Here is a 144,179-nt window from a genome sequence, read left to right as displayed (position 1 = left end):
GTCATAAAAGGTCATTACATAAAAGCAAGTCTATAAAGTGAGTTTTAAGAGGTGAGTTTAAAGATAATGCAGATCCAAAGTCTGGGAGCCGTGATATCGAAGGCCCGAGTGCCTCCTGGTTTTCATCTCCACTGAGCTCCGGCTGGAGGAGCGTGACTTCACATCGCCCTCTGCTGGGCTTCTGTCGACTCGCTTTGCGTCGACGGACCTATGGCCTAGACAACATTATTTACACTCCCCAAAGTCACTGAACATACAGTACATACTGGCTTCGATTTTAGTTAGAGATTCAGACATGAGTTTACACAATCCACGGCTGGGAGGATCTGACGGCGTGTTGGTTCCTGTCTAACAATAGGAAGCGAGGCTGCGCTGCTGGCTGCTCTCCACAGGATGTGGCCTGGCTGGGCAGGAGCCAAACCAACCCTTCAAGTTCAGGGCCACTTACTGAATGTTATGAAAGTTGTAGCAACAAAAAACTGTTTTGTTCACTGCCGTATCCAAGTAGTTGACTTGTAACCATGAGTTATGATCCTGATTTTTATTTTATTTTTATATGGGGTCATTTACTTTGTGCTTTTTATTTGTGTGGCTTGGAGATATGACCTTCTTTATAGGGTTTACAAGTCACTTTTGTACAAATTAGACAAGGCATGGCCAACGCCGCTACTGGTGCTGTTCTGTCAGATGAGGTTTTTCTTTTCTTTTATTGCAACTGAAATCTATTACAGGAGAACATATTAAAACATAGTAAATATCGGAGCAGGTTATGAGTTTATCGTTTGGGGGTTGGCTGGAAAACGAGAGGCAGAAAACTGTAACGCAGACAGGAGGAAGGCCAGAACATGAACATCGCTGAAGGCTGCTATAAAACAGTTGGAGCTGAGTTATTCTTACCTTGAGGGGAATTAATATCTCTGACCGCTGCATGGCATCTTTTTTCCATTATTGAAATATTTGGGAGCCATTTTGTGCTTATTCACAACTCACATAGGCTTTCATCTAAAAATGAAAAGCCATAAAACTCACCACCTTTGATAAAATACAGACACAGAGAGAATACAGTTACAGAGAGATGACTCTTACTCACAGACTCTTATGTAACAGTGTGTGGCAACAAAGAGAGAGAATCAACTTTGACGTAAACATGGCATTTTCACCCAGTATGGTACATTTTGGGGGGTTATAAGGGGATTCAAATACATTATCAGAGACACTGAAAGCCTGTTTCAACATGAATCAGCAGAAGATTGCTACCAAATATCTCCTTCGTGGAAAAATACAGCGCACAAGGGTAAGCCAGTTAGGCATTAACTCCCATCAATGCATGAATGCCATACATAAGACCCGCATGCATATATTTGCAGTGAAGGATTAGTTGAACTTGCCATGCCCCACATAAGTATGCCATTTATCACTGGCAGACAGTACAGCAAACAACAACTGCTGGATTCTCATGCTCATGCGGCAGAGGGTTGTGTGTGTGTCAGCATTAAAAACCCTGCGGCTATTTTCTCTGAAGAACCTTGGTTTTAAAATGAAGACCTCTGTAGCTTTGCTGATGGTCTTATTCTGTCTTAATGGGTCAGGGAGAGAGAGAGGATGAGACTCAGTGAGAGGAATACAACAGACGATACGACAACAGATATGTGGAAAGACCGGCTCCCAGTGGATTATACTCATCCCCAGTTTTGGTTCTGGTTCTAGTTGCAAAAATACTTCTGATTTGAATTACTTTATGGTAAAAGCAACTTTAAACATCACACTTTTTGTTTGTGTTTTGAGATGAAATTGAACTAAAATGTGAACTTCTGTTGTATTTAATTTGTCTAGCAGTGGTGACAACTGTCTGTACTGACAACTTGCTGTAGTGGCCTTCAACGGCTGAATAAATACAGGAAACACTGATCAACACCAAAATGTCAAACTGATGAATCATTTGCTCACCAGTGTCACGATGAAGCAAACACAATAAGTGTATGAACTGCAACGTTGGTCATTTAGATTTAAAATGATTTGATTTGAAGGCTCTAATCTGTATTTTCACACTTTCCATACTCCATGGATGTAAGATATAAATCTGAGATCTATTACTGAAACTGCAGCAATCAATCATGCACATTGTGGCTCATGATTATGCATTTAAAAGAGAACTTTATTCTAATATAAGAATATTCAAAGACACAGTGTAGATTGTTATACATGAACATGTATATCATACATTAACATGTCACAAACATACCATAAATGCTCCTACATCATTCAGGCAAGGACCAACTTTGAATTCATCATCCATCAAATTATAGTTACCAGAGGTTTGCACTGTAATCTTCATGTAAAAAGCAGTCTTGTGCAAAATGATCTTGGAGCATTCATAGACAATGTAGTGACAAAGTAGTGAATTGTAGTGATTATAATATAAGATGGTAAAATGACAGTGCTGAGGATACACAACAAATGGAAACTTTATGATAAGAGAGGCTGCAAGAGACTCTTTTGTCTCAAGGTTTTGTCTAAACTCTGGGTTTAAGGCAGCTTGGGTGAAAAAGCACAGACATATAGACACACAAAACATATCCCGCGATTCCTTCGAGACTCCCTGGTTTACCCCAAAACACAAACCCCCGCCTGGACAGTCTCTCAGCGTTTCTCTTCATCTGGCTGCAGAGGCCGACGGTTTAATCTGCAGCCGTCATTTAGAAACACTGAGGGGCGAGTCCGGGCTCCGAGGTGGCGAGTCGGGACCTCAGAGAGTCACACAGCAGACACAGAGACACAGTTAACGAAGCAAGTTCCCTTCCTATTTCATCTTCTGCAGGAACGAACGCACCTCCGACGGACTGTAGCCCCAAGGCCCCATCGGCCCCTAGAGAACACAAGAGCACAGAGAGAGGAGCGGTAATAACGCATAATAACACATCAATTCTAGTATTCAGTTCTCCAGAGAAAGAGAAGGAAATATTCCAAAACTTTTGTCTTTATACTGACTCAAGTGTGTTGGTGCACGCAAGGGAGTAATCAACGCAATCTATTGGCTCCATTCCAGGAAGTCCAGAGTTGTGTTTATTCTTTCTTTCAGGACTCTTACACACACATATTTGCACAGCTACACCATTTTGACTACAACAATAACATTAAAAACAGCAAATGTGAAAGTTTGGGGTGTAAAACTGCAGAGAAAATTCCTCTCTCTTCATGGAAAACCCTCAGACTCAGAACCAAAATACCAAAGTACAGGAATTTGTCTTGGCGGCAGAGATCTCACCTTATAGACGACATTCCCGGCCTGCAGCACATAAAGCCTCTCGGGCATGGCGCCGTACTTCATGGCCGTGACGTTGGCCATTTCGTCCACCACCACGGGACACAGAGGATCCTTCTCCAGCAGGATCCGGGCTGCAGACAGACGCTCCTCCAGACTGCGGTGCTGCTTGATGTCCACGTTGTTGGCAAAGGCCCAACCGTCTGAGAAGGAGGCAACGTAACTGTAACTTTCACTGTGACACTGAATGCAGCGTAACACCGTCACAGTTATAAAAAGCCCAGTCATAACATAGTTTATTTATTTATTTATTAGTTTATTTGTCAGGGACAATGCAAAACAAACATTGTAACAGGTTACAACAACATGATACAGATGTGTTGCATATGGGATTTCTAGCCAAGGCTAATTTGTGACCCCTGTCCCTTCTAACAATGCCATTTGGTGGACACTTCTATCTTAATTGCAGTTCAGTTTTATCTGAATTTATAGCATTCCCTTACAATATAGACAGCCCATTGGTTGTGTCATGATAATCATCTGTTAATTTATTACAATCGCCTGTTATTTTCCTATCAATATGGCCTTGTGGTGATGTAACCGAATACTATGAATACTAGGAGTGCATTTATTTTACATGGTTGGCTCTAGTGGGAAACGAACCATATCAAACTCATAACTTCTAACAGGGTTCCCACACTCAAATTCAAAGACTTTTCCATGACTTTCAAGGCCTATTTTAGTGAAATTCAAGGGCTCAAAATTGTTTAATGGGGTAAGACATGACATTGGGCAAAATTAGACATCATAGAGGCCTTTTTTTTTTTTTTTTTACCCATGATCTTGCTAAATCAAGAAATCCTGTAAGACAGAGAGAAGTCAAGAGAACTGAGGCACATTGATGAATATGACTCATCAATATAATATCTTAATTCAATATTTGAATATTCAATACTGAAGTAATTAATTCAATATTTAAATACTGAATATTATTTTTTATATTGATTTTTTTATTTGAATTTTACAGAATCCAGTATTTTCAAGGCCATCCATTCTTTTTCAAAAACTTTGAAGGTCCTATTTTTGTCAAATACACAAAACTCTGAAGGATTATCAAGGCCTGTGTAATCTAACTTTGTACAATTCTGAAACAATTTTAGTTTCTAGTATTAGTATTCATTTCTTAATAATAATAACAACTAACTAATAACTAGTCATAACTTTAATAATAGTAATAACTTATCACCTGGCACTTCGAAGCAGTTTTCACCCACCTGTTGAATGCGCTTCAGCGATGTAGACCACCAGGAAGTCCGCCACATCCCTGAAGTCCTTGACGAGCTGCTTGAACTCCTCAAGTTTGAACAGGAACGGGGGTCAGGTGCAACTTCCAAAACTGAGCACCAGCGGTCTGCTGTCTGCAGTGGAAACACACACACACACACACCGTCACTACACACACACACCAGTTAGAAACAGAGACACAACATGCAGAATAAAACTCCAGGACGCACCGTTCAGGTACTTGAGGATGGTGGACTTCTTCCCCTCCATGGTGACCACAGGTGAGTCCGGCGCCTCTCCGCCCTCAAACGCCTCTTGGCCGAGGGAGAGCCACACGTGCTTCAAGGCGGTTTTGACGAAGGTGAGAGATGTAAACGACAGACCCCAGTCTTCATACTTGAAATTGGGATTCTGGGTCATGGTCGTCTTTTCGCCCATCTTAAGTACAATTTTCTTGGTGAGGCTGGGCGAAATAAAAAGCAGGATTCTCAGGACGAGAGTAATCACCACCATGCCGCAGGAAATCCATGCTGTGGACAGATAGACCAGCAGCCTCTGCAGGACCATCTTCGTCCCTCGGTGCTGAAGTCTCGTTTACATAACCAGCTGCTGGTGCATCGCCTATTAGTTCACAGTTCACAGTTCAGTCGGTCTGCAGAACACAGCAGATAGCCAGCAGACCGCTCCCACCTCCAACGACACTTCCTGCGCTGCATGTTTGATAACGGCACACCGGCTCGGCTGCAGGACGCATGCTGCCTTCAAGGGCCCTTCTTCAGCTCCTACTTCCTAGGACTGAAGTTGTAAATACGCCTTGTCGGGCATCCAAGTGCTTCTGGAAACAATAACTAAGTGAACCCTGTAACTATACTAGTTTTTGTTGGTTGTGGTTTTGTTTTATAGGCAAAAATAAACATGGCTCCTTTTCTCTGATTAGGACTCTTTATATTAGAAGTAGCCTGTTTTTTCTCAGGAAGTTCAATAGTGAACTGCAAAATACAAGTAAAGTAGCCTACCAAGAGAAAAAAAAGCTGAAAAAACTAAAAGAATTATTCAAACTTGCTTTTTATCTTCAGCAACCCAGGGGATGAAAACAAGATGGCACGAATGTTTTGGCCTAAGCCTTCAAAAGAATTTAGAAAAATAATTTTATTTTTTCTGCTTTTTTTCTGTAGGTGTGCGGACTACTTTACTCGTATTTTGTGGTTTTGTTTTAGAAATCAAGTGGTGCAGAACTTTGTGCTGCAGCTGCAGAGTGAAGAGGAGAAAAATGTACATCAGACATGTAACTGATGTTTTAACAAATTTATTAAAAACAAAAATGTATGACAACTAAAAGTTAAACAAGATATGAAAAAAAGAAACAGGCAACAATGCTATAGGCCCACTTACATAGAATGCCAAACAAAAACATATAAAATGCATAGCCTAGCTAAATTAAAAAGTGCTATAACTACATGTCTTTTACCATCTATAGATTACCCGGTTTTAATGCTCTCCGCCCCTAAACGCCACATCTCGGCAGCTCGGGCATCATAAAATTCCCACTTTCCCAGTCGTCTTCACCGCTTTGTTGGGTCGTGTTCATGTTCAATCTCATCGGGACTGCGATATCTCTGCCAGCACGTGAAGGCAGCATCAGACCCATCCAACCGCGTCGAGACTTTCCAATTTTACCGTAAACTTCCAATTATACGCACAGAAAAAAAAACACGTCCCACACCTCTTCCACAAGGTTTATTTACAGAACTGTCCTCTACAGTGAGTAGAATAGGCTACAGTACAACGATACACGAGCTTGTTGTCTCCCTGTCCTTATTTTTCCCATTTCTTGAATTCACATATTTCATTAAATCCACCAGATGGCGCTGCAAAACTGCATTTAAGGGCATGATCAAAACTGCAGTTCCTTGGTGAAAACCAGTTTGCTTAACCTTGGGCCGCTTGGAAGAACAATTTAACGCTGGATTATGAAAATTGAGAAAATTTAGAACAGGATTCTGTTCTGTAACCTATGTTTTCTCAGGAAGTCAAATACCTTGAGAGGCCAAACTATCATTCACTTTAAATCTACTCTCCCAAAGATTTCAGGTGAACATGCAGTTGAATGTTTTTTTCCCTTACAGGCCTATGAACTGGTCTGTCATTCAATCAAGTTTAATTATCCAAGATCCCAGAGCCCATTAATAATTCGAAATAAGGTGTAACACACTAAATATAGTCGATGCCAACGCTATCTAAGAGGCCTATACTCACTTGAACAACCAAGAGTTTAAGACAATAGGCTACATAAAATCAATTCAAGCAATATATAAATCACCAAATACATAAATAAATGAATAATGAATAGAGGCCAACTCTTAGAGTTAAAACAAAACAACAGCAAAAAATAAAAAAGACTTAAACGAAAAATGCCTCTCAGCTGATGCGGATGTATTAATTCTTAATTAAAGGAGCTGTAGTTGATTATTCGCGTGATTTATATGTCCGCCTACATTTCAAACAGAATTCCACACATTTTTCTTTAAAATATTTTGGATAATTTTTATAACTTTTGGAAAGAGGAATTTATGAAATCTCAGTAAATAATGTCTTATTTGTAGGCTACTCATCATTTGAATTCATGTCACTCCTGTGTTTTTTTTTTACCTGTGCGTCTCACTCCCTCGCCACTCTCCTCCACTGAACGGTGCGGATGGATATATAAGAAAGCATAATGGTCTACTTGAAACCTGATAGGCTACTGACAGCATAAAACTGATTGAGTCGTGAGTAGCCTACACATACACTCCCTAATAATATTGTAGTCTAATATATTCCTACTGCTATATGCTTTGATGCACAGAGAAAGCCTACATTTCATTTTGATATTTATTACTAAGCCTGATTAATTTATTACCTTTTCCCGAAAGATAGTAGCCGAAAACACCAAAACTGTAATCAGGGGCGTTCATTTACTAAACTCTAAGTCCTGAATCTTTGCCACCAAAAACGTCGAAACCCGCTTCTATTGACTGAAAATCACGGGAGACAAAGTGGAGCAATGATGACTGACAACATATCATGATTTGGTCAGTGCGATAAATTATTAGATGTAGGTCACCAAACTATCACGCACAGACTGGAGGAGAGCACGTGGTCTTAAATGCTCCTCTAATTACATTTTTTTTTATAGTCTTCCAAAAAGTTTTCTGACCATTTTTACTTTGCTATCTTTGCTCTCTATTATAACGATAAAAACTACAAGATCAAATTTGGACTCACTTTGACTATACAGTAGGCTACCTTTCCCATACCCAATTGACGCCCCTGTTTGTAGTCACTGATTTAAAGGTGTGAGTCTTTTTTTATTTTTTCCCATAATCACCTTCACTGGCAGCTGTCCAGGACTTGCCGCTGCGCAGCCTCTTGCAAAACTCCCCATCCGAGCTCTCCGTTACTGTAAAACAGCTCGTCTCACTCCAGATCTTCATATCCTCCCACAATACCCCGGACACTGTCCTCATTGGTGCGGCTGAATCCTGCCAAGTCAGTGGACCTATCGGGTGTCAATCAGAGGGAGAGAGAGAGAGAGAGGGAGAGAGAGAGGAGCCGTTTGGGATGCTGAGGACCAATACTCGCAGAGAGGATGCTATCGATTAGGCTTGCAAATGCTTTCCTCTCCAGTTGGATAGAGATGCTGATGTGCGCAATTAGACTCTTTCCTTTCTGCTGCTGGTTATAGCTAGTTGGATAAGGTAGGTGTTATCATGTGGTTCATTCATTCTGTGCACTTTTTTGATCCGAGGTGCAAATTAATGCGTGTGTGTGTGGGGAATTTAGGACATATGTGCCAAGTAAGCAATGCGTAAAAATACAGTAATCTGTCCAAAAACATATGTTGTCTGTCTGTTGTGAGAGTTTCTGGTGATCTGAGGATGTGTTTTTTTCTTGTGCGCAGGTAATGTGAGCAGATCCTGCACACTGGCAGAGCCGAGGCATCAATGCAGAACTCCCCAGCGCTGTTCGGGATGGTCAGCCACTGTCAGACCCCAACTTTCACAGACTTCACCGGCTTGACGCTTTCGATGTACGGCGGCAAGGCGGAACTCTGCGCGCGGCGAGCTGGGAACGGCGGCTTCGGCTCCCAGATTTGCCGGAGCCCGCATCACCCCGCGGCTCACATCATGCACTGCGCCAGTCCGAAGCGACTCGGCGCGTCCGAGGAGCGACTCGGAGCTCAAGAGAAAGCGCAGCTGACAGCCAAAGCTCCCCGCTCGTCGTGCTTCTCTCTCTCACCGGGACAAGGTAGGTCTGAATTTGGAGCCTGACCCTCCGATAAGAGCCGGGGGATCTTTAACTGAGGTTGCTGAGTTGATTAGAGGTTGTAAAGTTGATTAACACACCGTTGGCTAATTGCCTGAATCCTGAACTCACAGGAGAAACTCTTGCTTTGTAGTGACATTTGACGTATTGCTAGTTATAGCACTTATTAACACAAACTGCGTGAATCACCAAGCAAGTTTAGTCCAACAGCAGCTGTTTAAACGTGAGAAGCATCAGCAGTTTTGAGATTATTTCAGAGGGATAATGGGCATCATCTGAAATAATGCTGATGCTTTCCCATATGGCTCCTCGAGAGCATCCTCTTCTGTCTTTGATCCAGCTGTACTGTATATTTTGTTGACAGAACGCTGTTTGCAGTTGTGGATTAGGCCTGTTAATTAGACCCAGAGCTCACTTGGATCCCGGGCCAATTCATAAATAACACCAGAATCAAAGTCTTTGTAGCACAGGAAGGCCATGTGAAGTGATATATGTGGAGTAACTGCCAAGTAAGTGTGCACTTCCTATGGATGTCAACAAGGCATGGCTGCATTTACTTCACGGGAAGCTTGCTGTGATGTTGGCTTACTCAGCTAACTGTGATGCATGCAAGAGGTTTGGATAACTTGGGAGACTTAATGCTTCTGGCCGTTTGCTGTAAAACAATATTTGTACTGAAAAATGAATTTGAAAACAATTTATCTCATGCTATTTATGCTCTTAATTTTAGAGGGTTTTTATGAATAATATTCTAGAGGAACACGTTTGTCCTATTTGGAAGCTTCTCTGGGAATATCTGACTTCACTACCTGACGAAAAAATGATCTTTGACATGGAGCTCATCAATGAAAGCGCAAACTTTAAAACAACAATTACATAGATGAAATGAACGCTGTCATACACACAGCACCCACAGAGTGGAAACTGGGCTCTCTGTCTTTGTGGAAGCCTTCTCCATCCTGTTTAGACAGAGTGTTGTTGTGAGAGGGCGGAGGTAATTACTGCCCCATCCTAAATTATGATTAGACAGAACTGACTTTTATATTAGCAATCATCCTTGCAGCAAGAAGAGGATCAACGGATTTGATTATTGTTTCTTCTTGCTAAACACAAACCATATGTCTGCTGAATGTGTCTCAGCATTTATGAGTTTTCTTGGAGCACAATTGTGCCCTCAGCCCTCCGTCCCAGCATCCCGAACCAGAATGAATCGTCTCATTGTCTTCGCAAACGCTTTTGAACTTGCTCCCCGTAAATTGTGGGAACGCAAGATGTGTTGTGCGTTTGTGAATTATGCTGCGCAGATTAATATTGAGACACATATCTGTTTGTTTTACAGTTTCCTTCTGTCAGAAAGAGGCTCCACGAGACATTTGAGTAACATTTTTACAGTTTCATTATCTTGTGGCTTTATAAATCAAATTGCAAACCTTGTAGGAGTGAAGAAACACAACCCAATAACATTTATTTCCCAAACATATTTTTTCACCTAGACATTACAGTAAGACATTTCTCCAACATAAAGCCACACGTTCAGTTTCACCGATTATTTTAACCTTACATTTTACCAGTAGTATATTTCAGTAAAAAGAAATTAGGGGTTTCATTCAGTTTATGCTCCTAATATAATCATCTGTATCCTATATAAATATCTACTATAATCCCAAGCAGTCATTTGTCAGATTATAATGTTTTTTTGGTGAGTATGGAGTATGAAAGTGATCTCAGTTCTCATCAGTCTTTTGTATCATGCTTCATTTCAGGGTGATCATATTACACTCTCTCCCTTTGGGGACAGAGCTGGAGTTAAAACTGCATTCTCCACCATTACTTTAGATTTATACTGAAAGGTATCTATGCGCAAACACAGACTGTAATATTAATCCTGGTGGAAGTGAGACAGTGGAAGGAGCAGTTACATCAAACGGGAAATTTATGACCTTTGACCTCTCCTCTATCCCTGCGATTGTAAAATATGAAACATTACTCAGTGATAAAAGGCGAACACGCAGCTGATGTTTCGTCTGTGTTGCTCAGTGGAGGAATTTTATTGGGAGTGAAGCGTGCCGTCCCAGAACGCTCTATGGGACGTTTGCATTCAACGCTGCTCTGCTGCTCTGTGTTTCGTAACGGTGAACAGGCAGATATCAGGGAAGCAGTCAGACTCGGATGGGATAGCTGTGAAAACCAAAGCAGGCCGCGTCTAACTTCACCTAAGGATAGAAATCCATACTGTATGTGTATGTGTATGTGTGTGTGTGTGAGTATAGGAGTGTGCATGCAGGGAGTGAATTAGTGAGTGAGCGAGTAAGTAAGAAAGCAAGCGAGGGAGTGAATTATTGAGTTGACTAAGTGAGTGAGTAAGTGAGTGAGAGAGAGACTGAGTGAGAAAGGTAGTGTGTTAATTAGGGATGGGACGATATATCGCAATAAAGAGATGTGGCAATACGTATCGTGGGGCAGAAAAATGAATCGTGATATTAGCTACATTTTATTCTGCTGTAGTAATCACAAATGAGACAGCTTGCCCATCACAATTTCACAAGCTCTCCATCCAAAATAGCATTATTTGCACTTTGTAATGACATTTTTCAATTGTTGTTTATATTCTAGCAAGCCAGCGCCAGTAGGTAGAAAGAGAATAAACATAATTCTGCACAGTCAGACTTTGTTGTCATTGAACTTTTATTTATTACATCGTATCGTGGTTGTATCGAATTGTGAACCGCATATCGTGTATCGCATCGCATCGTGAGATAAGCCTATCGTCCCATCCCTGGTGTTAATGAAAGAGTGAGTTAGGGAGTGAAAGAGCCGACTCCCCATCTCCTCTGTAAAAGCTGACACGGACTTGGATTCCATTTTTTACAGTCCGGGGTAACCAGACCCCAACGCAAAAATAGCTCAGGGCAACATTTAGCCAGAACCTTTTACTGTATATCTCACTGTTACTGTGCCATCTTGTTTCAGGAAATGTTCCCAGCTCGCATGTGAATGACTTCTATTTTGCTGTGTATGTTGGTTTAATTGAGCTCCATTCACAGCGAGCGATGTCGCACCTGGTGCTGCTCAGGTTTGGAAATCCTGTCCCATGTGTGTGTGTGTGTGTGTGTGTATGGCATTGCTCTTACCGAAGGGGAACAGCGGCAGATCATCCTTACACTGTGAGTCCACTGTACTATAAATATCAGTGCCCACCAGCAAAGAAAATATTTAGCTTGCGAAGAAAAACACTTTACCCACTCGAAAAAGAATATCACGTTTGAATGAAGTGTGTACTCTAGCATCATTCGATACCTTACTAAAGTTTCTCCTGGCGGGGACGATGCTGCCGAGTCTGTGAGCTTATTTGAGGAAAATGTTTGAATTAGAGGAGTGTGCTGGAATCCCACGCTCTCTCTCAGATAAATGCAGAGGTCTGTCTGTTGATTCAGCCTGTGAAGAGATGAGTAATGGACTTTGGAGTCAGTCGTCGTGGCAACTATTAACATTTCTATGGCTATTTCCTGTAGTTCTTCGCCAAAACACACACATAACACTGTGACATATAGCGTATATACATATATTTAAACGTCCAGCACGCACACCTGTATGCAAACACGCAGACCCAGGAGTGCCCTTTGCAAAAACTCACACACACACACACACACAAAGACACACTAATGCACACACACACACTGACACGTATACATTGACACACTCACACAAGCATCCACACATACACACACACACTTTTTTTGTGGTGAAGTGGCATTGGCACCCATGTTGAATTCCCCCAAACTGACTTAGTTTCCTGTGTTTTTCTCTCGCAGCATTTGTAGACGTCAGCCTGCGGGGCGATAATCTGACTGTTATGAGAAACAACCAGCCATTACAGCTCTGCTTTAAGCCGCTACTGTGTCGGGGCGCTTAATGACAGCCTGCCAGTAGCTTGTGATTAGTTTTGGTTGTGTGCGCTCAGGGAAACACATTAAGTGCTTTTGGTGAAGTTAATTATTCTGCTGCTACCTTACTTTTTTTTTTCCCCCCTAAAAAGGAGAGAGGGTAGTTGGGCCGTCGCCGTCTTTTAGCGTTTCTTTCATTGTTGAGAAAGCAGGGATTCAAGCTGCGTGGGACTCTGATTTGATCATTACTTGGCGGCAGGGGAAAGTATGTGATCCGCCTACTATTTTGAATCCCAATAATATTTGCTCTTCATATAAATTCTGATATAAAAGATTAAGTGATATGCTAAGTACTATAAAAAAAAAAAGATACATTTTTCACTATGTACATTGTAAAAAAATCATCCAAAATGTGGTGCCCAGTACAGAAAAAGAAAGTGAACTCTCAACTCCCCACATGCTCCAGTGCCTTCTCTGGCCGGCCGCCCAGAGACTTTCATCTAAGTGAATCCTTAGTTTCTTATCAAATAAAATCCATTTTAACAGCTATAATTCTGGCAAAATGTTTGCTTCAGCTGTTTAAAGGGGCTTTCGGTTGTTTACACTGCCTTGGAATTCAGGCTCATAATTGCTTCAACTTTGGCTTTGATGTTCGTACAAATCATATTATTTGTTCATGTTGGATCTCAATGGGTTTTTTGGGTGTGAGCCAGTTCAGTTTAGTAAAGACCGTAAATACAGTATGGCGCCCCCTGCTGAAAGAACGATGCCCCACTGTAAAATTTGCTTACATAGTCGTTTATTGGATTAAGGACGTTTCTTATTCTGAAATGTATTGTCTGGGGTTTTGATACAAGAACTGTAAATACGTGACAGGTAAACATAAGCTTTACATGCATTTTGAACTGTCATTTGAACTGACAAAGTCCCAAAAGCTTATTTTCATCCCCAAGTCTATGTGGATATACAAAAACGTAGGTGATTTGTGATTTAATTCATGATTGTATCTTTAATCATACTCTAGCAGAGTTGAAAATCATTGTTGGCTGAATTATATCCAAATGCTTGGCATGTCAAGCAGCTAAAAAAAAATGTCATTTTCTACTCTCATGTTGTACATTTGCCCTTAAGAAGCAGGATTACAACAAGATTACCTTCCTTTTACTCTTCCAAGCTGATATTCCTTTTCCTTTCTCTGCTGAAGTGTCTTTGAGCAAGACACTTAATCCCTGAGAGAGGCAAGTGAAAAGAAAGTTACCCAACTGGAGCAATAAAATATTAAGTGTGGTAGTAGAGAGCGAATGAGTTTGGACTCTCAACTTCAACGTCAATCACTGAGCCAAAGTTTTATAGCAGCTCGGCCTCCGCTCTCCCTCCCTGACGTTGTGAAAGACTGATCAATGCTCAGAGGAAACATTTTGCTGTCACTGCTCTTAGAGGAGATTTTACCTTTTACTGAACTTGTGGTTCACTTACTTTTTCCGCAAAAGGTTACTCAAAATATTTTTTTAGCCAGATAGTGAAAAAGTTACATGTTTTTGGTACTAGTTGTCAACTCACATCCATCTGTATCTGTATTAGAAAGGATGCAATGATCAAATATGATTTTGATTCAATATATGACCAAAAAAACCTGACCTGACGAAGAGCCTGAGGGTTTGAGCCGTCATCATTTTTTTCACATAGATTCACATAGAAATTGTGAACCGTAAACCCACTTGAAAAAAGCCAGATATCCTCTCTCTCTCTTTCCGCGTTTGTGTCTGTAAATCTCGTGAAACTTTACCTGCGAGCCTATTTTTGTATATCAGAGTAGTGCAGTGATAGTGACATGCTTTTTACGGCGTGCTGGGTCAGTTTCTCACCGCTCGCCACATTCCCATGAGCCTCAGCCCACGTCTTTGTGTGACTCGCATGAGCTCAGCCGTGAGGTATGGCTGAATGTGCTGGGTGCTGCCTGGGAAGGGTGTTGCAGGGTGTAATGTTTGCAGCATGTTCCATTGATTCATAAAGCCGAGGCCCGATGATGATTTTGCAGCGGTATTCCCGTAAACCTCTGTCTGGCTGAGACGCTGAGGAGGGAATGCTGGGTAATGGAATGAGAGCACTTCCTGAGTCACAGCCACTAGAGAGAGAGAGAGAGAGAGAGGGAGAGAGAGAGAGAGAGAGAGAGAGAGAACACCCCTGGTTTGGCATCTGGTTGGCTGAATCACCTCAATCAAACCTGGCCAGGAATACTCATGACGTGTGTGGAAATAGGAGATAAGTGGGAGAGGAAGAGAAGTGTGTTGCATCAACTTGACTGAGGTTGGCTTCAAAGAGAGGGGGAGAGAGAGAAAGAGAGAGAGAGAGAGAGAGAGAGAGAGAGAGAGAGAGAAAGAGAAAGAGATATTTATTGGAGGTTATGGTGACAGCATTTCCGCTTGAGTATCGTTTGAAATACTCCTCTGAAGTGGCAACATGTACACATGCATGTATGCACACACACGTGCACACACACACACACACACACACATAGACAGAAACACAAATCCTTTTTATATGCCACAAATTGCAACATCCTGTCGCTTTCTTCAGTTCTGCCGTAAGCGCTGCAGCCTCCACTGTCCTCTTCCCTCTTCCCTCTCCACAGTGAATGCTAGTAAGGTCAAGTCTTCTCATTCTTATGTGACCAGTGTGGTATGACTATGGCATCTCGCTGCAACCAAAGGCATTCTGACTTTCAAGGGCCCGAGCGCTCTGCCAATGAATCCAAACAGTCACACAGCAAAAAATATGATCTGGTTTGAGTGAATGTCGAAATATCTCCGGAATACCAGAGGAAATGTGCTCTGGGCCTCGGTTTAATCAAGAAAAAGCTGCAGCGTTGGCTCAGATATGTCATCATAAAAATGTATTTTTAGCCCGAACCTTGCCTTGAGAGTTACTCATAAAGTTTCAGGATCAAATTCCTTGGTCATGTGAAATAGATCTGATTGTTTTACCTTAAACTTACTAACTCTTGTGTAGCAGAGATAAAGAGGTGACTTCTCTCTCTCTCTCTCTCTCTCTCTCTCTCTCTCTCTCTCTCTGTTTGCAGGGCAGGCATGCCACAGCTAACCGCACGTCCATACAGTCTGTATTACTCATGCATTTTCAGACAGCAGCGACTGCGCTCGCAGACCTCTCCGTGTATGACTTAGCGCACGGGTGGGTTTTTGATTTACATCTCGGCTGTGCCACTTGCTGTTCTTGGCTCGACGTTGGTTTGTTTCATCAAAGAAAAATCCGCTCCGCTCTGACTGTGGCAGTTAGACGGCCGTCCGCCGCTGTGCTGCCTCCGCCGGCCCACAGAGGACCAGGGCCAAGGGCTGACTGGGCCTTCACAGCTGTCAGCTGGAGAGAGAGAGAGAGGGAGAGAGAGAGAGAGAGAGGGAGAGAGAGGGAGAGAGAGAGAGGGAGAGAGAGAGAGAGAGAGAGAGGGAAAGAGAGAGAGAGAGAGAGGGGAGAGAGAGGGAGAGAGGGAGAGAGAGAGACAGAGAGAGAGAGGGAGAGAGAGAGAGAGAGGGAGAGAGAGGAGGAGAGAGAGAGGGAGAGAGAGAGGGAGAGAGAGAGAGAGAGAGGGAGAGAGAGGGAGAGAGAGAGAGGGAGAGAGAGAGAGAGAGAGAGAGGGAAAGAGAGAGAGAGAGAGAGGGGAGAGAGAGGGAGAGAGGGAGAGAGAGAGACAGAGAGAGAGAGGGAGAGAGAGGAGGAGAGAGAGAGGGAGAGAGAGACAGAGAGAGAGAGGGAGAGAGAGAGGGGGAGAGAGAGAGGGGTGGAGAGGGAGAGAGAGACAGAGAGAGAGAGGGAGAGAGCGAGAGCGATGTGGCCATCAGGGTCTTGGCTCCACTCACCCTTTCCTCGCTCCTTTTCCCTCAACAAGCAACAAGAATAGCTCACTGAGATTGTGTGTGTGTGTGTGTGTGTGTGTGTGTGTGTGTGTGTGTGTGTGTGTGAGAGAGAGAGAGAGACAGAGAGAGGCAGAGAGCAGTTTTGGTCACCTGAGTCAATCATGAGAAGGCATCTGCTTCTTCTTCTCTGCCACACAATACGGCACTATCAGCACTTGTACAGTTACTCATAGCTTAGCTGTGATAGTGAGTAACATTCACATGTAATAGTTGCTGAACGTGCATCAGAGCTTTTTAAACCAGTCAGCAGTGAAAACTCCTACAGCAACAGTTTTGAATCTGAACGCTCAGGCACAGCTTGTATCGTATACATGGTTAGTGTCTGAAATGGCCCTTTTACAAGGCTGGGCATGTAGACCAATCAGCCAGCCAATCAAACATTGGCTTCATCCGAGTGGTCAAAAACAAATGGGCAAACATGATGCGAGCCGAGGCTGTTTTAATGCCTTCATTAGAGCGGAGGAGAAAGCAGCCAAAAAGCCGAGTTTTATCCTCTCTGTTGTTCACTCCGCTCTCTGCCAGGAAGCTGCCATGGGGCAGTGCCCAGTCAGCTCCCCTCGCCATTGGCTGGCGCCGCCCCAGAGGACTATGAAAGACATTATAAAGTCTAATAGTGCAGTTTATATATTTTATTAGTGCTCGTTAATAAAAGCCCAGCGTTCTGGAAGAATTACTTATTCTCTAGTCATGTGCAATGCAATCCAGCCCCTGCGCTATATTAAATTACACTCAGTGCTTACACAGGGCTAATAAGTGCACAAAAGCAAGGGACTGAATTAAGTTTGTTTAGGGGAAAAAAGCACTTTACTTTCGCAATGTCTGTGAATGATGTGGGCCGTCATCAATCACAAACCCTGAGAATGACAGATTGCACTTCTCTACTGTGCTACTTTTATATTCATATGTGCATAGTGTTTTGGCAGATATAGATTTGTCCGTATTGTCATCCAGATATAAAGCCAAGTTTCATCACACACAGTTTCAATATCTGTTGAGTTGTTCTGCCAAGGATAAAGTGCTGGTAAGCAAATATTTGAGACTTTATGAGAAAAGGCAAGGAATCCGCACACTATCAAAATGGCTATCCTATCCTATCATGTGATTGTCTTTTTATCTTTTACTTATATAAGGGGTTCTGCTATTGGAACAACACTGTTGGTAAGACACTGATGAAGATGTAGTGTTGAAACATTTGCCTGCTAATGTCTGCACTTTTTGCACATTTTGGTGAGCACAGCATGGCTTAATAATGCCTTGAAAAGACTTTTTCTGCTTCATTTTTTAGCCTTTTTGGTTTTAAGTAGTGTGTGGATTCCTTGCCTTTTCTCATGAAATCTCTACTAATTGGAACCTACGCACCTGCTGCCAATTACAATAAATGACTGACTATAGGCACAACAGTTCCATGAAAAGCAAATATTTGAGCCATCATTTATTATAGCTTCTTTATTGTTTGAAGTATCCCAAGCCAAGACCTCAAACACTGTTTCACTGCAGCTTCTATCACTTTAGAGAGCGACATCAGCCTGTTCACCCAACATCAGCGACATTGCAGCGCAGGTGGATTGGTGTTTTGTCCAAACTTTTCTTTTGTAGCCCCTGCACCGCAACTCAGTGCTGCATGCTGGGAGGAAGTGGAGGATTGTGGGGAAGTGAGGCCGGTGCCATGTTCAGGTTAATCCTTGTAGTAGTCCTTGTTGCTGGGAGCTGGGAGCCCGGCCAGACCAACTCTGGATGTTAATAAAGTTTTAAGGCTCTATGCCAGCGCTGTGATCTCCTACAATGCTTAGGGTTATTTTTACAGACTTCAATTATATTTGAAAGGAGAGGCCGTTGTTCAGTGGGCTAATATCAAAGTAGGGAGATGGTGTATGTGATAAGAAGATGCAATTTCCCACGATGTGATGCTGTAGAGTGCATGGGTTTTCTCATTGTCTGGGGCTCAGAGTGGGAATATATTCTCATATCTTCTGTATGAGAACAAGAGATGTAGCGCTGAAACAGCAAACCGGTAAACGCCACTTTTTTTTAGTTGTATTATTCCAGCGAAGGCTTGCAGAGGATGCATGCTTCTTGATAGTCACACACACTAACACCTGGTAGTTGTCCAGTACAAACAGTATTGGGTGCCTTGCTCCAGGGCACTTTGACGGCACAATTCAAATTCCCTGTCCATTTTCTCAGCTGGTCCAGCCATTGGCTATTTATTTGACACAGGCTCTCCTTCTTGTGTCCGTCAGATGTTATGTCGATGTCTGTGCTCAGCGGTCTATGACAGCCTGGCTGCTGAACAGGGAATTGAAGGAATCTAAGATGACTTTGGCTTGTAGCTGCTGCACTGATGTCGCTGCCTGCTGACTCGTCTGCCAGAGATGTCGGCTTGATTTCACCCTCTGGAACTGAAGACCGCATCTCACAGATGAGACGCAGTTCCTCTGTCCAGAAGTTTCCACTGGAAACAGTAGATACATCTGTTATCTTCCTACTCCTCCAGTATCTGATGGGATTTCTTCATAATCTGCCTGCTTTTCATTCTCTACATCAAATTGCTGTTGAAGTGATGTTATGCAGTTATCATCCTATTGGCAGTATTGTCCCATCATCCTGAATGATTAAGTAATTGTATTGTAATAGAGAATCAGCGGTTTTGTTCGGGACTATTCCTTCTGTGGAAACTGTTCTCCTTTGATTTACAGTTGCCAAGAATAAATGTTGGCCCCTTTTCTCCATTTAAACCAGGACTCATATGGACTTTGTGATACGTGCTTTAAATGGATCCATATTACGCTGAGTAATCGCTTACCCTCAGTATGCACCTCTTCATTAACATGTTTAACATTCCCCCCTAGGCCCAGAAGTCGGCTTCTATAATACACTGCTTAATACAAACATCATGTTGGACACTTAGGATCTCTTAGGGGGCTCATTGTTGGCAGTTTTAGTAGTGAGCAGAGTTGGATGTGATGTGGAGTGTGTGTGTGTGTGTGTGTAACTGCATGTGTGTATGCTAAAGATTGGGGCAAAGTGGATGAGGAGATGGACAGGTTCATGAACACTGAGCATGCCCTCGAAGAGCGCGGCCAAACTTTAAAGGGGCATTAAGTAATGTAGGACATCTATCGGCGACTGAGGGATTGCAGCAACATCGACAGGTTTCTGGCACAGCTCATAGTAGCATGTAATTGACAGAATTATAAAAGTCACATTTTCACAATGGAACAAGTAAGCCAGCTAATTAGAGCAGAGATCAGGAACGCCCAGTAAAGAGGCAATACGTCATGATGCAAAATAATACCGCTTTGTCATTTGCTCTGTTGGCTTGAGAACGAAATGTGTTGCGACACCGGTCACTCGCTCGTACCATGTTTCTACAGCGGGGCCCAAATGTAAGTTTTTGAAAGCAAGAAATCTCAATGCCTGGCAAAGTAATCGCTGAGTCATTGGTGTTAATCAACAACACTGTCAACAACTGCAGAGATATTATGATCATTTTGTGCTCTGGGGCAGTAAAAATCCTACTTAATGCACCTTGAATCTTTGTGTGTGTATCCCTGTGTGTGTGTTTATGTACATGCAGTTCACTATGTGACTGCATGTGTGTGTACAGGTTAGGTATGTGTGTGTGTTTCTGGGTGTATGCCTGTACATGCCTGTGTTTTTATCAGTATATGAAATGTATGTTTTGGCATGGAATCCCTGTCTGACTTTCCGAAGCTTGATTTCTTTCTTGAGGGTGTGGATGGATAGAGGTATGGGGTGTGTGAGTGTCTGTCTGTGTGTGTGTGTGTGTGTGTGTGTTTGGGGGAGTGTTAGTAATGCTGAACATGGAAGGGAAAAGAATTGGGTCTAATAGGAACCAGGGAATACGAGTGTCCTAGCTGGCCTGACATTTACAGCCTTCCCCTCGGCTCTGTGCTCAGCCTTTACGACAAAGCCAAAGCCCATCAAGAGGAGCTTCACTCACCCTAAAACCGATACGCTGAGATTCTTGGATCCACGCAGACAAGACGCACAGGCTCACACGGCTCCGATAAACCTTCCCGCAACAGGAAACGGTTCTTATATATCACTAGGAGTTTTTGACAAGAATATTTGGGATGAATGTCTGGCTTTTTCCCCAGGATGAAGCTGAGTCATAGATTTGGTGGATGGATGGCTGAAGAGCGGAGAGGAGAGTTTTTTTTGTATCTCCTTTCTGTTTATCTGACTTTTGCCCTTAAAAAGGCCGCTCACAGCACACGTTGACTAATACTGATAAAAAGCCTAATCAGGCACTCTCGGCCTATTGAGAGTGTATCGACAGTGATCTAATAGGCTAGTGTCTGAAAGCTGAAATGAAGTTAGGCAGCGTCAGAACTCTGACAGCCAGGTGCTGAGCACTTGGCCCAGAGCGCTGGAGCCTCAGCCAATTGGAAAATGCTTTGCAGAATTTATCTGCACCCTTCTCCCTTGACAAATTATTTTATTGTTCCCGCACAGTTGGTTTTCATTTAGTCTTTTGGCTAATGATAGGCTGAGAGCATGTGGACTATTCTTATTCCTTTATTCAGCATGGATACCCTGACTGGAAGTGCTCAAATCTGACAGTACACTCCCATGCTATAGAAACCGAGCAAAACATGACACAAAACGTACACAAATGTGCACAGATGGCACACGGGTTAGGGAACTCCTGATTATACTGTAAGAAGGAGAATCTTAGGCTTATCCGTTTGCATTCTTTGCTGAAAACTCAGTCATTCCTCTGTGGCGTGACCTTAGTGGCATCGAGTCAAACTAGGCAATGCTGCTTCCTGAAGGCACAACTTCTGCCCCCCCCCGACCCCCTCTCAGCCGACCCCCCCCCCCCCCGCCCGCTCCAAAACCCTTAATCACATTACGCCGTGTGTCTCATGTACCCGGACCAGCAGATAGGCTGTGTGACTGCTGCAGATGGGAGCGATAGGGTGGAACTCCCCGCCTCGCCCTGCGTCCGAGCTCTGCACTCTGCCTGACCTGAGCCCAGTACATCGGGACTAGGCTGCTAATCTTTTGCAAATGCTGAGAGTCTCCACGGCTGGGCCCTCTCTGAGACGGCTTAGTCAAAACAGCCCTGTTGCTCCTGAACGCAACCTCAGCCTCTAGCTTAATTCAAACACTGACTAACTAACAAATACCTGCTGCTTGTTCCACAGCATTACACAGCCCGGTGCGCTCCCCGGCTCTGCATGGAGTTTGACAGCGTGTTTGCTGTTCTGCGGGGGAACACACAGGCCTACTGTGTTACAGGGTTTTCAGGGTTTGTTGGTAAGATGATACAGGACACGTTGAGCGTACTCATGCGTAGAAATACTGCACTGGTTTAAGAGTGTTTTATTGTTTTATCTTTTATTATATTTTTTAGGGAAAGCACTTAGTTCTCTGAGCTGGAAAAGTGCTACATAAATAAAGTTTTAGCATTGTTACCGCATTGCATTGCATTGTGGAACAACATGCGGGATCTTCACATAGACCGTAAAAAATAAGGGATATTTCATAATGGGAATGTAAATATTTAAGCAAAACCCTCCAAAAAACAAGAAATTGGAACAAATTGATTGACATGTTTTATTTTCTCCTTTTCGAGTGTTTGATTTTAAGCGTTTGATCATAACTAACTAACACTCCAACTATAATTGACACAATCACATTTACTGTGAAAACAAATGATTAAAATCAGCAGTCAACAGTCGGCATTGAGAGCCCTGAACCACATTGCCAAGATTTGGACTGTCTGGCGTGAATCGGTTCTGTGAATAAGATGATAGCTGGTGTAGAGATCAGTGTCCGCTGTGATCCTGAAGTTAGTGAAATCTCTAATTGTCTAACAAGGTTACATCATTACAACTTCCCCTGACAACTGACCTGACGAGTAAAGCAAAACAAACATGTTTTTGCAGACGATCCAGGTTGAGGTGATGAAAGATGGCCTTTGTGTCCGGTTTCGAGTTTCATTGGTGCCTCGTTCTCCATAACCGACCCCCCCACCCCCCACCCCCCACCCCCCAACTGCCACCTCCCATCTTTCCAAGAAAGCCCTTTGGTCTCTTTGCCGAGCATGTTTCTCATTCCACTTGAGCACAACAGTGCCGACCACAGTTCTCGGAGATGACTCTGCCTCGTCTTCTCATACGCTCTCATTGTTTACATGGGCTTAGCCACATCTTCAGACCGCTTTGGGCTTCTAATGAACACCATGCAGTTCAGGCCAGTTGCCAGGCTCAGGCCCAGGGTCGGACTTTGTACATAGAACAGTTGGCATGCCCGACACGCTGAATAAAACATCACTGTTTACGCTGTAACTTGTCCCCTTTGAGAAATTTCGGAATATTCCAAGTATGTTTTAAGTATTCAGAATGACATACTTGATGGAGAATATATTGTGAAATCCAACTACAATGTACGTTTCAAACACGGTTCAGTTGATGTGAGTGGTAATGTGATGAATAATTCAAGTCTTAGCAGTTTATTTTTGAGTCATTTTTTATGCATCTGTGGTGCTTTTGATTATCTTGATACTCATAATCATATTTGATTGCACAGAAATGGCCCGGTGGTACTGGCTTCCAGCATAAACTGCCAGCATGTGTGTTTTTTTATTATTTGTAAATGTTTTAGAAGGATTTGATACACTGGGAACAATAAATCTTCCACAATTTTTGCAATAACACAGTCATTATTGCTCAAAAAAAAAAATGCTGCTTTTTACTCCAACTAGCAACAGTTGGAACTCCAACAGGGACTATAAACTAAATAGGATGATGAACTTTGAAAAATGGAGCCTAGCAAGGACGTACTTATCTTCTGAGGCTTGGAAAAGGCTGCAGTCAGAGAAATGTTTAATGTAAGGCCCTAAAACCACAGCTCAACAAAAGTCAACAGGACTTGTTAGCCATGTCCTTGATAGCGTTAGCTGTAAATCTAAATGCACATTTTACCACAGCGCCCACTTTTACAGGGCCAGTCCTGTCATTTGACACGAAAATATGGCTAATCTAGCCCACTGTAAAGATGCCAGTCTTCTACAAGCCTCGAGAGCTCTGAGGCATGAAGCAGTCCAGCGAGAGAGGCACAGCATCAGTATATGTACACTGCTGCCTGCCAAGGTACACTCATTTAACAGCACAAAAAGACTCGCACTGAGAACCCGCAGCTTTTTCTCTATGTTTATGTTAGGGATGATGTAAAATGGCCAGAATTCATATTTCACATCAAATTTCTCTTTTAAGATGGCTTCTCTCATTTTTTTTACGTGCAAGGAAACAAACATTTGCATTTCAAAGTTCTTCAAATAAAAATAAATGAAAAGCAAACCCTTTTATGGGTTTGGAGACTATATTGGAAAACAGGTCAGGGGCGAAATGAATATTTTTTATGGTTCGTAAAAGAGCTTCACAATGAGTGCCAGGTTATGTGAAAGGCTTGACACATGGTACGGCCCAGAGCCCTTCGAGATTCCCGCTTTATTCAGCCCTTAAGCTCTCTGGCCAGGAGCAGCCAAACAACACAGATGGCAGAAGCCAAGTGGTCCGAATGAAGAATGATTTCTTTATTTCGACTTGTTATCGTCTGATTAGGCTCCTTTTCACCGTAGGCCCATCCAAAAAACTATTAACAACCTTCACTTTTTCTTTATGTGTTTATCAGTATCTGCAAGTGGGTTTGGCATGTGGTCGACTCAATACTCACAGCCATTCTGCTATTGCTATGCAGGTGAGTTTTCCCAAAGCCTTGTATGACCAATATCACCTTAGATGATATGCATGTATGTATTCTGTAGATAGTATGTTCTTAGTATGTTCTTGCACTGCCATTTTGCACTGTACATGAGGTCTTATTGTCAGGATATAATGTGAAACTGTAAAAGTGCCAAAGTCACCCAGACAAACCCCTGTATATTTATTATCCTTAGCGATCCTGATTGTGTTTCTGATGATGTCTGGGCTGACCCCGCAATCAGACAGAGTGAGAAGTTCAGACTCTGTAAGAGATACTGCAATTTCACTACAACCGAGACGCAACTCATGTCTCGCTTCGGCCATATCTATCGGCTGACTCACGTAGGGACGGGACGCAGCGAGAGCAGAAATCATAATAAAACGAATCTTATTACAGCCATTAAACAAGAGAAGGGAAAACACACGAGGGCTTTAATGCCTGGACATCCAAAATGCTTACACAGTGAGAATATATTTGCTCGTAAAGTTCTTTGATGGTGGCCCTGTCCGTTCCAACACGTGGGGCCGCTGTCTGTGTAAATAGCTGTGTATTGGCCCCCCCACCGCGCAAGATTGAATGTGTTTCCTTAGGTGTCATTTGGTACCATTTTGGGGTTTTTACAGGCCCCACCGCGCCTCAGTCCCTGTAACAGCGGGGGCTCGGCGGTCATGCCATCATTTCTCAAGCGGTGGCCCACTGCAGGCTCTTCCTGAGGTTGGAGTGGGACGAGTGCGGGCCGTAACCCCCTCCTCTTCCTCTTCCTCCTCCTCGTCCTCCTCACCCCTCGGCGTTGTGAAGCTGTGCTTGATGTGAGATGATATATAATGTCTGCTGGACTGTCCATCTCAAGTTACCTAATGCCTGAGTGTGTGTGTGTGTGTGTATTTGTGACTGCATATCTGCGCGTTCTTGTCTGTATCTGTGGTCTGTGTTTGTGTGTGTGTGTGTGTGTGTGTGTGTGTGGTAGGAAGGTGGCGTGGGGGGGTTGCGGAGGGGGGGTCGGTCCTCAGTGCCAAAGCCTTTGGTGAGCGAGGGCTCCCCACACAATAAAAGAATGGTATTGCTGACTTCCTTAGGTATGTGTGGTTTGAAACTCAACACAGGTTTGCTCAGTGGAAAACCTGGGGCCCGCTCCTATTTATTCTGTATATTCATGAAGACCCCGCTACTTCGGAGACGGTCCCTCTACAGCGGGGTCACGGCCATTTTCCAGGCCTGTTGATGCCCTTTGGTCTCTGATGTTGATTGATGTGATTTACGGTGCAACAACAGATCTTCAGCACACGTTTCTCACTGTTGGTTTCAATCAGTTACAGTACCTTAAGCATTTAAAGTGAGAGAGAAGGGTCTACAGCTGCAAAAATGTCAGTCTTAACAAGTCACATAATCTTGTATTCAGTCTTACAATCGTATTTTTCTTTTAACAAGTTAAAAGTTTTGCCACTGAATCAAGTGTCATTATATTGAGACAAGTGGAGCGATTTGGCTCAGGAAAATTCTCTGAAACAAGTAAAACCGCATTACAAACAAGTGAAGTTATCTCACCTCACTGATAGATTGTAAAAACAAGATAGACATTTTTTGCAGCGTACCATCAGATAATGCATGCTCTGTGCACGCGTCACACATGGCACCACACTTCAGTGCCTGCACATAGCATGGTATTGTTATTGAGTCGGAGCAAACTGTACTTGTTCTTGTGTCATCTGTCTTGTGTTGTAAGATAACATTTGTTTTGAGGATACGCAGAAGGATTTAGTCCCTTATGTTTGAGTGGATCAGCTTACTTTGTGCTCTGAAATCTGAGGGCTTAGAAACTGGTGACATGAAACAACACCAATAATCAAATCAAAATAAAAGCTTCCCCTCTCTGCCTCCGCTGTCAAAGCAAATTGTGCCCTTTTGAAAAACTCATTTTCCTCAAAGAGCTGCATTTCGGGGCTAAGTTAACCCCTAATCATCTTGACTGGCTAATACTCATTGTGAACACAGTGGAGGAGCACTGGCTTCAACTCTAGCCGGAAACTTCAAAAGCCAAAGCAATTACTATGCATGCTTTGAACATATCCTATTCACAAAGTAACATTCCATTATTCTTCCTGCACTAAAACAACAAAAAGTAACAAAAAAGTAGGAAGTGAAATAGGATTCCTCTTTTGGTTCCCAAAACATCTGGTTTGGCCCTTGTTTTAAATAACTAGCATCCCCTCTGAGAATAACAGAAGGTTATGTGCACTGTGTGTAGGTAACAAAATAATCATTTTCAAATGTTGCTCCATTTAAATGTGATCTAATTACCACCACTTAAATTCAACCTCTCATTTGGACCACCGACCATCAAGGGAATTTTCCCCCAGACATTCTCTGTTGCCTAAGTATTCATTTATTTCTCCCCCATTGCTGCCTCAAAACCATTAAAAATATACAGTAATTGCTGCAAATTGATCACTTGTTTTACAGAAGTCGTATAAATCTTCGCTCATGTCAGATGGTAATCAATGGCAGGCGGTGGCGCTGGGCGAGAGGAAGAGAGAGTATCTATATGATGGGCCTTGGTGCGTCTGCAACATGGAGTTACTCTCATGTTCTGCGGTTCAGTTTGGCCACTGTCATTTCCGAGGAATTTCCTGCCATCTGTGTTCAATCGAATTCTCTCACAGATTTGGGCTTGCTTGTAAATATTGGGTGCTGGCCGGGGAGGACTGAGGGAGTACTGTGTGTTTTTGTACCATCAACCTCTTGGTCCAAACTGTGAACAGGCCACTGGCACGGGGGCTAAGCTAGGCTAACAAAGCCTTATTAACGGGAGTTACAGTAAGACAGCAGAGTATCTGCTGCTCTGCATACAGACGCTCCCATATCTGACACTGCTCTTATGGAATTCAAATGAATCTTTTCCACTGAGTAGGCTTTTACCCTGCCTCCTTTCTCACACACACACACACGCACACACACACACAGTCACAAGTGCACAGTCACACGCGCACACACACGCACACACACACTAGCCTCACACATACCAAAGAATACGAATAATTATCTTTCATAGAGTTAGCATTTACTCAGTGTTTTCATACATTTGGGAACACTCAAGCATATTTTTGGTGTCATGCAAAAACAAAAACTGAATCTCTAAAAACTTTTCAGAACACTTGATTTCCCCATTGCCCCCATTTCTTTATTCCATTTACAGTAAAAAAGGGAAAACAGGAGAAATACATTTTCGGTATCATGAGTCAAATCCCCTCAGGGCAATGATGTTGTCACTTGGAATAAAGTTCAACATGTGAATGAAACCGTCATTACAAATGACCCCTGTTTGACAACAGCTATTTCAGTAATCCAGCCATTCTCAACAGTACAGATTTATTGCGCTATTATAGTAATTTTGACAAATAGAGGACCATGCTGATGTTTGACAAATGGATTTGATTTCACTTTGGTTTCACAGGGACTCCTACTGTGTTTTGATATGACTTCAGCAGGCACAGGGACAGACTGAGGCCTATTGTTCACAAGGGGAAAACGCCGCTTCTGCACTAAATCGCCCTGTTTATTTTATACAGCAGATTTATATACACTGGGTATTCTCATGAGTGAACTCACACACACACGTCAGCACACACACACACGCAAGCACGTACACACATTCATGCTCAGAGCACAAACAGAGGCACATGCGCACACACAGATTCAGGATCATTTTCCAAGTAAACACTGATTAAGAAAAGTTTTAAAGTCCTTTTGTAACACTACTTAAGTCCAAGTATAGGAAATAACTTAATTCTGTTAAGAAGTCCACTAGTCTCAGACAAACATCACCTCTGACACTTTCTCGGAGGCGCGGGGTGTGGTGCTTTGCGCGCTCGTCAGTCCCGACACTCGCTCTCATGGACCGGCTACATCACTCTGCCAGTATTTACTGCCGCCTCCCCAAACAGAGCAGCCTCTTGTCTGGCTTTTGAAGCGCCTCCTGACCCCATGCCGAGGTCTCAGCGCCCTTGGCCCGGCTCCGGCGCTGTGTCGTTCACCTGCCCCATAAAGATGTCTGTCACCGGGCCAGACGTTCCTGTCACGTCTGCCAGCCCGAGTGCCATCACCGCCCGCCGGTCTGCCGCTCTGTCACGTCAGCCGGTGGGTTCCCGCCGCCCCAGGACGCTCAGAACCGACACATTATGGTTAGTCGGTGTCGTACATGCTGACGTCTTGGTAGTAAAAAAATAACAGGGTTTGCGCACTGTTTGACTTTAAAGACTATGTGGCTTTTCTGTCAGATTGTAGGATTTGGTTAGGCTGGGGAGCGTTCCAAAAGTTTGTGATTTTCTATGATTAATCCTGGCAGAATAACATACTGATTTGCTGGGGAAATCTTTGATTGTTAAGATAGTGTTGTGATTGATAGTGGCTTTAAAGTGGTTTGTTGACTGTGTACATTTTCGGTATATTCACAAATGGTTTAACTTGAAGGTAGAATTATTTTTGTGATAACTGATCATTGCTGTGGTGTTGGTGTGTCCAGTACTGTGACGTCTTTTTCCTTGGATTTTCTGTTGGTGAAGTTTGAGTTTCTGTAGGTGGCGCTCTTTTCTTCTTCTGTTCAGCCATGGTGGCTATCGCCGCTCATGCCAACTACCCAGTTCTTCCTCTGTTTATTCCAAAAAAACACTTTTGCTGCTGCCAGAACCATAAAATGCATCACTCTGACACGCGGTCCTGAGAAAGACCTACCAGACACCGGGTGTGAAGAACAGCAAATGTAAAAGCTTTCATGAACTGGGTATAGGTTGAATCACTACTGTGTTATATCAATCGGTGACAGAGAGTAGCAAAACAGACATTTATTTATATGAAAGTGTTACTTTAACCTCATATCTCAAACCACAGGTCTGTATTTCTCCAGTTTTTAAAGACATGGCGTATTTAAACAAAGCGATTACAGCCTCAAAATACATGTCAAAGATGCCACATACTGTCAGTGGTTGTATCAAAAGCTCAGTCAGTGAATTTCAGAGTGAAATAATGTCTTAAGCCCAGGAAATCACTATGCAAACAAAGCCAATAATGGGGTGACGGTGCTGCATTAGGGACCATTCTGCAATTAATTATGTCTTGAGCCTTTAAAACCCAAATATAATGAACATGGCTCTTGGTTCTATATGTATGTAACTTTCTCTTTCCTGTGGTTTGATTTTGACTGATCTGAACTTAGAACATATAGCCTCTGTTGGTCTTACATACTTACATAGTTCCGTACTTTCTCACACAGCATATAGGTGTCTCTTTACTGGGTGGACTGTAGGACACCACCAGTGACAAGGTGCTACCACCAGGTGGTGACATGTGCAAGTGTAAAGTTTTAATTATGTTAATGGGGGAGGACAGCAGAGAAAATGATTGGCTGTGCGGGCTGGAGGGACGCTGGGAGAATCTCATCAGGAGCGGTCACAGCCGTGTATCATCAGTGGATCTTGCTCTGTATGAGTTGAGAGTGTGTGAATGTGTGTGTTTGTGTCCGGGTGTGTATGAGTGTGTTTGTGAGAGAGAGAGAACGAGAGGGGGGTTTGTGTGTGTATATTGTGTACCTTTATGCGCGCATGTGTGTGTGGAGTCACATAATCTCACAATGTAATATTCTCTCCTGTGTTTGGGTCGTGATCTACAGCGCCCCCTTTTTCCTGCCATGAGGTGCAGTGGTTTGTCTGTGGGACTGAGCGTGGCACTGGGCTTGGGGATGGGATGGGTTAGGGGAGCTGCCAGCTATTTGTTTGTGTTCATGACTGCGGTTAGCACTGCTCCGCTTTAAGGGCCCGGTATTATGAGGAAGCCTGCTTCCCACAACATGTGCCCTCTTCTCTAAAAGGCTGGAGACCTAGTCATTCACCCGACCGCTGCATTATCAGTCTGACTTGAGACTACGCAGCCACTTAGTGTGAGTGACTGGATGATTCCACAAAGACGGCTGAGCTGAGTGGGCTGGATTTAAGTCACGGTATCTAGCTGCTTCTAGGTGGAATACATTATACCAGTGAATTCATAAATGTTATTGCTGTTTTGGAGCTGAAGTAAGATGTAAAAAGTCGAGGTGTGAAGCCACATGTGTACCTGCTGGCCTGAAGAACTTTCTCTCCTCTATCTCCCTCTTCGCTTTCCATATGTCAAACATACTAACATGCTTTTTTTTTTTTTTTACTTTTTCACTCTCATGTTTATCCGCGGTCCTTTGACTTACTAGCAGCAAATTTGAGTTAGTGTATTACCAAGTTGTCCATGAGAAAAGAGAGAGGAACGGGGTTACCTAGTTGAATGCGGCTAAAATCAGCCAGAACAAACTGATTTCATCCTCATGAAAGTTCTCATGTCTGCTGGTACTAGTAATCCTGCTAAGAAAACACAGACATTTCTGTCCTCCTAATTTAATAGAGTTTTCCTTCTTTCCTCGCTCCGCACCTGCTTTAAGAGGAGATTTCTCCCTAGACGTTGTTATTTTTCATTTACTTGTGCCCCCAGGTTTTTCAATCATACATCCATTACTAAGCAAACAAATAAGTTCCGGGCCTATGCCGCAGACACAAATATAGACATGAGTTATGAGATTTAGAGAAGCCGGGAAAGGCTTTGGGCCGTAATACACAACATCTGCACCGGACAGGACGCACAACCAGAGCATCCCTCTACAAAGTCCCTCAGCCTGCCATCACACACTTCTATCTGTTGAAAGAGAGGAACGAGAGGGGGAGAACTAAAGGAGGGGGTAGACAGGAATAAAATGATCATTATTAACTGTTTAAGTGCTGAATGTTATGATTTATGGAGCCAAAGTGGGGCCAGTTGAGGTGTCACACTGGATTTCCAGAGGCATCCGTCTTGCGGTTTTGGCAGCTTGTTGTACCTCGGGTTCAGATGTTTGCGTCGCGCTCCTGACATCCCGTTTCCCCCCCTCAACCCCCTGCTTTAAGTACAGTACACCTCTGATCGCTCCCCTCTTTCTTTCCTCTCCTCTCCTCCTCCTCTAACCATCCATCCGTCTGCACATCTGCTTTTCATTGAGCCCTGCATCTCTGAAGACTTGAACGCATTAAACGCTGGCACAAGCACAGTCTCACTCCGGCACTTAACACAGCGCTTAGGTGACTTAAAAGGGAGAGGCGAGAATTATAGAAAATGAAGTGTCACCGAAATAAAAAATCGCCCGAGATTACCACCAATTACACTTAATAATGCTGCCCGGACCATCTGCTGATCAGATGCAGGGCCAGTATTGTCCGCGGAGAAATAATGATACCGGAGAGAGAGAGAGAGAGAGAGAGAGAGAGAGAGAGAGAGAGAAGAGAGAGGGAGTCAGGAGAGCAGAGATTCATTGAGGGAGACAGAAACATATCCTCGCAACTATGTGACGATGTGGTTCGATCTTCGCAATACTGTATAGATTGGAATGCTTTATATGGTAACGCAGCCATAACTGTGTATCTTGGGATAATAGCCGTGTTGTTCCAGAGGGGTTAAGTTCTGCTAGATTGGAGACATGTGTCTGCTCAGCTTTATTAGTCATTTATTAGTCACTGAGATCGGGGGAGAGTTTTTAGCCAAGGCACAACACTATTGAACTTGAACATGACTCTGATCATCAGCCCCTGAGGCAGCCTGGATAGGTATACAATTACAGCGCACCCTAACTGGCCCGCGATCCCCAATGTGAAATTCGTCCAATATGTGAAGTGTGTTCAACAATCAAATTAATCACCGTCACAGTGACCGCAACCTTCCACTAAAGAGTGAGTCGTGCCCTAATTATCCTAATTATCAAGGCTACATTCATTCATTGTTTCTGTCTATTGTCTTATTTTTCAAACTCTTATGGTCACGGTGGCTGCATTAATCAGTGGGGAAAAAAGGATTAGAAAGCACTTTCCACTCATGGTTATGATGCATCTGATTTTTATGGCTGCGCGCTCCGTATTCCCAGAGGGATTTGACAAGGAGGAAGCATGACAAATGGATGACATCAGAGCAGACGTATTGGAGGGTGATTGGAACCTTGTTTCCCTCGGCAACTGCAGCCAGAAAAATAATCACACACGTCCCACAATAAGTTCTCGAGTAACCACGTTTATCCCTTTGTAATTACACCCTTGTTTGAAGCAATAGTTTATGCATTCATGTGCGATGGAGCATACAACCTAGCGTACTGCTCCTTTAATCTTACTTCTCCTCCTATACGTCTCAGTGGGCTCGTCCGTTTACCATCACGCTGTAGTGATGCTCACTGAAAGGAACATACCACTTTAATTATACAGGAGGGGTTGGCAGGGCGAGCGATAGTTACCAAGCGATGACATTTATGGAATGGAACATCCCGCTTTCGATGTAACAGAGTATTATTAGATACCATGTTATCAACGAGGGCCCCGTTTTTTCCTATAGTTGCTTGTTCCAAAAGTGATTTCTCAGGGTGGCGTTTAAAGAGGCGGATAACAATAGAGGCCTTCTTCGTGTCTGCGTCTTTGGTTGTTAATGCTGACATCAGTGGCTGTTTGTGAGGATGAGCCAGCACATCTGTACATGGTCTCTCTCTACTGAACACAGCGCTCGCCCCGGGTGCTTCTGGCACCGTCCCGTCCTGCCTCTTTCTTTCCCTCTCTTTCTCTTTCTATCTCTGTCTTTCTCTCTCCCCCCACCTCCGTCCCTGCTCTCACGCCCCGAGAGCGTCACTCCTAATTGGGCCTGAGTGCTTGCAAGTGTGCAAAATCAGAGCAGCATCCCACCCTGCTCGTTCTGAGGTGCTTCCACTTGAATTGGACGCAATACCCAACGTCATTAGTACAGTTACTCTGCAGGGATCCGGACGAAACAGTAAAGAGTAAACGCTGAGAATTTCTGTATTACAATTACTGAGATTGAGAAGAAAATCAGCATATATTTGATTTATGAAGTTAATAAATTATAGATAGAAACTTTTTTTTTTTTTTTGACATTCTCAAGTTTTTGCCCAGAACATCACATGGAGAGATTTCAAATCCACAGCCGAAAGAATGTAAAGTATTACGAACTCACAGCTGCCTTGCTCAACAGACCACCCATGGGCTCTGCATAGCCAGAACCCAAGCAGAATGGTCAGCTCACACACACACACACACACGCACGTACACACACACACACACACGCACATACAGACTCCCACTTTTTCACACATTCATGCATGTATGCTCGCACGCCCCACATGCTCACACATACACAAAGACACACAGACACACACACACACATGCTGCCCACACATTCACACACATGTTCTCTCTCTCTCTCTCTCTCTCTCTCTCTCTCCCCCCTTGTCACTGCCTCTGGATGTCTTGCGTTTCACCTCAGTCCCCGGTGCGCTCTCTCTGGCTTCCACCTCCTGATCAAACTCGGCCTTAACACACAATGAAATATTCAACGCTGAATTACCATGGCACATTCAATATAAACTGAATTTACTGTTGGGTCCCGTCCAAGCCACCATATGTTGAGAAGCCCGTTCTCCCAGCCAGAGCATGACTGATTCTGTTAATGTAGCAAAGCTCTAAATCACTGGAGCGCTAACTCTCCGCAGCATGGGGATCAAGAACTTTAACATTCACAGGTCCGGGATGGAGACACCTCAGTCCGTTTGAGCTCCGGCCACAAGATGTATCACTCTTCACAGGTTTTGGACACAGGAACACGGTATTAAATGCACTATATTTGTTTCCCCTTTCCAGAAGTACTACTGCTACTTCCATGAAACAAACAAATTAAAGCCATACAAGTAGGGCTTAGGTGATGTTTGTCTCGCTTCTGACCGGTTCATGATTCTGCCCCAAGTTGTCAACGTAACTTGTATACATATTTATTTAATTTCCCTCATAGATACAATAAAAACATAATGTACATGTGAAAGTACAAGTCCGATGCTTGGGGGAGGTTAAAAAAATCCAGATGCACTTGTATGAAGAACATCCCCTGAAAGAACATAATGAAAAAGAGATGTCTAACATACAGTCCATACAAGGGACTTTAAAGCTGCACTATAGGCAACTTTGCATGTCGGTGGCTCCAAATGGGAGCTAGAGGCAACTGTGTAAAAAATTAGAACTTTAATACCCAGAAACCATGTAACGTGACGTCAGTAAACTGCATTACCAACCCGGCCGGTCTGTGATCACTTTATACCAAAGGATAGCCAAAGGGACAAGAGAAAAAAAGATGTAATGTCGGTGAGTCCAGCTTTCTCTGGACGGAGCGCTCACTCGCTGCTGTTTGGATTGGACAGTTTGGATTTTACTTAAGTTTCGAGTTATCACTTTCTGTGGGTGGAGAAGTGAAACATACCCAAGACCAGAATTTAATTTGGGCAAATGGGGTGAATCTATTAAAGATGATGGGACGCTCTTCTTTATTGTAGTCCTGCTTTGTGATTTAAGATGATGAGACAAGGGTATTTTTACATAAAAATCTGGTGTAGCTTTTAATTAAAAGCATAGGGTTTGGGGGTGTTAAAACACTATGCATTGATATTCACAACACTTCCTTTCTCACACCCACCAATTAAATCCTTATCATAAAACCAATCCTGCTCTCATCCTCATCCATATTCAGTAGGAGCATGTGCGCCCTAGCAATGATGCTTTGCGAAAGACATGTAAACCCAATCCCGACGAATCGCCTGTAAAACAATTGCTGGCAATGGAGAGGCATCCAAATAAATACTTTAAAAAAAATAAAAAAATCAGGCTGGGAAACAATGGTTGTATTTCAATCTCTTTTAACAAAACAAATCGTAGACAGGTAATCAGTGTTCTGGGCTCGTCTCTGTTTTCTCTGAGTGCTTTACTCATTTATATTCATTTACATGGTATACTTTCATTGGCAACCGGCCATTCTGTATTTCCAAACAGAGCAATCTGCTTTAAAAGAGCATTGTCTGATATTTGGGCTGCATTTACTAGTCTGCCTGGTCTGGGCCTGTGCTTTATGAGGGCGACTGTGATATATTTGTGTGTGTGTGTGTGTGTGTGTGTGTGTGTGTGTGCATATGCATTCAGTCAAGACCTAATTAAGAGATTGCCAATCCATTCTGTGCTTTATGATGATGATGTTTTTATTCGGTTGTTTGTGTTCGCATAGTACAAAAGTTTGTGTGCGTGTGTGTGTGTGTGTGTGCATGCGTGCATATAGACAGTCAAGGCCTAATTAAGAGATCTCTGATGATGTTAGTCATCTCCATCCTGACTCATGTCACTTCTGGCCATCCTGATTAAATTATTCCAGTTGAGGGAAGGAACACTTGGCTTCGCATCAGCAGGTCTTGAAACTTCTTTTTGCACAGAAACACAGTTGTGTACGCTAACTGGTGGGACGCTCGGCCAACAGGCAGCGAAAAAAAACAACAAAAAGAACAATACAGAACGATTTGTATCGCTTGAAAACAGAGCAGAGCTGAAAGACGTCTTGCCTTCTGTTAATGGCTTTGAGTGAAACCAGCATGGCTCTTGCAGTCCCCCCGGCAAGGCTGGACTGTTTGTTTTGCTCGCTTTGCCTCCCACCACCTCTCTACTTCTCTGTCTTTGCGCTTTGACCCACGACAAGACAAATGCGTAGGGGAGCTATTGGTAGGAGGGATGTGTGAAAAGATTTTCGTAATACTGTGGATAACGTGGCTCGGAAAGTCTTGTCTTGTCTTGTCGTTTATTCTCTTTTCTTGCCTCTTTCCTATATTTCAAAACCTCCCTTTCTCTCTCTCCCGCTGTGCGTTTACAGTTCCTCCCATCTGTTATTCTCATTGCAATATCTGTTCCTCTCCTCTTTTAGTTAGTTTTTTCTACTTTTTCATCTGTTGCCCCATTCTTTATTTTTGGTGAACACATCACTCTTCCGACCTCGTTGCTCTGACCATGTACGCTGTTCACATCTAGTTTATTTCTACTCCTTATATCCTTTTCGCCCTTCTCCAGTGTCTTTTTTTGGTGCTCTCTCCCATACAGCGTGTTTGGGTGACTGTATTAATAATAGCTCATGGTGTGTGATAACATTGTCAATAACATCGTTAGGAGCAAATTGAATTTGAGAAATTGAGTTAGGGAAGTTGGAACGGGGGACGTGTGGCCGCCTACACATGAATGTGTGGGGATATCGGCTTACCCTCAGCAAATATTTCCTCCTACACTAAACCCCCTTTCCTTCACTTTCATCTCTCCCTTTTCTATTTCTGTCCACAGGCTTTATTGGAACCATTTTGTTTGGCTGGCTTTAACAATTCAGTGGTACATTTTTGGTCATATTCGTAAGGTACGGCATGTCGTTCAGATCAGATACTTAGGTTTGAACTCTGAAAATATCTTCAAAACATGGTCAGTTTTATGGGAGAAATACATGAGGGATAAAATACACTACAGCTGATCAAAAAATACTGATAAATGAGTGCAGATTAGCATTCAATAGCGTCCAGTGTAGTCTATTCCCTTATCAAACGGGTCATTTGTAGATGTTATGCAACTATGGAACGTTAATCTGTATTATTAATGATTCATCCACCACAGATACTTACTGCTTTTTGTTCCAAAATGAGATATCCACCATTTAAATGAAGTCTTACAATAACATAATAAGTCTTAAAAACAAGCATGCAATTAGAACAACTGATGATACATCTTAAAAGGAATGGTATGTAATTTAAGTCCTTGGTTGACGAAACAGTAACACAGGCTGGATCCTCTATATTTTAAAGACATTGAAAGATAAACTTGAGTTAGTTTTTTTGTTTTTTTCCAAAATGGATGCATAGCCTTTTGGAATAGAACTCTTCAATTATTCCAGTTACGATATTCAGCAATATATCTCTCTGGCGCTATCCTTACTGTCATCAGTTGGACTTCACCAAAGAGCTCTCTCTCCATATATCAACTGATACACAGTTGTTGCAGCCAGTGATTATTCCTCAAGAGAATATTCATAATCTAATAGGATTTCAACATGTCACTGATGGCATGGCTCCCATTGTAAACTGTTGCAGCTCTGCAGCAGACATTATTCTTTCATTGTTGTCAATATATTACTGAGTCCCATCTCCTTAGCCAACTTTTAGTTTGAGAGTGACTTTGGGTCAGTGCTGAGTTGGCGGAGACAGTATCCCAATGTGTGCAAATGTCAAGGGTATATTAGCCATGACTTGTGAAAAAATAATGCAAGATATCTAAATAGCATACAAACCAGGGTTGGGACCATTCATGGATTGAACTGAGAATGCATGGTAAATTCAATTCAATTCCTGGAGTTGGAACTGGAACTGGAATGTCACCCAGCTCTAAGGAAACAGAATGTGAATTGAGTTGGAATGATAGGAAACAGAACTGAATTCCATTAAATTCCATTAAATTCCATTAAATTCCACTTCTAAGAGAGGTTGTCTCGACTCGCTAAACATTCTAAATCAAATATTATGAATCCAATAAAAAAACAGTTAAATCAAATACATTCAGTCATAATGTGTGTATTACGATTACATGTTATGCATCAAATACCATCTGAAAGGTACATTTAACATTTTATGATATTCAGTATTGATAATATAGCCTACAACACTACATGTAATCTCAGATATGTGGTAAGAAAAAAAAACATGGAATTTCACAGAATGTCATTGAATTAAATTAAACTGCCTGAAATTCCAATTCAATTCCAGTTCTCTTTCCTGTAATTTTTTTTTCAAATTCCAATTCCAATTCCTCAGTTGAATAGGAATTGATGAGTTCATTCATGAATTGACACCAACCCTGATACAAACGGCGATGTATGCCTAACCGTGGCATTTCTCTTACTCTTTTTTTCCAGTGAATGGCGCCTACTGCTCAGAGAAGGAAGGTGGCGGAGAGCTGGGTGGCAGCGAGGGCACCCTGATGCGATGTGGGCAGAGCTTGCCACTGCCAGTGGGGGGTCAGTCGGGGGGGCTTTACGCCCCCAGCCTCCACTGCGACAGACCCACACCCGACCTTCATCTGCAGGACGGCCCTCACCAAGACACCAGGTAAGACACGCTGTCCGCATCGTTTTATAATAATTTAACTTCTGTTATAGCATCGGATGTTTCCTATTGGGTATGTACACTTCTACTAATAGGGAACAGTATGTTCTTCATTATCTTGGCTGTTGTGAAACAGATGCACATACTTGTAACCGGAAAGCTTCACCCAATCTCCTAAAGCACACTGAAGGAGTCCAAAGTGCAACATTTATGCTACACTAATGCAACTCTTGTGTTGTGCAATCTTCGAGCGTGCATCGTCCTACAGTTCAGGTCAGAAACAAATTCCAAATCCCTCCTCCTTTCTATCCCTCTATCCTCAGTCATCCAACCCAAAGTGCTTCTGGACAGACGTTCACTTCTCTCAATATTGTCTCTGAATATTTTCACTACAGCCAAACAGGAAATGGCGCTCCCGAATAGAAGGAGGAGGGGAGTCGAGTCTTTATTAACAACGACGACGACAAAGTCTGCCCAGTGGCTCTCTCCAATCCTAGCTAGCGTTAGCCCTGTTTTTCCCCCTCAGCGTGGCCGGCAGAAGGGACAAAGACGATTCCTTCATGAGACAGCGCAGAGAAAAGAGGGCCCTTCTCACATCACTCAGGGGCTTTGGACAAAATCCATAATGAGCCAACTGACAGGAATGATTATGTAGGAGATCACAGCGACGCATGGAGAAATCTGACCTGGGTCCCCCATTCAGCAGGGCAAAGATTCCCACCATAATACACAGTATTGTAAACGGTGACCCTTCATAGGCTGCCATTATGCCACCAAAACAGGTGACTCCCTATTTATCCCCGATGTTGGGTTGGGTTTAACCCCTTTGTGTCATCAAAGCCCGTCAGATGGACACACCAGCCAGTGGCCTCTCGATCTCTCTGTAACCACCCTTCCCTCCCCCTCGCTCTATTCTTAGTCATAAATGCCCATTCATAACTTCTCGCCACCAGAAGATCCTGTTTCATTTATTCATGAAGTCACTTTGGGTCATCAGTGGTGGATGCTACCTGGTTTCCAACATCACCTCGAGTCACTAAACCCTACATGACCTACACAATGTTTATGTTTGTACGTAAGGCCAGTTGCTCTACATGAGAGACCTACTTGAAATATTTTAGGGGCCCATTTGGGATGACACAATTTTATGTAAACTGAGAGACAGAGTGGAGGAGGGGGGGTGGGGGAAGTAAGCTCTAATAGTGCTGCTGGTGGGAAGGATGAGCTGGCCTGTATCTATCAACAGGCCGGCTGATAGCACTCATATTCCACCCAGTGTCGCCCTAATAGCATAGCGCTCAGATTCCTCTCTGTGTGTTTTTCCCTTCACAGATCCTCCTCTGGCTTCCAGAGGTCCCTGCCGGGGGCCTCACCTGGCCTGGGCGGCGGCGGTGCCAGCGGGGCTCGATCCGCTCTCCTTTACCCCATCAAACAGGAGAACTCCATGGGCTACAAGATCTCCAGCGCCGGGCCGGGGGTCCCCAGCACGTCCCAGGCCGGGTTTCAGAACTCTAGGGCGGGCATGGGTGTGGGGGTGCGGAGGGGGGAGATGGTCGAAGCTCCGCACGTTAGCAACAGCGGTAGCGGCGTCGGCGCAGTGAGTGGCTTAGGCAGCGCTGTGTCAGGGGACGTGCCGCAACCGTTTAATAATGAAGATGGCTCCTCCCCGCTGGCTTTGTCCCCCACCGGCTCCCGTCATTCAGCGCGGCTGCTCAGCACTAGCAGTCTGAAGAGACGGTGCCTGTCCCTGGCCTCGCAGTCCAGCTCCGCTCCTGGCACCGGCAGCGCTGCTGTCACTGGCTCCCCGGCAGCCTCCAGCGCTGCCTCCGAGGGGATCGATATCACCGCCATCATCTGCTCCTCCTCCCAGATGTCGATGGTCGCCTGCGTCAACGGGTTCCGCACCAACCTCTCACCCAGCCACACGAGCAGCGCCGGCTTCTCCTCCTCTTCCTCCTCCTCCTCTACTTCCCCACCCTCTGCCTCCACCTCCTGCTCTCGGGCAGCCCCCCACAAGCCCCCACCCCTGCCCCCGCCTCACGGCAGCCCCCAGCAGGCCACGCTACAGGAGAGCTGTCAGCTACCCTCACCTGCCACCTGTCTGCTGTCCCTTTCCTCCTCCTCCTCGTCCTCGTCCTCCTCTTCAGTGTCATCGGTGGAGCCGGAGCAGGGCCAGGGGCTGCGTGAGGAGCAGGGCTCCATGCAGCAGGGGCCCGGGGCCGGAGGAGCAGCCGGGGGAGGAGTGGGAGGAGGAGGATCGGACGGGCTGGGGCTGCTGATGAGCGGGGCCCTGATGTCTGGAGCCCTGCATTCGGGGCCCGGAGCCGGAGCTCTGCTAGAAGGAGGCCACAGATCGGGGGCTGCCCTAAAACAGGAGCCCCTGGATGACTTCTCCCCCAGCGAGGACGAGCTCTTTCAGCACCACTATCACCAACACCACCACCTGAGTGGGCGCAGTGGGCACCTCCGTCACCCTCACCACCCGGCCCCCCCTCGGCCTGCCATGCCTCCACCCTACCACCTGCACCAGTATGTGGGTCCCAATCCCGGGGGCCTGCTGCACCTCCAGAGCCAGCAAACAGCGCCAGCCTCCTCCCTGGGACTCAAACCGTCTTCCGGAGGCCCTGCTGGGTCCCACACGGCCCTGGAGCGAGAAGAGGTCGGAGGGGGAGCATTGGTCGATAAGCAGGTGTGTCGCTGGATTGACTGCAGCGCTGCGTACGAGCAGCAGGAGGAGCTTGTGAGGCACATCGAGAAGGTCCACATTGACCAGCGCAAAGGTGAGGACTTCACCTGTTTCTGGGCTGGCTGCATCCGCCGCTACAAGCCCTTCAACGCCCGCTACAAGCTGCTGATCCACATGAGGGTCCACTCTGGAGAGAAACCTAACAAGTGTATGGTGAGTCAGCACAACCCTCTAACACTATCCACCCCACCCAGGCCAGAACCAAAAACAACATAGATTCTAATGTCAGTAATGTTCACAGCCCACTCAGCCAGTGTTTTCACAATCCACTCATAACTAGTTGCCTCATTTTCATCCTTACCAGTGTAACCAAGGCCCAGTTTCATATGAACTCTGTGCAGACAGACACCAGGCCAAGACAGAATAATCTATTTGTAGGCACAGTAAGTTCTAAAGTTCTGCTTGAGAACTGACAGCAAATTGTTTTTTTTTTTTTTTTTTTTAAAGAATTAGGTTATATTTATTGGTTTGATATGGGTCTAACTCTTCCTATAATTGCAACCTCATGTGAAAAGAAGATGTTTTTTGTTTAAATTAAACACAAGCACATTTTTCATAAAGTAGTAATACATTCCCTAAAGATGATTTTTCCTCAACAAGATACGTACATTGTGTCCAAAAACAAGACTGGACTTGCTTCACTGCTGATTACTTTTCAGCATGAACTTTTATTTTGTTTTGGTTGAGAAACAGATATGTTTGTAATTCCTGTATTTTTAGCGGAACATTTAAAACAGAAGTTTTTCCCACTGAAGATGTGGACTGTTACAGCCGTAGCGCTACCTTGTCACTGTATAAATAGATTTGTGGTTGTATTTTTTACAGGTAAAGCTCCAATTCCACAAGTCAACACACTAATCAATGTCAAGCTGTCATTCCTCCGCATCCCTTAGCAAATGGAAAAAGCCCTCCAACCTTAAGAATGATTTAGTCCAAATACACAATTAGTCCACAATTTGTGTAGGGCGAAGCCATGTTTATTTTCACGAGCACTCTGTTTTTTGAGAAGGGATTCAGATCATGAAAAGCCAACACATCTGGTTAACATAACCAAACAATGCCTACACTTGATCCCTTTAAATGGGAGCTTTAAATGTTTAGCTGTCCCACAAGTATTAAGTGAATTGGCTTCATATCCAAGCCAAACATGGGGAGAAATGTAGTAGTCTGGAGAAGGGAGCCACAGAGGGACGGTCCGTAACATTTTCTAGTCTTGCTCAATTCACGGCTTCACCCAAAGCCCCTGTCAGAAGTGGTCTTCTTCAAGTTCAGGAAACCGTCCAAATCCTAATTATCGAAAAACTGAGTCTGCAATATTTCTGTAGCACCTGTTTTATTTCAAGTGCTTTTTTTTTTTATCTTAAGAAATCCAGGTCTTGTTTATTTTCTAAATAATTTTGTATAATAGCGGCTTGTAAAATTAGCTGAGGTGAGAGACTTTTAAAGGGAATAGAAAGCTGTATTTTATGGTCATTTTCTTTGGTGTTGGATACGGCATTCGCGGTGATTGTGACTGATTCTGAAACTTGTTTTAGCACATCTGAGGTGAGCGTTGATTGAAGCCAAAAAGACACACACTCAACTGTTGCTGCTGTTCCTCCTGCTTTGCTTCACTCCAGGGTGTTAGTGTTTCTGCCTTTTTGGCTCCGCATAAACTAGAAATTTGGAAGTAATTTGCTGTGCTGTACGTGACCCAACTGTTAATTCTGCTTTTACAGAGTGCGTTGCATATGTATTAAAGGCTTTCATTGGCCTTTTTTTTTCTGCGTATTGGAGCGCTGCGCGGGTGTGTCTCGACTCGAGCGAGCGCTGAAGTTACACTCGGAGCGACACGCAGGACAGGACAGCAAATAGACGCTGAGCGAATGTTTGTGTGTGTAAGTCTGTGTGTATATATACAGTATAGGTGTATGCATAAATGTAGCATTGTGAAGGTGTGTGTGTGTGTGTACGGGTGTTTATGTGTTTGTGTTCGGAGATGTTTACCAGATGTGAACACTAGAACAATTCGGCTCAGTGTGGACGAGCCACTGGACTCTGTCTGGGGACATGAGGCACTGTGAAACTCTGCTACACACCCTAACCTCCCAATCACCCTGACCTCAGGCACACACACACACACACACACACACTCACACGGCCATGCAGTAATGTGAAAATGGGGATATTGTTTCCATTGACTCCCACAATAGGAAGTATTGATTCCGTGTACAGTACGCTGGATTGTAACGCTCTCACTTTTCCGACAGAACATAAACAGAAAAGTGAAATGTTTTCAGGCTTGAATCAACACGTCTAATCAGCAGGGATTGAATGTATGTTGGTTTGGGAATTCAACAGATAAACTCGGAGGTCCAGGGAAAATAAACACGTTCTGTACGTGTATTTGTAACTGTGTTTGTTTGCAGATAGTCTATGTGGGTTTTATAGTAAGTGGTATGTACTTATAGGAATGCCTAGTGTGTGTGTGTGTGTGTGTGTGTGTGCATGTGTGTGTCTTGAGTGTGCCAGCTCATGTGTTTCAGTCTTGTTTCATACTTTCTGTGTTTTCTGGCCACTAACAGTGATGCCTGTTGTGTTTGTTGTGCTCATGCAATAGACAAAGGCATTCAAGAATTCCAGCAATTCGAATAGAGGAAACAGATGAGACATTTTGATTTAGGACCAAATGCTCTAGAAAAACCCGGGCTAATCCCTTTATTATCTTTCCAGCGGCAGATTCCAGTGGGCGCTCATGAGGCAAGGCTCTCCTCACATCCAAACATAACACTCCTCTCTCTCTCTCTCTCTCTCTCTCTCTCTCTCTCTCTCTCTCTCTCTCTCTCTCTCTCTCTCTCTCTCTCTCTTCTTACAGCTGCACAGCATTTGCTTCATGCCGCGTCTTGGCAGGAAAAAGTCATTATCACAACACACGAGTCGTATCCCGACCCCTTGCGCTTGTCACCGTCCGTACCTGGCTAATATTTTAAGAAATTCCACATAAAAAAAAATAAAAAAAAACACAAAACGCCGGCCTCCCTCCATATGTAAACGGCTGAGTCCGAGGCACTTAAAAAGCTCTGTTAACTTTTAGAAGGTACTTTTTGGTTCCCCTTCTCCAATTAAAGCCGGCCCGGGGCTGTTGTGTGGGGCGGGCAGGCAAGCAGGGACACACGGGCGAAAAGGAAACAACATAATCTCCCCGCAATATCCTGTTGTGTTTCATGCCTAATTCGCCTGTTGTTTTAGTTTATTACATTTTTTTTCTCTTGTCTGCATAAATATTAAAAATATATCCAGCAAGAGCGGCCCTGAGAGAGTCCCGGGCTTTGATATGGTTCTGGTTTCTCAGAGGCAGGTCCTGTGGATTTGAAGTGTCTGAACGCTGGACTGTGAACTATGAAAGTCACATAAAAATCCATCTAAAAACCATGGAAGCCTTCAGTGGAAAGGACAGAGCATTTACATGGCAGAGTCACACCTCAGGCAGGAGCAGAGCAATGTGCACTTTTGTTTATTTGGTCCTGAGTTATTATTGGCATAGCAGTTTTAGTGAATTTTTGGGGAAATCTGACCAGGAAATAAGTTCTTCAAAACAATGGTGTGATTTAAATGTTATTAGCAGAGGTTCATGTATTATGTTGTGGTGGGATGAAGGACTGAGGCTGTGGTTCGAGGCATGAAAACTGATTTAAATTTCATTTTGCTGCTGTAATTACATGCAGAATATCAAAATGAAAATATTTCAGAAAGATGCAGTAATTTTAGCTTTTAGTAACAAAAGCACAGTTCAGATGAACGATGTGTAAAAGGCAAACGTAGTGTTTTAATGAGCTGATTGTGGCTTTGATGCAGTATGAAGGCTGCATTTAGTATCTCAAAAAGGGCAAATTATTAATGTTTAATTAATTAGTCATTTTTATTAAGTTTTATCTAAGTGAAGTAAAGTGTTTTTATAATACACTATATATTTTTATGTCACAGATTAGAGAAATAAACATATTTGCGCTGCACCTGCATGGTATTTTTTTCATTATTTCAGAAAAAGTTCCTGTTTTTTCTTTCCGGGGTCATATTATTAAACTGTTGTATTTGACAAATTATTTAAAAACAAAAGGTGAATTCCTCCATAAAAGGGCAGATTTAGATTTAGGTGTTAATCATATGTGAGAGCCAAAAGCAAGACACAGAGCCACCCACCCGTTTCACAATGATAAAACACACCCAGCATTACCTGCTTAATGGGGCCTTGTCCAAACACATACATGCACGTGCACATGCACACACACAGACACAAACACAAACACACACACATGCACACACACGCACACAAACACATACACACACTCAACTCAAACCACTTGTTGAAGGAAAGTTGGATGTCGAGACCTGCTGGAAAAAAAGCGTAGATCATGGAATTTCCTCTTTTTTCACTGGTGTGAAACCAGCAAACATATATATTTAGATTTATTAGACTGATTTTTGGAAGAGAGTGGCGAAATCCCTCGGCAGCAGACGTTGAGACATAGAGCGCGGGCCGGTGCCAAGATGGCGTGTGTTTTCGGGGGTAAATGGACTCTTTTGTGAGTAATCAGCTCAGACGCAGGAGATGAAACAGGGAGTGCCATTAGCTAATTAAAACTGAGGTTCAGCACATGACCCGACTTTTCCTCTGAATGCCGCCTGAAACCGGAGCTGTCTGGGCGCTGGGTGCGGGCGGCGAGTGACGTTGATATTAATGTGTTTGTACCCGTATGAGCGGCTGACACTCCGGCCTGTCTGGACGACTTAGACGCCACAATCTCTCCGAGTCCAACTCCGGCTCTGTGGCTCTGCAGCTACCTGCGATGAAGATGTATGGTGCTGGCTTCCCATCCAGATGGCCGGGCTTAGCTGGCACTTAGAGAGGCTCAAACACACACACACACACACACACACATACTGCCAGGTGAAAATATCTCCACAGTGCCAACTTTTCAGGAACTAAGAAAAACAGCCATGAATTTAACTTGACGACCATGCAATTTTTAGTTTATGCAGTTGGTTTTGAAGTAGTTTCGTAAGTCCAAGAGTTGTAGAATTTTCTCATCCAATAGAGGAGCACGTGATCTTTCAGCTGAAGTTAAAACATGAAAATCACCAAAGTTACAAGGTTTTCACCCGATAGCGACGATATGCAAGCATTCAAACACACACAAGCATGCACATATACACACACACACACACACACACACACACACACACACACACACACACAGTGGCCTAATTACCAACACAAAAGGGTGAGGGGGACAATTTGTTTCTCAGGCTGTACACACACACACACACACTTCATGCATACACTTACTCCCTCCACTGTACCAGGAGGAGAGGGCTGTATGGCTCATTTAAAGTAGTGTAATCAGGGTCAATAGGCGAGAAAGGGCACTGATTCAACATGTCAGGAGTAACTGCATGTTTAAGAAACAGAGTAGCTAAACTGTTAAATTGGCACAAACGCAACGACCCAATCAGGCCCAAATTAGGAACTGGCAGGGTCAACTTATAGCACTTTATCTGAAGGTCCAGTGCCTTTGCTACCTATTCAATAATTTTCATAATTAACGCTGTCAGTCACTCCCCATTCAAAAAGAAACAGGTAGCTAGATAGTCTAATTTCTTATACAACCCATAATCTCATCCTGTGGTTATCTTCTGTCTTCCTGTCAGATCGGCTGTGCCACTTGGCAGACCGGCCGTCATGCTAATAGTAAGGCAACACCGTCCATATGTGATATTCGCATGATGAAACTTCTGGCAGAGAGGCTCTGCGACTGATGTTTTGGCGCAGGAATGAAAGCCCTGGATAGATGGATCTTGCTTGTTTTCCTTGTCGAGCGGGCCAGGCCAACTTCTTGTCAGGCCGTAAAAGTTTTCCAGTCAATCTTTTACAGTAATGCAATCCAGTACTCTGCATCTCTCTCTCTCCCTCTCTCTCTCTCTCTCTCTTTCTGTCTCCCACTATCTGTCATTTAGATCTGTTTTGATACACTCACCACTTACCAAAACAACTAAAAGTTATGCCTCAGTGTTGTCTTAAGGAGGCCCTATTGTGAGAATTAGAATTTTCTGCTATTTCTATACATATAAGATCAAAGATGTTTAATAAAGACATTCAATTTAGATTTTGTCTGAGTGGTTAAAATTAAATGTAATGCATTTTTAAAAAATCCATCCTTTTTTACAGGCTGTTTCAGAGTAACTCCAGTCATCACATCTGTACTTGGTCCTGATCGGCTCGCCTCACGAAACTTTCGCTAAAATTCTTCCAGTCAGGAGGTTTGCAGAATTTGAACTGACACCCCAAAAGGAAAGCCTTCACCTCATTTGAATTAGAGGAGCTGGTGTTGTCAAAATTATGACTGATATGCCTCTGACTTAGTCTTCAAATTCATTCAATAAATACAATTTGATCTAAACTACATTTATTTGCAAAAAATTATCGCGAGCCATACAATATTTGAAAACAAAACTATAAAAACGTAATAATATGCAGTATAAATAAAATATTGCAAACTGCCACAATGAAATCAAGCCACAAAGAACAGGCACACAGCTACCCAGCTACCTTGCTTTCAACCACATAACCAGGTATCAAAGCATGAAGGATCTACTAAACGTGATACACTCTAATTGCATTTGTCTGGAATGCAATATTTTGAGTTTGCAATTTCCTTAACATTTAATCACGCTCCGGTATCGGAAACCTGAAGACCCGGGGCCGCGGCCGGCTATACATTGCACAGAGATTGTGTCATAATTGTGTCCCATCCAAAACCTTAATCAGTTTAACCTCTCTAGTGAGCCAGATCAGTTTACTAATACATAGGAGAGATGAAGCCGGGGTTCTGCGTTCTGGGTCTCCATCACGTTCAGGGGGCGATTGCAGGGATGCAGACCCAGGTCCGTGCAGCAGAGGGAGGGAGCGCTGATGGACAGGAGCGCTGGGATCTCCTGCTTAGGTCATGGGCCTTTTTAGACCAGAATACTCCCTAAAATACCCCCTAAAATGTTCCCCGGTTGTCAGTGGTCGATAATAAGCTTTCAGGCTGTACACTGTCATGGATCATATGGATTGTGGAGGCGTAGTTAACCGTTTCTTTGCTGCAGTCAGACGATGTTTGTGGCGTTTTACAAGGCAAACACATAACAGATCCTTTCTCCTCCGAGGCGAGCATCCCGGCCCGCTCCTCACATTCAAACAGACACAATTTGTGCCACAGCAGCCACTCTGCAAACATACCCACCGAACCGCAGTGTGTGAGCTGGGTCTGTTGGGAGTGTGTGTGTGTGTGTGTGTGTGTGCTGGACAGAGGTAAATCTCTCAGTGCGTCCAGGTATTGATGTTGCTGGGTGTCAGAGTGGGAGAGTCCAGAGCAACATTCAACCCCCGACCGCCGTCACATCTCCCAACAAACAAGCAAACAAGACGGACATTTATACAGGCCGGGACCACGTCTACCTCAGGGCCAGACCACAACCCCAGGACTACAGTATCCCTCCACCCGGCCCAGGCCCACACCACACCAGACCTAGACTAGGCGAGACCTGGAGCTAATATATATGGGCAAGCGAGTCGCTACCGTATAACATAAACACTAAGAAAAGTATGGATAAATTATGTAGCGAAAGATATGTTTATGTTTAGGGTGTCATGTTTAAATTATGCACCGCAGCGTTCTGTGGTTAGTGTGCCGGCTCTAATTTGAATGTTTTAGAAAGAAGTGAAGGCTGGAAGAAACAGAGCCAGAGAGGCAATTCAATTCAACTGATGTCATCCCAAAAAATATTTTTTTTGCCCAGAATTCATCGCGAGGAATGATGCATGACAGTGATGTGGTATGTGTTGAATGCGCACTTGAGAGCATTTTTTGAGCATTAGCAAAACCATTGCGCTCTTGAACGCTGACTAACAGCTGGCATTCAGTGCAGCAATTAGAGCTTTCAAGTTTCCCCCCACCAAAGTGTTTGTTACAGGTCAACCAGGCTTTCCATGCTGCTCCGCTAAGGCTTTATCTGTTTACATTGTCAAGACGAGCCTTCAATCTGCCTGCTGCTTTCAAATGACCACCAGAGAGTGAGAGAGAGAGAGAGAGAGAGAGAGAGAGAGAGTAATCCCAAAAGAGAGATCCAAAGAGAATATTGAGGCATAGCTTGTGGTGATAAATGGTGCATAATATCAAAACAGTAAGACTTTACCAAAACCACATCAAATGATTGATAATGAGAGAGAAAGGGAGAATGTGACAGCAAGAGAGAGAGAGAGAGAGGGAGAGAGAGAGAGGGAGAGAGAGAGATAGAGAGAGAGAGAGAGGCCACATTGCTGTAACATCTTCTGCAGATGAGGAACATACTGCATTTTCTCAGTAGGACATATAAGGACACTGGTGCCCAGAATGATCTAATTTCTCGCTGCCCTGTTTTATGATCCATCGTGTGACTGGCACTATAGAGAACCTGATATTTAAGATGGGATTTACCTCTCCCCCATAGAGTTTTACACCCCAATGATCTCTAACTGTCTCCAGAAAGAGCGCTCTCGCTTTCTGTTCAACAGTTCACTTTCAAACATCTGTTTCACATTCGATCTGTTCAGCTTTAGAATTAGTTTAACATCGATGTAAAAAGGTTTATGCCGGGTTTAGAACCAGATTGGTTTCGTTATTTTATGCAGAATTACAGTAAAAGTAAGTATTCTTTAAGTTGGAGCAGATTCTTTTGTTTTTTTTCTGTCTTTCCAGCTTTGCTTCCCGTAATGGCAATTTTTCAGACCGGGTAACGTAGCAACTGTCACTTAGATTGCACTGCATCTTTTTCAGAGGCGAAACCAAACAAAAAATCAGTATCACCGATGTGCCAATTTCATTTTTTAAAGGAATAAAGCCAAGATATTTAGATTAGGTCATGCGCAATTTAAAGTACAGCCGGGAAATAGATATTGTATATGAGAAAAATTTAGTATCATAATGCAGCCTGCGCTCTCACTGGCAAATTGTGTGAGGCCAGCAAGTGCCAGGCTCCGACTCGTATTACGGCTAACATAAACACATGTCTGATGAGAAATTTCAAGGAAAATATTCCATAAATATGAAAACGTTTACTGGGGAATACCAATGGACACTGGAACCTCAACATTTTTTGCCGTTGGCAGGTTGCTTGAGTCCGTCGTAATTGCACAGGAATGGGGAGTGGATTTGCACTCAAATAAATGTGTTTTCCTATAGGACAATGAGCACAAAGCACATATTGGTGGTGAGTAGGGCCTGACTTATTAAATGTGAATAGAGACCCACTTACTGAAATGTGGTGAATTGATTTATTGAAATGTGAATGGATGGCGATGTGCTTAAGTGTGAATGCTGCATGATAAGCCCGAGCCTTGATTAGGGCTGACACATTGAATGTCTACTGCAGTCTGATATATTGCAACCAGCCATATCCACATAACTGGAAACTGGACCCTGAAACCCACAGAGAGCAAAAAAGAACACAACCTTGGCACGCTGCGGAGTGAACAAATCTAGGGGCACCGTGGCATCTCGGTTGCACCACATTTCTTGGGCAGCTGCTATATTACCCAGAAGGCTTTGTGGTCTGGTCCCCCTCCAGAGGGTTGCGTAAATGCCCTCTCTCCCCCTTCGCCCTGCCTGAGTCCTTGGGCTGGTGTTGATCACAATGCCATCTTGACCTATTGTTTAATTTTGCCGGCATGTTTTCTGTCTGAATATTATGGTGCCTCTGGCGTCAAGGTATTTGGCTTGGCAACCCACGGGGCTTCTGAAATGTTTATTTGTTGTCACGTCAGAGTTATAGAGTCGCCCAAACGTACGCTGCAGCAGGCGTGAGCCTTTAGACAGCTGTGTCAACTCTCGCCTTGTGTGGACAAGGAGCGGCTTGCCAAAAAGGGAGAAGGGCTCTTATTTCTTTACCTAACACGTCTCTGTCATACCGGATCGTTCCACAAGACAGGGATATTTTTATATCTATTGTCTGGGCACTGTGACCTCGACCCTTGCACTGATTACAATGGGTTGCTGATCCAGGAATTTAAAGCTACGCTAGCCAAGATTGTTTTGTAAAAATACACCCGTCTGTGTGTCCTGGTGGTTCAGTGGCCTGAGGCGCGTACCATGTAACCGCAACATCCTGGGTTGGAATCTTTCCTGTCCATCTCCATGGTCAACTTAGAAAAAAAAGGCAAAAATGGCCCAAAAAAATTAGCTTTCAAAAATACACCTGTCTTAAGTGGGGCTGAAGAGACACCGTAGATTTGCCCTATTTGCTCAAATGAAATTCTGGTGTCGGTATGGACACTGGCATGAAATCTCCACCCATAGGAAGTTATGAATCAACACTTAAAGGGAAATTACACCCTAAAACACTGTAGCACTGTTAGAAACCAGCTGGTGATGTACCTTGCAATTCTGGGCCAATGTTGTTGTTTAGTAGTGGCTTTGTCTTCACATTTCCACCCGTAACTGGTCAAACGTAGATGACGTGACATCATTGAGATATTTCCAGTGCAGATACAATGGAGTTTGATAGCAGAAAATGTGTCAACTATCTAAAACATTAACAGTAAATGTCAGGTTTTGGTGTCAGTCCCTCAGAATCAAAGAGCGAGGGCTTCTTTCTAGACTCACCGTTTTGCACCGATGTTCAGCAATCATACAGGAAGAAATCCATCATAGAAGAGGCAGAGATTTCTGCACTGACAGCAGCCTCAATAGACCAGAATGCAATGCAGCCCAAGACGAGTTGTGTTGTGAGTAAGGGGCGCAACAATTTTTCTCGCTCCTCTATTGCTAATGGTCTCTCCACCTACATGTACAACCAAGTACAAGTTCAGGCTCGTTCTCTGGGGCTTGTCCAAAGTCATTCTGGGAAATGTAAAAAATCAATAACTGAAGTAAAAGTAGACGAGGCAGGTTGAGGGAAAGTGGATACACAAATTACAACACTTCATCACAAAATAAAAAAAAACTCCTTAAATACAAACTCATTATATCTAACAGTGCAAGAGCATCCAAGGGTGGATTTTTCCTTTAAGATCGAAATACAAATCTCCTAAACAGCAGTAAGCGAGCGCTCCATCGAGAGAAAGCTGGCGTCTCTCGTCCCTTCGGTATTTCTTGGAGCTGCCAGCATGCAAAGTTGCCTCGTGCAGCTTTCAGCTTATTCTACTGTTGCACTCACTGTAAGAAAAGAGCTGTGGAGAAGAAATGATAAATCAAATAAATGCCTAAAATGCAACAACAGAGGATAGAGAGAGAGATGAAGAGGAGGACAGGATTGAATGAAGAGAAGCACAGTAGATCTCACAGGAATGACAGATGTGAGAAATGTGGGTGAATAGGTGATAGAAGGTATTGGAAGGAGAAAGCGAGGGAGAAAGAGGAGAAGAGAGGAGATAAAGCAATTCACAGAGGGAGCCAATCATCACGCTGGATTATATTAGATAATCGTCCAACAAAAGAGCAATAAAGTGGATCAATTGATGAATTAAACATATTGTTATTGTGATAACGGGGTTGTTGCTGAGTTGCCGTCCATCATCCCTCAATACCGCCGATATATAATGGAGTCATGGAGCACACTGAGGTATATAACACCCCATTGTAGGCCTGGAGGAAGAGGAGCTTTTGCCAGACAGGGGTGAAAGAGAAAAGAGAGAGAGAGAGAGAGAGAGAGACAGAGATGGAGAGAGAGAGAGAGAGCGGAGGCAGGTGTGAGTGAAAGGTGCTGGACAGATTGAAGCCCTGGTGTCAGAGGAGGCCACAGCTCAAGCGCCCGTCAAACAGGATCCTGCATTGACTGCCAGTAACATCAGTCCAGGCGCCGGCTCGCAGCACAGATCATGTTTAGGATTTTCATTGCGTTCCCCCCAGTCTGTCTTTTTCATGGCCGGTTCAGATTACGTGAATGGGTTTATAATTAATGCCTTGATGGTTACTAATGGCCATGGCACTGGGAGCTTTGTAATGCACTCTAATTAGCCGTTAGAAATGGTTTGGGTAGCTAGTGAGCATAAACACACCATCACGCGACAAAGCGGGAAGGCTGTTACAGTAGCCTTTCATTGAATGGCAGGTCATAGGATCATGTCCCCTCTCGAAAAACCCATGCCAGTACTTCTCATATCCAGTGATTATTCAGCCCATATGCAACAAATCTTTCCCATGAACACTAATATACTACTTGAAATATGTTGTGTTGTTCTGCACAAAGATAAAAGCTCAGTTTTGCACAGGAGAGAACTACTGTTGTAGTTTTGTTTCTGTTGCATCCAAACACTGTCTGTTCTCATTGAACAGCCTTGATATGGATGTGATCAGTCACTTGACTGCAATCTGACCCGGTGTTTGTTGGGAGTGGAGAATGTTTCAAAGGGAACTGTAGCCTGCAATTGGCCCATGTTCATATGTGTGCATGTCTGTATGAAAATGATTTCTACACACCGTGTTCCTTTGACCAGAAGGAAAATTCAATATTCTGGGGAAACAGAGGGCGTAGGTTGGAAGCAGGTTCGGTTCACCGCTAACGCTGCATGATAACACACAAGAGATATCCTCTTCCCTTTCATTCCTCTCCCTCTCTTTGAGAACGTGACCCTATTTTCCTTTTTCCCTCAACCTGGTGAACCGGTAAACCCCGGGCTGGCCGGTTCAGGAGGAAATCACATCTTAGCTCTCTAATGTGATGCAGGGCTGCGGAGCTGGTAGACATTTGAATGCAGGCCCCTGAATCACAGCAGGTTAAGTGCTTCCATGAAGCCTCTCCATGTTGTTGTGCAGCGAGTCTAGCACTGTGCCAGGCCTCCACAACAGCAATAGGGGTTCAGATCCATCACTGCACTTCCTCCTCAATCTCCATCAAACAGCCTGTTAGAGGAACAAGCCAGCTGGGCCGGCTCATTATGTGAGCTGCCTCATTTAGTCATCATAGGAATGCTTCCTGTTGTACCATCCGCATAGTTTTTAATCTGGCCCCCAAACTATGCGGGCATGAGTGCAAAATGGCTGTTCAGAACAATTTCTTTAGTCATTTACATGACTACTTCCTCCCACCAATTTATCGGCTGAGCTATCGCTCTGTTCGCTTGTTCGTTCCCATCTGGACAACAGTCGCTGGCTTTTAGTCATTTGCTGTGTGTACTCATATCTCACCATTCATAAATCAAGGCTTCTCAAAATTTGGGCGGGGTGCAGGAGAAGGGGGGAAAAGACGCTTGAAGGAAAAACAAAGCAAGTGTGTGTGAATTCATCTCCATCCAGCTCTGAGAAATGGAAAAAAGTCGAACGCTATCTTTGATTCAAATTAGGGCCCTATTCGCAACAGATGAGGCTGGCCGCTAAAAGGGTCCCGCTTGGCTGTGGAAATGATATGTGTAAACTATGTAATGCGAATGTTTTAGCCAAGCTGTGTTTAATTTTGTATCCTGACGAAGCGCATGAGAAACCTGCCTCTCCTTAGCTGTCTCGTTGAATCATATGGATATAATTTCATCCATTTACGTTTTTCTGCTCTTTGCTGTGGTTGCCACAGGGCATTTGGAAGCAGGCAGATTAAATGCACATGTTCCTCCCAGCCGCAGCCGGGCCACTCCGCTCCACAGCCTCCCCTCCGAACAGATCCTGAAGTGTTGGTGGTTTTCCTCATTGGTCAGAGCAGAGAAAGACACCTTGTGATAAACCAACTCACTTCCACCGGACTTTTTTCATGCATATAAAGTACAAATGCTCAAAAGCAGCTTGTATAACTTTATAACATGTTTTATTCTGCAGTGTTTTCTTTTGCCATCAAAAGACATCCCTTCACCGTGTCCGTCAGCTTTGGCAGTTAAGGAGCCTGGATGTATTAGGTAAAACCAATCAAAGCGGAAAACTGGTGGAGCTTGTTAGGCCCTGAGAGCCTTTGCGTTTACAGGGGGCCCTCTAAACATGAGTAATAGTGGATTTCATGCTAGTTAGCAGCCAAACAGTTGAATCCCGGCAGCTACCCATCATTAGTCAGAGGCCTGTTCTACAATTACTGCCCAAGGCCAGAGAGAAATATTGCAGTGTTGAAGGAGATATCAAAGGATTCCCTCGCGTCTGTGCTAACCCCAGAAAAGCTCGACTGTCAAGAGAGAGAATGCTGGAGATTATTCTTGGGAAAAATATGAGTTGTGCAGGTGACGACCTCGGCTGCACGGAGCACAGTCAGACACTTTTTCCAAAGAGGAGAAAATGCTTGCCTTACCTCTCATTCTCTTCTCTCTCTTTCTGTCTCTCTCCTCTCTCTGTTCATTAAAGCTTTCCATCAGACTTCTGTCCTAGATGTCAGCAGCCATGTTTTTCCCCAACACCCCTCTATAACGGCTGGTTTGTTCCCATCATCTGCTGCTCCTGCAGGTTGCTAATGAGCCGCTGCATGTGAAGAGAGCCGTACACTGCTGCCTTTTAGGCCCGACACTGTTTGGCCTTTTCGCTGCCAGTCAGGAGTCATTTCCCATGAAGGCCTCAGGCGGGCCGCACCTCCACAACCCGCACGCTGGGCCCATAATCTGTCTGTTGTGATCAGCTGCCTGTCCACCCCTTCAACCCCCTTTTCGCCCCCTTCAGCCCCCTTCAGCCGTGTCAAGACCCGCTGTCACCCCCAATGTTTACCGAGCTACTGAGCCCCCCACTCCGGGCGAGATGGTGTCAAACGCAGCTCAAACCCCTCCACACTGCCAGCGCCTCTCCCTTCGTGCGGTGATCTGCCGGTTTACCTTAGACGGAGCATTCAGGCAGGAAAGCTAAACATGTTTAAAGCAATTAATGTGATTAGCGCCGTCTAAACTGTTTTCATAGATAATATCAAAGGTAATATCTGTCCTGTGTGGTTTCAGAAGCCACCATGGCCCTCTGTTTGTATCACTTTAGTCTATGGGTCGTGTTCATCACTTTAAAAACGATTCAGGCTAATTTTAGGCACCTCCACAGGGACCATATAGGGCAGATACTGACATGTGTCATTTCAACATGCATATGTCGTTCTTTGAACACTTTTATCAAAAGCGCCTTATGGTACCATGAGCGCATTACATTTTTAGCATGGGTCACCTCAGGAAGAATCAAACCCCTAAGCCTGGCTGTATCAGTGCAAAGCTCTACCTATTGACCCAAACAGGACCGCATACTCGAGGGTAGACTTAGTGATTTGGGGGCCCTAGGCAAAGGCAAAGGCAAGCATGGGGCCTCCTGAATCCCAACATTCACCCCTTTCAATCCATCCTCTCTACACATTACCTTCAAGTTGAGGCTGAGCTTGGAGGCAGTGGTAATATTGCAAGCAGCAACAGTCGCAACAGTTGATACTTTGATGAAAAAAAAGTTGTCGACAAAACTGCTACTTTCCCCTTTGTTTTTTTGTTTTTCTGCGCTACTTGGGTAGCTTTGCTTCATTTAATTTGACCTCTTTAGCAGGAAAAGGTGCAGTGGCAAAGAAAACTAGGCTTAAAGTCAAGAGGCAATATTGCACTATAAGTTAAGTGGAATAGCCCACTATAGCCATGACAAGCGAGGGGCATTTTTCGATAAGTCAGTTTCTTTTAAACTGATGAAAAATAAGCCTAAAGCAGTCGCCTACCTTTGCCTAATGGTAAAACCGCTCTTCTGCCCACATCGATTCTGTTAAAAAGGTTTCTGTTTTCACACAACTTCAATAATAACAGTGATACTGGATTTCATTTGAGCAGCACTCTCTGAATGCCCTCAAATATCCAAAACTAAGTCGGCTTTTGACAATCACTAAACTCTCTGAAAGACGCCATTTTAACTAGCAGATTGGCTGCACTAAAACATCTGACTGTAGCATAAACTTTCTCATGCAGAGTAATGCCCAGGCCCAGAGGTGGCATTAGCTATTATTTTCCCAGCAGGCAGGAAAACCTCATGCTCAGCCGTCTCCCTGCTACTCCAGCTCCCAGAGTAATAATACGCTCTACACGATTAACACGGTTTCCTCCACGGACCCCTAACTATAATTTAGCCTCAAATTTGTATTGCGGAAAAGAAAGCAATGAAAGAGTGATTATTTCCCTTATACATAAATACACACATTTGGCACGTCAATAATAGCCGTGTTTGTTTTCAAAACTCAAATGTCCGGCGCCATATTTCAGGAGTCAGCGTGGACTGTGTCTGTCATGACTGGCAAGTCAGTATGGATGTTCCTCTGCACTGAGACTTTTATTAAACTTTCCCCTGCTCTCTCCCTCTCTCTTTCCATCCTATACATTTGATTAGCCTGACTCTAGAATAATATGGTTCCTCTGTACATTGTTTGCTCTGACACTTTTAGATGTTTTCCATGCCCTCGGGTTGAAGCCTGCACAGTATGTATGTATGTGTGTGTGTGTGTGTGTGTGTGTTGAAGCATCAGGGTGGGCCGGTCATCACGAACAACAGCATTTCTCACGAAGCTAGTGAAATCTACAGCTTGACAGATCGTCTGACACCAGCACTCAGGTTTCTGGGTGATATTTTCCCTCACACTTCATTCCATGCAGCCTGCCTCATGGCTGCTGATTTGTGAAGTTTGTCTTACTGTCTAGTATTCTTTGTTTCTGTGTTGCTTCTGTCTGTGTCTTTGGCCATGTGTGGCACAAGCAGTCAATCATTCAGGCTGTGATCGCATAGGACGCTTTTTGGAATGCGTTTCAGGGGCGCTCCCCTGGGTGCTCCAAGTTGAACTTGACCAATTTTAGCAGTGCCACGCATTACTTTAAAGCGAAAATAGCTCTTGAAACGGGCGCTAGAGCTCTTTGGCGAGATGATAAAACTCTCTGCGCTCTGTTCTCCCTAGGAGGATGTCATGGACCCACATCCTCTGTTTGGGCTAACGTTCTCTTGTCCAGTTTTATTTTCAACAAAATTATCCACTTTGTGACTTCAGGTTAGCTAGCTGAGGCTAAATAGACAGCTTTCAAGTTGTTGTCAAACCCAGCATGAGAAAAAAGCATCCTGATCTGATCAAGGCCTTAGGATGCTGATCACATAGTTTCCAAAGACTTACAACTCACTGACTCAAAGGTCTCACAAACTCTATAAGGACCTGTGTTTTATGTTGCCATAAGTGGGCAGATTAAGACTCTCATACTCATCTGAGACACACACACACACACACACACACACACACACACACACACACACACACATCCGCACACAGATCAGGCCGGTCACCCAACACGGCTCTACCATGACAGGCTTAGGTTTCGCCCATATTAAATGGAGCCATGGTGAATAGAAGGGCCTGCCTGTGCTGTGTGAGTGAATGAAGGAGGCCAGCGATGAGCATTGAGCCCAGATGAGGCTGAAGGCCCATTAGAAGAATGGTGTCACTCTCTCCTTCGCCGTAACCCGACCTGTTGTCAGCAGGCTTCACTAAAGGTCAGGGGACAATGGACAGTAGCAACCGCAGCGACCGCGTAACAGCTTGTGGACGAAGTTGTATTTGCACTGAGGTCAGCTCGGCAATTCTCCTCCGCTATAGGTTTAGGTTAGATTTGACGGCGGAGATGCTGTTGCCTCGGTTAACATTTAAGGGGAAAATGAAGAACCTCATTTTTATGTACCTCAGTAGAATTTCAATGAATGAATTCTACTCTGTTTCACACTTCAATCAAACTCCTGACATTCTCACCATTCTCCCACACTTCCTCCATCTCCTTCACTCTTCCATACCAACCAGTTTACAACCAGTTAATAACCCTAAACCTTGTCTTTGAGCTCCCTGCTTTTTCACCCCCCCCCCCCTTTTCTTCCTCTGTACCCTTTTTCTCCACCTTCACCTTCCTTCCACCTGTCTCCGGCTGCACCTCTCTGGCTCCCTGACCGGTACATAAAAGCCAGGCATCTGCAGCCCTCAGATAGGGTGACAGGTAAGTGGCTGCACAGAAGAAGGATCCTCATGCCAGTTTATTGTTGCGGCCTGTGGCAGTCAAGGCCGGGTATTGATGTCAAGCTAGCGTCGCTAACATCCTGCTGAATACCTAAATGGGATTAAACTTAGGTACATATAGGTTACATTGAACTATGCTCTCCATACTGTGTACTGTACCCATACACTTAGTGACTCTATATACAGTAACATAGGGGCTCTTGCCTCGTCGACCAATCAGCCGCGTTGTCCGCCTACGAGCGGGAGTGGATATGCGAGCAGCCTCATCAATAACACATGTGTTAACAAATCTGTGGTGTTCATTGGCTGAGTGGTCGGGATCAAATGGGCCGAGCTGGGTCGGACATGAGCTTGTTTACAGTCACTGTCACTTATCTATCTAATGTACCATACACAACTCACTCATCTCATATTCTATGCATTACGACCCATTAACCGCCGCTATACAGCAGACTCCAGTTTCCCCCTGCAATGTAGATACGCCGGCGGCCTTGCGGCAGGTGTGGGTGCGTGCCGCCGTCCTTCAAGTGGACGTGTCGCTCTTGAGCTAATGGATTTCAACAAAGGTCTCTGGACTGGCCGCGTAATTCAAGAGCCACGGAAAAAAATGCTCGCCATTATGCCGCCCGTGTTCTTGAGCATCTCTCGTTTTCCACGGCCCGGCGTCGTACGGCCCTTGTGCTGAACTTGTGGTGTGGAGTGAACTCCTCCAGCTGTGTGAGTGATCAAGGGATTCAGGGAAAGAGTGGGACAGCTCCTTTCTGAGTCACAGAGGTACATATTGTATATACAGAGCCCACATTGTAGCAGAATTTACCAGCATTGCCCTCATTGATCTCATTTTTCTGCGTGTGTTTGTGTCTGTGTATATGTGTGTGTGTGTGCATGCATGGGTGTTTGTTTATTTCCCTGTGTGTTCCGGCACATACCTGCCCCATTGCGCTTGTGTTTATGTGTCTGTATCTGTGTGTGTTCATGCATTCCTGTGTCTGTCTGTGTGTGTGTGTGTGTGTGCCTCTGTCCTCCCTCCACAGTTCGAGGGCTGCAACAAGGCGTTTTCGCGTCTGGAGAACCTGAAGATCCACCTGAGGAGCCACACGGGGGAGAAGCCCTACCTGTGCCAGCACCCCGGCTGCCAGAAAGCTTTCAGCAACTCCAGCGACCGAGCCAAGCATCAGCGCACTCACCTGGACACGGTCAGCTGCTCAGTCTCTGCTCTCTCTCACCTCCCACTGTCTCACCGGGGCAGATTAATGTTTAACCTGTCTCAGGCCGACAGCTCAAAATAGTCTGGGTCGTAGGTAACGCTCCTGACTGCATTGCAAGCGGGACAGCCTACAGGTTGCATAAGATTATGGAATCTAAATGTGTGTGTGTGTATGTATGTCTGTCTGTTGGCGTGTGTGTGTGTGTGTGTGTCAGGTCCAGGTTGAATTCACTCTCAATTCAGTCAACTCTTTCTTTCTTCTCTCAACTTTTTCTTCAGAATTGAAGTGTTGAATGTCATCCTATCTAACCTAATAACTAGTAATTACAATAAAGTAATAATTTAGAATTGATTGAAATGAAAGTGATTCGACTCCAGCACTTTCACATGGATGTGTGTGTGTGTGTGTGTGTGTCAGATCCAGGTTCAATTCACCTTTAACCCAATCCATTCAAGATGTGGATTTTCCTTAATATTAAAATATTGAAAAACTTACAGTAAGCCACAAGAAGATTGTTGATTTGTGGACAATTGGTGAAGATTTACAACTAGGTATAAAATAACAGAAAATGAATGTATGCGTGTGTGTGTGTGTGTGTGTGTGTGTGTGGGTGTGTGTGTGTGTGTGTGCCCAGATACGTATAACACCCAAAAGTTGCGCTAATACCCCCTCCTGCGCTGACATGAAACCCCCAGTGCCTTCCAAGCCTCGGTGCCCATTTCCATGCCTTGACAGTGTTACACTTTACTTTGCTGTCAGTCAGTGAGTAGTGTGGCATTCTCACTCTGCCCACACTGGCTGTGACACACCACAGATCATTAAATGATCAGTTCCATTAGGCCGAGTCACAGTTTGGGCCGTAACAGACTTGGACTGGGGCTGCTAGCTCAGACAGAGCTTCGCCTGTTTCTCTAACCTGTGGAAAGGGAAGGGAAGGAAAGCTTGAGTCAGCCATCGCTGCCACTCCTCCTGTCTCAGTAACGTCCCACTTTATCACCATCCAGGCCTCCACAACGACCCAGTAAATAACTTCTACTTAAGTACAGCTGAGGTGTTTGTACTGCACTCCACTTTAGGGAACTTTACTCCACTTTTACTCTACATTTCAAAGTAAATATCTATTTATTTATTTATTTATCCCATTATTAAATCTAAACACCTGCTGTTGTTATTTATGTGGGGCTGTTACTAGATACTTTGACAAAACAAATAAAAAACGTGATTAGTCCCTAAAAACTTCACCAACTTCAAACCAACCAACCTAAAAAAAGAAGTAATAGAAGTGAATCCATCAAAGATCTGAGGCATCCTCACTTTATAAATCGAAGGCATTATACTGAATCTGTTCTTTGAAGAAGTCATTCCAAAATGTTATTTATCAATTTGCAAAAATTTTGCAACCTAAAATTCATCAATTGGTGCAAAATTGTCAGTGTCAATTTAACTGTGTGAGTGTAAGAATCAACACTATGCCATGTGTTTATATAAGTCCACACCCATCCGAGTTCATTTAACACTTCTCTGTAGTTTTGAACTCCACTCCAATCAACACTTGTCAACTGCAAATAATTGTCACTAAAATCACTGAATCAACAGTTATTAACACTGGAGAATTTGCTGTGTAGATCAAAAACATTTCCTCAAAAACTATTCTGTAAGCCTTAAAATTGTTAACAGGCTTTCTAATGATCCACAGTACTCTTAACTTTTGTGCCAGCAATCAATTTGTGACAGATGATGTCCTTCTTTTCAGATGGTGGATATAACTCTTTACTTTTGCCCTACTTTAGGTCAGGGTTTTGGAGTCAGGCTACTATTGAGCCTGTGCTAAAACCTGACAGAACGGAGCAATGTGTTGGTGACACTGAGCAGGAAGAAAGGGAGCTGTAGCAGAACTAGGGCAGAGCAATTAACAAATCAATAAACTTTTTAATTAAACATTTTTGTTGCCGAAGTAATGCATTTACTGTTTCAATAATAATGTTTATATTTCAAGAACATTTTTGCCCCATGCCCTCTACTGGCCAGCCGCCTCTGCTCTTGGTCCATGTAATAGTAAATCACCCAGAACTTTCACGCGAGCAGAATAGGACTTCTGTTTTTCTATCGGTTTCCTTTAACTTTTACCTCAGAAAAGGATTTTCTTCCACCACTGACCACCACCCTCTCTTTCCACAGTAGGTTAAATGATACAGCCAATCTGGTCCCGACGCTTACGGCCTGGCATTAACACCCTGCTCAGGCCTTTGTTGTGCTGCCCAGCCGCCTGCGCTGCCAAAAACACTTTGGGGAAAAATCATTTTCAAACTGTAATGATATTTATTCTAGACAGAAGTTGTGCTTTATTTTTGACTCCAGGTTCGGCACTGTATTGGGTGCGTTGCTTAGCAAAACAAACATGGCGGAGATGAGTGGCGCTGCGAGCGCCTTGGAATAACAATGTGTTATTTACAGAGAAGGCCGAGGTATGGAGGCAGAGCTAATAAAGACGCGTATCCCCTTACACTTTAATGGCCACCTTATATTCCTGGGGATGAAAAAAAATGCCATGAGGGGAAAATCCCTCAATCAGCGAGCTACAAGCTATATTTGCTTGGTTAATGAGAGGAATGTGAAACGATGAGGAAAGGCCATGACAGTGCAGTCGTTTTACACATGTCATTTCTGTTACATTAATCTGCCCCCCCGACCCCCCACCCCCCTCCCTCCTCTTACTACCACCAGTTTACACACACACTCACTTACAGACAGACGTTATGGAGTCATAAAACATAACTCTTTATTGGTCCACAATATGCAAATTTATTCAATGATAATCTTATTTTTTCAGAGCAACTCAAAAAAATACCCAAATGTGTCCTGTGATATCGCTGAGTTTGGTCTATAAAATTTGTATTTTCATAAGGTACACCATATTTAAGCATTTATATTAATCATGTAATATTGATGCTGTCAGTACCAAGAGATTGGGGTTTGGTTACTATAATGGGAGGAGAAAGGGGATTAGACCTACATGCAATAGCAAAATGGAACAAAGTGCAGACCAGCCAACTCTAACATCCTGAATCCCAAAAAATCCCCTGTGTGAGGTCTTACAGTGAGCTAATTTGGCACATTTAAATATCTTATAATTGATCTTTGTCTTTTCTCTTTTTCCTCCTTGCTCTCTTCTTACTTCCTCTTACTTCGAATTCTGTGCCTTTCTCAGCTCAAAGGTAGGACTTTAACTTTGCCCTTACTTTCAAAAAACATTCAAACACTGTTGATCTATCTGTTTCACAGTTTTGCTCACTCACACTTGAACTTCCTGATTCCTCTGGCATCTTCACTAATAGCTGCCTCTGTGTTTTCTGTATTGATGTCATTCTTACAACAAAGTGAATTTGATCGTAAACTCTGCACAGTCCTATAAACTGACGTGAAATACATTCTCCCTCCCCGTAGAAACCGTATGCGTGTCAGATCCCCGGCTGTACCAAGCGCTACACAGACCCCAGCTCCCTACGCAAGCATGTCAAGATCCACTCGGCCAAAGAGCAACAGGTGCGTAGAAAGGTAAGACACGAAGAAGAAGGTGCAAAAATAGGAGAGAGGAAAGGGATGAGGAGAGAGACAAAAGGAGAGACAGAAAGAGAGAGCTCTAACCTACACTGTCTAGAAGCTACTGTACATCTTTTGCTTGGTGAGCTTCCAGCATGATCTAATCCATGTCAATATGGCGAGGCGACAAGCTTTACAAACAGATCAGTAGGTGTAATCTTTCCTGCTCTGGTGCGTATTCTTCACAGCTCCATCTGCTTGGTTTAATTTAGGGGTTGGGAGGCCGAAGGGGGAGGTCTGAAAATCATTTCCCCAACAATAGATCAGGTTTGACCACATTTCATCGTGTTCATGGTCAAAAGCCCATTCTTTCCCCCGACTGGAAGAGGGTAAATACGGAGAGAATGGGCTCATTGTTGTGGAAGGGGCTGGATAGTGGCAGGCTGGATGATGTGTTCCTTTGCTTAGCGTCGTAAAGGGAAACATGTGTGCTTGTAGCATTGTTAATAAGCTGTAGAGCGGAATACCCCAGTGGCCAGATGTTATGGACAAATGTCAAACAAACGCTCTCACTCCCTCTCTAGGAGCGGAGGAGAGAAAAAAAAACTGTTAGGAGTGTCGCGGTGGGGAAAGCAGAGCCCCAATTACATGTGATGAATGGTTTGCAGGGCACTCACGGATCCCCGAGACAACACGCGTATATATACACGTTTATTGACATATCTGAGTGTGAAATCGTGAGGTCGTTGATGCCAGTTGTCAAAACCGTTGCGCACAACAAACGTCTGAAAGTTCATTCCGTTGTAATTTCTGTGGTCTAGATCTAGGTCACTCGCAGATAAAGTTGTTATCCAGCCGCTTAGTTCATTGTTGTGAATGAACTCTGTGGGAATAATTAGAGGGGAGATTCGGCTGTCGTGATAATCCTGAAGAATGTCAGAGACTCAAACCGCAATCCAACCACAAACTCAAAAAATGGACTTGATTTTATGAGATAGCTAGTCCTGGATGTATGTTTGTATGTATGGACGGACAGACAGGCAGGCAGAGAGACAGAGAAGCACACAGACAGACTGATTGATAGCAGATAAAAAGATAGATGATGGAGAAAAAGGTGGATGGATATATGTAACTAATGCACTTTATAGATACACTTCTATCTGCCTCTTAGCATTACAAAGTTATCCCTTCTCACCATTTTATAGTCTGTTGCTAAATATGTTTTGGTCAGCCTGGTTGATATGACGACACAGTAACAAAAATACAAAATAGATGTTTATGTTTGGTTCACTGATTATCTAAAACTACAAAGTTCTGATGGAAACAAGCTGGGGATGAGTGTGCTTGTTCCTGTTTTCTTTCTGGTTCGCCCACATCTCTCTGTGTGCATCTATTCAAAACCAATGAGCTCAGTCCAGTGTACACAAACAACCCTTTATTCTCCTTGTATGCAGGACATTGTTGTTTTAATACACTATGGGAAGCAGTAGGCTATACATACTGTATGGAGCAGCTTGAGCTTATAGTCTGTCCAGTCAGGTGTCGTTTACAGGGATCAAGTTCATTGCCATTGGTTGTCAATACTGCTCAATCTGATATTAAGGCCAAAGCAGATCTCACTGAGATAAATTCCCCCTATTTGTTGTCAATGACTTTCGTCCAGCTCGACTGTACTGCACTTTGTTGGCTTAAAATTCCTTCTCTTTCCCTTACCTCAGAAAATCACCTAAGTGCTGTGGCAATCCCTGTCCTGCTGTTACCATGGCTTTTAAGCTCGATCTCCAGAGGAAAGGGAAGATGTGGTTGTTAGCATGAGGACCTCAGTGTGTACCTCAATGCGTACCTCAGTGACTGTAACATTTTATTACAGAGAAATCCACTGATGTACACAGCAGAGGTCAGCTGTTCCACTGATCCGTAAGGCAGATGTCCCATTACTGTAAAGACGCAGGTTTCCTTTAAGCGGCTCTGCGTGGCGTGTGATCGACTCTCCAGTTGAAATGTGTCTTCAGTTGCCCCCATTACTGCTGGCAGGGAGAGAAACAGAAGCAATCTTGCTTTGGCTCTGAGTTGGTATAATAGTCGTTCACCCGAAACATCCGAGGCCAACGCATGACTCAAAAAGGAATCATCTGCTTGTTCTCCCTCAGTGACAATTTATTCTCATTTGCTGAGTTGCTGTTTCGAATTAACATTAGAATCACATTATTGCAAAAAGAGAAAATAGGGGGAAAAAAGTGCCACATAGGGTCCGACTTACAAATAGACAAAGCTGAAGCTGGGTTTTGTTTTGAGGTTGGATAATCCAGCAGGCCAGATGGGTTTCTCTCTCTCTCTCTCTCATTTCGGTAAGTGTACAATCATTTCTTTTAAACATCATCTCCTGTGTATTCCCATGTCTTGTTGATTGACAGCTGCGGCCCTGCCCCCACCTGGAGCAGGACGTCCTGAGTGACTGTCTGTCCGTTCAGCACCTCCAGAGCTCCACCCCCTCCCAACACCTCCACTGCCCCGCCACCTCCCAGCACCTCTACAACGGCAAAGACGGCCGCTCTCCTGGACTGGGCCAAGACATCTTCACAGGTGCACACACCTCTAACACCCTGATGATGTAACCTTTCACCTTTAAAAAGTCATTAAGTCATTAAGTATCGATGGCCTAGAGTTGCATTTTCACAACAGGGACGTGTAAGCTAGCTAATTTACAGCATAGATCCAACAGAAACGTCTGGTGAAGAGGTAATATGTCACGATGCAAATGTTGTAATAACAATACTTCTTTGTCATTTGCTTGTTTGGCTTGGTAATGTAATGTCCTGTGACGCTCGTAGCACCGTCCTCCATCGTTGAGCAGTTGAAAATGTGAGTAGGTGTGATGGAGGAGACTCAAAACACCAATGGGCGGGGAGTGTTTGTTCTAAAACAGAGAACAGGCCGGAAAGTGAGTTTTGAAAGCCAGAAATCTCAGCACCTGGTGAAGTAATCATTGAGTCAGTGGTATTAACCAACAGCCCTATCATATTCTGGTTATCTTGTGCTATGAGGCAGTAAACATCTTACTTATTCCCCTTTTAATCTTGAGTCTAATCAAATGACACCACTATAATTCATCTTTTATTGCTTGGAAATATGCATTTTAGTTGCTGGACTACTCTTGATTGTTTACTTTTGGAAGAAAGTCTTAAAACCTCTCACTCGGTTTGTGTTTCATAGCCAGTGGCTTGACAAAAGCGTTTCCAAATAAACAGTCATCAAATCATGTTAACCTTTCATCTCGTCATGCAAAGATGACAGAAATCGTTAGTAACAGCTACAATCTGGAAACGTTTATTCATCACACGCGACCCTCGACTTCCATTTCACTAATTGATGAATTTGATCATCCCCGAGAGTCAACAACACTGAGGCTTGCAAACGAGAGATAGATAAATAGGCTGTAAAAATGTAAAAGACAGGAGAGGTGCCCCGCAGCTTCTTTAGTTTATGGACACATCTGTCATTGTTTGCTGCCTGTTCCCCATCCAGGCTCCCCATTGCTCTCTGTTATTGTTGCTGGAACACAGCGCACCGTTGACGACTGTGAACGCTCAACTTGTCTTTGAATGCCGCACGGGCCCCTGAATCTTGGCTTCGTAGCCTCTGCCTCCCTCTGTTTCTGAGTGGATGTTGCTCGCTCTCTTGTTTTAAATGGTTTCTAGCCCCGAGCAGCTCTCTCTCTCTCTCTCTCGTAAGCTGATTCCAAGGCATTCGAGGATGCAGTGTTATTCGAGGCTTATGCCAGCAGAGATGTTGCAGATTGGTATTCACGATCGGTTTCACTTTGTTCCAGAGCCAATAGGATGCATGGTAGAGGTTGGGCAAAGTGGGCAGGCATCCCATCATTAACACTTGTGGAGCAGAAAATGACTCACGCTTCCAGTCAGAGCTAAGCTTGTTTCCTGTTTGCTGGCTGTACGTCTGCTCTTATTCATTTAAACTATGGCTGCAGCGAGACTTACGAGAAGCCCCTCTCTGTTTTATAGAGTATAATTAGAGTGTTCCCTGATTAACCTGAGAGGAAGGACACATCACAGTTTGAGTGCAGAGGTTTGCATGCTCCTGCTGTTGTGCGGGTGGCTGCTATCCCTCCCCATCCCTTTCTCACACACTGATGTAAGCACCGACCACATACAAGCACGCACACGTGTTACAAACTGCTCTGAACATCTGTAGCGCTTTCTCCTCTAACTCAGCCAGAACCTTTTCGAACCAATCCACAACATCCACAGAACATAATCTTCCACTAACTTGCAAAGCGCGCGATCAGAACCTCTCTCGCTCTCCGCAACGAGCTAGCGATGAAATTGAGGCAATCACGGCCATTATTTGTCGAATGTTTTGCCGGTCTGGTAGCAGATGTTGGGGCTAAAGGGGAAACCATTTAAGGTCTGTGATTGATGATTTGGGGGTAATGAATCAAGCTTGTAACCATTTCAGAGTGCTGTCAGATCAGGCCTCGGCATGCTTCCACTTGAGAACAGCTGGGCCTGGAAACGGCAAAACCAGGAGCACCGATCTTTTCTCCTCCCTTCATCTCCTCCTGTCTTCTCCCCTCCTCGTTGGCCTAACTGCCCCAGACAGTTTGCGCGGCGCTCTTTCCCCGTGGATGCCGGGAAAGAAATCAGGCGATAACCGGAGAGAAGGATGGAGAGTAGATTTACTGTGTTGGGAGGAACGAAGGGAGATGAAGTTTAGCCTCTTAATCTCCTAGCAGGACTTGGTGTCTTTCATGTCCAGCCCTAGACAGAACATTCAGATGTCAGTGTGATTTGTCACAAGTCTCTCTGCAGCAACATTGTCAAATGTTTATGGAATTAAACAAGTGGACACTGGCTTGTGAATGTCAGTGGCACAGATGGAAAGGTCAGATGCATTGCAGCAGAGTCGTAGAGTGATACGTCCGAGCACAGGTCCAAAGACAGTCACAAGCACACCAGGGTCAGACATTAACAGCGGCTCGGGTCAAAAATGGCTTCGAAAGTTCATTAAACGCTGGGTGAGAAAAATGATGCAGTTTTTGATCAGAAAACACGCAGCCTGAAACAGTAGCCGCCATGCAGCCAGCAGTAGGAGAAAATGCCGATCCCACACAAAACACTGCGTCAACAAAATCTAAAACAAATAATATTGTAAAAACACTCAACAGTCGAGGGGTGAAAGCTGAACTGGTTGGGGACAGAGAGAGGGGAAGCAGGGAAACGATACCGTTCTCTTCTGTAAGGCCTGTTGCCAGTTTCCAGTAGTGGGAAAGACATTAAAAGAAATCTGGTACAAATTGAGTGTTTATATGCCCATATGCAATGCAAATGTATTATTTCATAGTTCAACTTGTACCCGAAAAGGATCAAAAAGGGGGCAAAAAATGCTCTCTAAAAAAAGTTGATTTCTTACCTTGATACACACACACACACACCTGCACACACTCACACACTCATGCTCATGAGTGCGCACACACACACACACACACACAGAGTAACCTTATTCCTCTTTAAATGCCCTACAACACATGTAACGTTTTAGTTCATTATTGTATAATAAGAAAAAACAGCTGAAAGGACAAGCAAGGCCAATCCCTGTGGCAGCACAAACAATGTACCCTAAATTACAAACAGTGCAAACACAGAACCTTTCAATTTTCAAAGCGCTCTGATTGGATGGAGGTTGTCAAAACAAAATCCCGTTGCCATGAAATGGCATTTAATTTGCTCAAAGGGAAGATGGAGCACGGGGCCCTCGAGTTTATTTGGCACGTTTACTGAATTAGCTTTGTTTGTCTTACAGGCCTGTACGCTGGCTCCAGCACCCCCCATCACGGTGCCCCGGTGGAGCTGCTCTCCCCCGCCCCCGCCCCGGCCCCAGCCTCTGCCACTGACCTGCCGCCCCGGCAACCCCGACTGGACCGGGACCTCAACAGCCCTCACCACCTGTCCCCACTGGCTGCCATGGACAGCACACGAGACGGGTGAGTCCTCCACATATGTAAAATATACATGTATTCGGCTCTAGACATGTGCCATACATGTGCCACCCTCCCTCTCTCTATATACTGTATACAGTATGTTAAATATGGGAAAATGGTAAATGTCTACATTTACTGGTAAATGCGCACATCTACCAGCAGGGCAGTAAATGCAAACCTTTTGAAGGTAAATCTGGTAAATGTGTATATTTCCCGGTTAGTGTGAGTGGAAAACGCTACTCACAGTCGTGTGAGGCTCTCTCACGATGCTCTCACTGCGTCTTGTTGCGGATGCGATGTACCATGTGGCCAAATTACCTCTTCGGATTGGCCTCTGTAGAAACCTCTGTGGATAAAGAGCCACATCTTCACAGAGAAACTTGACTGTTTCTGTCTCAAACAAAAATGGAAATACAATGACAGCCAGTCAATGTATACATTAACCATTTTCCCACATTTACCGTAACAATCAATGTAATCAATCTATGTATCTATCCATCTAAACAAACACACACAGGTCAGTTGAACTTAGTGAAACTTTCATCATCTATCTAGGCTTTCATCATCTATCTAGGATCACCCCTGACAGTATCATTATTATCACACTGGTATTGACCCACTGTGGGTCCAGTGTGACACAGAACAGTGTCAATACACATAAGCCCCCCCCCCCCCCCCTTATTGTTATTCACTTATTTATCACCCTCAAGCTGGGCAGAACACACATAGATCATGTTAGGTCAAGCCTGGAGGTCCTGCTGACATTCTCCTTTGGCTGTCTTACTGGAAAGAAACTCAATTCCACAACCCCTAAGACGTGCCTCATGGGAGAGGGGTGTGCTGGTCACCACAGGGTCAACATGACACATCACCGGCTCTATTTCTGGCACCCGATGCGGTGTTCATAAGGTCCCCCATCTCTACTGGAGACGACAGCGTCAGCACCATGACATAACCGCTTGGCCGGACATGATTCAGGCTTTAACGAGAATAAACTGTCAAAGCAGTGTGATAGGATCCTCTTGTGGTGTTCCTCTAATGTTTTGAAAAAGCACTCAGCCCTTGTGATGTACGGTGTGTTGTTTTGGCCTCAGAAGACAACGTGTGGTGCATTTATCAACAGATTATCTCTCTGAAAACAGAAAGCATTACCAAACAATTTGTACTGTACAAACCTGCTCTTGGGTGCTCTATCAGTACAGTTTTTAGGGAATATCATACCGTATTATACACCTAATTTGTTTCTTCATATATCACTCTGAGCAGGTTTGGGTAGTAAGGGAATACTTGTAACGACACAACGTATTCTAGATAATAAAATGTAATGTTATTCCATTAAACTAAATTAAACTAAAATAATGTATTCTCATTAGAGGGTAATGTGAAAAATGTGTGAAGAATTAAAGGATAACTTCTGGGAATACTTTTAAAGTGAAAGCAAGAGACCAGATGGTGGAGTGGCAGGTGTTCTGCGTCTTTATAAAAATGAGGCACAGAAGAAAATTTGTATCCAAACATGAAATACATTTCCTAAACTCTTTTATTTTTCTCTCTTTCTTATCTGTAGCAGCATCTTTATCCCTCAAATATGGCAAAGTGATCTGAAAGTAACTGAAAGAAGAACACTACCAGTCAAAAGTTTGGACACACCTGATTGAATGTTTTTCATTTTCTTAAAGCCATTTTGATCTAAAGGCTTACGCTTAAATGCTTGAAATTTGTTTTTTTTAGACAAATATAAATAGTGAAGTTGATGCCTATGTATGAATTTCTTTCCAAAGCCTTTGACTTTCCATCAAGGCAAAGGGCGGCTACTTTAAAGAATCTAAAATATAAGATAGTTTTGATTTAACACTTTTTTGGTCACTGCATAATTCCAATTGTGTTATTTCATAGTTTTGATGTCTTTACTATTATTCTAAGATGTGAAAAATAGTAAAAAATAAAGACAAATGTGTGTGACTGGTAGTGTATAATGAAATACATATTAAATTAGCCTCTGAGATACACCTACATACACATTTCACTGGAGGGGTCAGAGTGCAGGACAACCCTGTAGGGGGGTGAGTGTCTTGCTCAAGGACACTTCAGCAGGGATGGACAAACCTTTCTATTTATCTTTATCTTTTTTCCTATGTGTGTGTGTGTGTGTGCGTGTGTGTGCGAGTCACAGCATGTTTCCTATTAGGGCCGATGATTTCCCCAGAGAGCCAGCAGAGCAGAGCAGAGCTACAGAGCCTGAGTGTCGTCAGGAGGCACAGTGTGTACTGTACTAAACAATGTCCCGAAAACCAGGGAGGTGGAAAAGGAAAACACTCTTTTACAGTTTAATAACATTGAGAAAGAGTGGATAGAATCAAGCATCATAAACCCTGTGTTACAAAAGTGATCGCGTTACGTAAACACGGTTTCTTTTAACTCTGTGGTCCGCTCTTTGGGTGCGTGTGTGTGTGTGTGTGTGCGCGCTTTTATGTGTATATACAGCATATGTCAGAATGAGGTTTGATGGCTTTCTTACTGTGTGAGCATGCGTGTGTATGCATTTGTGCATCTGTGTGTGTGAGTGTGTATGTGAGTGAGAGGAGTTTACATAGAATAATCCAGGAAACACACATGATTGCGTGTGATTGGGGTGCGAGGCGCAGCAGGCCGGTCGTCTTCCAGCACAAACAGTGCAGCGGGCAGACACGGTAAACCTTCTAGATGTAAACGTCCTAGAGCTGCTCGGAGACGTCAGGCCGGCCTGGAAGCTTCTGGAAGGTGATGTGTTGTTTCAAGCCTTAAAAGCAGGAGGAGAGCGCTGTCGAAATTACCGTGCGGTTTCAGGCCCTCTTTCTCCGCGGCATGCACAATTACCGGTGCTAGGAGAGGAATGGAAAGTGAAAAGGACCTGAGTAGGGGATCCTGTAACAGCAGTTGCACAGGCGCGGTGACATATTGGATGTGAGACAGGGGTCGGTTCCTTAGGGTGCTTGATGAGGAACATCTGAACCACTTTGTGTGTGCGTGTGCGTGTGAGTACTGATGGGTGCCTGCATACGTATGCCTGGGAGTGTGTGTTTGTCTGTGTGTACATGTGTATATGTATAGTTCTATGCGGGCGCATGCATGTGTACGTGTAACTGTGTGTGTGTTTGTTTGTGTGCGTGTGTGTGTGTGTGTGTGGTTAGTGATGAGAATCCCCATTTTCCTAACAGATGTAGCTTAAGTGCCCGTTAGACCAAATATGTAATCTTCCTTGTTCTGAACGTTCCTACGTACTTGTGACGCGACGACAAGATTACATTAGGAGAATTGCAGCAATTTACAGATTTCATCGAATCGAGATGCTTGAACCAAAAGCACATGCACTTGCACATGCACACACACGTACATGCTGTAATGCTATTTGCGTGCACACACATGCACACGTACTTGAGTGCTATATCTCTTCATCACTCAGAAAAGGGGGGTGGGGTAGCGAGTAAAAAAGAGAGCTGTGCCAGGACCTACAACAAGCTGGGCATGAAATGTCTACTTACATTTGCCTGAAGATGGAGCATTTGATTTACATGTTTAAAGCCTTGAGTATACAGGCTGCTGCCAAAGTCAATATCAGCGCAGCACTTGTTTTTCCCAAACGGTTTAGCAGGACATTAAACATTTTGACAAAATTATCAAACTAACCTGCCTCTAGTGTGGCAGCCTCTGACCTCATAGCTAAATGTGTTTACTCTGGCTCAAATGGGCCATTTAGACTCCTTTTACTTTGTAAATACCAGTGTCATTTTTCTGAAGCTAATATTAAAATATGCCAGTTAAAATACATTTGGCGATCGGCAAGGCACGCGTGCGTGTGTGTGTATGGCCGGTGCTAAACACCCGGGGCCTCTCTCACAGACACGGCTGTTCGACCATGGCGGCCTGGGCTCACAGAGAGATGGGTGGTAAATGTTGTCATTCACTGCCTCGGCCATATGTGGTTATATAATTGCAGAGGGGAGAGTCCACTGCGCTTTTCCTGCGTATTGATATTAGAGCCCCTCTGCAAATATTAGTCTGAGGTGGTTTGATACCTAGGCAGTGATTGACACAGGCTAATTGAATTAGAGTGGCGGCAGAGACAGCACAGAGCTACATTAAGAGATACTGCTCTGAAGGGGGACATTCACGACTCGTAACTCTACACTGTCTATCTTCCAGCCATTATCATTCTCCAATGATCCAGAAAACGAGTGTCAATCTCGCAAGTCAAACAAAAACATTCCGAGGTAGTCGCTCACGGCAGTAAGTGGTCAGTCAGTCATTTTCTGGTCCGCAGTTAATAATGTGTAGTCTTCAATTAACCTGTCCATACAAACGCTTAACCCAAAGAAAAGGTTATGGCGATTTACTGTCAAAATTCCTAAAGCAGGATGGTGATTAAGGATGGCTCCTCCGTGTTTAGAGCAGTTATCTTTCTGGGACTAACAAAGAGCTTCCAAGGCCCCAAAATAGCCCGAGCTCTGGCTGTGCTGCTCACGCTGGGGCCTGCGGGGTTGGCTTAGCTTTAGCTTAGCTTTAGCCAGTATGCCGTGGCCTGTCTCTCAAGCGCAGCTTTAGCTTGCTAACCAGAACCAGAAGCGTTCCCACCGATCTGCGCCAAAGAAGCCCCTGCCATCCATCAGAGGGGCTTAATGGTCGGCTACAAAGGGGGAGACGAGAGGGGAGGGAGCGTGTGTTTGTGGGTAATGGAAGGTCTGTGGAGGAGAGGGTCTGATCCCTGGTCCCTAGTGGGACAGTAGGGGCAGGTGAGGGAAGACGAACGAGGAGCAGAGCAGGACTGCTCATGAATCTTCCATCTTCAGCTCTCTTTCCATCGCATCATGCCTCTAGTCAAAGAGCCAAGGCAGCTTCTCTTTACAAGACTGCATCACTTGCAGTAGTGTTTGGCTTGAAATTCTGCACAATCCTTGCAATCCAGTAGTGATGACTTCCATGCCCAAATACCTGATTGTGTTACAGGAATTCAAGTCATTTTGGCTGGACTGTTGTGGCCTAAGGGCAGCATAAGACTGTCCAGGTTGGAATGTACTCTTGATCTCTTGGTCTGTTACAGGGGTTTTGAAGCCAGGGTTCAGTCATGAACTTTGTTTGCTGAATCAAATCTCATTCCCAGAATGATGTTAACTTTCCCATAGTACTCTGAGACAAATTCTCTGAGCGACTCACGTCAGACTCACTGAGCTGTGTCCACTATTCTGTTACCACTGAGTCTGAGTTTGATCTCTCCAAACGGTGAGGTCGCCCAACCACTCCCTACCTTTTAAAACGTATAGCCTCCTAAATCCTCACCTTAACATCTCCTAACACCATCTTCATGCATTAGAGGTCAAAGGTCACGTCACTCTCCCATAGTAAATAGTGAGCAAGCGTGTCTTCCTGAACTCTCCAAGCTCTTCCTAACCCCTTGACCTTTCAGTATTTTTAAAATTGAGCACATCACTCTGAAACCCTCACCCTAAAATCCCCTTCAACTCTACCTCCATGAATCACAGGTCAAATCACTCTCTCATAGCAGAAAGACAGGGTTGGGTGGGCTGACTGGAAAAAGTGGGTAAAGGAGAGCAGTAGAGGATGGTCAGTGAAGATGAATACCAGGGGAGAGATTTATCTGGCATATGAAAGATTCCCCTCATACCTCGAGCCTGAGCAGCTAGCTAGCTAGAGTAGAGAGAGCGGGCCGGGGGCAGCTGGCAGTGATTAGCTTATGATTCACTTTAGCTGCACATAGAGGCTGCTTGTAAAAATATGAACAGTATAACTGTTTCCTGAGTTTGCGCTGACAGCAGCTCCTGGGGGAACGCTGCTCTCCGCAGGAACACATGGCCGCACACTGGGCCTGTGCCAACCCATGGATTAGCCACGCTCGCTAACGGCTAGCTTGTCCAGAGTTGAGGCTAACACAAGGTGCTACACACATGACACTTTGACAAAGCTTCCTCAATGCTGTAGAGGTACCACTGAAGGTCATACTGGATGGTGTGGTGTACAAGTACAGAGTTCAAATATGCCCTCTAACTGGATACCCAAATGAACAAAGACATCATTCCTATCACTTAAATTTTAAGTTCAATTGATTTAATGCCCTTGCAAACCTCTGGATTTGGAAGTCCCTTTGGTTAAGGCTAAAAACCAATAAAAACAATCATAATGGTGGAAATCCTCACCACCGAAGATCACCACCAAAATATTGACCCCAGGCCTGTCCACCAAATTTCATGGAATCCATCCACAAGTTTTTGAGATATCCTGCTGACAGACATAAAGACAAAACAAACTAACAGGGGCTAAAACATAACCTCCTTGGCAGAGTGACACATAACCCAAAACCCTGATCTGTTGTATACTGTTTGTAATGCTGATCTCTATTTATATTGGCCGAAACCCAGTGAGCCTGAAACACTGTCCTACAAGTAATAGAAATGTAAAATAAATTCACAATGGGAGCACCAGTGTGTGGATTCTGGCTTTTCGTTCAAGATTTGTCTTCATCTACCACTCTGTGCAAAATGCCCTGCATGGAGACACTGCCAGCTACTGAGTGCTGGGTGGCACTTCCCAGGCATTGCTCTCTCATACATGGAGAGGTAGGTCATATAGTAGGCTCCAGCCAGGCCAGAAATGAGCAGTCATCTAAGGGCTCGGCTGCCTCCAGCAACACTCTGTCATCACATTCGTATAGCGCTTAGTGCAAACCATATGCTTCCACAGCACAGCAGCACATAGTAACACAGCAGCAGTTTATGTGTTGGCATTCCTGATATGCAGTCATGAGAGGGTACTAAGTAGCTGTTGAATATTTGGGGAGGTGATTGGCCGGCTCAGTTTTAAAGGCAGGTCTGTTGGCGCTCTATCTGGATTTGGACCGGATTGCTGTTTCATTAAGTTAATGTCAAGTGTTAAAGCACTAAAACAGGAGTCATTTTGAGTTTCTTGTTAACTTTCACATAAGCATTTAAGTGTCTGAATACATACCAAATGGTGTCAGACATGGTTCTTTCTGTTGGGCAACATTTGCATTTCTGAAAATATCTTGCCAACTTTTTTGATGTGGAATGCCCCTTCAAATGCGTGGATTCTGTCAAAGTTTTAGATTCCCTTGATGTACACACTTTATAATAATAATAAAAATAATAATATACTATTCATGCCTGAGGATGTAAAGTGTTATGGGCAACCTTGTCTCACATGCTTCTGTACTGCACAAGCTCACTGAAACCCGCTGCATAGCATTCACTTCCTTTTTCAGGTTTTTGAAAGTGAACCAATGTTGGCTCAAATGTGTTTCTAAATGGTGGAATTCCCATTTCCTGGTTATAACCTTCTAAGCAATTAATCCCCAATTGTTTTGTTTTCTTTCCCCTCTGAAATGTGGTTTGCTCAGTGCAAAGTGTGACTCTTTGATGCTGAGGCTGAAGAAGGCAAGGAAGCAGACTCCATTTAACTGTGGAATTGGCACAATGTGGTCCAGTTGTGCCTTAGCATCTTTAAAAATGGGACTTGCCACAGCTGTGTCCAATAGCACGGACAAAGCTTTGTTTATGTAATCAAGATCCAAAAAAAGCCTACGAGGAACCCTCACTTGTCCTCCTCCTGGCCGGTAGAGTCCACTAAGTCACAAACATGTCATGCTAATATTCCTTCTCTCAAAAAGTCATGAATGTAAACACGGCTGTGCTTTCTTCTCTCTAGGCCACAAAGCGTGGAGTTACTGCAATGGTGGGTTGGCGGGGGCTTGGTTTCACTCGAATGCATGCTCTGGTGTTTGTTGACTTAAGATCATAATATGTGGTAGAAGGAAGATTACGTGTGGGGAGCCGAAGTTTCCACGCGGCTGGACTGTTTCTTCTGTCACTAACTGCTCCATTGGGTTTGTTGGATCATGTGGTTAGTGGGTCCGCATGTAGCTGCAGCTTTGATTGGGATGTCATACTGTATGAACCGTTTTGTAGAGAAATTATTCATGCAATCTAGAGGGAATGATACATAATTTACCCCTCCACCCCCACCCACCCTCCCTCTCTCTCTCTCTCTGCAGGGTGTCGGGTCCCCTCCTGTCTCCAGGGATGAAGGGAACCGGGACGCCTCCTCCTCCGCTGGAGAAACAGCATGTCCACCCTCACCACAAGCCCTACTCTCACTATCACCACCACCAGTCTGCCAACGACGGTAAGACCGACCGACCCTCTGTCGCAACTGCAAATGGCAAAGTCAGTTGGCCGAATGTAACCAAGTTTGTTCAGGAAAGACTAACTTTGGCTGAGATTTGAAGATTCGCATTCGCGTATCCAACTAATATCCTGAGATATTTCCTGCGGGATGTGATTCAGTAACGTAAAGCCTATCTATTACTCTTTCGTAACTCCCCGTTGTAGAAAATATTGTGCCAGATCATTTTAATATATTTCTGTGCACAACTCTCTGAACACCCCCATGTCGTTCTTCAAACCGTTACTGTACCACCAGAGCCACATAAAAGGACTCAAGGAGAGGAAGTTGTCTCTTAGAACAGATACTGCCCTGTGGCTCTGTCAGAGTGTTTTTAGCACAGAGAGAGATTAGAGTCGTAGAGACAGAGTGGGGAAAACCACATGCCGGAAGCCTTTTCCCTGCACTGAATTAGCCAACAAAATGCTGGCTCATGTATTCAGCTGTCTCTCAGCGCCCTAACATGGCAGGCTCAGCTGTCACTCCCGAGCCTTTTCCTAATGCCTTAAACACTGTTTTCCCTGTTAAAGATCTACGCATGGACGTCTCTCAAACCACGCTGTGGTCAGGGAGTTGCGTAAAAGCGCTCCAGGAAAGGCTGCTTTCACATTATCGTGACTCCTGCGGTCGTTTCTGAGTACAAACTGAGAGGATGGGGACAAATGTTACAAACTATGGGACTGGCAGCGTTAGCGCAAGCACAAATATAGCATTGTCATAATTTGAAAATCCACATTAAGTTTCAACCGGATGTAGCGGACGCTGACCTTGGAAACACAATCACCCATAGACATTGGTGGCAGTCTGTCAAGTTTGGCTTCTATTTTTTCTTCTCTTTCTCTCCTCCATCCTCCATCCTTTCCTAGACTACCAAGGCAGCTTTCAGAGCTGCTTCCATTTCGGAGACTCCTACAGAATGGAGCAGACGGTCAGCGGTGTCCACGTCCCGGCAGATTCTCACGCCTACACTTCCCATCAGCACAATGGCTTCCACATGTCCAGTAGCAACAATGGCTCTGCAGGTGAGGCCATGCGTTTGCTTCCCTTTATCTTACTATACAGGGCCTGTGTTACACCAGCAAACAGCAATACACCACCTTTTTTTTATTACTCATCCATCTCAGCATCTGTTTCTATGAGCCCCCCTCTTATCTTACTGTTAAGATGCATAAAAGTCAATTTAAAGTGTCATCTTGCACATAGTTGACAATAATTACTACCTAGTTGCCATAATTGCAATGATGATAAAATCTGGGCTGAATAATTTCATCAAGGTGTTGTAACATACTGCACTTTGTCATGTCTACTCCAGGCTTCAGCTTGACCCAGGAGCTCCAAGGCGGAGCAGGGTGCCAGTTCTCTTCCAGCCCAGAGGAGAGCATCTTCTTCCAGGTGGGCAGCTTCGACCGCAGCCTGAGCCACATCTCCTCCGTCTACACAGAGACATAGAGTAGCACCGGAGCAGGGCACACTCTACCCCCCATACTCACTACTCTGCTGTGCAACTCCTTCGGGACGCAACGTTACACTCCTGAATCACCTCTTTTCTAGTTCTCGTTCTCTTTGTTCATACTAGACACGGGTCAAATAGTATCTGCATATAATTCTTATGGCTTGTTTTGGCCTACTTAGGAGCCAGGTGGGTGGGGTTTGTCAGGTAGGATAATAAAATGAGTTCCAGCAAGATTAAACAAACACAAGAAAGCATTTGGAAGTCAATTTAGTATACTTGCATGTGATTGGCTACTTAACTGACACTGAATCGTCGTGATGCAAACCACACCCATCTGATACTCCAAGTCTGTTAGAAGAAATGCAAAAAAAAAAAAACTATTTGTAAATACTATTCGATCCAGCTCTGGTTTATACTGGTTGTTACTTGATATAAATCGAGGAAGGACACAAGTCAAATCAAGTCTTTCATTTCGCCCAGCCTTATTTGTTCTCACACTACATGATAGGAAAGGAAGAGGGTGAAGAATGATTTCTTATGTGCCCCTCAGTCATTCAAAGCTCCACTGGTTGTATATCATACTTCACTACACAGACTCCAAACACTCAAAAACAACCAACTGGACTCGAAATGAAATGTCCTCTCCCTCCTCTCATCTTTTTTCTCTCTCTAATCTACATCACTCAATCTATTTTAGACTGAAGTGTAGAATAAAATATATCATTTTGCTGTGTTGTTTTAGCAGTGGAAAAAAAAAAAACTTGTTTGCATTCCGTTATTTTGTTAAGTGTTTTTGCTTTTGGATTTATTTCTGGAGGAGGGTTTGGGCTCATCAACTATGCAATATTGCAGAGGTGAAACCGATCTACTTTATTATGTGTATAAAATGTACAGTTTGTTTAAAACAATCATTTGAATGTTTGTCATTTCCCAGTTTATGAAATAAATAATTGTACAATCATGCAGTGTGTCTTTTTGTATTTTATATGAATCTGACCCTCTATGTAAAATATGCAAAAATGTAGCCAGGAATCAAATCATTCACATTATTTATTGGTTGCACATGTCTGTAAAATACTTGGTTAGTTCATAATGAGGGAATGAATTCACGTTCACCTCATCTGAATGTACAGTGGAGGTGATATAGTGGAAGAGCAGCATGAGGAACATCAGTCCCATTATGGACAGGTTGTGCCCTCTAGTGGACATTGATAAGTACTGCTGACATGGGAGACCCCATACAACATGCAGTACATTATACATACAAGATGTCTGTAGCTGACAGAATATTTTGTCACATTATCAATGTCAGCTGCTCTGGTAAAGCCACAGTGTGTGATTGTTCGTAACGTCGTATCATAAAGTCTTATTTCTGCTTCTTCTTCCTGCTCAGATAGCTCTGATAATAGAAGTTGCTGAACAGGACGATGAGGGTGACGCAGTAGGCAAACACCACCATGTTCATGGAGTCCGGGAAGTCGCACTCTGTGAACAGGTTGTAGCCCGTGTGTGTGATGAACAGCAGAAACTGCAGCTGGAAAGGCAGTGGAGAAAGTTCAGATCAAATTAAAGTTACATTCCCAACATATACTGTATGCACATTTCCCATCATTCAAAGTCCACACAGCAAATCAAGAGCCACTCACCAGCTGTAGTGAGGTAAGGTAGCGCTTCCACCAGAGGTACTTCTGCATGTGAGGCCCGAGCGCAGCCAGGCCGTAGTAAGAATACATCACAATGTGGACAAAGGTGTTGACCAGGCCAATGAAGAATGCTGCACAATGTAGCACAACAGATGAATGCAATTGTGGTATTACAGTTTTTTCTGATTGCTTAGGCACTATCTTTGAAACTATAGGCTATTTTTGCAAAACTCTACACACTAACCACAAAACCTTACACCAAACCAGCAAAACATTATACATCTCTTGCAAAAGCAAACAATTCTTGCAAAACTCTTCAAACTCTTTCAGAAAATTGTGTAGTAACGTAAACACACATACACACAGGTATCCAAATGTGTAAAGTATGGATGTGTATTCCGAACATAACACACTATCAATACAAATAAGGGGAAAAAGTTTTTTTTTTTTCTTACTGTAAGAAAAAAAACAAAAAACTTTTTCCCCTTATTTGTATGTGTGTTTACTACATGTATGACAAAACTTTACAGTATTGCAAACTGCTATGCCCTGCACACAGAAAAAGCAAAAGCCACAAGTGTTTTTCATTTATACTATCAGTGCGTAGATGGTGCTTCATGTGCTTATTCAAATGATGGTTTGTGTGTACTGTATTGACGCAAAAACAAGAGTTTGAAGAGTTTTGCAAGAATTGTTTGCTTTTGCAAGAGATGTATAATGTTTTGCTGGTTTGGTGTAAGGTTTTGTGGTTAGTGTGTAGAGTTTTGCAAAAATAGCCTATAGTTTCAAAGATAGTGCCTAAGCGATCAGAAAAAACTGTAAAAAAATGTCCGTTAAATTTTGGGTATAAAGATCGACTCAAAGCATCAGAAAGTACGGAAAGGCTTCCAAATGAAGGAAATTACCATAGGATCTCAAGTTTTCAATTAGTTGATGAGAATTCATAGTAAATTTTAATAAAAATCATATCGGCCTGTCAGTGTCATCTCCCACCAATATGATGGAGGCGAGGATATGATTTTACTCAACAGCTTCAGGGGACGGCAGAGAACAGATGATGGTCTTGGACTGAAACATTTCCTGTGGTGCACTTTTTTAGTTTTTGCACTTTTTTTTAATTGCTTTTGCACCTTATGTAAATAAATGTCAGTCCTTTTGTTGCATCAGTTGGTCTCTTTTGGATTTCTTCCCTTTTTGTCAGTGTGCAAGTTCTTGTTGGGTTCTTTTTGTCTATGAATTTTGAACCCAGACACCTGAGACAAACCTCTTGTGTCATTGGACTTTTCCTTAGTGCAGACAGACCAGAACGAAACCTGCCTCACCCGGCCTTAATGAGCTACAAACCACTTAAAAGAATTTCATTGACATTGGTTTTAATGGAGAGTTTTAGAGTCACGCGATGGTCTAAAGGTGTTTCAGAGGCTTTTCCATCCTGACATCCTGAATCAAATTTTGGGAGTTTTGGCATGAAAATGCTCAAAGACGCTGAATACTGGCACAAAATATTCACTATTGGCAGCTTCAATCCAAAAATATCTGTATTGGCCTTCAAAAATCCATATCAGTCGATGTTCAGTGTCTTGCTTAGTGACATTTCGACAGGCCTGGATAAATCTTTCTGTTATGGGACAGTCTCTCTATCCACAAAGCCATACAACCACACCACATTATGCTAGGTGACTTACACTGTCCTCCGGCCACATACTTGACTCCTGACCACCAGTTGAAGATCATGGTGGCGTGATGATAGACGTGAAGGAAGGTCAACTGGCTGTTCTTCTTCCTCAGGATGAAGAAGACCTAGTCATGGAGAGGAGGAGAGGGGATTGTTACACGGTTTCAACTCTGTGACCTTATGCCTGTGAATCTCACTGATGCTGCGGGTGTTTTGATAAGTGTTTACCGTGTCACTGAGCTCTATGATCTTGGAGAAGAAAAACCACCAGCAGACACTGGCCATCTGGAGGGAGGAGGGGAAAGAATGGAGGAAAACGAGTTTGTCATGCAGGGCGAGGGTGGAAACCAGGCTTATCTCAGGTATAAAGAGACAGGGGAGAAGATGTACGATAGCAGAAGTTACTGCACTAATGCAACAGTTTATTGCACGTTAATGCAGGTTACTGTATATTGTATCTTGCGGGTGTCAGGGAGAATTATTTTAGTGTGATGCTCCAAATGTTGCATGTGCCAGACCAATTTTCCCTCACAGAAACAATAAAGTTACAAATTTAACTTTATGTAGGACACTTGCTTACCCTCATTGCCAGTGGGCTGGTGCTGTAATCTACAGGCTGACAGAGGTAGCTGTAGTTTGACAGCCAGGATGTGACCAGGAACTGGAAATATTCAAACACTGCTTCAGTGAAATGATACATCATCATTATCATTACCATCATGAAATGAGTATTCCTCTGTTGAAACAGAAACTAATTGTAACAGGACAACTGAAAATATTCAAACACTTTCACTGAATTACTCAACTTCATTGATGATCAACTTCATCACTATGGTCCTGATCATATTAGATTTTACCCATTAAAACAGAACCCACAGGGAAGGAGGCCACACACAAAGCAGCACACACACCTCATGGAACATGTAGGCAGACAGGCAGACCATGACAAAGTTGTAAACAATGAGGAAAGCTTTGAGGTCGACGGGCTCCCTGTGTTTCATCAGGCGAGGGCCGGCCCAGACCACACAGAGGTAACCAAGGAAGATGACGAGCACCGGGACGGGGGAGTAGACCAGCAGCCACGGGTCGGTCCTCTTGTCTGGAACATAATGGAGTCCGATGTTAGGGAGTTGATGGGGAAGAAGGAGAAAGATCTAGGTATTCTCCACTTGTTGATTGAGCTGTAGGGAGAAAATCTATGTCCAGGGGCGTAGCTATGGGCCCCACACACAGGAGGTGACTCTCCACTTTCCTCTCATCCCCACACCACCACTATTGCATCTATCTATCTATAACATTTATAGCATGTCTACCCATCCACAACTCAGACACACCTCCACAAATGCATTTACTGATCAATTATCGGACACATCCATAATTTAAACTATAGTTTTTGGCACTACCCTGATACCGCTGTCTGTCAAAAACATACTTTCACCAGTTCAAAATCTATCTTTGGAGGACAATTTTTGTCTTGGTCAGCACAGGAAAAACCTGGCCAGATTTTATTCTTGCTTGTCCCAGTTTGTCTCAGATAGAACAACAGATGCGGTTTTAACATTTTTGAAAACGTTTTTGTTTGCAGTTTTGTAAATTTCAACCAAACCCCGTTTCAAAACCAAAGCAGTGTGAAATAAAAGCATAAAATATTTATAAATATACACTTGAGGACCACAAAAGGCATTTTAGTCCAGACACTTTAGGGGACCCTGGGTTGTCAGTACCCCTATCCCCCCTACTTCAGCGCCCCAGGCTCCTGTATCTGTCCACTAGGAAGATGACATGTAACGAGATAATATAATTTAAAAAGTGCCATGGTAGCAAGTCCTGTGACATGTGTTGTCAGCCTGAGCCATAAAGCAGTCATTGTGAAGGCATGGGCTGATCTGCAAGCTGGGAGACACATCTGCATCTCCCCACTCCCACACATTGAACACAGATAGATGCCTGTTAGCCTGTGGCTTTTCTTCTCTACAACCATATAAAGGAACAGATATGAGTTTACTGCAAAGCAAAAACATTACTTTCACAACAAAAATGGGTGGAAATGTGCAAGTGTTTGTTACATGTAGGCTACATAGAAAAATAATAATAATCATACCTCCATTCTCCACTATCCACTGGTGCAGTGACAGGACGTTTTGCCATGCAGAAGCCATCTCAAAGTCGGAAAGGACGTTAGTGAATAAAAGAAAAAAACATTTGAAAATAATTTTGCTTTCTGAAACCCTCTCTCACGAAAATATGTAGCATTTAAAATTTAAGATCTACTCACTGAAGCTCACTTTGTAAACGGCGTTTCAGACCGCAGTGACGAGGCTGCAGCTGTCGGACAGACTTTGGATTTTGGACACAAACAATCTGAGTCTGGCAAATAATTACAAACAAGCCATGTGCAGCCGGCTGCAGCGGAAATAATACTCCTAGTGCTGTTGCTATTTTGTTTTAGTTTACAATGATTGAAGTCGCGCTGTGTGCTCACACTGCTCACGCTAAAGAAAGTGGTCCTACTTGTCGCACCAGTTACAGGACTTCAATGGGTTTTGATTGGATGGTGAACCACAACACCGCAGTTCAAACTGGCGAGTCAAAGTTGACACTTTACATGAATCTGGGCGTTTGCCTACAGTGTCTGGACTGAGATCTAATTTACACAGGTAGGCCTACATTCAACTCTTTTCCTGTTTTTGCATTTTTATTGTGGTCAATATTAGACAATTATTGTTTATTGTGGTCAGTAGACAGTTGTCTTAAATGTAGCCATAATTACTGTAGTTCCCTAACGCAAAAGAACTATAATAATCCTGCAATAAAGTTTAGGCAAGGCAAGGCAAACTTTATTTATATAGCAGACAAGGCAAATACAATGTGCTTCACATAAAACAGAAAAAATACATACACAGACCACAACTATTTAAATGACATTAAAAAAGAAAGAAAGATAGAGATAGAGATAAAATAGGTAAAACACACATAAAAGACATAAAAGAAATAAATAAAGATAATAACACCTGTTACATCTACATACAGATGATTTAGCAGAAGGCCACAGAGATAAGGAATGTTTTGAGCCGACTTTTAAAAGAGCTGACAGTGGGAGCACATCTCAGTTCTTCTGGAATTTTATTCCAGTAATTTGGAGCATAATTACTAAAAGCAGCTTCACCTGATTTAGCTTTCACCCTGGGAACAACTAACAGACCGGTCCCAGATGACCTCAGAGGTCTGGGTGGCTCATATCCTAAGAGCAGGTCGGAAATGTATTTTGGAGCTAAGCCATTTAGCGCTTTATAGACAAGCAGCAGAATTTTAAAATCAATTCTATCAATTCTATTCTAATCCAAAGTTCTTTTGGGGAGACCGGAGAAAAGACCATTGCAGTAGTCTAACCTGCTGGTAATGAATGCATGTATCAGCTTTTCTAAATCAGGTTATGACATGAGACCCCTTACTTTGGCTATATTTTTAAGGTAATAAAAAGCTGATCTTGTAATGGTATTGATATGGTTGTTAAAATTGAGATCGGCATCCATAATAACACCAAGATTCCTAGCTTGGTCTTTACTCTTGAGAGACAGGGAGTCAAGGTGAGCCCTAATTATCTGCCTCTTTTCCTTAGTGCCAAAGATAATTACCTCTGTTTTGTCTTTATTTAGCTGAAGAAAGTTTTGGCACATCCAGTCATTAATTTCCTCAATACACTGAATCAGAGAATCTACAGGACCAAAGTCACTTGAAGAAAGAGATATATAGAGCTGAGTGTCATCTGCATAATTGTGGTAATGAATGCTATTTTTCTGTATATGTCCTAGTGGAAGCATGTAGAGGTTGAATAAAAGAGGGCCGAGGATTGAGCCCTGTGGAACTCCACATGTCATACTGACCCTTTCAGACACAAAGTCACCGATAGACACAAAGTAGTTCCTCCCTTGCAGGTAGGTCTTGAACCAATTTAAGGCTGGGCCAGAGAGTCCAACCCAATTTTCTAGTCTATCTAATAATATTGTGTGATCAACAGTGTCAAATGCAGCACTAAGATCCAGAAGTACAAGGATAGAAAGCTTGCCTGAATCTGTGTTCATACGAAGATCATTCACAACTCTAATAAGGGCTGTCTCAGTACTATGACGAGGTCTAAATCCTGATTGGAAATGGTCAAAGTGAGCATTTGAAATTAAATAGTTGTTAAACTGGTTGAAGACATTTTTTTCCAGGATCTTACTAATAAAAGAGAGATTGGAAATAGGTCTGTAATTACTTACCACAGGGGCATCCAGGCAACTCTTCTTTAACAGAGGCTTAATAACAGCAGTTTTCAAAGCATTTGGGAAAACACCAGACAAAAGAGAGCTGTTAACAATTTGCAATAGCTTATTCGCCAAACAGCTAAAGACATTTTTAAAAAAAGCTTGTGGGCAGAGGGTCAAGGCAGCAGGTGGACGACTATAGTGTTCTCAAGTGTTGAGTAGCCAATAGCAGTAAAATTTGCCATATTACTTACATTATTTATGCGTGAAGGAAATGGAGGCATAACCTTCCTGTTAGACATGGAAGCACTGATGGTTTGTCTGATACTCACAATCCTATCACTGAAAAAGGCGGCAAATTCATTACATTTAGCAGTAGAAAGAAGCTCTGGGGCAATTGATGCTGGGGGATTTATCAGTCTATCAACAGTAGTAAAAAGTGTACGTGCATTGTATGTATTTTCACTAATGATCTTGGCAAAAAACGATTGTCTGGCATTTCTCAATTCTATGTTGTAGTTTTGAAGCTCCTCTTTGTAGATATCATAGTGAACCTGGAGTTTTGTTTTTCGCCATTTACGTTCAGCCTTTCGGCATTCTCTTTTCTGTTGTTTTACAGACATAGCATTTCTCCAGGGTGCTTTTTGCTTACCAGAGATTTTCACCTTAACTGGTGCAATGTCATCAATGGCATTCCTAGTTTGACAATTAAAATTTTCAACAAGGCCATTAATACAATGCACAGTGGGCATTTGTGACATAGATATGGCGTTCATAAAAGCTGCAGTATTATCATTGATGAGGTGTTTTTTAACAATTTTTGGCCTAGCTTGTAGTTCCAGATTTATGGACACATCAAAGAAAACACAGAAATGATCAGATATGGCAACATCAATAGTAGCAGTTTTAGTTATATTGAGACCCCTAGTAATAATCAAGTCCAAGGTATGCACCCGATTGTGGGTGGGTCCCGACACATGCTGAGACAGACCAAAAGCCTCTAGCATACTCTAGCATGGTTATCATTTGGATTATCAACGTGAATATTGAAGTCACCCGATATAGCCAGACAATCAAAATCTGTGGAGATTTTGGACAGTAGTTCACCAAATTCGTCAAAGAAATTGTTGGACTGTTTAGGTGGTCTATATACAATCAGAAATAAAACTTGAAGAGTACATTTCAAAGTAAAAGCAAGGTATTCAAAAGATGTAAAATCCCCAAATGACACCTGTTTGCACTGAAACACATCAGAGAAAAGAGCTGCAACACCTCCCCCTCTGCTGTCAGCTCTAAAAACATCTAAAAAATTAAAATTGGGGGGTGCAGATTCAATAAGAATAGTCATTCTGCCATTTTTGTCTAACCAGGTTTCAGTTAAAAACATAAAATCAACTTTATAAGTATTAATTAGGTCATTGATCAAAAGAGACTTGTTAGCCAGAGACCTAATATTAAGCAAGCCAAGCTTTATGGTTTTTTGGGCTAGTTTTAGATTATTGGTTACAGGCCCTGAGGCAGGATGTCTGCAATTGTCAAGTTGTTTCACACTTATCAAATTTGATAAGTTTGCAGCATGGAGAGGGTACGTCTTGCTTATTCTACTGCTAGTCAAAACAGGAATGGGGAAAGTTACAGGCACTGACGTAAAAACTCTTGGTTGTGGTTGTGATCCAGCAATACGTGTACTGGGTCCCAGCTTGATATGGGAAATTTCATGAGTACCAGCTACATTGTAGCAGGGACCCCAAGGCCATCAGTTGTTTGCTTCTCCGGTGTGTTAAATTGCAGGTTTTGGACAGCCATGTATTCAATCCAAGTAGCCTGCTAAACTTATTGATTCCTCTGTCAGCTGTTGGTAATAAACTTATAATAATAATAAACTTTATTTGTTTAGCCTCTTTGTATTCTGAGACATCCACAAGTTTATGTCATTCATACAGTCAAGTAGGGAGCTGATAGACTTGTGGGCATCAGGTGCTAACGACAGGTATAGCTGAGTGTCATCTGCATACTGATGGAAGCTAATGTTATGTTTATTGATAATACTAGCTAGCGGAAGCATATATAGATTAAATAATAAAGGGCCAAGAATCGAGCCTTCGGGGACTCCGTATGATATGGCATGGCGTTCGGAGACATGAGTGCTTAAGACAACATAGTATTCACGACCAGCTAAATATGATCTAATCCAGTTTAAGACAGTGCCAGAGAGGCCGACCCAATTCTGCAGCCGATCAATATGTCATGGTCAACCGTATCAAAGGCAGCACTAAGATCTAAGAGAACCAATATAGAGAGGTTACCCGAGTCTCTATTAACTCTCAGATCATTTAGCACCTAAGGAGTGCTGTCTCAGTGCTACGGCAGGCCCAAAATCCAGACTGAAATACCTCATTAAGATTATTTGTATGGAGATAGTCTATTAACTGGATGGACACTACTTTCTCAATTATTTTGCCAAGAAAGGCAAGGTTAGAGATCAGTCTATAGTTACCAAGCTCAGAGGAGTCAAGATTGCTTTTCTTCAGCAGAGGCCTGACAATAGCTGTTTTGAGGCTGTGTGGAAAAATTCCATGATGTAGTGACTGACTGACAATATTCATTACATCTGTTGATATTGAACTCAAGACTAGTTTGAAAAAGCCAGTTGGTATTGGATCAAGAGGACAACTTGAAGATTTCAGGAGTGATATTACTTTGTTTAGTGTGTTAAAATCAACAGCTGAAAAATCAGAGATGCTGCTGTTTGCACCTCTATGCGGTGGAACAGTAGCCAGTCTCTGAGGCACAGTATTCTCTGTTATCTCTGATAGCCTTAATTTTATTACTAAAGAATGCCGCAAACTCATTACATTTATCAGACGATAGGAGTTCAGATGAGATGAAAGAGGAGGAGTTAATCAGTCTATCAATGGTTGAAAAAAGGAATTTTGGGATTCATTTTGGATTATCAATCATCCTTGAGAAAAAAGATCTCCTTGCTAGCTTCATTTCAGTATTAAACTTTTTCAAAATATTTTTATACATATCCTGGTGTACTGTCAGCCTGGTGCACTCCATTTCCGTTCTGCTCTTCTGCATTCTCTTTTTAGTTTTAAAATAGCATTTGTGTTCCTCCAAGGGGCTCGAACTTTGCCTGTGATAGTCTTGGTTTTCAGTGGGGCAACAGTGTTAAAGGGCAACGTCGGTATTTTTCAACCTGAACCCTATTTTCCCATCTTTTTGTGTCTAAGTGACTAAAGGGGACAACAATTTTTGAAATTGGTCCAGTATTGAGCGAGATCGCTTCAGCCGGCAGCCGCGGAAAAGGGCTGCAATGTAATCTGACGGGGCAAATCTCACCGTCAATGTACGTCCACAAAAAGTTCTTGTTTTTGCCACTGACAGGCTCAGATTGTTATTATAAGTGTCTGACAACATTATGGAAAGGACCCTACGGAGAAATGAAACGTTTTTCTTTACCTTTCGCTTGATCCGGTCTGTGTGTAACCAAGTCTCGCTCAAGTTGAGTTGTTGCAGGAAGTTTTTTTATTACCCATTAATAAAAAAAATGTACTACAAAGTACTACAGACACATATATATATATATATGTATATCTATATATATATATATATTATAGGAATGATATACTATTGTTTTTTCCAATAGGATTGCTTGAAAAAAACTTTTAAAACTCATTGTATCACAGTGTGGTCCACTGTTCATATTGTCTAGTTAAAATAATTTGATGCCATTTTGTATTTAACCAAGTTCCAGTGAATATGATTGTATGGCACCTTGCTAAAGGCATAATGTGGCAAAAATGGTTCCCCCATTATTGACTTTGACACTAAGGCACATATGCATCGAAAGACACCATATTGAACATTCATGCAAAATTGAGTCCGTCAGGATTCCTCTTTAACGGTCTTGAAGAAAGAGCTGAGGGAGAGCTGTCTGGTCCCGTTATTTGCTGCACTGAGTTTGGCCTTTTTTGAGGTCTGTGGTTTCTTGTCATTCTTCACACCAGCGGTTTTCTTCCGCTTCCCATCCTAAATGAGACAACAACCAACAAAGGACACAGCTGACATCAGTTATTACCACAGTATAAGCAAGAGTCACAGATACATTATACAAATTAGAAGTACTTGCCTTAGAAGTTTGTTCCTCTTGACTCTCCACAGAATCATAAAGCTTTAGGATCTGCAGGAGAGTTGACATGTTGGTCCCTTTCATGGCTTATTCATATAAACTACACATGAACAGATGTGGGCATTCATTCACCCCTGCTGCCGCCACATCCCACTTAAACAAACTGCACAGCCAACTGCACTTTAAAACTTTCATCACGATAACCATAATATGTCTTTTCGTAACAGTTTTTAAAACTACACTAGGCAACACTGCACATTGGCGGCTCCAAATGGCAGTGAGAGATTTGACAAATTTGAACTTAAAATCCCAGAAATCATGTAACGTGACGTCAGTAAACGGCACACAGCACGCTCATGTTTACCAATCCGGCCGGTCTGTGATGCTTTATACCAAAGGATACCAGCTTTCTCTAGACGGAGCGCTTACTCAGTGCTGTTTAGGAAATAGTTTGGATTTCACTCTTAAAGCCCATTCACATCTAGAACAATACAATGAACGATATCTGTGATAAGTTCCTCAGCAAAGAAGAATCACTGCATCGACTTCTCCTGCCTCCTTTCTTAGAACTTTAATTTCATTGGTTGAAAATCTTTTAGCGTTGTCTGCATCAAAAAAAAAAGATCAAATCAAAAATATAGTTATAGTTATGGATGCTTTTATAGCTATTGTAACAGGAACTCAGACATTTTATTTACCAAAGACGATTTAAATATTTTTATAGTCATAGTTATGTGTATAACTATTGTTGAAGATGTGAATGGGCCTTTAAAGGATAAGGCTGGTGTTTTTTAATGCATTGCTTACTGACAACAAATCCTATGAAAATAACAAAATCAACAATGCGTTTGCTCTACTCCCGTTACTTTCTGACTTCCCACGTACCGTTTTTAGCCGTCAACCCGGAAGTCATTGGCTCCAATTGTAAGCTAAAAACCTTGAAATACAGCTCACAAAGACATAGTTTCAATTTTAAAAATTGCTAACTGTTACCACGAAAAGTCAGGCTGTTGTAGTTATTACCAAATCACATTCAAATGGCAACAAATTCTTCATTACGCCGGGGACTATTTTCGGTGTTACGGAACTACTTTCCTGAGATCGCAAACGTGTTTACAGCCGGCTTATCAAGTTGTTTGAGGAAAAAGTTGGCTGGCCCGGTGCATCGCGATGATGAAATATGTTGCCCAGAGCAACGGCATGGCTCTTTGACGTGTTTTTAATAGTTTTTTTAATACAATGGAGTTCTATGGCTGCTGGGACATGGCTTCATTGGGCACCGGCTACACGGACGAGACTTGTTGGCAAAACAAAATCATTGCTGATTTTGTTATTTTCATAGGATTTGTTGACGGTAAGCAATGCATTAAAAAACACCAGCCTTATCCTTTGAGGTTCAATTTCCTGTGGTTGAAGTGTCCATACCTCACACCAGAGTTTCCTTCAGGCCAGTAGAGTGACTCTACGTGGTCTCAGTTAGGGGAGATGGGACCTTTCTCTAATGTAATTTCAGTGTTATGAACCCTGATGTTGGATGTAAAGAATCTGTTGCAAAAGCTTTTTCCCCATGAGGGATAATAAAGACGACTGCTGCTGCTGCTGCTACTAAACTCACGCAGGCAGCAGGGATTCACATACAGGGAGTGTGTGAACATATACAGACCTTTTTCACTCCTGTGGGCACAGCAGCTTCCTGCAGGGCAGATCTGGTAAGCCACTGTGTGTTCTCAGTCTGTGTTTGTGTATCTTCACTGTCCTTCAAACACACACTGTACACCACATATGTCTGGTGGATGTGGGAGAAGATATGCACCACCTGCAAACAGATACAGTCAGTAAGGCTCCATCAAAAGACTGTTTCAGAAAGAGTTCATTTGTGGATAAAAGTTTATATGAGACGATGGGTAGTAGAGACCAAGCTCACCTCTCCAACAAACTGGAACAGGCTTTTGTTCAGCTGGACTCCCAGCACCCTGCTGATCTCAGCACACAGCGCCCCCTTCTGCTTCATCTCTGAGTTCTCTCCCTCCAGCAGTAGGCTGGGGAACTCCCACATCCCTGCCAGCAAACCTGTCAACACACACACACACACACACACACACACACACACACACACAAACAGACATCAAAATAATTGCCAAAAGGGTAAATTTAAAATAAGAGCTCAAAATGGATTTGTGACCACACTTCATTAGTATCAAATGCCAACTGTGTTCAAGTACAGTTTTATTTTTATGCATTCTATATTTGAATGTGATGGTACCAATATTTTTTGTTTTAATGCAATTCTTTGCATCGTTGGCAATTTTGAATGAAATTTGCCAAACGTGCCTTGACATCTGTACATCATGAGGATCACAAAGAAAATAGTTTATTGTGACATCCTCAATGATTTTGAGGATGAAGATGTCAAAAAATGTAATAAAAAATCATGCATATACACACGTGCACATACACACACATGAGCATGAGACTGAAGGTCTAGTAATGAAAGCCATATTTTGCACTTTGAGTCACACTTCCTATCCACTGACCTTTGTTTGGTCTCTGTGTGAGCAGGTACTCGTCCCCTCCCTCCTCCCCGGATCTGACCACCATGCAGGTCAGAGTTCGCTCGACGCGGGGGGGCTTCTTCACCGGCTTCCTGGGGAAGTTCTGAACGCCCAGCTCATCATCCCAGGGCTCCGCGGGGCACAGCGGACATGATCCACCGTTCACTGAGAGGAGGAAGTGAGCAGCAGGTAATGGGATTACTGGTGTGTAGTGATGCAGGCTCTCGTGCACACACACTCATACACAGAGTCAAATACAATCCAAGTACTTCACTTTCATGACATAGATGAAGGTATGAAGGAGAAGAGAGGACCCAGAACACTTACTGCAGTCTTCTATATCAGGCAGTGTTGAAGGCAACCTGTCCAGCTTCCCCAAAAGCCTCTTGGAGTTTTTCTCTTGTTTGGCATAAACCTGCACACACAAATACAAGCATCACTTACAATGTGGATGGATACCTATAGGCCTGGCCTTAATACTATGATGCAGTGTACTGCTGTATGTTAGCACTGGCTTCTTTTTTCGTGTGTTTACTGGAGAAAATGTACTATTGCCCATTTCCAACAGCAATGAGAACAAGTTTTTCTGCTCAGAATGCCAAATTCTAGAAGGTAAAAGTTTTTACACTTTTAGCAATATAGCCAAACTTCAAACAAGTGTTCAATAGTTGCACAGCAACAGCAGGAGCCATGACTATTCCTTGCTGTGTTGAGTGACGGTTTCTACCTTGCGATAAGAGTGGCAGTGAGACTGTATGGGACACTGGCTGCAGAGTGGTCCTTTCGGGGTGCAGACTCGCGCCCCCAGCTCCATCATGGCCTGGTTGAAATCCCCTGGTCTCTCTGGGTCCACCACCATGTTGGCTAGACCCCTGAGATGAACAGCAAACCGTATAGTATGCAGAGTATGAACTGAGTATGAACTGTTACAGAGTGTTTTGAAATTGGCCCGTCAGTTGGCCCTCTGGAATGCTAAACATGTAACTTCATGTTTGGAGAGGCGTCATGATAACCAAAATACTACTTAATACCGTTTTAAAATTCAATACTGAATTTCATACAGTATATGTTCAATACTTTAACCAAATGTGTCCAAATGTGTTTTGCAAGCTGAAATTCGATTTTCTTTCCATTTGCATTTCTTTTTTCACCCCCAGAGGTTGTATATACAGTATGTGTGGACTGGAATAGTTAAAAGAAGAAGAAGAAGAAGGAGGACTGAAATAGACAGAGCCACAGTCTGGCTCTTGACAGTGGACTGCAGCAGCCAGTGCAAAATTCAACAGAGTCAAACAGCTGAAAACATGGCAACAGCATCAAACGGTCCACCACATCTTGAACTGAATCCCAGTCCCAGTCCCAGTTATGTCAACTAAACTAGTTGTCATAGCTGCTGCCAGGAGCCAAATATAGAACTATTGTTGCTACAAAGCTGCCCAGGTCAAGAGTGGTAACACATTGCTTGACAGTTTTTGTTTGCTGTAGTACTACATTTGTAGATATAAAATCTTAGTATTGGAATCAAAGTCATAATTCTGGTTTGTTGACAATACTAGTTTGGAGTTCAATCTCACCAAAGCGCCTCTGTTACAGCAGGACTTGTGCTGTCAGCCCCGATGGCCCTCACGCGGCACAGCACCCGAATCACATTGCCATCCACGGCTCCTGTAACCTAGGCAACAGGGGTCAATTTGGTGATCAGGATGAAGTGCAGTTGTCACTTAAAGCAGAGTCTGTTCTGGCCTTGGGAACATAAACAGCTCTGGACTGGAGGTATGCAGGTACATGGGCATGTCTGTGCGTGTCTGTGCGTGTGTGTGTGTGTGTGTGTGTGTGTGTGTGTGTGTGTATATAATGACCTGCCCCAATGCAATAGAGCCTATAGCTCCAGCAGTGTAGCGTCCCACTCCAGGTAGCTGTTTCAGAAGGCTCTCAACTGTCCGGGGCATCTGTCCCTTCAGCTCCGACACCACCTTACACAGAACAGTAACATAATTAACACCCAGGCCCCTAGTATTAAGCCTCCAAATATAGGTCTAGTGACTGCACATCAGTGGTCATGTCACATCCCCATATTAAAGGGTGATGAAACAGACAGAAAACACCTGTTTCCGCCCACTCCCCAGTTTTAAAAGATACAAAGTTGTGGCAGGTGATAGGATGGCGGTGGGTGGGATCGGGGAGTGTGAATGACAGTGTGGAGTCACGCCCCTCTACACACTCGAGCTCGTGCATGTCAGGAGGGGAGGGGGGAGTTAAGGGTGGTAACTTGGTGACAGATAATGGTGGAATACCCATTAACACGTATCCATTTCAAGAATATTTTTTCCACCGCTAGTTGGGAGTCAAAAAGCCGAGTTTTGCATAGAAAATCCAGCAAGACAAGATTATGCAGTGTATTGTCAAGATTACAACAAGGGTGGATGTGTTTCATCAAAAAAAGTGAGTTTAGGGTTTCATCCCCTTTAACAACACAATATTTTAAGAGGTAAGTCCCTGCATAAATCTTTGCACTGAGTTGAAGTTGAGTCACTGAGACAGAGAATAAATGAAATGGAATACAGAAGGCATCTCATTAAAATGCAGCTATATGCTGTGAAACATGAAGTTAGAACAGAGTTATAAAGCGTAACACAGACCTTCTGAGCTCCTTCATGCAGTCTCTTTCCCCGGGAGTAGTAGCCGAGGCCCGCCCACATCTGGTTCACTTCCTGTCCATAAATGATCAAGTCAATAAATTCAACTTGAAATCAATGTCATTTAAGAATAGGCAAATCTTCAGTTACTGCTTTTAGTAATCACCTCTAGCGTAGCGGCTGCAAGATCCTGCACTGTGGGCCACCTCTGGAACACAGTCAACGACAATTTTCAATTACACTGTATTCCTCATAACATAATATATTCAACAGAGCTAAAACACCACAAGGACTCCAAAACAATGAACACATCAACGTTGCCTACCTTCATCCATTTGTTATAGTAGTCTATTACAGTGGCAACTTGGGTCTGCTGCAGCATGATTTCTGAAACCCAAACTAAAAGGGGAAGACTTGACATCAAAAACGGTGACAAATCTGGTTTAAAGACATGAAGATTTGGGGAAGAATGCATCGTCTTACCTGCATACGTCCTGATGTTGAGGTCTGGCTCTGTCATAGCCTGTCAGAGAAATAAAGAATGACAGTCAGTCGTATTAGTAGTAGTTGTGAGGATTACAGTATATTGGCTGTACGTATACTTGAGTCTGCTGTCTATCATAAGTCTTGCACTCTCCCCTTGCACTAAATGTATTTACTTAAGTTTATTTGCACAGTGGCAAAACATAAAAACACAATGATGAAACAATGCTATAAAACTTCAAGGGAATATATTTCAGTTAAAAAGCAAGTTTCTATTGTCTCTGTAACAAGTCACTGTGTTACTTTGTACGTTACTAATGTCTCTGCACCACTGCTACCAAAACAACTCCTATGTATTTATTGTACTTGGTGAATAAAGTGATTTTGATTCCGCTATATTTGTCTCTTGCAAAATGTGCATAAAAAGGCACATGAGCATGTCAAAACCAGAGTAAAGAATGAATCCTCTTTACCGCAGTCCTCCATGGCAGCTCTCGCTTCCCCTTGTCATACCAGTTTAGGAGCTGGGACCGCAGGAGCACAACGTCAGCTGGATCGTGGAAAGTGTGGTATGTGGACGGTGAAGCGGTCGTCGTGGTTTCCTCTGGAGAAGAAAAGAAGACATTCTCATTCAACCAAAAACTATGAAAATATTTATCAAATACCCCAGGATGCTTCAATCTGTGTTAGGGAACATTTACTGTTAAGGCGAGAACAGACAGAGGAACTTGTCTTGCCCCCAAAGAGTGATATTAGCTCCATATAAGCAGCCGGGATTATTTTCTATGCATAACTCTACATTTCCTTGTTCATATCTGATGCAGCACTACTATGAAGATGAAGCTCAACAGGACTTAAGTTGAGATAAACATTCAGAGTCTACAATACCAGTGCCTCACCCACTTAACACTGGCATGACTCCATAGTTTATAGTTTTGGTGTCAAGTTTCGTTTTAGAGTGAATACTTATTGGACTTGGTCAGTGACTCTCAACGTGGGGTCCGGGGACCACCAGGGGTCCTTGAGGGGGTTCCCCAGCAAACTGAATTGTTGATCTTCGTTTTCATTTGCAAGAAGTTAACACAGTTAGAGAATGTAGAAGAATGACTTTTGATCATAGCTTCACTGTTATCTCTCTACCTACAATACAGATAGTCATGGAAATCTGGACAAAATCATATCTAACAATAAAAATATTCCCAGATTTGGGTCAGAGAGACAAAATCTCATCAATATGGGGGTCCGTGACATTAATGTGGACTAAATTAGGGGTTTTTGATATGAAAAAGGTTGAGAATCACTGGACTAGGTGATGAGAGCTATGTGAAATCTTAAAATGAGTGGTATCCCCCTTTACTCCTGCACGACAGAGAGGGCGGATCGGTGCGATGGTAAAAATGCAAGTGTATTTGCATCATGTAGCGACATACGGCGTAATTACAGACTGATAGAAGTAGACACGCATTGTGCTGGTTCATATTAGCTCCACCATCGTGCGACAATGTGAATGAATTGAATTGTCTGTGTTTTAAATATTAAGTAACGTCAGTGTGGTACCTTCTTTCACAGCTGCCTTTGACTTCTTCCGCACTGGTTTTGTAGTTTGTGTCAGTTCCAGACTGGCTCTCTTCCCTTTCTGCATTGCTGAACGTAATCTGCTCATAGTGAAAACAGAGTATGCAGCAGAAAATAGTTATTTCTCTCCGCGGCAGTGACTGTCTGGCTTGTTTACCTGTATCAGTTCGAATCGCCATGTGTGGATTTCGTTCCCGCCACGTGAAGGCGGGGCAATCGCTCTTCGGCCAATCGGCTGTAAGAATATACGGGCCTCCGTATAACGTCATCTCCGGTGGGAGGGTCAAATCTTATTTAATCCAAAATGTAAATTTATTTCACAAACTAAAACAAGCTGAAAGTAAGTATGGAAAAAACAGACAAAAATTTGAATAGCCATATGAAATCCCTGACTTTATTATTATTGTTGTTGTTGTTATTATCATTATATTATTATATACTATATTGTATAAGTAGTAGTGGTAGAGGTAGTGTTATTATTCTTATTATTAATAATAATAATAATGATAATAGTAATTATTATATTAATATATAGGCTACCATCAATATAACGATTTCATAATATTGTCATTTTATCAACAATTGTTATGCTTGTCACCATTATTATTATCAATATATTATTATTCATATCCACTGAGTTAAACTGGCTTTTAAGAAAATCACATAGAGACAATGTTGATTCAACATATTTTTTATTTTGCATTACTAAAATAATGTGTTCCTCTGGTCAGCTTTCAGAGCTCTTGCCATCTAAAACTAGAATTGAAAAGAAAAACATTTTGACACACTACAGGCATTTGAGAAAAAAAGAAACAAAACACTTGAGACAACCATAAAATAGATTCATTAGATAGATATCTGTTCCAAATATTACAATCATTACCTTCCATTATGTTAATCTTGTTAGTTAGAAGCATTTCTGCCTGGATTTCATCCATATTCATGTGCAAAGTGTCAGCTTTGTTCTGTAGAGAGGGGGTGATTGTTAGTCCCACCTAGAAATCATCCACATTATCTTCTAAACCTTTACTGTTACTGTACTGAGCAGGTTATTACTCTTACCATGAAGGCTGCAAACAGCGTACTGCCCATGGCTCTATGCACATGTTCTTCTATATCCGGGTATGAGCGGACAAAGTGCTAGGCAGAGATGAAAGCAGAGGTAAGTGTGTGTGTGTGTGTGTGTGTGCCTGTCTGAATTTGTGCAATCTAATATCTTCACTGTAGTTGAAAATAGCCAAGATGTTGATAAGATGATAAGATGGCAAATGTATATTAAATTTTGTACTTCAAATCATCAAGACTAACAATTGTGATCATGATCGTAATATCCAGCAAAATAGTTTCTTGCACACTCACCTGAGAACCCTCAACAAGCTGTAGTACAGGTCATCATAGGGACGATGGACTATCCTTGGCAAGCAAGCATGTGTGTGAGTGTGTATATGTGTGTGTGTGTGTGTGTGTGTACCTCCAGGGCCAGGCTGGCTTGTACCTGGGCCTCAGTGTGTTCCCTGTTGCCCAGAGCGTACAGTAGGTGATGGATCACTCCGAGAGACAGCAGCTCCTCAGAAAGCTCCTGACTCGCCTCGGCCAGCAACCTTCAGCACGTTCAACAGGATGAAAACATGAAGTTACGAGAACAACAGTTCTCTTATTAATAATTTTATTCATACAGCACTTTATAAAGTGAACATAAAGTGTTCTCCGAGAATATTTAGTGTGTAATATTCCATTCATTACTTTATGTCAAGGTAATATGGACTGTATTATCTGTGTTTACAGTAAATGACCTATACTTTATTGTCATACCGTATAGCTTTGGCTGCAGCAGCTTGCTGGACAAACACAGACAGAGACAGAGTCATCTCAGTCATCTCAGGCTCTGGTGGGATTGTACATGCCAACATAACACATTATGATAATGTGACAAATTAGATCTCATTGTCTCATTGATGAAATACAGAGAAAATGGTGGGTGGTTTAGGGGGTAGGATGGGTTATAGATCTGTCTCTGAAACCACCTCCACCTTTTTGACGAAGGTGAACAGTGTCTTGCATAATATTTCCCCAACTTCTGTCTCCTACATAATGGAAATTCACTGATTGGTCCAAAGGGATCGCTGCATCAATCTTGGGGAACAACAAGTTTGCTCTAGGCTTACTACACTTTCAAACACAACACATCTAGACCCCCAAAAAAGTTGAAAAGTGACACCTTCCAGCATGTGGTGCTGTTGTACTTCTCCCTTAGCAGGCTTCAGCAGAGCCACCAGGCCACTGAGCAGCACTGGCCTCACCTCATACTGCGTCAGATCCAGGATCAGATTAATAGCTGCCAGAAAGACACACAGGGAGAGGACAGTGTCAGACAAAGTTAAAAGGTGATATTCCATTACAGGGCAGCAATTGGAATCATTTGAAAATTCACCAGCCAGTTTCACCAAGCAAAACAAAAAGACTGCCTGGTGGAAAATGAAAAACTTACCAGCCATAGTCAAAGTTTACCAGCGTCAGGTTTTAATCATCCACCCTGCTGCATTGGCAAGGACTAATAGCCGCACAACAGAGGTGGGAGCCTAGTGCTGTGCTTACCTTCATCCTGCACCTCCAGGCGCAGGGACCCGAGCACGTTCAGCAGAGGCTCTACAATGCTGGGATGGACTGTCTTCACTTTGGACTGTTGGGTTAAATAAAGGTTAAATAAAAAAAATTAAAAAAATTGAGTTTGTGAGTGTATGTGCGTTTGTGTTTGTGTGTATTGTTAAGGAAGAAATGGAAAAGTACCTGTACCAAGCAACATTCCTATCTGCTCACTTAATATGTAACCTTTGACCCATATTTACACCTTAAGAGCCTAAAACTCAAGAATACTGAATCTGCTTCACCATTATGAGATTAAACTCTAAAAGTAACATCTTGTGTGTTTCTCACAGACCTGTGAGCTTCGAATGTGCAAATGTCAAAATCTCATGGATAACATTGACAAAATAATAACTTGTCTTCTAGAAGAAGGTGCTCACCTCTTATTACGCATCTCCTTAAAGTGCTAGAACTATAATTAACATTGGTTGGTCAGTCTTGTTCATATGACCTTATACATTTTGACCAATAGCTTTATTATATTCTATCTGTATTAACATAATCATGAATATTCACTATAAAACTCTGTGTAATCATATAAAACTCTGTGTAATCATCCAGATTTCCTTGGCTCCCAACCTGCAGATTGAATAAACTTGTGAAACTGCCACTCTCTCATCCTGACTTTTCTTCCACTGTATGCTTGCATGAGTATATATGCCTTTGTGTGCACTCTGTGGGTCTCTGGTATACCTGCACCATGCGTAGGGTTTGCAGGACCAGCTGCTGGGCCTTAGCGGAGGTACAAGGCATCAGGGCGATCAGGCCCTTGTATACTTGGTTTTGGTGTTTGGGGTTTCCGCGGGACAGGGATTCCAGCAGGGCCCATGCTGCCTCTTGGGTTTCTGCTGTGATTGATGTGGCCAGGCACTCTGCTATGGCTCTCACGCCTGCAAGCATGTATCGGATAGAGAGGACAAAGCTAATATAATGGGTCCTACAGTGCAGTACACAGTGTATCCATCCAAATGGTAAATGGGGAAATATTTTAAACAAATCAGAAAATCTGGCTCTACAGATAAAACCAGTAGTAAGAAACCTAGTTGTGAGTATTGACTCTGAGCTAAATTTTAAAGCATGTTTTTTATGCTGCACCTTAATTTAACTTTTCTATTATTTGGCTGTTTCTATTTTTTGTTTTGTTTTATGTGTATTTTATTATTTTACACTTTCATATCTTTTTAACGTATATGCTATGTTTTGTACAGCACTATGAGCTGCATGCCATGTATGAAAGGTGCCATATAAATAAAGCTATACAGTATATTCCAATGTCAGTCAGTGTAGTGTATGATGAGGCCTGTATGTAGCCTATGCCAGTAATCCTGTAAGACCATACCATAGCTTTCACAGATGAACTCTTTGTACTTGCGACCAGCGTTAGAGATGGTGAGCAGAAGGCGGAGGGCTTCTGCCTTGTCCTCCTCTTGAGTCTGTGTCTGGCCCAAGACGTCCAGCAGGGTGAGGGCACCTCCGTCCTCCAGGAACTCCCTGAGGTACTGATCACTGAATGTGAGAAAGATACGTTAACGACAAAAATGCATGATTGGTTCATAGATAGTTTACAGGTTATTGTGTTTATCTCACTCACTGGCTTGATGCAGAGAGGAAAACCCCAATTGCTTTCAGCTGGAGACCCAAGTACGTCCCAAACATGTATCTGAAGTTCAGTGAAGGACTGGGTCTCAAATTATTTCATACTCACTGCCAGTGTGGGCAATAATTTATTTCATTAGCGAACAGCTGTGCTAAACTTTTGTGATCCTGTAGTGTAGATATTGCAACACGCAAGATACAGTATACAGTGATCTACATTAACATGACTTTGCAATTCAATTACATGTGTTTGAGATGAGGCTGGTTAGCCATAAATGGAAGAGAGGAAAGTGGAGGGGGCCCCAGAGTCACCTCTTGTGCATTGATAGGGCCCAGCATTTCTAGCTACGCCCTGGCTACCAGCACAGAAGGAAAGGAAGGAAAGGATACGTCAGCCTCATCCATGTGGTGAGCCGAGACAGAAAGAGACTGGCAACCTGTGCAAACTCCAGCTCCAACTCAACAAATGTCTTCCCCGAGTTTTGAGTCAGAAAAGCCTCCAACATGCGGCTGCGCGCTATCTTGTTACCATGGTCCCACTCTTGAAGAAAACTCAGCACTTTGCCGATGCTCGCCTGTTCCCCGTGTGTTGACATTGTGTTTGCGTTTTCTGTTCCTTTTTTCGCGTTGCCGAGCGTAATGTTAACGTGAAATAAAATCTCTGCGTGGAGAAGTAGAAGCAAATCTCTGCAGTCTATCAGCAGTTAAGCCAGCAGTCTCATGGTGAGAAAGTGAGATAAAAGTGAGTAAAAAATGTATTTGAATTAACCAAATGAATCTACGAATCACTCTTTTTCATCAAAATGGAATATAGTTACTCGACTCTTTCACCCTTTTCCCCACAAACTTCCACTTCCTCGAGTTAGTTTACTAGCTAGTTTACTGTTGCTTAGTAACGCTCCCCTACGCCCCCCCCCCCCCCCCTCTCTCTCTCTCTCTCTCTCTCTCTCTCTCTTTCAGCTTCAGTCCTTGGTTGTAATCGGAGAATGCGGAAGTAACGCGTGTCGTGGGGCGACCAATAGTTCCAAACACTGTATAGTTCCAGCGTTGAACCCAATACTGTGAAATAGTGTCACCTAATGCTGTTGGTGCATAATTCATATTAAATATGTGATATAGCAATTTACCATTTGTGTAGGAGCGATGGCGAGGCTAGCCGACTCCCTGAGCCAACTTTCAGTATTGCACACACAAAACTTTGTAAATATGAAAATTCAATAAATATACAAATGTCATAAAGTATAAACTATAGTATAAAGTAATCTATAAATGAAAATTGCATATTTGCTACACATTAGTATGTGATGTACACTCTTGTAATGGAACTGATGATTTCTGTGTTTCTGTTACTCCACAGATTACATCGATGAGTTGATGGACCTCATCTTTGATCACGTGTTCCTGGACCCTGCATCTCATGTGAGCCAGGTTTTGAAGATCCCCATCCCAGAAGACCTGTACGCTCAGTCTGACAGGCCAGCCAAGGAGGACGTCATTGCAGCCACTTGTCTCGGTTCAGTCAAGAGGCAGTCTGAACCCGACGTAGCTGGCAGCATCATGGAGCTCACAGCATCTGCACAGCACCACACACACTGGTATCACTACTCTGACCCTGCGACCTAGAAAGCCCCAGCACTAGCTGACAGGATCTGTAGGCTAGACACTGAGAAGAGGGTACACATACTGTCAATATATTTCATTTGAATACTTAGTCTCTTCTTTTGTTGTTTTGGTTATCTGGCATGAGGTCAGGTTGTAGTTGGGTGTGTTCCACGAATACATAACAGATAACTAAAAACATCAAATTATAAATCATTTTTGTGATTGATACTGCACTACTTTACTACACTGCAATAACTGCTACAGTGGAACACTCCCCTGTGTAAACTCACAGATGTAGATTTTGTAACATAACAGCACCCCATTATGGTCCTGCACAAGCAGTGTTGTGCCTTTTTTCTGCCTTTTCTATAATAAAATAATTTTATTCTGTAACAGTCGGTGTTGTGGTTACTTTTTAGTTTCACATTTAATTTACATGGGTGTGTAAAGGGAAAACAAATATAATCCCACACACACTGTCTATACTTACATGGTGCTTTATTACATTTCAATGACTGAAATGTAATAAAGCACCAAGGAAGTGTAGACAGTGTGTGTGGGATTACTTTTTCAGCATCTTTTGTCCTATGCCCCTGTCACTAAAAGACTTAGGTGTGCTACAGTTGTTTCTCTACATGGATGTGTAATAAAGTAAAACAGCACATTATTTTACTCAAATTTATTGTCATGTACAGTATTATCCAAAGTCACATGTTGGCCATATTATTTGGCAAATCAATTCATGCACAGAATGCATAAAAGAAATGTACTGCTCTATACCTCTAAACTGTAAGGGCCCATAGTCTGCTTTATAAATGTTCATTGCATTCTGTAGTGAGAAGCAGACATATAAATGATAGAACACAACAGTAATCAATGCACATTATGCGTTAATATTTACCGAAAATTGCTGTAAATATAGTCACTGCTGCTGTCTGTCCCGCTGAAAACCATTCAAACAGGTTGACAGCGCGGATTTGTTTGGAACTATTGAGAGCTACATGAACCACGTGATCGCGTGGCGGCGAGATCAAAGTGTGTCGCAACTCTCTTTCAACGGCTCTGGTTCAGCTTGCTTTATTGGCATGACGTAAATACATCTGTTTTGCCAAAGCATATGGGGGGAAATAATAGATTTCATAAAGGAAAAATAATGATAAATATCTGATAATAACAATAGCAGCTATAAGGAGGGGTGGTCATGCTCTCTCTCTCTCTCTCTCTCTCTCTCTCTCTCTCTCTCTCTCTCTCTCTCTCTCTCTCTCTCTCTCTCCAATAAACCACTGCAACTTCCTCTATGTAAGCTTTGGTTGACCATTTCTTCCGAAACGAAACTACAGAATGTCCTTTGAAACTCTTCCCACGGGCGTAGATAGTCTGACAGCAGCGTTTCTGGTTAAATTATCTAAAATGTGGTAAGATTTATTCCAAAATCACCATAGGGCCAAATATGCCTCACTACTGAGTTTAGAGTGAGTTTATCGTAGGCTACGTAATGGCATTTTTTAAACTTCTTTAGGATTTTTTGGGGTAGGCTATAGTCCTAAATTTTGTTGTAAAATGTGTTATAGGACTACTAGTTCTTTTTCGGAAGGGCTGTTTTTATGTTAGACATGTTATAAACTGTCAGCCTTTATTTTACTAAATCTATGCTCTTTGTAGTGTGTATGCATGTGCATGTGTGTGCGTGTCTACTGGACAGTAATCCTTGAGTTGAGATTTTTGTGATCTGATCATGAAGAGAATAACCCTCCTGCAAATTCTCATTTCCTACAAAACTATTTATCTGTTTTACTGTCATGTTCTGCATCACTGGAACTATACATAAAGTTTAGTCAACTTTGTGTGTGACTGCTTGTATGTGTGTGTCTGTGTCTCATGCCTCATGCCTGTGTTTGTGTTCATGTGTGTTAAGTTTGCACTTTCAAAAACGTTAGTCATCTTTTTTTTTTTTACTGATGTGTGGAACTATGCATAAAGCTTGGTCAAATTTGTGTGTGAGTGTGTCTGTCTGTGCAAGTGGATACATGTTCATGTGTATATTTGTATTCTCCTCAAAATGACCACTTGAATGACAGTACACATGGAATAACATCCACTATCCCCCCCCTCCATTTTTCAGCCCGATCATCCTCTGCCAAACCAAAAAGATGTCAAGAGAGTGTTTCTTCATTTCCTGTGTCCTCCTCTTGGTCAACTTCTCTGTTGGTGGGTGAGCCTTTCATGCAGTTTAGCATCTGACAGCTGGAAACCCTCCAGTGGCCTCATCACCACATTCAAATTTCTGAGTTTCTCAGTCCAAGGCAAAACGTGATTATTACCTCCACCGATCACAATTCGAATCAAAATGAGGATGAGGTGCACAGCAGGTGAATCACAGCCAGGATGCATCGCCAGTGTCGGCGCTAGAACAAATATCCAGGGGGGGCAAGAGGCTTATAGCAGGGGGGCACCAAATTACTGGCAAGTGGCAACGTAGTCGTGCATAGTGAAAGTGAAACCATTCGGTGGTATGCTCCCCAGGAGAACATTTTAAGAAAAAATCACAAAAAATAGTGCATTCTCGTCGCTTTCCTAATAATCTGACTAAAAACACAAGGAGAAATCACTTAGCTAAGTTAGGTGTAAATAAATGCAAGGACACGCACGTTTTACATTGACCAAAATGTTTTACTCAAAACACACATAAGGTAACACATAACGAGGTCACAGCAAATTGACAACACAGACAAAATATCCAAATAATCTCACTGTGTTTGTATTTGCAGACTGAATGTTAAATAAAAAGAACACTCTCCCAGGGGCATGGATTTTCATGGATTTGCATATAGCCTACCAAATAATTACGCCAGTCAGTGGCCAGTATGCACACGATAACAATGTTATTTAGGCCTACACAGTCTTACATAAAAAGTAGAAAATGCATTACCATTAGAAGAGCTCTAGCCTGCGACTGGAGGTGCTGAACTTGAACTTAAAATGTAAAACAACGACGTAAAAACGTAAAGCGTTAGGTCACAGCGTTGTAAAAGCTAAAGCTTTACAATGGATTTCAGATTTTCAGTCATTTACAATGGATTTCAGTCATCGCTAGACTTACACTGATGGGAGAAAACATTGACATGCTTTTATACAAGTGAGGGGGCACAGTGAATGGAGTGGGGGGGGGCACTACCCCCTGGTGCCCCCTCGTGAAGCCAACACTGTGCATCGCTGTACCTTATTCAGTTGGCAGGGATCAGTTGTCCTTCTTTGTAAACCAAAGATTAGCTTGAAATGCTTGTTTCAAATATTTGTGGGGTCACTGACAGGTGGTTCAAGTTCTGCATGAATGTCATCATGATAATGTTATCAATGACTCAGCGATAGAGAATCATGATACTGAGTGCTGATTGTAGTGAAAGTTGCTTGTGTCAGTAATGTATGTTTTGTGATTCACTCTGTGATTTTATCTTATGTATACAGGCTTTTATTTATTTGCTGTCAATGTTTAGCCAATCTCTATTTAGGTTTGAACTTAGAACATGCTGCTCTGCTTTTGAACTGCCTCCTTTTGCGTAATAATGTGATCTTGACTTTGTACTTACCTCACATATGATTTTGTTGTAGTTGCTCATGTACACTGTTTTATGTTATTTGTCTGCAGCTTTCATGTTTGTTATGTTGCTTTCATGGCCAGGTCTCTCTTGATTTTTTAAATGCCAATGGAACTACCTGGCTAAATGTTAGTGTGTATATATAAATACAATAAAGAAAGAATGGATAACTGTGGAGATATTTCTGATACCAGAAGCTATTCCAGACAAGATTATATGTGCTGTGCGACTGATTTGCTGTTATCTTTGTGTGAATCTGAGGTTAATATTCAACTTGAGTTGTGTTTTGCTGCTCTGCAGGGTATCAGAATGGCGACATGAGGCTGGTTAACGGCCCGTCATCTAATGAGGGCCGAGTGGAGGTCTACCTCAATGGACAATGGGGAACTGTGTGTGATGATAGCTGGGACATTGCCGAAGCCCAGGTGGTGTGCCGCCATCTCAACTTCCACGGTGCTAAAGCAGCTGTTGCTGGAGGAGTGTATGGTCAAGGTAGGCCTACTTTTTTTTTTTGTGTTATGATACAATACATTTTTATTTGTCTCCTTGGGACAATTAACTTCTGGGCAATTCATTGAGGTGCACAACACATAAAGGGCATAATCAAGAAAAGCATGGACTACAAAGTGCAAAAACTGTACAATTGATAAGTGCAGGTCTGATTCAACGATCTTCTCCGGCCCAGGCTCTGGTCAAATCTTGATGGATGATTTAAACTGTGACGGCTCAGAGAAAGACCTCTCCCACTGTGGCTTCAAGGGCTGGGGAGTGTCAGACTGCCGACACAGTGAAGACGCTGGTGTGGTGTGTGAGAAAGGTAAGGTGGATCGTTGCATATATGATGAGAGCGAAACTTTTGTCACTTCATAGCGTATCTCATATGTCAAATGTGTATAGTTATAGTTATATCTCTGTGTGTCAAAATTGGTGGCCCAGTGGTTAGAGCAACCATCCTGTAACCTGATGGTCCCAGGTTTGATCCCCTGGGACTCCGAGTGTCCGCCCTGCTGAAGTGTCCTGGAGCAAGATACCTCCGCCCTGCTGCGGTGTCCTGGAGCAAGATACTGAACCCCCACCAGCTCCATGCGTGCTGCTCTATGTGGCTGATCCTGCACACTGCCCAAAATACAAATTTCCTCTCAGATAAATCCAGTGTAACAAAAAAATTCTGGTTATACATACAGTAACATACTGCTCCACTGTGAAAATTCATGTGTATAAAAACAGTGTTTCACCAATGTTTTTATCCATCTGTTCCAGGCTCAGCCCAGAATATCAGTCGTGAATACACTGTGAATGACAGCACAACACTTTCTGGACACCTGGGGAAGCTGTTTGATAGTGGACGCGACTGTGACTTGGACATTACTGTGGTGGTGGACAACAAGACTGTGGAGACTGTCTGCGCTCACAGACTCATCCTCTCTCTGGACCCAGAAGCCTCTTTCCTGAATATCCCCCCTGCAAACTTCAGCAGACTCAGCCTTGATGTCAGCTCTACCTGCCGTCAACATGCCATCAGCTTTGTCAGGTGAAAGCAGCATTGTGTTTTAAAGGCATAATGAGCAAGATTTTCCCCATTGAACTCATCCAAAAATGATCTTACTCAATCATTACTTATGTTATGGCCAATTGGTAGTCTGTGACAGTGTCTGTGTCTGCAGAGACCCTGCCTTCTGCCTGGATTTTCTTACTTCTGAATGTTTGTTTCTGGACGCCAACCTTTTGGCAGTGAGTGTCCGCCTGCAACCAAAACCACTGCTGAATAATTTTATATCTAAAAGCCACGCTGGTTACGGTAGCAATCCCGAACTCTAATACAGAGTAATTGGAGTTGCGGTCAGAGCTAGTGTGTGTCGTGAGCTGGCAGCTAGCTACCGTTGTTAGTGTAGTTTCATTGTTGTAGAAAAGCTGATACCTACCTAGCTAGCTAGCTAGCTAAGTCAACTGGCACATACCTGTCCAACAGACAACAGGTCAACTCTGCCTCTGCGTCACCCCATCTTCTCCTTCAATACTCGCCAACGGGTGAAAGCCAACCCCAGACTCACACTTGTTTTGGAACAAGCCTTGTTTGCTTGGCGTTTCGCCTCGCTGTACTTGCGTTTTGTACCTTTCTGGCAACTTTGAAAGTTATGTTTACAAGCCACAACCGGAAAAATCCTACTCAGTATGCCTTTAAAAACTTTTGTTGTAGCTGATTGTATGATTCCTTTCCAGAGTTTAGAAAATGGATAACCGTCTGTGTGTTCCAGGTATCTGTACACTCGGCAGATCAACATCAGTGTATCCTCTGCCCAGTGCATTCATAAGATGGCATCTGACTGGGGCCTGAAACATCTTCAGAACGAGGCAGGAAAACTCTTCAGCTGGCTTCTCCCTGAAGACTCCACCTTCCAGACCCAGATCTCTCTGTATGAATACTCACTTCGCACAGGTGACAAAGCGCTGCAGCAAACCTGTCTTCGCTACTTGGCTTGGAACTGTGAGGCGCTGATCCGCTCCCCAACCTGGACCAGTCTTTCCCTGAGCCTGGTCAAAGCTCTCCTGTCTCGCTCAGACCTGGTGGTGCCCAGTGAGACCTATGTCCTTAAGGGGCTGGAGAGCTGGGAGGCAGCCCAGGAAAACGCATCTATCTCTGAAGACCAGTTTGACCTTTTGAGACACATCCGGTTCCCTATGATCTCGGCCGAAGATTTGCACAGACTCAAAGGTCTGCGCTACCAGGCTGCCAAGTTGCAGGGTTTTCAGTTCCATTCTCTGTCTATTACTCAGCTTTTTGGAGAGGTCATAAGTCAATGGAAACCGTACACACCCAGGATCTACACCGGCAATCCATGGAGCTTCACCTTCAGCGCCCAGCAAGTGAATGACTATATAAAAAGTGGGGGAAGTATCAGTGCCTCTTTCCGTACACCTGTGCACACCAGTGCCTACTTTATCCTCTTCAGAGATATGAGCTGGTCCACCAGTTTGTACATCAGAAACTACGAATGCTCAAACTATGGTGTTACCTGCCCTGTGGCAAGGCTATCAGCAGAGAACAGCAACATGGATTTGCCTTCAGAGTTTCAAAAAAGCATTCTTTACCAGAACAAGATTGTACTAATGTGTGACGAGGAGTATGTCTTCCACATCCAGGACTTCAAGCCTCTCAACAACCAGGATATGGCCCTAATATCTACCAACAGCAGTGCAGGCCAGTCTTACCCATGCCACTCAGACCGATACGCCTATCGCATGGTGGTCCGTCCCAAATACATCTCAGGGCTCAAGTTCACTGAGGAGGAACAAGAGGCGTATGAGGAATCTCAGGACTAATGAAAGATGTTCTTTGGGTTTGATATTTTATAGCTCTGCAGTTCTAATTCTTCCGTAGTTATTGAAATTACAAAGTTTTAAATTCATTTTTTTCATTTTCATCAACTGATCAACCCAAGCTGTTTACACGTTCTGCTGCTTTTGCAATATTTTTTGTGATATTAAATGGCAATTTTGCATATTGAATGGGATTTTCATTGTCCAGGATGGGCTACAGTATTGTACTAATGACTTGACTAATGACTGGCTAATAATCAATGAAAATAATACACTGCTTTCAAGATTTAGTTGCATGAAGGTTGATAGCAACTTATGTTTGAATACATATTGAATAAATACCAACTTTTTAGTTGCCATTTACTTTCTTTCTCATGTTTCCATGTTGCTTCCTGGTAGAAAACAAGTGTTTGTGTTTGTGAACAGAGGGAAGGTACAGCATGAAAACTTTCGGGACACACTCTCACCACACCACTAGAGGAGAATAGTCACAGTCAACAGTGTTACCCCAACAGAATTACATATTAAGTATTAAATGAAACCCTTCATTGAACCATGGTTGTTGACAGACATGCACATGTATGACACACAGTATACACACAGTGTACTATTCTCTCTTACTTAATGTCACTCTCACTTATAGTCCTCCAAACAAACTATGACCTATTGATTGCAACATCAACTTAATACAATAACTAACAAGTACAGATCCTGTACGGCACATGTATTGAATTCCACTAGCTGCGGCCACACTGATCCGTCGGAAAACAGACAGAATTATTGACAGATAGATTTCTGTCCATTGGGTTGTTTTGGAACGTCAACATGGTGGGAGAGGCAGAAATAAAGTAGCCTAGCTTCGCTCATAAGGGTGCTACATCATAGAAACACGTTAAATTCACTTGAACACATTGTTTTATCACTCACGTTGGGTTGAAAATAGGAAAGAATGTCTAGTTTCTTCTTTCTCAACATTTTCACAACACAACCTGTCAGCTCCACAGCTCAGATTAAACTGTCTGTGCCTGTCATTCGATTGTGCATTTGTTTAATGTCGCCCGGCATCCCGGTTGAGTGGAGTTTTCCATTTTTAAGCACTGTGATTGGCCCGAAGGTCCAAACACCGCCCAGCCAGAAAACTTTGGTCATAAAACAAACCAAGCCAGTAGTTTAAGCTCCTAAAACAGGTACAAATTCACTCAAGGAACGGCGTAACAGTAGGCCTACGTTCCGGCCCAATGACCCCTTTGATATAGCCTGGATTTGTTTTCTCTGTCAAGAGACTCGGGGCTAGTCAAGAAACATTCCTGGCTAAAGCCTGATACTGATGACGGGAGTAATGCTCGGCTAAAATGTCACATCGGTTAAATTACCTATTCCACCAACGTCACATACCACAGGTGTCATGAACCCGCTCAGAGTCCAGACAAAACCAGGGAGACCACACAGATAGTTATGGATTTAAAGTAAAATACATTTATTTAACCCATATTGAACTATACACAAAAATACAGTGAAACATGTAAATCAGTATTATCAGTAGTGTAGTGAGTGCATGGGTGTGGGCAAGTGTAGTGCAGGCAAAATGTAAAGTGAAAAGCAAGTCTAATAGAACCCAAAACACAACCAAACCAAGGTCCTGCTAGCCGGGAGGAGAGAGAGAGAGAACTGACATATCCAGCCCTCTTATATAGCAATCAGGGGGAATTGATTCAGATGTAGCTCATCTGAGTCAGGTATGGCTCCTCCTCTGACACACCTCTGCCACTCTGACTGCCTCCTACACAGGAACAGGAAGAACACAAGAAAAACACACGGAGCCACAAACAAAGGGGGAGGAGTCGTCACACAGGTAATAATGTGACCTACTGTTAAGGTTTGCAGGACAGAAGAAGATATAGATGTCTGTAAATTGACGGCGAAGCGTGTGGCTCTGTGTGAGATCCAATATGACATTATCAGTACGGGACTGACTGTGGCATTTAGCCCATAGGCGAGGCCATCTTAGTCAGAGACACCCTCTAGAGACCATCTCACGAAGCAACATCTCACTAAGCATTACCTGACTGCCTGACCTGAATTTGCCACGTGATGCCCTCGGCTGCGCTGTGGGAAAAACAAGCCTAACTTCTGAACCACATGGATACTGTGTTCATTTGTTGATTGCTGTAAGAAGGCACTTCTAAACCTAACGATGAAATTCCCATATGGTCCTGTGCATAAACCTTCAGCCTTTAGGTCTGGCTTTGCAGTCTGTGTAAATCTATATTATGTTCTAAACCATTAATGGCCGCCCCTCTCCCTCTCTCTTACAATTGTTTTATTTTATTTCTAAAACAAGTACAGTATAATCAAACCATAATTCTAGTATCTCCACTTTACCCAATATGCATTGATTCCTCCCACAGAAACAAGGCCACTGTAACTTGATAGCGTAACAATATTAAATATTTTACCATATATATTATGCCACCACAACAAGGCCCTAAGTCTCTAGCCAGACTCTTCTCTTCTGTGGTTCCTCGGTGGTGGAACGAGTTACCAAACTCCATTCGATCTGCAGAGTCCCTCTCAATCTTTAAGAAAAAGCTAAAGACCCAGCTCTTTAGTGAACACCTTCTCACCTGATGGACTGTGTAACCAAAAAAAACCCCAAAAAAACAAACTCTTTATCTGTCTCTATGCACTCTATGCACTCAATGCACTCTATGCACTGCCTCATAGCACCTATGTCCTGTTGGACCAGAACTTAGCTTTATAGCACTTACTCTTGTTGTTCTCTCCTGACTAGAACCTTGCTTGTGTTGTATTAAAATCTCATGTGTACGTCACTTTGGATAAAAGCGTCTGCCAAATGGGAAATTGTAATTATAATTGTAATTATGCTTGAATTATTTTTTTTTTTCATCATACTTAAACACTGGCAACACAGGCATAGTGATAACCACAGTAAAAAAAAAACAGGACAAGGACAGTTGTTGGAACATCATTTGGCATTGGATATATTTTTCTTGGAACCAAATCTTACTGGGGGTGGGGATTCAGGGAATATAATTGCACAAGATTTTTGCAGTTTTGCACTGCAGACACGTTTCTCCAACTCTGACTGCATTATCAATTTCTGGTAAGTTTATTCTACTTTTGAACAAGGGAGATATCATAGCAAGTTATTGTTAATCATGCATAATCAAATTAAATCTGTTTATTATAACATTTACTCTTCCTTCTGCTGTGAAAATGTATTGCATATACTTTGTGTAGAGAAATGTGTATGTGGGAGCAAAGGGAGTATCTTTTCTCATTATGCATTTTTAAACTACTGATTCTCAGTGATATGCTTATTGATAATGTGTGTGTGTGTGTGTGTGTGTGTGTTTATGTGTATCAGAAAGTACACCGATGTTTCTATGCCCCTTGAAAATCAATCATCGCTGCCACAGCCACTATTCATACCTTTGCTGGTTGGAAAAATCAGAGATTTTCCCCCAGTCTGTCTCTCATGGAGCGCTCACATCTGGCTACCTGAGACCTTTTTGATCCTAAAACAAGCTGTAAATCAAAGTGATATCAAATTAGGAGGCTGGACAAACTCAGCTCTCTTATGTCTGTACAGTAGTGAAGAGTCACGACTTGACTGAATTTTCCCAACTATGGCATGAGAAAATATTTTTGAATACAGAAATTAAGTGGTATTTCTCTTTCATTCCTTGTTTTACTTTTGTTTTCCAGTGTATTGCAACCAAAATGAAGGAGATTTTCTTATTATTCTGCATCCTTTTGCTGACTGTCAGCTTATCTGCTGGTGAGTACTTTTATCTTGTGAAGCTGTAGTCCTTCAGTGGCATTGTGTCACTGTCCCTTAAGCACAGCACTAACCCTAACCCATTCAAATGTAATTACATGACAATTTTCAAGGCACAATGAACATGAGAGCAATTTGTTTCCCAAAAACGTCCCAGCCAAAGTAATTATTTGTTTCTTTGATCCAATGTCTTGCACAACCACCCATGAAACAGAGGTGATTTATAACTGATAAAAAAAATTTTATGTGAATGAACAGAATTCTCAAACATGGGGCAATCAAGGGTGGAAAGAAGGAACCAATTTTAAAATCATAAAATGTACTTTGCTACAGTTTATATCACATCCATTACAGAGTGTACATTTTGTTGGCTCTCCATAAGGATTGCATCAGAAACCGGCCAGTTGCAAATTGGCCAACTGTGGAAGAGGGAAGAGTAATGTAGCTCTACTTTTATTTGTAAAGCTTTTTCCATTAAAGCTAGCTAGCTTATTAATAGCTATTTTTTTTTACATTTACTCAAGTAGATTTGTGCATCAGTAATTTTACCTCTACTAAGTACAATTTCAGCAAAGTAACAATACTTCTAGGTTATTATTTTTCCCACCACTGGAGGTAATACATAGCTCAAGTCAGCAAGGCTGAAACAATGATGTCATACGAAAATGTTTTAATATACAAACAAATGTTTTAATAAATTATTTTCTTATGAGAATTATCAAAATTCTCAATATGGGGTGATATATACCCCAATGAGATAATGCTAGCAAGATACATAATGAACTATTTAAGAAATTGGGAAATTGGTTATATTTAACAATTGTGAGTGATGCTACTCGCGGCTTAATACAGACGTGACACTTACCTTAAAACAGACAGTTTTCAAGGGGTTGTCAGTATATTTGAGTGAAAATGACTGGATATGGAGTAACTGAATTTGTTAATTTCCATGATGTTTGGTTGATTTTTTTGTGTCTCGTCAGGGAAGAGGGAAGGTACCATTAGGCTGGTTGATGGCCAGGATCCTTCTGAGGGCCGTGTGGAGATTTACCATGATGGAGTTTGGGGGACTGTGTGCGACGATGACTGGGACCTTAATGAAGCCCAAGTCGTGTGTCGCCAGCTCGGGTTTCCTGGTGCAGTAGAATCCCTGTCAGGAGCATCATTTGGCCAAGGTAATGCAGCTCTGCTTGACTGACCCTCTGGAAATGAAGGCAGAATTAAGCATGAGTACAAGCACATTATATCATGTATGTGTCAAATACCAGTGATATCTAACATGCCTGCTTTCAGAAGCAAACCACTAAGCTGTGTTGAGGAACTCAGAGGAACTCAAAACAGCATCTTGTGACTAAGGCCCGGATCTACTAACATGTCGCAATTCCTGGCGCAACGCAAAAGCAATTGCGGGTTCAATTGGTACCGCCAGCACAAGGTATTTACTAAAGTAGGGCACGCAAATGAGCGGAGGCGCAGATAGGTAATTAATTAGAATTGCGACTGCGCTAATGTAAGGGCCACCTAATGCGCACAATAGCCCATTAGCGGCAATGTAATGGTGGGCAAAAGAAGCGCAAATGTCTCTCCAGTGGAGCTTGAAGTGTTCGTGGCAGAGAAAACCCCAAAGAGCTGCAGAGAAGAGCGCGTAAAAAGTCACTCTGGAACGACATAAAGTGAATGCACCTCAAGCGCGATTTAGTGGGGGTAAAAACCGCTGGTATGATATGAGGTGAACCAAAATGCTGACCATAAATAAAGCCAAAGAGGAGCCTTAACTCCCTTGAAGGAGCAAGTGCAGGAGAGCCTGCCTGAGACGCAGGTGCCAGGTGTGGGAGGGATGGAGACCTGGTGAAGGTACTGTTACATATAGCTGGAGAAGCCGCGCACACACCTCTCCGGTGTCGTGACAGTTATTACGCACACGTTTCAGCTGCATTGTTTTCATCAAGGCAATGCCGCAGAGACATTGGTTTATAATAAGTGTCAGCAAATCCAAAGAAGAGCCTGCAACTTTTCGTTTTTGTATATTTAGGTAATAGTCTGCATGTTGAGTGCGTATTCTGTTACTCTGCCAATGAGGCTTAAATTGTACATTTGTAAGTCAGCATACTCGTTTAAACCCTGCGATATAATGACTGCATGTTATGCTGTGTAGGTGATTGTGTCACTTTGATCTTAGAGCCAGTTCCAGAGACAGTTTCAGCAGAGCTATCCTATGCGCAAAATGATAAGACATGCTTTTCCCAGGTCTTAAATTCCGTGCGCAATCAGCACGTGTTAACGGCCACCGTCTTTAGATAAATCACGTCCACTGCCAATTTGCATCATTCCCTCCCTTTATTTTGCGCCTCAGCCTTGGAACACCCACAAATGCATATGCAATTAGACCAAACCGCAAAAAACGGCGCACACAGATCAACCCATGATTTCAGGCGCAATGCCCTGTGCGCTGGCTTAGTAGATCAGAAAACAAGGTTTTAGCATCCGCAATGCGATTTGCGGTGGCGCAAAGCTTTAGTAGATCCGGGCCTAAGTTTGTGCTGTAATTTAGAGCAACATTTGCTGTTACTATAAATTACTATACTATTACTATAAATCTGTGACTATTAATTTGTATTCTGTGATTGATGTCTGGTCGTAGGAAGCGGCAAAATTTGGATGGATGATTTAAACTGTGATGGGACAGAGACACGCCTGTCTCGGTGCAGCTTCAGGGGGTGGGGGAAGAATAACTGCTCTCCTTCTGAGGATGCTGGTGTTAGATGTGAAAAAGGTAAGACTTAACACAAGTTTAGGGCAACATGCCCATACTATTAACTTCAAAAACGGGTGCTTGGTGAAATTATTTTAATACATACAACACAAACAGAAACAAAGAGAGGATGGATATAACACACTAGACAAGGCTACCACAGGGGAGGAAGGCCAGTGAGATGGATGGAGGAGAGTCCAGCAGCCCGAACAAACGCTGCCTCACTAACGCTCCCGCCACACAGGAGGAGCTGAAAACCTGTCTGACACTTTATCACAACACACACTGTTTATTTTCACACGGGAAGAGAGTTATATTTAGAATATAAACACTGAAATTAAGTGAAGATGCTGTGTTTTGGGATTATTATCTAGAAGGTGATTTGTTCATGTCATTAACATGAACATAAATGTCTACTATAAGACAATCAGACATCCTCCATTAAAGTGACAGTTAAACTTACAAAAGTATTTATAGTACATTACTATATAGCACAACTACTTTAAAATACTTTGTAACAAAGATAACTTCAGTACATGGTTGACAAAATGATTACAATCTTTTTGGAACACGTTTTGGAAATGAATTCTTTAAATATGCATTAACAATACTGGCAGTTCCTTGTGTCTTTTTTCATAAGACCCATAGTAGTTACAATGTATTATACAGTACATATGGCATAGAGATCATGGGACAGACGAACTGTGTTTTACTCTCATGTCCATTTTACTTTCCTAAAGATTAAACAAGCACAGATCCTGTACAGACCCACGGCGCATGTGTTCAAGTCAATTCAATGCAATAAATAATTCCACTAACGTCACTTAGATACCACAGGTAATAACGTGACCTAATGTTAAAGTTTCTGGGGCAACGGAAGACGTGGATGTATGTAAATTAACCGCAGAGAGTGGGGCTCGATGTGTGTGGGAACAATGCTCGGCTATCGCGTTTATTGGTTAAATGACCTATTCCACATTTATCGGTTAAATTATCTATTCCACCAACGCCACATACCACAGGTAATACTGTTACCTACCATTAAGGTTTGCAGGACAGCAGACGATGTGGATGTCTGTAAATTGATGGTGAAGAGTGTGGCTCTGTGTGAGAATGGCATTATCAGTGTATGGGACTGCCCATACAGTAGCCCATAGGCGAGACACCCTCTAGAGCAGTGATTCTCAACCTTTTTCATATCAAGGACCCCTAATTTAGTCCACATAAGGGCCACGGACCCCCATTTGATGAGATTTTGTCTCTCCGACTCAAATCTGAGAATATTTTTATTGTTAGATATGATTTTGTCCAGAATTCCATGACTATCTGTATTGTAGGCAGAGAAATAACAGTGAAACTATGATCAGAACAGTCATTCTTCTACATTCTCTAATTGTGTTAACTTCTTGTAAATGAAATAATGCTGAAGTTTAACAATTCATCAGTTTGCTGGGGACCCCCTGGAGGACCCCTGGTGGTCCCCGGACCCCCCGTTGAGAACCACTGCTCTAGAGGCCATCTCATGAAGCGACATCTCACAAAGCATTACCTGACTGACTGACTGACCTGAATTTACCTTATGATGCCCTCGGCTGTCACAGATGTCAGATCTGTGACCTTTTAGTCTTCAGTCCAATGTCTTGCACAGCCACCCATGAAACAGAGGTGATTTATAACTGATAAAAACACGTTTTAAGACTTATTTTTTTATGTGAATGAACAAAATTCTCAAACATGGGGCAATCAAGGGTGGAAGGAAGGAACCAAAATTTCAAGTCATAAAATGTACTTTGCTACAGTTTATATCACATCCATTACAGAGTGTACATTTTGTTGGCTCTCCTCCATAAGGATTGCATCAGAAACTGGCCAGTAAATTGGCCAACTGTGGAGCAATTCCAACCAACAGTCAGGCACGCAGAGAGGGAAGAGTAATGTAGCTTTACTGTTTTTTTGTAAAGCTTTTTCCATTAAAATAATCTAGTTTGGACTATGTCCTTATGAAAATGGTCACATCTAACAATGTTTTCTTTTGTAAAAAGTAACTTGGTAACTACAGTACATTTTAAAGTACATTTTAAATGAGCAATTTTTTTACTTTTACTCAAGTAGATTTGTACATCAGTAGTTTTACCTCTACTAAGTAAAATTTCAGCAAAGTAACAATACTTCTAGGTTATTTTGGTACTTTCCCTACCACTGGAGGTAATACATAGCTCAAGTCAGCAAGACTGAAACAGTGATGTCATACAATCTAATGTTTTAATAAATTATTTTCTTATGAGAATTATCAAAATTCTCAGTATGAGGCGATAGCTCAATGAGATAATGCTAGCAAAATACATAATGAACTATTTAAGAAATTGGGAAATTGGTTATATTTAACAATTGTGAGTGATGCTACTCGCGGCTTAATACAGACGTGACACTTACCTTAAAACAGACAGTTTTTAAGGGGTTGTCAGTATATTTGAGTGAAAATGACTGGATATGGAGTAATTGAATTTGTTAATTTCCATCATGTTTGGTTGATTTTTTTTGTGTCTCGTCAGGGAAGAAGGAAGGTACCATTAGGCTGGTTGATGGCCAGGATCCTTCTGAGGGCCGTGTGGAGATTTACCATGATGGAGTTTGGGGGACTGTGTGCGACGATAGCTGGGACCTTAATGAAGCCCAAGTGGTGTGTCGCCAGCTCGGGTTTCCTGGTGCAGTAGAATCCCAGTCAGGAGCATCATTTGGCCCAGGTAATGCAGCTCTGCTTGACTCTGACCCTCTGGAAATGAAGGCAGAATTAAGCATGAGTACAAGCACATTATATCATGTATGTGTCAAATACCAATGATATCTGACATGCCTGCTTTCAGAAGCAAACCACTAAGCTTTGTTGAGGAACTCAGAGGAACTCAAAACAGCATCTTGTGACTAAGTTTGTACTGAGTGCTGTAATTTAGAGCAATATTTGCTGTTGCAATACATAATATAACTAATATAAATACATAATATTACTATAAATTTGTGACTATTCATTTGTATTCTGTGATTGATGTCTGGTCGTAGGAAGCGGCAACATTTGGATGGATGATTTAAACTGTGATGGGACAGAGACACACCTGTCTCTGTGCAGCTTCAGTGAGTGGGGGGAGAATAACTGCTCTCCTTCTGAGGATGCTGGTGTTAGATGTGAAAAAGGTAAGACTTAACACAAGTTTAGGGTAACATGCCCATACCATCAACTTCAAAAACGGGTGCTTGGTGAAATTATTTTAAAACATACAACAGAAACAAAGAGAGGATGGATATAACACACTAGACAAGGCTACCACAGGGGAGGAAGGCCAGTGAGATGGATGGAGGAGAGTCCAGCAGCCCGAACAAACGCTGCCTCACTAACGCTCCCGCCACACAGGAGGAGCTGAAAACCTGTCTGACACTTTATCACAACACACACTGTTTATTTTCACACGGGAAGAGAGTTATATTTAGAATATAAACACTGAAATTAAGTGAAGATGTTGTGTTTTGGGATTATTATCTAGAGGGTGATTTGTTCATGTCATTAACATGAACATAAATGTCTACTATAAGACAATCAGACATCCTCCATTAAAGTGACAGTTAAACTTACAAAAGTATTTATAGTACATTACTATATAGCACAACTACTTTAAAATACTTTGTAACAAAGATAACTTCAGTACATGGTTGACAAAATGATTACAATCTTTTTGGAACACGTTTTGGAAATGAATTCTTTAAATATTCATTAACAATACTGGCAGTTCCTTGTGTCTTTTTTCACAAGACCCATAGTAGTTACAATTTATTATACAGTACATATGGCATAGAGATCATGGGACAGACGAACTGTGTTTTACTCTCATGTCCATTTTACTTTCATAAAGATTAAAAAAACACAGGGATCAGATCTGTGACCTTTTAGTCACAGGGCAATTTTGCTTCCCTGCGCTCTGCCACCATGTCACTCACTATTCCCATATTGATCTGTCTCAGGACCAACTTCATCTGTGCCAGGACCAACTACATCTGTGCCAGAGCCGACTACACCAGCTGTCAGCCATAACTATGCTTTGGACCACAACACAAGCCTCTTGCATCAACTGGGGGAGCTGTTTGACAGTAAACGTGACTGTGACTTGGACATTGCTGTGGTGGTGGACAACAACACTGTGGAGACAATATGCGCTCACAGGCTCATCCTCTCTCTGGACCCTTTCCTCAAAACCTCACAGGCGAACTTAAGTGAACTCAGCATTGAGGTCACTTCTAACTGCAGTCAACATGTAACTGGCTTTGTCAGGTAAAAACAACCTTGTGACTTTGGATTACCACCCATTTGACACATTGTTTATTGTATTTTAATACTTTAATGAGAAAAGCAATGTAGGGTGTTGCTGGCTAAATTTAGTAAATTACATCATGTGTCTAATATTTAAAAATTACAGAAACAATTTCAACAAATCTTTGTAGACTTAGTGATAGCTGAACCTTACTAATGTTTCAATTCCAGATACCTCTACACACGACAGATCGACATCACACGATCCTCTGCCCAGTGCATTCACAAGATGGCATCTGACTGGAATCTGAAACAACTTAAGGATGAGGCAGCAAAACTTTTCATCTGGTTTCTCCCAGAAGACCCCACTTTCCAGAGTCAAAACTCTTTCTATGCGTATGCAGTCCAGACAGGTGATGAGGCACTGCAGGAAACCTGTCTTCGCTACTTGGCTTGGAACTGCGAGGCGCTGATCGACTCCCCAACCTGGACCAGTCTTCCCCTGAGCCTGGTCAAAGCTCTCCTGTCTCGATCAGACCTGGTGGTGCCCAGTGAGACCTACGTCCTTAAGGGGCTGGAGAGCTGGGAGGCAGCACAAGCGAACAAATCTATTTCCAAAACACTTTTGGAGCTCATCCGTTTCCCTATGATACCAGCTGAAGACTTATACAGGCTTAATGGCTCCCAATACCAGGCCAGCAAGTTGCAGGGTTTTCAGTTCAATGCCCTGCCCTTTGGGATGCTGCTCGATGACCTGGCAGGAGAAGAGAATGCGTTCACATCTAGGATTTACACTGGCGGTCCATGGAGCTTTACACACAGTTCACAGGACATCGCTGATTACAAAGATTTTGGTTTCTACACTCTCCAACGCCATAACAGCCTGAAGGCCAAGTTTGAAACCCCTGTGCACTACAGTGCCTATTTTGCCTTGCACAGCATACTCTGGAACACAACAGTATATGTAAGTGATGAAGATTGCTCATTTGGAGGGGTCACTTGCCCTTCACTGCCTGCTGTCAGCTTGGGGATCCAGGAAAGGAAGAGCGATTTAACCAGAGTGTTGGAGAAACGCATTCTCTACAACAACAGACTCGTTGTTATGTGTGATGACAGGTACGTGTTCCATGTTGAGGAATTCAAAGCTATTGATGGTAACAACCTGATATTTGTTCCAACCAATAGCAGTGCAGGACAAGTGTATCCATGCCAGTCAAACTGGCTCTCCTACCAAGTAGTGGTACGTCCTCAGTACTAAGGATGGGACGATATGCTTATCTCACGATGCGATTTGATACGCGATGCGGGGTTCATTAATCGATAAAACCACGATACGATGTAATAAAAAAGTTAAATGACAACATAGAATGGCTGTGCAGAATTATGTTTATTTCTGAGACACAAAACTTTCTAGCAATGGCACTGGCTTGCTAGAATGTAAACAAGAATTTAAAAATGTCAATGTCAATAATAGTTTCAATGGAGTTTGCGAAATTGTGATGGACCAGCCATCTCATTTGTGATTCCAACAGCAGAATAAAATATCGCAATTCATTTTTCTGCTCCACGATACGTATTGCCACATTTTTGTATTGCGATATACTGAATTTCGATATATTGTCCCATCCCTACTTAGTACACAACAGATTAGTGTCGGTTTCCTCTGGGAACCTCAGCAAAGAGGGTATGCAGGAGGATGAGCAAAAGCGCGATATCTATTGGGTTTCATGATCCTCTTGTCTATATATTTTATAGCATGCTGATCTCAAGTTATCCAAGCTATTCAAGTTATTCATCTTAATCCTTGCCATATCTCATCCCATACTGCTTCAATATTGTTTTGACTATTTCTTGTCACTCTAGTGCTTGTTTTAAGACCAGGCTTACCCTATATGAGAACCTGTCTATAACTTCACAAGTGATATGGTGTCTGGTATTGCTTTCCGGCTATGAATTGTTGAGGGCTGGTAGTTGTCTTTGTGATGGTCGCCTTCTTGTTTTGGATTTGACGCTGTGGATGGGTGGGTAGAGGAAGGGTCTTGTCTGCCATTGTAACCTTGTTGATTTTGTTCTGTATACCCTTTATTCTCAGAAACTAATAAAATTTGTGTTAAAAAAAGACCATGCTTGAAGGCTTTCATATCCCTACTTTTTTGTCTATGATTGTTTAAAAATATACTGTATATTCTTCAAAAAGCCCTGCAAAATATGATTCTTGTTGTTGGACCCTAATTAAAGGATGAATGTCAGATGAGACCCTTGGCCTGCAATCCCAGGTTAAAGGAAAACTCTCATATTCCAAGCCTAAAATGGATATCTTTTGTCTTTTCATGTTATTTAAATAAGAAAATTAAAAAAAAATGTGCACCCACATTTCCACTGAGACTTAATTTTTAGAGGTCATCTGCCTTCCACACTGAAATGAATCTTGGGAGACTCTATCAGTGACAGATTACCAGAATTATGTAGTATTAAATTAATTAAACCCTTCAATGAACCATGGTTGTTGACTAAGAAGACATGCACATGCACAGTATGTGTTTCTCTCTCACTTATTACTCTGTGACTACATAAGCAGCAATGTGACCGGCTCAAACAACAACGAGGAAGTGGTCACCATGTTTTTTAACTAAAGGGAAGCAATATCAAGCCAGCATTGTAACCTGTAGCCTGTATTGTAGCCTGAATGGCCTCAAGATGTCGCTGCAATCATTTATATTTACTTGTTGCAAATGAGTTGCAGCAGTATCTTGAGGCCCACTGCCACCAGCTGTGCTGGAATTCCTGCAAACAAACTATGGCCTATTGAGAACAATTGAGAACAGGCTTTGCAGTCTGTCTATATTATGTTCTAAAACCATGTATGGTTTCCCCTCTCCTTCTCTTTTGCAATTAATGTTTTATTTTATTTTTAAAATAAGTTCCCGCACACTGTCCACTACACTTGGAGTTGAATGGATTTTATTTGGAACAGCGTTTCGGTATAATGACCTTCCTCAGTTAATCTTCAAAGAAATGGGAGAGACCATCCTACAGTATATACAGTACATTACAGTAGGTTGGATGGATCACAAGGACTAGCTTGCGCCCAAAATTACCTTCATTATCATAAGCATTATGAATACAAATTTACATAAAAGAAATGCACACACAATGCACATCATGTCAGTGTTTACATATATATATAGGCTATACAGGGTGATTCAATCAACCTACCAAAACAAAAAAAAAACGTGGTATCAGAACTTAGCCTGTAGCCTGGAAAAGCAGAAATAGAAGATGCTGTTCAGACCTTCTGGTAACAGGGTGCAATGTAAAGGAATGGTTTAGTAGCATTTTTATCCAATGAAGAAATCACCTTGTATAGCTTTGCTATTTACATTTTACACTTTATATGATGTATGTATCTATTATGAGTAAACTTCTGGCATTGTTTAAATTGTTATTTACTTTGTATGATGCCTTCAGTGCATCTTCTATTTCTGATACCACAGGTTTTTTGTTTTGGTATTTTTTGGATTGAATTACCCTGTATAGCCTATATACTGTAGCTGTGCATTACGTGTGTTTTGTCTGTGTATAAATTGATATTCATAATGTTTATGATAATGGAGGTAATTCTGGGTGCAATCTGATTGGTCGAAGTGGATCCATCCTACATATAAGACAGTCTCTGTCATTTCTTTGCAGACCTGAGGAAGGTCTTTGTAACTGCAGCCTTTGATACAGTGGATCATTCCATTCTCATTCACAGGTTAAACCATTGGGTGGGGGTCTCCGGTTCTGCCTTAAACTGGTTTTCTTCATATTTATCTAACAGATCTTTCAGTGTCTCTATTAGCGACTCATCTTCTTCCTCTGCTCCCATGTCCTGTGGTGTCCCCCAAGGTTCCATACTTGGTCCAATCCTCTTCTCCATCTATTTGCTTCTGCTAGGCCACATTATTCAAAAACACAACATTTCTTTTCACTGTTATGCGGATGATACACAGATCTACCTCCCCCTAGAGCCTAATAACTACACCAAACTAACTGACCTCAATAACTGTCTTCAAGACATCAAATCCTGGATGGCTGCAAACTTTCTTCAGCTCACTGAGAATAAAACTGAAGCTATCTTATTTGGACCACAGCAAGTTTGACAAACAAATCAATCAGGTAGTAAAATTGAGCTTCATGCAGCTCCGCATAATCTCCAAACTCAGATCAATTCTCTGTACTTCTGACCTGGAGAAAGTCATCCATGCCTTCATATCATCCCGCCTTGATTATTGCAACTCGTTATATTTTGGTATCACTCAGTCTAGTTTATCCCGTCTCCAACTAGTTCAAAATGCAGCAGCAAGAGTTTTGACAAGGTCAAAAAAGAGGGAGCACATTACTCCCATTCTTGCCTCCCTACTACACTGGCTGCCTGTTAGCTACAGAATTGATTTTAAAATCCTGATGTTTGTTTACAAGGTGTTAAATGGTTTCGCCCCCTCTTACATTACAGAACTCCTGTCCCCATATCACACTGTCAGAGTACTGAGATCGTCTGACCAAAGACTTCTGTCTGTCCCGAGATCCAGGACTAAGTGTTATGGGGACAGGGCCTTCTCTATCGCTGCCCCAAAACTATGGAATTCTCTTCCTCCCACCATCCGATTCTCCCCCACTATTGAGATCTTCAAGAGTCATCTTAAAACACACTTCTACTCACTAGCTTTTAACTGTGCCTAACTTAACTAGCTCAGGTATTTCTCCTGGAGTCTCTGTAGGTCTGTGTTGTCACTTTGGGCTCTGTGTGACCATGTGCCTTTACTATCATTATTATTATTATCATTATTATTTATCATCACTCTGATCTTTTCTCCTCTTCTATTGTGTTTGTCTCCTTCTTTTGTTTTGTTTTCCTCTGTGTGTGTTGTAGAGCACTTTGGATCAACTGTGTTGGGTGTAAAGTGCTATATAAATAAAGTTGAGTTGAGTTGAGTTGAGAAACATTATTCCTAATAAGATCTATTTAATTTATTGTGTAGTGGACAGTGTGTGTGAGCTTTTTCTTTTCAATTGCTGAATTTCAGTCCTCTCCTATACACACCTCTCTTTGGAATTCAGGTGTGCAAAAGCTTTATTGTATTTTGGAAATAAGTATAATCCAAGTATAATTCTAGTACCTCACCTCCCCCAATATTTCTTGATTCTTCCAACAGAAACAACATCACAAACAGCCCGCTTTAAGTGGTTAGCATTATAACAACATTGAATTCTATTTGTCTCATCATACTTAAACATTGCATGCATGGTGGTGACACATTAAACCTTTGGCATCAGGTATTCTATTATTCTGGGAATCAAACCTTAGTAGGGGTGGGGATTCCGGGAAAATAATGTGTGCAGTTGTGCAATTGACACATTTCTCCAACTCTGACTGCATTATCAGTTCTGGTAAGTTACTCTTCTTTTGAACAAGGGAAATATAATAACACAATGAAGTTATTTTTGATCATGCATAATCAAAGTAAATCAATTTATTTATTATTATTATACCTCTTCCTTCTGCTGTGAAAATGTATTGTAAATCCTTTGTGTAGAGAAAGGTATGGGGGCAAAGGGAGGGTGGTTTTTCATTGTCATGCATTATTTTGGAAAAACTATAGATGCTCAATGATATGCCTATTGATAGTGTGTGTGTGTTTATGTGTGTGTTTATGTAGCTATATCAGAAAATATACCTATGTTCCTATGTCCCTTGAAAGTCAACCGACACTGCCACAGCCAGCATTAACATCTTTGTCAGTTGGGTAAATCTTAGATTTCCCCCCGTCTTTCTCTCACTTTTCGCTCACATCTAACCTGAGACCTTTTTGATCTTAAAAAACAAAAGCTGTAAATCAAAGTGATATAAAATTAGGAGGCTGGACAAACTCAGTTCCCTTATGTCTGTACAGTAGTGAAGAGTGACTAATTGTCCCAACTGGAGCATGAGAAAATATTTTTGAATACAGAAATTAAGTGGTATTCCCCTTTCATTCCTTGTTTTACTTTTGCTTCTCAGTGTATTGCAATCGAAATGAAGAAGATTTTCTTATCATTCTGCGTCCTTTTGCTGACTGTCAACTTATCTGCTGGTGAGTACGTTTTTATCTTGTGAAGCTGTAGTCCCTCGGTGGCATTGTATCACTGTCCCTCATGTATGAGCACAGCTTTTTTCAATTCAAAACATTTAAATATAATTACATGACAATTTTCAGGCACAATGAATGTGACAGCAATTTGATTGTTTCCCAAAAACTTCCCAGCCAACGTTATTCTTTGTTTCTTCATTCCAATGTCTTGCACAACCACCCATGAAACAGAGGTGATTTACAAATTATAAAAACAAATGTGTTAAGACATATATTTTTAATGTGAATGAACAAAATTCTCAATATAAGGCAATCAAGGGTAGAAGTAGCCAATTATAATTACTCTCGTTAATATTATGGAGTAGCTTTGTTGTTTAAATGTACATTTTTGAGTAATTTTTGAAATCAGTAATTTTTACTTTGACATACGTATGATTTGATTGAGGTTTTGTACTGCTACATTTTATATCACATCCATTACAGAACACAGATTTTGTAGGCTTTCAATAAGCATTGGATCAGAAACTGGCCAGTTGTAAATTGGCAAACTGTGGAGCCATTCACAGTGAACAGTCAGGAGCTCAAGAAGGGAAGAGTAATCTGTATGGAAGAGGATTAAGGCCACGTGAAAAATGTACTGAGTCATTAATTTTTTTCCCCAAGTTAATTCTTAGAATTCTGCAAATTAAGTCAGAATTTTGAGTTTAACGTCAGAATCTCAGAATTCTGACTTTAAACTCAGGATTCTGACTTTATTTGCAGAATTCTGAGATTAACCTCGGAATAAATAATCTCTTCCACATAATCTCCTTACTTTTATATGTAAAGTTTTTTCCACTTAAAATAATCTAGTTTGAAGTCTGACCTCTAAGGCCTTTTAGAATTGCATAAAAAAGATCAACAATAAACTAAAAATAACTAACAATGTTCTCTTTTGTAAAAACGACCTTTGTCTCTTTTACTCTTAATATGTTTTAAATTACTTTTACTTGTAGATTTTACATCAGTAATTTTACCTCCACTTAAAGCAATATTCCAGAATGTAAACTACTCACCAAGATCGGATACAGCTAGGATGAGTTTGTAGCGTTCTGATTTTTACTTAATTTGAATGAGGCCAAGAAAATAGCCTGAAAACCTACATTTAACACATTGGTGAACAGATTCAAACAACATATCACGCTTTTAAGACAATACAGCATTTTGCATTTCTATTCTTGGTTTAAACTAAAATGAGTGTTTAAAATTAAAAGTAGATCCAGTCTCCCAAACAGGAACTATCTCTCCTAAATGGTTTCCCTCCGGTATGTTCTCTTCTATCAATAAAAATGCTATTGGGTGACAATGACTGAATGTGGAGTGAATTTGTTCATTTATATCATGCTTAATTGATTTCTGTTGTGTCTCTTCAGGTTATAATGAAGGTGACATTAGGGTGGTTGATGGTCAGGTTCCTTCTGAGGGCCGTGTGGAGATTTACCATGATGGAGTTTGGGGGACCGTGTGCGATGATAACTGGGACCTTAATGAAGCCCAAGTGGTGTGTCGCCAGCTCGGGTTTCCTGGTGCAGTAGAAGCCCTGGCATCAGCAACATTTGGCCCAGGTAATGCAGCTCTGACTGTGACCCTCTGGAAATAAGGCAGAATTAAGCATAAGAAACAAGCACATTATATCATGTATGTGTCACACTACCAATGATGTCTAACATGCCTGCTTTCAGAAGCAAACCACTAAGCTTTGTTGAGGAACTCAGAGGAACTCAAAACATCATCTTGTGACTAAGTTTGTACTGAGTGCTGTAATTTAGAGCAATATTTGCTGTTACAATACATTACTATAATATTACTATAAATTTGTGACTATTCATTTGTATTCTGTGATTGATGTCTGGTCTTAGGAAGCGGCACAATTTGGATGGATGGTATAGGCTGTGATGGGACAGAGACACGCCTGTCTCGGTGCAGCTTCAGGGGGTGGGGGGACAATGACTGCTCTCCTTCCGAGGATGCTGGCGTTAGATGTGAAAAAGGTAAGACTTAACACAAGTTTAGGGCAACATGCCCGTACCATCAACTTTAAACACTAATGATTGGTGAAATGATTTTTATACATAAAACACAAACAGAAACAGAGAGTGGATGGATGTCACACACTACACAGGGCTAGGCATCTTTCTTTTTTGTACATTTGAGAAAAATTCCAAGGCAAATTTGAACTCACGCCATAGTACACCAGAATTAAGATAATTATCATATACTTAAACTGAAGTCTGTAAAGACTGGCTGAAAAAAGTAAATCTGCTGCATAATTTAAAACATCCTATCCAGGTGGGGGAGAGTAACTGCCCCGAGTGGAGCAATTCATGTATCTCAGGGTCTTACAATTTACAATTTCCCATTTGGCAGACGCTTTTATCCAAAACGACGTACATATGATATTTTAATACAACACAAGCAAGGATCTAGTCTTGAGAGAACGAGAGTAAGTGCCATAAAGCTAAGTTCTGGTCCAAGTGTATAGAGGCAGTGCATAGAGGCAATGCATAGAGTGCATAGAGTGCATAGAGACAGATAAAGAGTTTTTATTTTATTATCATTTTTTTTTTTGGATTACACAGTCCATCAGGTGAGAAGGTGTTCACTAAAGAGATGGGTCTTTAGCCTTTTCTTAAAGATCGAGAAGGACTCTGCAGATAGAGTTTGGTAACTCGTTCCACCACCGAGGAACCACAGAAGAGAAGAGTCTGGCTAGAGACTTAGGGCCTTGTTGTGGTGGCAGCACCAGGCGCCGCTCCTTGGCAGAGCGTAGTGGGCAGGAGGGAGCGTAAACCTGAATGAGGGAGTTCAGGTAGGTAGGAGCCGTTTTGGTTGCTGCTTTGTAGGCGAGCATCAAGGACTTAAACTTGATATGGGCAGCAACTGGGAGCCAGTGGAGGGATATGAACAGCAGAGTGACATGTGCTCTTTTGGGCTGGTTGAAGACCAGACGCGCCGCCGCATTCTGGATCATCTGCAGAGGTTTGAGCGTACATGCCGGGAGCCCTGCCAGTAAGGAGTTGCAGTAGTCAAGGTGTGATATTACAAGCGCCTGTACTAGGAGTTGTGCTCAGACAGGTAGGGTCTGATCTTCCTGATGTTGTACAGGGCAAATCGGCATGACCGAGCAACAGAAGCCACATGCTCCTTAAAGGTTAGTTGGTCATCAATCATGACACCCAAGTTTCTGGCAGACTTTGCAGGAATGAGCTGAGCTGATTCGAGCTGGATACTGATCTGTTGTTGTACAGAGGGACTGGCTGGGATGACAAGGAGCTCAGTCTTTGACAGGTTAAGCTGAAGGTGACGTTCCTTCATCCATGCCGAGATATCGGCGAGGCATGCCGATATCCGTGCCGAGACTGTGGGGTCGTCTGGCGGGAACGATAGGAGGAGCTGGGTATCGAAGAGGAACTGTGAGATTGACCGGCAGATGGGTGCAGTAATGCAGGACCGTAGTGGTGAAGAACGAGCTGAGTTGTGAAGCTCTCTATTTACCAGTCAGCCTTCTTCCTAACCCTCACCTATAGTCATGAGCTTCGTGTAGAAGTTCCCGGGTCATCTCTTGTTGGAGGTGTACCAGGTACCAGTCAAACTTGGAAGAGGCCTCGGGACAGTCCCAGGACACATCGGAGGGATTATATCTCTCAGCTGCCCTGGGAATGCCTTGGGATCCCCCAGGAGGAGCGGGTGAGAGCTGCCGGGTAAAGAGAGGCCTGGGTGCACTGCTGACCCCGTTTCCACCGCGACCCTGTAGGATGAGTCGCTTGAAAAAGGATGGATGGATAGTAAGTGCTATTTGTCAGGGCACATGGCTGTTGATTTACATGTTGGCTGTTGCAAGGATCTAACACACAACTTTTTGGTTATGGGATGGCCTCTAATCTTTTTTAATGGCTGTGGAGCAGATAAAGATTTAGTGTTTTGCTCAAAGCTGGTATAAAATCTGTCAGTGGTAGCCTATAGAGCTGTCAGTGGTAGCCTATAGAGCTTAGAGAAGCAGGCTTGTCACCAGAAGGCAGAAGGTCGCCAGTTCAAACCCCAGGCTGCCAGGGGAAAATCTGGGCAGGGAAATTCATTGAAAAATGTTCTTTCCCTCCATCAACAACTACTGCAGAAGTGTCCTTGAGCAAGGCACCAGTTACTCTAGTGGAGCTGCTCAGTGGCAAACAGTAGAAGACTGTGGTTGTACTGGGAAGCTCCCAGATCAAATGTGTGTAACTGTTTGTGAATGTGAAAAAAAGTGTATGCATATTCAGTCAACTTTCCCTATAGAAATAAAGATAAAAAAAAACACAGGGATCAGATCTTTGACCTTTTAGTCACAGGGCAATTTCTCTTCCCAGCACCCTGCCACCATGTCACTCATTATTCCCATATTGATCTGTCTCAGGGCCAGAGCCAACTACACCAGAGGATGTCAGCCATAACTATGCTTTGGACCACAACACAAGCCTCTTGCATCAACTGGGGGAGCTGTTTGACAGTAAACGTGACTGTGACTTGGACATTGCTGTGGTGGTGGACAACAACACTGTGGAGACAATATGCGCTCACAGGCTCATCCTCTCTCTGGACCCTTTCCTCAAAACCTCACAGGCGAACTTAAGCAGACCCAGCATTGAGGTCACTTCTAACTGCAGTCACCATGTCACCGACTTTGTCAGGTAAAAACAACTTTATGAATTGTCACCGATTTATCACCAGCGCAATCAGGTAAAGCTATCACATCATAATTCATTTGATTTTATTATAATGAGACACAAACCATGCAGGATGTTGATGAGCCTGGCTGAATTTAGTAAATTACATCATATGTCTAATATTTCAAAATTACAAAAACAAGTTCAACAAATCTTTGTATATGTAGACTTAGTGATAGCTGAACCTTACTAATAAAAATTCAATTCCAGATACCTCTACACACGACAGATCAACATCAGTGTATCCTCTGCGCACTGCATTCTCAAGATGGCATCTGACTGGGGTCTGAAACAACTTAAGGATGAGGCAGCAAAACTTTTCATCTGGTTTCTCCCAGAAGACCCCACTTTCCAGAGTCAAAACTCTTTCTATGAGTATGCAGTCCATACAGGTGATGAGGCACTGCAGGAAACCTGTCTTCGCTACTTGGCTTGGAACTGCGAGGCGCTGATCGACTCCCCAGCCTGGACCAGTCTTCCCCTGAGCCTGGTCAAAGCTCTCCTGTCTCGCTCAGACCTGGTGGTGCCCAGTGAGACCTACGTCCTTAAGGGGCTGGAGAGTTGGGAGGCAGCACAAGCGAACAAATCTATTTCCAAAACACTTTTGGAGCTCATCCGTTTCCCTATGATACCAGCTGAAGACTTATACAGGCTTAATGGCTCCCAATACCAGGCCAGCAAGTTGCAGGGTTTTCAGTTCAATGCCCTGCCCTTTGGGATGCTGCTCGATGACCTGGCAGGAGAAGAGAATGCGTACACATCTAGGATTTACACTGGTGGTCCATGGAGCTTTACACACAGCTCACAGGACATCGCTGATTACAAAGACTTTGGTTTCTACACTCTTAGCGGCCAACGCCATAACAGCCTGAGGTCCGATTTCCAAACCCCTGTGCACTACAGTGCCTATTTTGCCTTGCACAGCATACTCTGGAACACAACAGTATATGTCAGTGATGAAGATTGCTCAAACCACAGCGTCACTTGCCCTTCATTGCCTGCTGTCAGTTTGGGGATCCAGGAAAGAAAGAGTGATTTACCCGGAGAGTTGGAGGAACGCATTCTCTACAACAACAGACTCGTTGTTTTATGTGAAGGGGGGTACGTGTTTGATGTTGAGGAATTCAAAGCTTTAGATGGTAACAACCTGGCATTTGTTCCAACCAACAACAGTGCAGGACAAGTCTATCCATGCCACTCAAACCGGTTCTCTTACCAAGTGGTGGTACGTCCTCAGTACACAACAGATTAGTTTTGGTTGCCCCTGGGAACCTTGGCAAAGAGGTTATGGAGGAGGACGAATAAGCAAAAACACAATAGCCTATCTATTGGGTTTCATGATACTCATAATGCTTTCAACTTTATATTTTTCATAGTATATGCTGAACTCAAGTTATCCCAGTTATCCAAGATGTTCATCTTACTACTTGCCATAATGCCATATTGCTTACATATGTTTTGGCTATTTCTTGTCACTGCTTGTTTTAAGACCAGACTTGCCCTGTATGAGAACCTGTCTATAATTGCACAAGTGATATGGAGTGTCTGGTATTTCTGTCTGGCTATGAGTTGTTGAGGGCGGGTAGTTGTCTTTGTGATGGTTGTCTTGATGTTGATTTTTTTTTTTCTTTGTGGGAGGTTGTGGATGGGTAGGTAGAGGAAGAGACTTGTCTAACCCTGCTGATGTTGTTCTGTATACCCTTTGTTCTCTGAAACTAATAAAATTTGTATTGAAAAAAAGACCATGCTTGAATGCTTTCATATCCCTACTTTTTTTGTATATGAATGTTTAAAAATAACAATATTCTTAATAAAGCTCTGCAAAATATGATTCTTTTTGTTGGACCCTAATTAAAGAATGGATGTCACATGAGACCCTTGGCCTGCAATCCCAGGTTAAAGGAAAACTCTCATATTCCAAGACTAAGATTTATATTTGTTGTCTTTTGTTATTATGTCATTCAGAAAATAATACCAAAAGTTTGACCCACATTTTTAGAAGTCATTTGCCTTCAGTTCCAATGTAGTTTTCTATAAAGAACATATGATACACACTGAAATCAAGAAAGAAAGGAGGAAGGACTCTATCAGTGACAGATTACCGTTGATTCCGCAGTACACCGCCAGACCTGAGGGGGGCGACATTGTTTAGTGAGCAGCTCAGCAGAGAGTCAAAGAACGGCATCAACGCCGGCGACGGAAGTTTATAAAATGCTAGCTACCTAACGTCAATGATAGCTAGCTTCGTTCTTCATTGTTCAGACAGCTTTAACATAAAGTAGAACATTACCCAACAGGTAAATTAAGAAGGTAAAACATACATAAATCGTCTTTACTTGGCCGTTTTCCGCTCTGCGCAACGGCGTTAACCTATAAATGATAGCAATTTATTCAGCCATCATTAGCCTGCTGCTAGCTAGCGTTAGCCGACTAGCACAACGCTGAAGTCTTTAACGTCTGGTAGATCAGCAGCGTCAGTTAAAATATTTATTTAGCTAGCATTCGCATTCTTTTTACGATACAGGCTTACTAGACTGTCGTATATGCATGTATGAACTGTATTTACCTTTGACAGGTTGTGGGAAGCGTTAATTAATATAATAATCATGGCTACCGGGGCCGATGTGAGGGATATTCTGGAGTTGGCTGGAGCGGACAATGACGCTCCCATCAGCAAGAAAGATTTACTCAACTCGGATAAGGTGAGAAATAATCACAAGTAACTCAAGTCATTTTGCCCGACATAGTATTTAACATTAGCCTCTCTTCACATTAAAGCACGATAATCTGTGGGATCACTAACGTAAGCACAGCAGAGATACGTTTAACTTAAGTTACTGATAGTTGGAGCAAAGGTGACTCCTGACGAAGTGATGTAGCTGTGAGGTGATCATCTCTCATTGAGCGATCAACAAGAATGTCAGCTAAATCCTAAACTGTATTGTTTTATAAATGGTCACACCATTTAACAGCTTATAAGGTTTCTTTCTTGGACATTTTCGCCTGAAATGGACTACACAGTTTGTGGAACTCAAACAATAACCCTGCCACAGCAGTAGATAGAACATACTGTTGTCAGTTGAAAGTATTAAGAAATACATAGTTAAAATCAATGACTTTCTTCATCACCTGTCCCAGAAAAAAACCAAGAAGACGACTGAAACGTTGACCTTCAAGAGACCAGAGGGGATGCATCGGGAGGTCTATGCTCTGCTCTATTCAGATAAGAAGTATGAGCTCCTTTTGTGAATGTATACGTTTGTCTTAGATCTGTATACCGAATCACCCTTTTGGTCTAGCTGCATGTCCCGTCTATAACCAGGGTTTACCTACTGTAAAACCCTGTAAGTTGCATGAAGAAGGGGTCAGGGAAAAAGTGAGAAGTGGAAAAGGTTTTGTGTTCTTGCAGAATTAATGATATGTAAAATACTGAAAAAAACAAAACCATTTGTCATTAGAAACTCAGAACACCCTACGGTTTTTAGTTGCACCCAGTTTAGCACAACTCATGTTTCAATTGTCTTCCCTTCATTTACTTCTCCCTTTAAGGATTATCTTAATTTAGACTGTTGTTTAGAGTTGTAATATTTTAAGCTCTGTGTGTTATGTTTTAGATATCAATGACGTCCCATTTATAAGCCCCTTGGACCTTCTGACATTGTCTGCACAATGCTAGCCTATTTTTATGCTCTTTTTACATGTTTCTGTATGTGTTGAATAAATAATTATGAATCAGGAGGCAAACTAGCTCTTACCTGGTCAGTCTATTTCATGAAAACAGCGTATGGCCTGGAATATTTTGTACACTCGCTTTAACAAGACCATCCATTTCCTGTTCCCATTTCCTGTCCACAGAGATGCTCCCCCTCTGCTGCCCAGTGACACTACCCAGGGCTACAGGACAGTCAAGGCCAAGCTGGGCTGCAAGAGGGTGCGTCCCTGGAAGTGGATGCCCTTCACCAACCCGGCTCGCAGGGATGGGGCCATATTCCACCACTGGAGGCGTATGGCAGAGGAGGGCAAGGACTACCCTTTTGCCCGCTTCAACAAGGTAAAGCCCAGATTATACTTCTGTGTCAAAGCTACCCACGGCGGTGTGAGCATTTATAGTCCTGATTCTGTGCGTAGACCACTGAAATGCTAGACGGCAGTGTTGTTGCTTTGTTAACACAGAAGTAATAACAGAAGAACTAGTAGTGTTTACACTCTCTGAAACTCATGTTCTGGGATATTTCTCACCACAAATTCAGTGACATCTGGCAGTCTTTATAATTCGGATATGAGGTGTCATACAAATGAACATATTTGCGAACCTCTTCAGCTAGGCTCTCTTCGATCTGCTCCATGTTGTCTTTGCTGTCAACCGGATACAGGAGGAAACACAAAGCGGGCCAATCACAGTTCTTGTGGTCTTGCGTTGCCTTACGCGCAGTTACATTTTTGGAGGTGTGCATGTAAGCTATGGCAGCAGGCTTTGCGGCACTGCAAAGACCTACGACGTAGCTATGTAGCGGTATTTTGACATAGAAGTATAAATTACCCTTAAGGACAACTGTTTTTCCACACTCATACTCTTGATCCAGCAGTCTCTCAATTTGCCCTCCTGACATGCAGTTTCTTATAAAATTTTTTATCTTTGATAAAGCTCAAATGCCCACCTCGATTGATCGACAGAAACAACACTAATTGGGAATCAGGAAGATTTTTTTTCTCTCCACTTCAACACAACCAATGTCCCATGTTATGTTCTGTGTAATCAGTCAGACCCTCTGACTACTCTAAACTCTGTTCAGTTGTTTCTCTCTCATCCCCATACACTGTCTCCTTGTTATTCTCTCTGCCTCCCTGTCTGTCCATGTAGGCAGTGCAGGTACCAGTGTACTCGGAGCAGGAATATCAGATGTATCTCCATGACGACGGCTGGACGAAAGCAGAGACGGACCACCTGTTTGACCTGTGCAAGCGTTTTGACCTGCGCTTCATCGTCGTCCACGACCGTTATGACCACCAGCAATACAGAGTAACCACTCACTCACTTGCTCACTCACATTCTCTTTCACTGAGGATGTATCATGATGATGCAATTAAACAGCCATATTTATATGAACACTCTTCCATTTATGCTTTCAGAAACGTTCTGTGGAGGACCTAAAAGAACGTTACTATAGCATTTGCGGTAAGCTGACCAAGGTTCGCGCACCATCGGGGACAGAGCCTAAGATCTACATATTTGATGCCGGACACGAAAGGCGCAGGAAAGAGCAGCTGGAGAAACTCTTCAATCGCACGCCTGAACAGGTTAGTAATCTTGTAACATGAACATGTTATACTGTAGGGTTCCTATGCAGTAATACAGCCTAGTTGACCATCATATTACCCAGCCACAATCAGCATCATGTTGAACACCAACCAAAATCGTCAGATCCAGTTATGAACTTAAGGTGGGAATAAGGATGTAATTTTGAAATGCAAAATCTATTAGAATCTGTTTAGGCCACACAGTTATAGAATACAGTCTCTGCAGTAGCTGGTGAAATAAATTACATAATGGAGCCATGGGTGTCAAATAACAATAATCTTTGACTAGTTAATGCCTTTTGAGCATCAGTGTAAAATTTGCTTGCTTTATCCTCAGATATTCAGACTGCACTTCTCTTGTTTCCCCTGCAGGTGGCAGAAGAGGAGTATCTTATCCAGGAGCTGAGGAAGATTGAGACAAGGAAGAAGGAGCGTGAGAAGAAGGCCCAGGATCTGCAGAAACTCATCAAGGCGGCTGACACTACTACAGAGTTGAGACGAGCCGAAAAGAGGGTTTCCAAGAAGAAGCTCCCACAAAAAAGAGAAACAGAAAAACCGGTATGGCACACAAACACACACACGAAAGGTGTGATGTAAAGCACAGGTTGTCAACCGTTCTTATCTGAGAAACATTTACCAGCAAAGTGAGATGGCAGAGATGTCAACCTCATATGACGATGCTTATTCAATGTAATATTGCGCTGAAATGGGGGAATCCACATGAAAGCTATGGTCCCTTATGTTTCACCAGTTATTTTAATTTCAATTATTTTCATTTCAATCATGAGGTTGGATGTATAGACGAATGGGGAAGTTCAAAGAGGAAATTTAAGCTTGAGACAACCAAGACTTGGATTGTACTAAACGAGGTGCAGCTCAATATTAGGAAAGTGGTCTTAATATTTTGTACCACCAGTTCTTCTATTCTTCATTGAATACTACTACTACTGTCCCTCAAGCAACCTGAGGCAGTTTCGACAACTCAGTTTGGGAAACGCGGATGTAAAGGCCTGATTTATCCCATCTTTTTGATATAGATGTTTTTTAATGTCAGATTTATCCAAAGCTCAGAGGGCTATCGTATCCATTTGTCCATTTCTCTCATCACTCCTCCCTCCATCCACAGGCACTTCCAGAGACAGCAGGCATCAAATTCCCTGACTTTAAATCAGCAGGAGTCACGCTGCGCAGCCAGAGGGTAAACATAACTACTTTTATTCACGTATTCAGACTACAATAAAGGATATTTTCAAACACGCTTTCAATGCAAGACCTCATCTTCTGTCTCAAATTCTGGTGAGGAACCTAGCACACAAATTTGGAACAAACAGTCAAGAGTCTAATATGGTACCATAGCTCTTGATTAGGGCTGGGTATTGAGAAATCATACCTCTCTGTACTGTGCTGACTTTTATTATTGGAATTAATCTAAAGGCGTCAAAAAGCTTCAAAATGTTGGATTTTATCAAGAATTCAATTTTTTGTCTAGTTTACAGGAGTAACAACAAGTGTTCTGTTTAGAAAAGCAGATAGCATAAGTAAACATAAAATACACAAGTACACAGAAAATAATCTACTCTATCACATAGTGTGTTTTCATTTAACAACGAAAGTTATTGCAATAAGTATTTTTTCATAACCCATATCAGAACTGGTAGTAATATCAAAAGATTTTAAGCGATACCCTGTCCTACTCTTGATGTATGATGTGAGCAGCCAGAGTGTTTGACTTGAGCTAGCTATCTCTCATTAGCACTATGATGATTAATGCTGTTAGTGACCAGCTAATATCTGTGAGACCTAGCAGGGGAGACTTATTCATCTCCAAGACTGATGAGGAGCCGCTGCTCTCTATGGAAAATGCATTAGCACCGCTAAAGGAGTGGAGTGCTCCTCTAGCTAATCAGTCAGACAGAGTCCAGTGGATAAAGACATTTTGATCTGGCCCGTTGAAGTGTATTTCATACGAATTAAAAGCCTTGAGGTGGAGGCGTTCATCCTAATATCCCTGGCACCTTAACTCATCCTCGTGTATGTCGGTATGTGTGTGTGTCTGTGTTTGTGTGTGTTTCAGATGAAGCTGCCAAGCTCGGTAGGCCAGAAGAAGATCAAGGCCATTGAGCAGATCCTGACAGAGCAAGGAGTGGGTGAGTGTGAAACGACCCCAGCAAGCTGCCACCGTTTCTAAGCCTGAATTTTTAAACTCTTCTCCCAACAGTAGGCACAAACTTATGATGACCTAAAACTTGTAAAATCACCCCTTCCTTTCCTTTCTCTTTTACTGACCATAATAACCTCAGTGCTCGATAGCTTTAAATCTCATTTTTGTCATGTTTGCCTTTGTTTGTGTCTGTCTGTGGATCCAGATCTCAACCCCATGCCTACAGAGGAGATTGTACAGATGTTCAACGAGCTGCGCAGTGACCTGGTGCTGGTGTACGAGCTGAAGCAGGCCCACAGCAACTGTGAGTACGAACAGCAGATGCTGCGTCACCGCTACGAGGCCCTGCTGAAGGCAGGTGGCGGAGGTGGCGGTGGCGGGACTGCAGGAGCCGGGGCAGCCGCCACACCCCAGGTTGGGGAACCCAATGCCAGCAACAGCACTGCGGCGTCCACCCCAGCAGGCGAAGCCCAGGTCTGGCCCAGCGCAGACGACATCAAGGTGGAGGCCAAGGAGCAGATCATCGACGTGGTAGGAGCGCCGCTTACCCCCAACTCGGTAAGTCAGCAATCATATCACCGCTTGTCAGGTGAATACCTTACATCTCAAAATATATTTCTACCTCTGGCAAAGTTTTAAAAGGTTTAAAAGGCTATATTTTTTAGATTGACAACCATGCATTTTTAAATTTATACAATGTGGTTTTGTAAGGGTTTTATAAAGCCAAGGATCATAACATTTCCTCAACTGCAGAGGGCCATGTAAACATGAAAATCACCAAATTTGGATTTAACAGGTCATGGACAAGATCATGTTCTAGAAGTGGCCATGGATTGTAAACTGGGAACGAATGAGCAAGAGAGTGCTGGTCCCCTATCTTCTGATGCCTCTTGGTAATGCAGAATGAAGAGGAAACCCTTGACACACACTGACGTGATTCTTTTGTGTTTTGCGTTGCAGCGCAAACGGAGAGAATCGGCATCCAGCTCCTCATCAGTGAAGAAGGTGAAGAAGCCTTGATGAGGATGAGAGAACCGGCTGGTACACCGTGGAGGATAAGGGACAGTGTCATTGTCAGTAACTCTGATCACAGTGGAGACGCCCATAAGCTTTATGATTGGGACATGAGAGACACAGGAGAGCAGGATACTATGTCGCTGTCCATTTTTGTAGAAGCACCATAGACTAATGTCTCCATAGGCCCAGAATCTCTCTCACACACACACACACACACACACGGATAGATCCAACTTCTCTCCAACTAACCAGGCCCCTCCACCCCCCAGTCCTGCCCACCACCGTTGTGACAAAGGCAACAACTGAGTGACATTTCATTCCATTACTCCTCGTCTCCCTGCCTCCACCATCGCTCAGCCTCAGATGAGGCAAGATCAACTGTAAATTGCCAGGCTGAGCTAATCGGGCCATGGGGAAGAAGGTGGGAATGACTGGGTAATTGAAATGAATTGAAATGAAAGAAGAGACTGAGAGAGAGTGGGAAGACCTCGAGCTACCACGTTCAGTTCACCCATCTCAGGTTTTTTGTAGCTTAATCATGCCATACTCTTTACTGGAAATGTGTTTTTGTGTTAGCCCTTAGTACCAGCTCCATGTCCCATCACTTGAAAGTGTCGCTCGACGGAGAGTGCCTCTCTCTCTCTTAGATTAGCTGTGAAGCTCCCTGGTAAATTTTGCTACTTTGTTTCCATCTGCTGCCCTTGCTTTATATGGACGAGTGGGGCTGATGTGTGCCATGTGTCCTCAGGCGACCTTGAAGATACTTTTCCCCGTTGATTCAATAAACCTCATTGTTTGTTTTTTTCTAGTCACGCGTTGTGCATGCTTTCTGCCACTAAAGCTATATGGCGATAACATTTAAAGCGTCCTTCGCTGTTCTCATATGAGATCTAAACTTGGAAACAATTAGCGTTGAATACACATTTGCTGTGGAAATTGTAGGATCATGACATTCTTACCTTACCTGTCATCTAAGTTAAGTGACAACTAATGACTTCATTAATATGATAATTAAGCAGTGATCATTCTAAGGTTCTCACAGCCATGGAAACTTCATTAGGTTTCCCCCCCATAATATTGCTAATTGCATGTCAATTATGTCGTTTAGCCTACTTAGACATTAATTTCTATGCAAATTTCATACAGAGTGGTTTGGTTTGCCCAGACAAAGATGAGTACTGTGAGCAGTACATGCAGTATGATGTGATTTTTGTCCTTTAGTTTTTCAAGTATTGCAGGTACTGTATTTGGGACACAAATTTATTTCAAATGGGAGATTACCGTTCCTCTGCCTTTTTCCTGTGTTTTTTGGTCTTCCTGATCACATTTCTTGGTATATTATGCTCATAGCCATACCAGATACTTTGGGTTTTTGTGTTCCAAAATAAGGTTTAAAGATAACATTAACTTAACCTTAACACAGATCCAAGTGGGCTTTATTCATGTGGATTTGACTGTTATTTCTGCAAAAGAAACAATTTATTTGATTGCAAGAAAAAGGCAAGGCTGTTCATTAGAGTATCATGAACCATCTCATCTCTCTTTGTAAAAATCAAGTCTTTACCTTCTCTGGCCTCGTTCTTACTTTTCTGTCATGAGATTGAAGACTTTCAGATATGTACTAAATAGCAGTCCGACTACAACAAGGCCGCTGGAAGCTGCACACTCACCACCATCAAAACAGCTTCATTTAAGGCTCTAATAAGCACTGCTAAGGTTACCAGAGTAAACCTATCCACACACTGTAGGCCGTTTGATTGAGAGAGAGAAAGAGAGGTAGAGAAGACGAGTAAACATGGGTAAAATGGATTCTCGGTGTCTATATTTCATGTTGAAAATTGGCTCGTAAATCCAGTGGTTTGATCTATGGAACCCGTCGTTGCTTGAAAAAACCTCCGTAAATGTGTAATTTCTCCCTTGACAGAACACAGCCGAAAGGCTATCTTTCTTTTGCTTCCTCCTCCTCCTCTCTCTCCCCTTCTTTCTCTCTCACCAGCCTGGTGTTGGATTAATGCTCCGCTCTCTTCCTCTCTCTCCTTTCATGCTGTTTTGATATCTTCTTTTCATCACTGCTCATCCATTTATCAAAACTGGGGCTTCTCTCTCTCTCTCCCTCTCTCTGTCTGTCTGTATCTAACCCCATCTTAAGTTATATGGCAGGTATCTTGTAAGATAGGCTTCAAGAAGGTGGAGGTTATTAATAAATACTAGTCTAAATTGAAAATGGGTGGGCGGGGATGCATCGCCGGCCATGTGTGAATGATAAAGACCCCCAGCAGCCTCCATCTAGCTCCATCTGCCGTGAGCTCCATCCAGGCTACAGTGTACGTTCGGCAGCGCTGATGTGAAAAGCATGAGGCAGAACAGCATGGCGGAGTGTCTTATAATCTGGTTGTGATGGCATTGAGATGGGATCTCTTTATCAAGCCCAGGCCGAGGCTTTAATCATGGCCTAAGAGGTGCGCTGGCTGTTTATCATAATTGAACTGTATCCTGGCTAATCGTGGACATACGTCACTGTCGAGGGGTCGCTCGGCCGCACCGGCAGGCGATGCTGGCAGTAGTGATTGAACACACAGTTAAGAGAAAAGATGTCTAGGGAGGGACATAAGACAGGAAGAGGCAGGTAATAGCAGATGTGATAGAGCCCTGTTCAAATACATCCTGCCTTGAGGTAATCGCTGATCTGACAATGATTGGATTGTCGATGCCTCCTCTCTGTGCCACAGTGCTTTATACCTATTAAGTCACA

General features: G+C 42.8%; 6 protein-coding genes across 9 annotated transcripts; 3 read left to right on the top strand and 3 right to left on the bottom strand.

Annotated features, from left to right (window-relative positions):
* Positions 1-2,435: 2,435 nt before the first annotated feature.
* dio1 (iodothyronine deiodinase 1) lies at positions 2,436-5,237 on the bottom strand. The gene is made up of 4 exons (XM_071908552.2): positions 4,777-5,237; positions 4,537-4,680; positions 3,266-3,465; positions 2,436-2,866 (listed from the first exon to the last, which is right to left on the bottom strand). Exons 1-4 carry the CDS (start codon positions 5,111-5,113, stop codon positions 2,801-2,803), a joined length of 747 nt encoding a protein of 248 aa, XP_071764653.2. The 5' UTR covers positions 5,114-5,237; the 3' UTR covers positions 2,436-2,800.
* Positions 5,238-33,683: 28,446 nt separating this feature from the next.
* glis1b (GLIS family zinc finger 1b) lies at positions 33,684-79,546 on the top strand. The gene is made up of 10 exons (XM_071908547.2): positions 33,684-33,732; positions 38,244-38,436; positions 39,766-41,332; positions 60,157-60,318; positions 63,775-63,885; positions 66,285-66,408; positions 69,691-69,871; positions 77,928-78,058; positions 78,964-79,119; positions 79,410-79,546. The coding sequence occupies exons 1-10, from the start codon at positions 33,684-33,686 to the stop codon at positions 79,544-79,546; spliced, it is 2,811 nt and encodes a 936-aa protein (XP_071764648.2).
* Positions 79,547-80,582: 1,036 nt separating this feature from the next.
* Positions 80,583-85,393, bottom strand: elovl8b (ELOVL fatty acid elongase 8b). Of its 2 annotated transcripts, none has more exons than XM_078285518.1 (8): positions 85,144-85,393; positions 84,970-85,032; positions 83,780-83,967; positions 83,449-83,529; positions 83,097-83,153; positions 82,879-82,993; positions 81,197-81,324; positions 80,583-81,084 (listed from the first exon to the last, which is right to left on the bottom strand). In XM_078285518.1, the coding sequence occupies exons 2-8, from the start codon at positions 85,025-85,027 to the stop codon at positions 80,917-80,919; spliced, it is 795 nt and encodes a 264-aa protein (XP_078141644.1). In that variant the 5' UTR covers positions 85,028-85,032; positions 85,144-85,393; the 3' UTR covers positions 80,583-80,916. The 2 variants fall into 2 exon arrangements, with proteins under 2 accessions (XP_078141644.1, XP_071764706.1); XM_071908605.2 differs by having other exon boundaries at positions 84,970-85,027.
* Positions 85,394-90,750: 5,357 nt separating this feature from the next.
* Positions 90,751-103,331, bottom strand: mutyh (mutY DNA glycosylase). The gene is made up of 25 exons (XM_071908548.2): positions 103,126-103,331; positions 102,731-102,799; positions 102,479-102,645; positions 101,833-102,029; positions 101,092-101,176; positions 100,715-100,831; positions 100,309-100,381; positions 99,968-100,097; positions 99,559-99,636; positions 99,380-99,461; positions 98,479-98,610; positions 97,395-97,525; positions 96,922-96,961; positions 96,764-96,837; positions 96,605-96,646; positions 96,442-96,513; positions 95,662-95,775; positions 95,377-95,474; positions 94,530-94,674; positions 94,130-94,217; positions 93,785-93,967; positions 93,175-93,320; positions 92,914-93,066; positions 91,251-91,301; positions 90,751-91,150 (listed from the first exon to the last, which is right to left on the bottom strand). The coding sequence occupies exons 1-25, from the start codon at positions 103,329-103,331 to the stop codon at positions 91,007-91,009; spliced, it is 2,817 nt and encodes a 938-aa protein (XP_071764649.2). The 3' UTR covers positions 90,751-91,006.
* Positions 103,332-105,679: 2,348 nt separating this feature from the next.
* LOC139918996 (scavenger receptor cysteine-rich domain-containing protein DMBT1-like) lies at positions 105,680-134,203 on the top strand. The gene is made up of 16 exons (XM_078285644.1): positions 105,680-105,752; positions 106,460-106,545; positions 108,234-108,425; positions 108,619-108,750; positions 109,194-109,464; positions 110,189-111,252; positions 116,037-116,228; positions 117,695-117,826; positions 120,358-120,549; positions 120,863-120,994; positions 121,838-122,123; positions 122,334-123,256; positions 129,625-129,816; positions 130,111-130,242; positions 132,642-132,915; positions 133,162-134,203. The coding sequence occupies exons 1-16, from the start codon at positions 105,748-105,750 to the stop codon at positions 134,201-134,203; spliced, it is 5,247 nt and encodes a 1,748-aa protein (XP_078141770.1). The 5' UTR covers positions 105,680-105,747.
* Positions 134,204-135,123: 920 nt separating this feature from the next.
* On the top strand, positions 135,124-142,235 carry dmap1 (DNA methyltransferase 1 associated protein 1). 3 transcript variants are annotated; one of them, XM_071908562.2, is made up of 11 exons: positions 135,124-135,248; positions 135,527-135,653; positions 136,090-136,181; positions 136,807-137,002; positions 137,813-137,971; positions 138,082-138,249; positions 138,622-138,807; positions 139,376-139,447; positions 140,324-140,396; positions 140,616-140,968; positions 141,371-142,235. In XM_071908562.2, exons 2-11 carry the CDS (start codon positions 135,558-135,560, stop codon positions 141,428-141,430), a joined length of 1,455 nt encoding a protein of 484 aa, XP_071764663.2. In that variant the 5' UTR covers positions 135,124-135,248; positions 135,527-135,557; the 3' UTR covers positions 141,431-142,235. The 3 variants fall into 3 exon arrangements, with proteins under 3 accessions (XP_071764663.2, XP_071764662.2, XP_071764664.2); XM_071908561.2 differs by having other exon boundaries at positions 135,152-135,261; XM_071908563.2 differs by lacking the exon at positions 135,124-135,248 and adding an exon at positions 135,310-135,424.
* Positions 142,236-144,179: the final 1,944 nt, after the last annotated feature.

This window comes from Centroberyx gerrardi, chromosome 9, assembly GCF_048128805.1.
Source record: "Centroberyx gerrardi isolate f3 chromosome 9, fCenGer3.hap1.cur.20231027, whole genome shotgun sequence".
Taxonomy (NCBI): domain Eukaryota; kingdom Metazoa; phylum Chordata; class Actinopteri; order Beryciformes; family Berycidae; genus Centroberyx; species Centroberyx gerrardi.
Note: the sequence above shows the minus strand (reverse complement) of the source record. Positions and strands in the feature narration are given on the sequence as shown.

Coding starts and splice junctions, on each gene's coding strand:
- mutyh (XM_071908548.2), bottom strand. CDS start 103,331: ATGTCAACACACGGGGAACAGGCGAGCATCGGCAAAGTGCTGAGTTTT. Junction 102,030..102,478: donor GTTCATCTGTGAAAGCTATG/GTATGGTCTTAC, acceptor ACATGCTTGCAG/GCGTGAGAGCCATAGCAGAG. Junction 96,514..96,604: donor TTGCAGCCGCTACGCTAGAG/GTGATTACTAAA, acceptor ATTTATGGACAG/GAAGTGAACCAGATGTGGGC.
- elovl8b (XM_078285518.1), bottom strand. CDS start 85,027: ATGGCTTCTGCATGGCAAAACGTCCTGTCACTGCACCAGTGGATAGTG. Junction 81,325..82,878: donor GTATGTGGCCGGAGGACAGT/GTAAGTCACCTA, acceptor TACATTGTGCAG/CATTCTTCATTGGCCTGGTC. Junction 81,085..81,196: donor ACCTTACCTCACTACAGCTG/GTGAGTGGCTCT, acceptor CTGCCTTTCCAG/CTGCAGTTTCTGCTGTTCAT.
- LOC139918996 (XM_078285644.1), top strand. Junction 108,751..109,193: donor TGGTGTGGTGTGTGAGAAAG/GTAAGGTGGATC, acceptor CATCTGTTCCAG/GCTCAGCCCAGAATATCAGT. Junction 117,827..120,357: donor TGGTGTTAGATGTGAAAAAG/GTAAGACTTAAC, acceptor GTGTCTCGTCAG/GGAAGAAGGAAGGTACCATT.
- dmap1 (XM_071908562.2), top strand. CDS start 135,558: ATGGCTACCGGGGCCGATGTGAGGGATATTCTGGAGTTGGCTGGAGCG. Junction 138,250..138,621: donor TCAATCGCACGCCTGAACAG/GTTAGTAATCTT, acceptor TTTCCCCTGCAG/GTGGCAGAAGAGGAGTATCT. Junction 138,808..139,375: donor AAAGAGAAACAGAAAAACCG/GTATGGCACACA, acceptor CTCCATCCACAG/GCACTTCCAGAGACAGCAGG.
- glis1b (XM_071908547.2), top strand. CDS start 33,684: ATGTTCTCTCTCTCTCTCTCTCTCTCTCTCTCTCTCCCCCCTTGTCAC. Junction 41,333..60,156: donor AGAAACCTAACAAGTGTATG/GTGAGTCAGCAC, acceptor CTCCCTCCACAG/TTCGAGGGCTGCAACAAGGC. Junction 63,886..66,284: donor AGCAACAGGTGCGTAGAAAG/GTAAGACACGAA, acceptor GTTGATTGACAG/CTGCGGCCCTGCCCCCACCT.